Source organism: Schistocerca americana, chromosome 2, assembly GCF_021461395.2.
Source record: "Schistocerca americana isolate TAMUIC-IGC-003095 chromosome 2, iqSchAmer2.1, whole genome shotgun sequence".
Taxonomy (NCBI): domain Eukaryota; kingdom Metazoa; phylum Arthropoda; class Insecta; order Orthoptera; family Acrididae; genus Schistocerca; species Schistocerca americana.
This window is the reverse complement of record NC_060120.1, coordinates 1,005,372,386-1,005,516,564: the sequence shown is the minus strand read 5'-3', so window position 1 is coordinate 1,005,516,564 and position 144,179 is coordinate 1,005,372,386. Positions and strand designations below refer to the sequence as shown.

The window sequence follows — 144,179 nt, the reverse complement described above, 5'->3', positions numbered from 1 at the left end:
TCTTACAATTTAAAACTTGGTTCCTAAATCTCTGTCTTACCATTATATAATCTATCTGAAACCTTCCAGTATGTCCAGGCTTCTTCCATGTATACAACCTTCTTTGATGATTCTTGAAACAAGTGATTAAGTTAAGCTCTGCGCAAAGTTCTACCAGGCGGCTTCCTCTTTCATTTCCATGTTCACCTACTACGTTTCCTTCTCTTCCCTTTCCTACTGTCGAATTCCAGTCACCCATGACTGTTAAATTTTCGTTTCCCTTCACTATCTGAATAGTTTCTTTTATCGCATCATACACTCCTGGAAATGGAAAAAAGAACACATTGACACCGGTGTGTCAGACCCACCATACTTGCTCCGGACACTGCGAGAGGGCTGTACAAGCAATGATCACACGCACGGCACAGCGGACACACCAGGAACCGCGGTGTTGGCCGTCGAATGGCGCTAGCTGCGCAGCATTTGTGCACCGCCGCCGTCAGTGTCAGCCAGTTTGCCGTGGCATACGGAGCTCCATCGCAGTCTTTAACACTGGTAGCATGCCGCGACAGCGTGGACGTGAACCGTATGTGCAGTTGACCGACTTTGAGCGAGGGCGTATAGTGGGCATGCGGGAGGCCGGGTGGACGTACCGCCGAATTGCTCAACACGTGGGGCGTGAGGTCTCCACAGTACATCGATGTTGTCGCCAGTGGTCGGCGGAAGGTGCACGTGCCCGTCGACCTGGGACCGGACCGCAGCGACGAACGGATGCACGCCAAGACCGTAGGATCCTACGCAGTGCCGTAGGGGACCGCACCGCCACTTCCCAGCAAATTAGCGACACTGTTGCTCCTGGGGTATCGGCGAGGACCATTCGCAACCGTCTCCATGAAGCTGGGCTACGGTCCCGCACACCGTTAGGCCGTCTTCCGCTCACGCCCCAACATCGTGCAGCCCGCCTCCAGTGGTGTCGCGACAGGCGTGAATGGAGGGACGAATGGAGACGTGTCGTCTTCAGCGATGAGAGTCGCTTCTGCCTTGGTGCCAATGATGGTCGTATGCGTGTTTGGCGCCGTGCAGGTGAGCGCCACAATCAGGACTGCATACGACCGAGGCACACAGGGCCAACACCCAGCATCATGGTGTGGGGAGCGATCTCCTACACTGGCCGTACACCACTGGTGATCGTCGAGGGGACACTGAATAGTGCACGGTACATCCAAACCGTCATCGAACCCATCGTTCTACCATTCCTAGACCGGCAAGGGAACTTGCTGTTCCAACAGGACAATGCACGTCCGCATGTATCCCGTGCCACCCAACGTGCTCTAGAAGGTGTAAGTCAACTACCCTGGCCAGCAAGATCTCCGGATCTGTCCCCCACTGAGCATGTTTGGGACTGGATGAAGCGTCGTCTCACGCGGTCTGCACGTCCAGCACGAACGCTGGTCCAACTGAGGCGCCAGGTGGAAATGGCATGGCAAGCCGTTCCACAGGACTACATCCAGCATCTCAACGATCGTCTCCATGGGAGAATAGCAGCCTGCATTGCTGCGAAAGGTGGATATACACTGTACTAGTGCCGACATTGTGCATGCTCTGTTGCCTATGTGCCTGTGGTTCTGTCAGTGTGATCATGTGATGTATCTGACCCCAGGAATGTGTCAATAAAGTTTCCCCTTCCTGGGACAATGAATTCACGGTGTTCTTATTTCAATTTCCAGGAGTGTACATTTCATCAATCTCTTCGTCATCTGCGGAGCTAGTTCACATATAAACTTGTACTACTGTGGTAGGTGTGGGCTTCGTGTCTGTCTTGGCCACAATAATGCGTTCACTATGCTGTTTTTAGTAGCTTACCCGCACTCCTATTTTTTATTCATTATTAAACCTACTCCTGCACTACCCTTATTTGATTTTGTGTCTATAACCTTGTAGTTACCTGACCAGGAATCTTGTTCCTCCTGCCACGGTACTTCACTAATTCCCACTATATCTGTCTTTAACCTATCCATTTCCCTTTTAAATTTTCTAACTTACCTACCCGATCCGATCCATAGAACTCCAGTTTTCTTTCTCCTGATAACGACATCCTCCTTAATAGCCCTTTCCCGGAGATCCAAATGGGGGACTATTTTACCTCCGGAACATTTTACCCAAGAGGAAGCCATCATCATGCAACCATACAGTAAAGCTGCGTGCCCTCGTGAAAAATTACGGCTGTAGTTTCCCCTTGCCTTCAGCCGTTCGCAGTACCAGCACAGCAAGGCCGTTTTGGTAAGTGTTACAAGGCCAGATCAGTCAATCATCCAAACTGCTGCCCCTCTTCAGGAACCACACGTTTGTGTGGCCTCTTAACAGATACCCCTCCGTAGTGGTTGCACCTGCGTTACGGCTATCCCCATCGCTGTGGCACGCAAGCCTCCCTACCAACGATAAGGTCCATGGTTCATCGGGGAGGGCGGGGCGGGGGGTTGATGATATTATAGCACTAATTTCAAGCATTGTAATGACTTACCTGTTGTCAGAAATTACAGTTATACGTAATTTCGTCGACTGCGATTGCCACTCCCATTGACGAATTTTGCTTTTCTATTTTACATCTTATCAACATTAATAATCTGTCGTAAGCTGAAGGACTTACACGAAAATGGTATGTGATCTTTCAGTGGTTGCATTATACATTATAATCGTCAGCTATAATTTATTTCTGAAGGCAAAATTGAAATTTCAACAACATTCTGAACTATCTTTGGAATCACATTTATTTCTCAGTTTAACGTTTCTGCCCAGAATATTTATGTACAACCCATTGGCTTTTAAAAAACATACGAAACTTTAATTTCTCTCTGTACCACGTTTCTATCCACATGATTTATGCACAATTAATTGGATTTTTTAAAATAATGACTAGATGCTTTTTTGACTTTAGTTATTGTTATGGTTCCTCCGTTCAGACATTCACTACGTTCAAGAAACACACAATAACATCCAAAATTGTTATGATTCGAGCTTAATAATGAATTCAACTGGGCTGAAGATACCACACAGCTGCTGTATCTTCGTTTCTACACATGTATTTACATTTAGCTTTCACATTACCGTGCAATTTATGTGGTATAACTGCAAAGATCGACACACTTATTCATGAAGTCGATTTAGGTTTATTTACGTCACGATGACGTAGCGTAACATCACTATGACGTAGGGTTCTCCTCACCTAGCGTGAGATGAATGCTACCCGAATAGTCAGAGAGCCACAGAAGCTGTATTACACTGTTATGGTAGCGTTCCTTGCTGCTTATCAAGTCCTCTCGCTGATCAGTATGTGCTAATAGCGCCCGTGGCCTAGGGACACCGGCACGGTAACTCAGCGTGTTCAGTCAGAGAGCTGGCTGCTCCATGTAATAATAATGATAATAATAATAATAATATTTATAATAATAATAATAACTGATGAACTTCGGTGGGTGTCATATGACGTTCGCCACCGTCAAATGTAACGGGAAAAAATGGAAACGTCCTCCATCCCGGGTTCGAGCCCCACCACAGCTTAAATTTTGAATGAAAATCAGCATTGGCGGCCGAATACTTCCGGTATAAGAAGTCGCCCTTATTCAACCAACGGCCTTTGCAAAGTGGTCGGAGGAGCGGACACCTGTCCAGGGCACTCTCTCTTGGGGTGGGTAAATGCCCCTAAAGGCGGAAGAATCAGCAACGATCAACGGCATCAGGATGCAGATGGCAATGGAAACCACTGCATTTGTTTTGTATTGTTTTGCTTTTTGGCAAAAAAACAACTGGGGTCATACACGCCCAAGTCAAAACTCTAGAACCGAACACAGAGAGGAGTTGAACGACTATACATCAGTCCGAATGTACATAATAGGAGACAGCTAAAAACAGGCACGTGGAAAAAGGGCAACAAAAAAAACACCATGCATAAATGGAGGTCCAAAACTAAAAATTGAATGACCATCGCCAAATTGCTTCGGCGGATAAAAAGTAAAACGCGGTCGACAGCCCGCGCATCATTCCCTAAAACAGCTGGTAAATCAGACGGCAAACCTGAGCTGGAACGTACATTGTTAAAAAAAAGTGCATTCCAGCAGAAAGTGGCGCACAGTTAAAATTTGTGCCGTAGCGCCACTTAGCAAATGACGATGACTAAAAATACAGTGCCCAATACGCAGCCGAGTTAAAATAATAGAGCCGAGAGGAGGTCGTCCAAAGCGCTGGGAGAGGCTTAATGAGAAGAAACTTATTCCCGTGAACGGAGGACCATTGGCGATGCCAAAGGGACACCACCTCCTGACAGACGGCAACGCAGAGATCATCGGAGCGAATATAGGTACTCGCGGGCTGAGGTGCGAGGACTGCGGCCTTGGCAGCTTAGTCACCAGCCTCGTTTCCTGGCAGACCGACATGACCAGAGACCCACAGAAATGTGACACTGGCTCCACGAAGTGACCGTTTTCCTGGACCCTCTGCACTAAGGTAGTCATCCAGGAGGTAACAGAGAAGAGGGACAAGCCCCATACTGGCGATCAAAGGAATCATCAAAGAAGGAGGCATAGGAGGGGTGGCCACGCATGGCAGACAAGGTAGACGGCGGCAGGACAGAAGTAGTTCAGCAGCTTCAGCATACAGACTCTTAACCGGGCTGGTGTAAAAGGCGCCCATGGCCGAACGGATGCCATGATGGTGGAAAGTGTTGAGACTGCATAAGAGAGACGGGCGTGCAGACGCATAAACAAAACGCCCATAGTCGAGTTTCGAACGGCCAGGGGCCGGCACAAACGAAGTAAAGTGGTTCGATCGGCACCCCAGGAAGTACCATTGAGGACACAAAGGAGATTGAGAGACTGCGTACAGCGGGCTGCCAGGTTAAGGTACCAGGGAGGACCAAGAGAGTTTCCTATCGAGCATGAGCCCCAGAAATTTCGTAGTTTCAACGAACGGACGAACGGAGGGGCAACGGGCCGAAGATGTAGAAATGGTGGGAGTATCCATTCGCGCCGTCAGAAATTCATACAGACGGTTTTGTCAGCGAAACCCATCATCGATGCTCCAGTAGCAAAGACGATCAAGACAGCGCTGAAGACGCCGCTCAGTGAGACAGGTCCGTGGAGCACTGCAGTAGATGGCAAAATCGTCTACAAGAAGCCGGAGATGCCCGGCGGGAGAAAGGTCATTATAGGGTTAATGGCGATAGCAAAGAGGACGACGCTCAGGACCATTGCATTAAAGGCACATACTGTGTATCCACAGGACAAGTGGCCTGTAATTGAAAGACTGGCAAAAGACTGAGGAATGGTCCCCCATTTGGATCACGGGGAGGTGACCATGAGAAAAAGACTAAAAGCATAATTTTTTACGAGTCGGATCGTGGAATGTCAGAAGCTTGAACATGGTAGGGAAGCTAGAAAATCTGAGACTGGAATTGTAAAGACTCAGTATAGATACAGATATGGTCTTTAAAGTGAAATGGAAAGAAGGATTTCTGGTCAGAGGAGTACAGGGTAATATCAACAGCAGAAGAAAATGGTGTAACGTAAGTAAGATTCGTTATGTACAGGAACATAGGGCAGAGAGTGTGTTACTGCCAACAGTTCAGTGATAAGATTGTTCTTCTCAGAATCGACAGCAAACCAACACCGACAACAGTTGTTCAAAGATACATGTCAACGTCGCAAGATGAAGATGAAGAGATAGAGGAAGCATGAGGATACCGAAAGGGTAATGAGTACCTAAAGGGAGATGAAAATCTAATAGTCATGGGGGCTTCGAATGCAGTTGTAGGGGCAGGAGTAGAAGAATGTGTTCCGGGAGAATATGGGCTTGATACTAGGAATGAGAGGGGAGAAGACTAAATGAGTTTTCTAATTAATTTCACCTAGAAACAGCAATTTCTCTGTTCAAAAAACACAAGAGGGGAAAGTATACTTGGAAAAGGCCGAGAGACACGGTTAGATTACAGTTAGGTGGGAAGACAGAGACACCGAAATAAAATACTGGGTTGTAAGGCTTACCCAGGAGCAGATATAGACCCAGGTCACAATGGAGTAATGATGAACAAGGGGCTGATGTTTAGCACATTAGTCAGGAAGAATCAATACGCAGGGAAGTGAGATAAGGAAGTACTACGGCACGAAGAGCTACGTATGATATTCTCCAAGGCTATAGATACTGCAGTAAGGACTTGTGTAGTAGATAGTACTGTTGAAGAGGAATGGACATTTCTAAAGAAAGGGCATTTACAGAAGGTACAGAAAAGTCAACAGCGGAGAAACCGTGGGTAACAGAAGAAGCACTTCAGCTAATCGACGGAAGAAGAAGTTCAAAAATATTTAAGGAAGTTCAGGAATACAGAAATACAAGTCATATAGAAATGGAATAATAGGAAGTGCAGGGAAGCTAAGGCGAAATGGCTGTATGAAAAATGTAAAAAGAATGGTAAAGAAGTGACTCTCGGGAGGACTGGCTCAGCATACAGAAAAGTCAAAAATATTCTTTTGTGAAATTAAAAGAAAGACTAGTACCATTAAGACTGCAATGGGAATTCCGCTGTTAAATGCAGAGGAGAGAGCAGACAGGTGAAAAGAGTACGTTGAAGGGGGAAGACAGATCTGAAGAGCTAGAAAAAGAAACAAGAGTCGGCAGGGAAGAGATAGGGGATCCAGTACTAGAATTGGAATTTAGAACAGATTTGGAAGACCTAAAATCGAATAAGACAGAAGGGATACAGAACATCCACCGTAATTTCTAAAATCATTGGGAAAAGTGACAGCAAAACGACGAGTCACACTGGTGTGTACAATATACTAGTCTGGCGATATACTATCTGACTTTCGGGGAAACATCATCCACACAAGTCCCAAGACTGTAAGAGCCGACAAGTGCGAGAATGATCGCAAAATCAGCTTAACAGCTCATGAATACGAGTTGCTGACAAGAATAATATACAGAAGAATAGAACAGAAAATTGAGGTTGTGTTAGGTTACGATATTTCGGCTTTAGGAAAGGTGAAGGCACAAGAGAGGCAGATCAGAGATTGTGGTTGATAATAGAAACAAGAATGAAGAAAAATCAAGACACGCTCGTATGGTTTTGTCGACCTGGGAAAAGCGTACGACAATGTAAAATGGTTCAAGATATTCGAAATCCTGAGAAAAATAGAGGGAAGCTATAGGGAAAGACGGTTAATATACAACATGTTCAAGAACTAAGAGGGAACAATAAGAGTGAAAGAACACGAACGAAGTCATCGGATGCTGTCTTTTCCCTCTGCTGTTCTATCTAGACGTCGAAGAAGCAATGACGGAAATAAAAGGAAAGCTCAAGAAGGGGATTAAAATTCAACATGAAAGGATGATATCAATATTAAGATTCGTTGATGGCGCTGGTATCCTCAGTGAAAGTGAAGAAGAACTGCAAGATCTGCTAGATGAAATGAAGTCTGAGTACAGAATATGAATTGAGAGTAAACAGAAGAAAGCCGAAAGAAATGAGAAGCAGCAGAAATAAGAACAGCGAGAAGCGTAACATCATAATTGTTCATCACTAAGAAGACAGATCAAGTTAAGAAATTTGCTACCACGACAGCAAAATAACCAAGGACGGATACAGCAAGACGGACATAAGAAGCAGACTCGCACTGGCAACAAAGGCATTCGAGGCCAAGAGAAGTTACTAGGTTCATACGTATTCGTTAATTTGAGGAATGAATCTCTGAGAATGTACGTTTCGAGCACAGCATTGTATGGTGGTGAAACATGGACGGTGGGAACAGGAACAGAGGTGAATTGACGCATCTGAGATGTGGTGCTACAGAATCGTATGGAAAATTAGGTAGAATGATAAGATAAGGAATGAGGAGGTTCTGCGCAGAATCGAAGAGGAAAGGAATGTATGTAAAAAAACTGACAGGAAGAATGGACAAGATGATAAGGCATCTGTTAAGACATCAGGGAATATCCTCCGTGGTACCAGTGGGAGCTGTAGAGGGTAGAAGCTGTAGATGAAGACAGATTGGAATACACCCAACAAATAATTGAGGTCATAGGTTGCAAATGTTACTCAAAAAAATAAGAAATAAAAAATGAAATGAATAGGAGTTCTATTCTAAACAGTAGTCGATGCTATTGTAGTGAAGAATTGTAAAAGCAGGTATACTGTGTATTGCTTACAGTACAATAAAAACAATTGTTTAATGAATTCATCGGCTTTAAGTATTTTACAGCGAAATCTTTACCTATAACGTTACGAAAATTATAGCACATCAGTTTATGTACAAAGTTATTTAAAGAGTCTTCAGCTCTATTGAATATGTGATATTGTAGAAGGTCGTGCTTCGTAGTCTTATCTCATGTATTCTTGCGTAATGACATTTAATTATCTGATTCTTCATGTACACTAGTTAGAAACTGCAGTCTGTGTACGAGTCAGATAGCCAAGATTACTTTTCTTGTCATAGTAATTCCGATTTTCTGATTACGATTAATACCAGCTAGGACGCACGGTGTGTACTTCTATACGTTCTCTGTTTGCATGACACATACGTCGCCCAAAAGAATATCAGGTGAGTTCAGCCAATTGAGGTCATAGGTTGCAAATGTTACTCAAAAAAATAAGAAATAAAAAATGAAATGAATAGGAGTTCTATTCTAAACAGTAGTCGATGCTATTGTAGTGAAGAATTGTAAAAGCAGGTATACTGTGTATTGCTTACAGTACAATAAAAACAATTGTTTAATGAATTCATCGGCTTTAAGTATTTTACAGCGAAATCTTTACCTATAACGTTACGAAAATTATAGCACATCAGTTTATGAACAAAGTTATTTAAAGAGTCTTCAGCTCTATTGAATATGTGATATTGTAGAAGGTCGTGCTTCGTAGTCTTATCTCATGTATTCTTGCGTAATGACATTTAATTATCTGATTCTTCATGTACACTAGTTAGAAACTGCAGTCTGTGTACGAGTCAGATAGCCAGGATTACTTTTCTTGTCATAGTAATTCCGATTTTCTGATTACGATTAATACCAGCTAGGACGCACGGTGTGTACTTCTATACGTTCTCCGTTTGCATGACACATACATCGTCCAAAAGAATATCAGGTGAGTTCAGCCAAGAGTATAACAATACACTAACTTTTATTACCGGGCACACGTATTATCATTACCCAATTATGTACATTCGTTTTGACTCTGTGTATCTTACAGAAATGGGAAATTATTTGCGATGAACTCGGTGCATTGAGAAGCTCGTTTAAGTTCTCATTCATTTGTAATGATTTAGACTTTTCATTTGTGTGGCAGTTCACTTCAGGCCGATGCAAAAACGATTTCTTGAAAGGGCCATCAGCCTTAATGCTTCCTCAGTACTCAACAGCACAGTTCACGCACTTTCTGTAATAAAGCTGCTGTTTAGGAAGCGTGAAAGAATCTGTCCTTTTCCTATCACAGAAAATAATCCTCTCTATACAGGGTGTTACAAAAAGGTACGGCCAAACTTTCAGGAAACATTCCTCACACACAAAGAAAGAAAATATGTTATGTGGACATGTGTCCGGAAACGCTTACCTTCCATGTTAGAGCTCATTTTATTACTTCTCTTCAAATCACATTCATCATGGAATAGAAACAGCAATAGAACGTACCAACGTGACTTCCAACACTTTGTTACAGGAAATGTTCAAAATGTCCTCCGTTAGCCAGGATACATGCATCCACCCTCCGTCGCATGGAATCCCTGATGCGCTGATGCAGCCCTGGAGAATGGCTTATTGTATCACAGCCGTCCACAATACGAGCACGAAGAGTTTCTACATTTGGTACCGGGGTTGCGTAGACAAGAGCTTTCAAATGCCCCCATAAATGAAAGTCAAGAGGGTTGAGGTCAGGAGAGCGTGGAGGCCACGGAATTGGTCCGCCTCTACCAATTCATAGGTCACCGAATCTGTTGTTGAGAAGCATACGAACACTTCGACTGAAATGTGCAAGAGCTCCATCGAGCATGAACCACATGTTGTGTCGTACTTGTAAAGGCACATGTTCTAACAGCACAGGTAGAGTATCCCGTATGAAATCATGATAACGAGCTCCATTGAGCGTAGATGGAAGAACATGGGGCCCAATCAAGACATCACCAACGATGCGTGCCCAAACGTTCACAGAAAATCTGTGTTGATGACGTGACTGCACAATTGCGTGCGGATTCTCGTCAGCCCACACATGTTGATTGTGAAAATTTACAATTTGAATCGGGGAAGTACAGTACATACTGACGAAACTAAAATGAGCTCTAACATGGAAATTAAGCGTTTCCGCACACGTCTCCACATAACATATTTTCTTTATTTGTGTGTGAGGAATGTTTCCTGAAAGTTTGGCCGTACCTTTTTGTAACACCCTGTATATATAGGTTAGGTTAGTCAGTCCAGCAAGACATTCGCAACACTTCAACAGGCAAAACAAGTGCAAAGGTTACTTTGTCGATAAGTGAGATTGAGAAACATCATTGGAAGTTAACATCGATAAAATCTGGCGTCACTGATAAAATAGACTTCCTCTTCACTACAAGGTTGTGACTCGTCGCAAGAGAAGGAAAGAAGTCACATAGCTTTAAAGGTTGACGCAAATCCCTACTGAAAAATGCAATTCTGCTCCGATATTGGCATTTATATTGCAACTCATATGAGTTAAAAAGGAGTCTAATCGGTCAATGTCCGCCACATAGCTACTTCGTAACACATGCCGCTAACGCACACAGAGTTGAGTACAGCGACGTTTGCAAGAAGATTAATCTTCAGAATAGGGGCAGCAAAGATGACACAGGTCACCGAGTACATTCCATTGCGCCAATACCCTCAGCAAAATTTGACAATCGTCACAGTGCGAGAAGAGGAGGTACTGTCAATGGCTGTTCTTCCATGGGAAGTTGGCGACCCTGCAGCATTTCACATGTGACACATCAGCCCTATATTGGTGAGCTACAGTGGAAAACCGCCTCCACTGAGACTATACCGAGAGCATTGTAAGGCAGGTCTCTCACACCGTGTGGTGAACAGACATTTCTTTAAGGGTTGTCGGTGGCTGTAACGTGTATATTAGGAATATTTTTGTTAGCAATACAACGACTACACCTACAAAAGTTTGTTTTAGGTCAACGTATTTTAAAGAAGCAATACCATTTCCAGTCCAGATACATTGGGTACACCTGTACCACCTCGTACAATTGCAACAGTTAGCCAGCCGTTGCCATGAGAAAATGTATCATTCAGATCAATACTGAAGTTCAGTCTACATCCACAGAAGACAGCGGGTCCATCTAGTAGTGAATGTGCAGCGACAGATTTTATAGTATTCTTCTTCTTGTCAGCAGCAGATGTTGTCATTTCGACGTCTTCAATTGTTTTATATATTGTCTGTCTTGCACGGCGACGGTATCTTCTGTATACCGTCGCCGTGCAAGACAGACAATATATAAAACAATTGAAGACGTCGAAATGACAACATCTGCTGCTGACAAGAAGAAGAACAGTATTAAATCTGTCGCTGCACATTCACTACTAGATGGACCCGCTGTCTTCTGTGGATGTAGACTGAACTTCAGTATTGATCTGAATGATACATTTTCTCATGGCAACGGCTGGCTAACTGTTGCAATTGTACGAGGTGGTACAGGTGTACCCAATGTATCTGGACTGGAAAGCTTTGTCGACCGTGACGTCATAGCCTACCGCACATACCACGTTTGTGAAAATGCAAATAAAGACTTTGGCAAATCTTCATATATGTCACCCTCACCCTTTTCCTTGTCATTGTCATTGTCAGGAACTACATTAACTTCTTTTGTGGGTTACACTTTGAAATGTACCTGCTTAGTAAATCCTTTCGTTACCCGCACATTATGCCGCATTTTCTGTGGATATCATTATTTGTGTTTGCTGGACTTTATGCGAGTTTTCTCTAACCATATTCGATTAATCGATACAAGTTAGGCACCAAACTCATTCCTTGGTTACTATGTCAATTTTGTCATTGTACTCCACTTTACTTTCGACCAACAGGATTCTTCCGCTGATGATGGACCACATTGCTCTGATCGATTTCATGGAATACACCATTACATCACGTTTACACCCTGTGTTCTGATTCTGTGTGGTGAAGACGAAGATACTCTGTTCTGTGCTCTGACGTTGACAGGGAGACTGTCTTTGTCTAGCGTAATTCGATTATGCAGATACTGCAGTGCTCGAGTAATCGGGTGAGCTCATTACAGTTTATATGATGAAAGTAAGTTTTCGTGGCAAGGTGAGTGTGGCACTGTTTAGTCAAGATTATTCCGGGAGTAGGTATTGGGGTGGATGCTTGTACACATTGTAATAGGAGCTAATAGGCTGACAATAAGTAACTGTTTGGAAGCTGGTCATTGCGTAACACGTAATTTATTTTACCTCGTGATAATGCAAGCTAAATTAGGTTAACCTCTTCTGAACTATAATGATTGGTGTTTCAATCAGAATTGTGTATTACGAGTAGGCTGTGTCTTCTGGTTGTGAATCTACATCTTGAAACCATAGGGTGACTTATCCCTACGGATCTGTAAAGTTACCTTGTTGTATTTAGTGACAATACACTGGTTGTTAATTAATTTTCTCGGTTTCACTGCACCACTAGCCTTGTTATGCTGTGTTTCAGTGATCTGAGCATGCCACGTTGAACGGCCACCATCTTGTTATTCACGTCTGTTGACTATACGGCTCACATGCTAATTACCAAGCTGCTAATGGGAAATATTATTAATAAATACTCCTTCTACACTTGCTACACGTTCCTGCTGCTGATAAAGGTAGACCGACGTATGTTGTGCTGCTGTCTGCTGTTAGTTAAACGTTGTGCTACAATATGCAGTCTCACTCTTTATTACGATGTTAATCAGGTAGAAAAATCGGGATTAAAATGCCTTTCTAATGAATAACTATTCGTTGGATACCAAAACTATGTTCACATAAGCGAGGAGGCAGCCTAATGCACTGCCTATTGCACAGCTATAATTAGAATATTAAAAATTTTTGAAAGTAGGCCTTTGCCTCTGTGAACCATTACACTCATGTTCGTGTGTTACGTGATTCCTTTCCTATTTAATTTTTAAGTCGTATCGCCGCTTCCAAATTGTTTCACCAAGGAATCAGAATTATAGATTCTGCATGTATTAAAATCGTCAGCGATTTTGGCAGTAGTCCCCTATGTTAAACAGTCTCTCATACACACACATACACATACAGTCACACATACACACACACACACACACACACACACACACACACACACACACACACACGCACACTAGCTTACTTACTTGTTGATTCAGTTTGTGATCTAAAATTCTTTGTAATATAGAGAAAGCTTTATTTTTTGAGATCTCATTTGTTGATAATGTATCTCATGTGAGACTTTTCAGACTTTCCCGACGCATCTGCTGCAAATACATTTCTCAGGTTTGCCACCGGTAATTCATCTGGACCTAATACTGAGTGATTCCCAAGGTCAGTGATGATATGTCGTACTTCTGCTGGGGTAGTAAGGTCTGGTTCTAGCCATCGCACTTCCTCTTAGAGTGCATGTGCTTGATGTCAGAGTCACAAAGTCGTCACCGGCATCCAGGTCTAAGGTGTCGGCTGCAAAAACTTCTGCCTTTCCCAGAGGCTCACAGTATTGACCGTTTGGGGCTTCGATTGCAAGTTGCAGTGGTCGAGGTTGGTGCAATGCTCGGACAAAGCAGCACTCATTGCGGTACTGAAGTATAAGGGTTTCCATTTTCTGTTCCCACACTTTCTGCGACGGCCGGACTGGCCGCGTGGTTCTAGGCGCTACAGTCTGGAGCCGAGCGACCGCTACGGTCGCAGGTTCGAATCCTGCCTCGGGCATGGATGTGTGTGATGTCCTTAGGTTAGTTGGGTTTAATTAGTTCTAAGTTCTAGGCGACTGATGACCACTGACGTTAAGTCCCATAGTGCTCAGAACCATTTGAACCATTTTTGGGTAATATTCAATTTGTACAAGAGCCAAGAGGGAAAAATAAGAGTAGGATTTGAGTAGGCAGAAATCAGAGTGTTGACGACATAAGGAGCCGAGACACTTACTGCCTTTACCTCAAGGAAAATAACCAGTAGGAGAGTCACTGGAAGTTGCACTGTGTTTTTGTTGATGAAGATGGCAATACCTACTCTCAGCCATTGGGTCGGTCTGTCGATTACCTGTTCATGTTCTTAAGTTACTACGACTGGGTAGAACACAGGTGCATCTCCGCCAGAAGGAGGATGTCCACTTCGTATCTGTGTCCAGAAGATGTTGTGAAGCTCACTGGAGTGGTGGCAGCTGCGGCATGTTTTGCAAGAGTTGACCTCTTCCCTATTGGAGGGAACACTTTCTGATTGTCAACTCTGGGTGGTGAGCGGCGACAGCGGATCGTTGCGACACCCAGTTCAGCTTGGCCTTCAGCTGTGTATGTCTTCAGGAATAGATGAAAAATCAAGCACCCCATCTAAGTGCCTGGATGCTCTCCTTCACAGTTCCCATACTTTGGTTTTTTTTTTTGTCTGTCTTGCTGCAGTTCTTCGAGAGGTGGTGACCAGTGCATTCTACTCAGCGTAGAGGCAGGCTACAATAGTTTGAAGTGAAAGAAACGCTGCCAATTGTTGCTCATGTCGGCACCAATGACTCCTGCCGTCTGGGTTCAGAGGTCATCCTCAGTTCGTACAGACGGTTGGCGGAGTTGGTGGATGCGGAAAGCCTCGCTCGCGGGGTGGAATCTGAGCTAACTATTTGTAGTATCGTTCCCAGAACCGATCGCGGTCCTCTGGTTTGGAGCAGAGTAGAAGGCTTAAACCAGAGGCTCAGACGTGAACCATGGACCTTGCCGATGGTGGGGAGGCTTGCGTGCGTCAGCGATACAGATAGCCGTACCGTAGGTACAACCACAACGGAGGGGTATCTGTTGAGAGGCCAGACAAACGTGTGGTTCCTGAAGAGGGGCAGCAGCCTTTTCAGTAGTTGCAAGGACAACTGTCTGGATGATTGACTGATCTGGCCTTGTAACAATAACCAAAACGGCCTTCCTGTGCTGGTACTGCGAAAGGCTGAAAGCAAGGGGAAACTACGGCCATAATTTTTCCCGAGGGCATGCAGCTTTACTGCATGGTTAAATGATGATGGCATCCTCTTGGGTAAAATATTCCGGAGGTAAAATAGTCCCCCATTCGGATCTCCGGGCGGGGACTACTCAAGAGGATGTCGTTATCAGGAGAAAGAAAACTGGCGTTCTACAGATCGGAGCGTGGAATGTCAGATCCCTTAACCGGGCAGGTAGGTTAGAAAATTTGAAAAGGGAAATGGATAGGTTAAAGTTAGATATAGTGGGAATTAGTGAAGTTCGGTGGCAGGAGGAACAAGACTTCTGGTCAGGTGACTACAGGGTTATAAACACAAAGTCAAATAGGGGTAATGCAGGAGTAGGTTTAATAATGAATCGGAAAATAGGAACGCGGGTAAGCTACTACAAACAGCATAGTGAACGCATTATTGCGGCCAAGATAGATACGAAGCCCACACCTACTACATTAGTACAAGTTTTTATGCCAACTAGCTCTGCAGATGACGAAGAAATTGAAGAAATGTATGATGAAATAAAAGAAATTATTCAGATAGTGAAGGGAGACGAAAATTTAATAGTCATGGGTGACTGGAATTCGAGTGTAGGAAAAGGGAGAGAAGGAAACGTAGTAGGTGAATGTGGATTAGGGCTAAGAAATGAAAGAGGAAGCCGCCTGGTAGAATTTTGCACAGAGCACAACTTAATCAAAGCTAACACTTGGTTTAAGAATCATGATAGAAGGTTGTATACATGGAAGAACCCTGAAGATACTAAAAGGTATCAGATAGATTATATAATGGTAAGACAGAGATTTAGGAACCAGGTTTTAAATTGTAAGACATTTCCAGGGGCAGATGTGGACTCTGACCACAATCTATTGGTTATGACCTGTAGATTCAAACTGAAGAAACTGCAAAAAGGTGGGAATTTAAGGAGGTGGGACCTGGATAAACTGAAAGAACCAGAGGTTGTACAGAGTTTCAGGGAGAGCATAAGGGAACAATTGACAGGAATGGAGGAAAGAAATACAGTAGAAGAAGAATGGGTAGCTTTGAGGGATGAAGTAGTGAAGGCAGCAGAGGATCAAGTAGGTAAAAAGACAAGGGCTGGTAGAAATCCTTGGGTAACAGAAGAAATATTGAATTTAATTGATGAAAGGAGAAAATATAAAAATGCAGTAAATGAAGCAGGCAGAAAGGAATACACACGTCTCGAAAATGATTTCGACAGGAATTGCAAAATGGCTAAGCTGGGATGGCTAGAGGACAAATGTAAGGATGTAGAGGCTTATCTCACTAGCGGTAAGATAGATACTGCCTACAGGAAAATTAAAGAGACCTTTGGAGATAAGAGAACCACTTGTATGAACATCAAGAGCTCAGATGGAAACCCAGTTCTAAGCAAAGAAGGGAAAGCAGAAAGGTGGAAGGAGTATATAGAGGATCTATACAAGGGCGATGTACTTGAGGACAATATTATGGAAATGGAAGAGGATGTAGATGAAGATGAAATAGGAGATACGATACTGCGTGAAGAGTTTGACAGAGCACTGAAAGACCTGAGTCGAAACAAGGCCTCCGGAGTAGACAACATTCCATTGGAACTACTGACGGCCTTGGGAGAGCCAGTCCTGACAAAACTCTACCATCTGGTGAGCAAGATGTATGAAACAGGCGAAATACCCTCAGACTTCAAAAAGAATATAATAATTCCAATCCCAAAGAAAGCAGGTGTTGACAGATGTGAGAATTACCGAACAATCAGTTTAATAAGCCACAGCTGCAAAATACTAACACGAATTCTTTACAGACGAATGGAAAAACTAGTAGAAGCCGACCTCGGGGAAGATCAGTTTGGATTCCGTAGAAATACTGGAACACGTGAGGCAATACTGACCTTACGACTTATCATAGAAGAAAGATTAAGGAAAGGCAAACCTACGTTTCTAGCATTTGTAGACTTAGAGAAAGCTTTTGACAATGTTGACTGGAATAGTCTCTTTCAAATTCTAAAGATGGCAGGGGTAAAATACAGGGAGCGAAAGGCTATTTACAATTTGTACAGAAACCAGATGGCAGTTATAAGAGTCGAGGGACATGAAAGGGAAGCAGTGGTTCGGAAGGGAGTAAGACAGGGTTGTAGCCTCTCCCCGATGTTATTCAATCTGTCTATTGAGCAAGCAGTAAAGGAAACAAAAGAAAAATTCGGAGTAGGTATTAAAATCCATGGAGAAGAAATAAAAACTTTGAGGTTCGCCGATGACATTGTAATTCTGTCAGAGACAGCAAAGGACTTGGAAGAGCAGCTGAACGGAATGGATGGTGTCTTGAAGGGAGGATATAAGATGAACATCAACAAAAGCAAAACGAGGATAATGGAATGTAGTCAAGTCGGGTGATGTTGAGGGTATTAGATTAGGAAATGAGACACTTAAAGTAGTAAAGGAGTTTTGCTATTTGGGGAGCAAAATAACTGATGATGGTCGAAGTAGAGAGGATATAAAATGTAGACTGGCAATGGCAAGGAAAGCGTTTCTGAAGAAGAGAAATTTGTTAACATCGAGTACAGATTTAAGTGTCAGGAAGTCACTTCTGAAAGTATTTGTATGGAGTGTAGCCATGTATGGAAGTGAAACATGGACGGTAAATAGTTTGGACAAGAAGAGAATAGAAGCTTTCGAAATGTGGTGCTACAGAAGAATGCTGAAGATTGGATGGGTAGATCACGTAACTAATGAGGAGGTACTGAATAGGATTGGGGAGAAGAGGAGTTTGTGGCACAACTTGACTAGAAGAAGGGATCGGTTGGTAGGGCATATTCTGAGGCATCAAGGGATCACCAATTTAGTATTGGAGGGCCGCGTGGAGGGTAAAAATCTTAGAGGGAGACCAAGAGATGAATGAATTCGAAAGTAAAGTTCTATGTACTGACTTGGCAGAAAATCCTATGAAATTTTGGTCTTATATCAAAACAAAATGTCCAGACACTCTGTGACCAAAATGGTACTGAAACAGAGGATGACAGACTAAAGGCCGAAATACTAAATGTCTTTTTCCAAAGCTGTTTCACAGAGGACGACTGTACTGTAGTTCCTTCTCTAGATTGTCACACAGATGAGAAAATGGTAGATATTGAAATAGACGACAGAGGGATAGAGAAACAATTAAAATCGCTCAAAAGAGGAAAGGCCGCTGGACCCCATGGGATACCAGTTCGATTTTACACAGAGTACGCCAAGGAACTTGTCCCCCTTCTTGCCGCAGTGTACCGTAGGTCTCTAGAAGAGCGTAGCGTTCCAAAGGATTAGAAAAGGGCACAGGTCATCCCCGTTTTCAAGAAGGGACATCGAACAGACGTGCAGAACTATAGACCTACTGTCTAACGTCGATCAGTTGTAGAATTTTGGAACACGTATTATGTTCGAGTATAATGACTTTTCTGGAGACTAGAAATCTACTCTGTAGGAATCAGTATGGGTTTCGAAAAAGACGATCGTGTGAAACCCAGCTCGCGCTATTCGTCCACGAGACTCAGAGGGCCATAGACACGGGTTCCCAGGTAGATGCCGTGTTTCTTGACTTCCGCAAGGCGTTCGATACAGTTCCCCGCAGTCGTTTAATGAACAAAGTAAGAGCATATGACTATCAGACCAATTGTGTGATCGGATTGAAGAGTTCCTAGAAAACAGAACGCAGCATGTCATTCTCAATGGAGAGAAGTCTTCCGAAGTAAGAGTGATTTCAGGTGTGCCGCAGGGGAGTGTCGTAGGACCGTTGCTATTCACAATACTCATAAATGACCTTGTGGATGACATCGGAGGTTCACTGAGGCTTTATGCGCAAGATGCTGTGGTATATAGAGAGGTTGTAACAAAGGAAAATTGTACTGAAATGCAGGAGGATCTGCAGCGAATTGACGCATGGTGCAGGGAATGGCAATTGTATCTCAATGTAGGCAAGTGTAATGTGCTGCGAATACATAGAAAGAAAGATCCTTTATCATTTAGCTACAATATAGCACGTCAGCAACTAGATGCAGTTAATTCCATAAATTATCTGGGAGTAGGCATTGGGAGTGATTTAAAATGGAATGATCATATGAAGTTGATCGTCGGTAAAGCAGATGCCAGACTGAGATTCATTGGAAGAATCCTAAGGAAATGCAATCCGAAAACAAAGGAAGTAGGTTACAGTACGCTTGTTCACCCACTGCTTGAATACTGCTCAGCAGTGTGGGATCCGTACAAGATAGGGTTGATAGAACAGATAGAGAAGATCCAACGGAGAGCAGCGCGCTTCGTTACAGGATAATTTAGTAATCGCGAAAGCGTTACGGAGATGATAGATAAACTCCAGTGGAAGACTCTGCAGGAGAGACGCTCAGTAGCTCGGTACGGGCTTTTGTTGAAGTTTCGAGAACATACCTTCACCGAGGAGTCAAGCAGTATTTTGCTCCCTCCTACGTATATCTCGCGAAGAGACCATGAGGATAATCCCACGCAGAGGGATACCGGCAATCCTTCTTTCTACGAACAATACGAGACTGGAATAGAAGGGAGAAACGATAGAGGTACTCAAGGTACCCTCCGCCACACACCGTCAGGTGGCTTGCGGAGTATGGATGTAGATGTAGAGGTAGCGTTTACATTGCGGCAGTACCTCTTTTGGACTGTAAGTTTCCATTTGCACCTTAGTGTCTAAGCATTGACTGTATCGTAGATTTAGTGACTGGCTTGTCCTTCACGAAGCGTAACACAGTACATCGGTTTGGCCATTAGTTTATTAGTGGCTTCATTCCTCGACTTGGCATGGTGGACGGAGATTCGATGACATCCTAGTGCCGATGTTTGAGCTGATAGGTATTTGATGAGTACTTTCAAGATGTTCTCTGTCAGTGACCAGTGCGTAAAAATGGTATTTGCCCCCCATGGAAGAACCAGAGTCTGCTATGCAGGCCTGAAAGTGACTCAAAGTCACTATATATATATATATATATATATATATATATATATATATATATATTGGATGGTAATTTTGTTTTGTTTGTGTAACAATACCACATTTTTATTATGTGATTTAATGATGTGATTTATCTCTTTTTAGTTATAAAGTATGGTCTATGTTGTCTGTGCTCTCATACTCTTCTATTGTCTTGTGATGTTTCCATATGCAACGGCCTGACGATGACACCGTGTGTTGTCGAAACTGGTAGCATGCACTGAGAAGAATAAACAACGGAAGATACAAATACAGCCGTTGGTTTTGTTATCGTTATTGAAGTACTACGTATCCGGCTGCAGTCCCACTTTACTTCAACTATTACCAGAGACTCAACATACATTAGCAGGTTTTGGGAGTTATATTTAAGTTTCCACAGACTGAGATTAGAAATGTGACTTGCTTAGCCGCATAATTAAATCGAAGAGTGAAGCTTTATGGATGAGAATGGAACTTAGGAATCTTTATTGCAAGTAGGACAATTTATCCAAGAGTGTTTCCTCATAACACTAGAAACTGAGTTAAGTGTTGAGTATTAATGATTTATACAATTTACTACAATATGTGGGAAAGTTAGTAGATTGTAAAAGATATAGAATAGTAAGGACTCGTGAGAAGAAAGTTCTAATGCTTAAAAGACAACAAAAGAGTAGTGGGGGCTACCCATAAGACATTTAGTGATTTTAAATTCTTTGATAGACTTGTGAACAATACAGATGTGGCTTTTAAGAAAGACGAATTACAGGCTGCGACACTGTCACGAATAAAACAGTAATCCAAATATAGAATAAATTTTCTTTACTTTACGTCTGTGGCCACAAACGTTTTGTCAACAGATTACCGGTTTCGGTCTGTAATGACCATCTTCACATCTGCTTTATAAAATCAATGTCCTAATGTGCAGTGACGATACCACTACGGCTGCAGTACATTAGGGCATTGTTTTTATATAACAGGTCTGAAGATGTCATTGCAGGCCGAAACCGGTAATCTGTTGACAAAAGGTTTATGGCCATAGACATAAAGTAAAGGAAATTTAATGATGAATTAGATCTGTTGATGAAAGTTAATAATTATGCTATTAACAGGAGGTTACGTAATACAAACATTAAATCTTTAATTGTTTAGTTAAGAGGGTTTTGAATTTTAATAAGGTTAGCAAGGCACAGAAAAATGTTGTCAATAGTATGGCGGACGCTATTACCTTACTTAGAATAACAGTAATTATAATAAGAATGGTAGCACGAATGGCTGTACAAGCGATGAAAGCATTCTAGGTAGGATCAGCAAATAGTTAAAAAGGAAGATTCTATAGTACTTAAAAAGCAGGCGAAGGGAATACCCTCGTCATAACGTATGCGAGAGATTACATTTGTTAAGTGAATGGGTTCTTTGAAAGTAATAGTGTCACTCCTGAACGAGATTTTCACTCTGCAGCCGAATGTACGCTGATATGAAACTTCCTGGCAGATTAAAACTGTGTGTCGGACCGAGACTCGAACTCAGGACATTTGCCTTTCGTGGGAAAGTGCTCTACCAGCTGAGCTACCGAAGCACGACTCACGACCCGCCTTCACAGCTTTAATTCTGTTAATTCCTCGTCTCCTACCTTCCAAACTTCACAGAAGATCTCCCGCGAACCATGCAGAACTAGCACTCCTTGAAGAAAGGATATTGCGGAGACGTGGCTTAGCCAAAGCCTGGGGGATGTTTCCAGAATGACACTACAGCAGGTACTGGCAGAATTGAAGCTGTGAAGGCGGGTCGTGAGACGTGCTTGGGCAACTCAGTCGGTAGAGCACTTGCCCGCAAATGGCAATGGTCCCGAGTTCCAGTCTCGGTCCGGCACTCGGTTTTAATCTGCCAGGAAGTTTCAATAGTATCACTAAGGGTAACCACGATCCCACTAAGAACTTCAGTGTACAGATCAAACAAGGTATCAAAGGTGCATCGTTTGCTGTCGATGAGAAATAGGGTAGAAGAATAGGAACGGTGAACGCACGTGCAGCTAGGCTTAGCGCTCAACCTAAAGTGCGTAACACCAATATTCCTATGTGACCCATACTGAATTATATTGGCTTCCCTGCACATGAGTTATCTAGTGAAGTTAATGACATACTGGTTAAGAATTTTATTTTCGACGGTAACTTTTCACTTATAGACACCTATGACATAGTAAACAGGACGAAAGATGTAACGATCTCGGTAGGCTACAAATGGATTTCGTTGGATGCAACTAGCCTATATACCAGTGTACCAGTGATATAAATCTCTAACATTGTGAAAAATAACCTCTTAAAGTTTAAAATGCCATCCCTGGCAGAAATAGATGAGTTCATGCGGTTACTAGGTTTGGTTCTATAGCGAAATTATTTCTGTTTTAGCGGTGAGTTTCACCAACAACAGGATGGACTTGCCATGGAATGCTGCGTGTCCGGTACTTCGGCAAGCGTTTTCCTTAGCTATTTGGGAATGTTGGCGTTACTCAGCGTCCAGAGTTGAATGACATGACTAAGGACCGGTATGTGGATGACACCATTTTACTGTATAACTGAGTAGGTAATGGACTTGAGAAATACTACGCAGTTTCAACGACTTCTTCTGAAATAGTGTATTCACATGTGAACAACAAATAGGGGATAGAATAATTTCTTGGACACTACATTCATTAATAAGAATGGTGACCGCAGTTTCGCCATGTTTATGAAGCTTACGACTTCTGATGCCGCTACCCCTGCACTTCGGTAGATGCAAAACGGCTCCTTCTCATAGCCTCGTGAGCAGATTACGCAAGCTACCTCTTGATGCCATAGAAATCCAGAAAGAAAATAATTTTTTGAAGGATATGGATTCAAACAATGTCTTTTGATCTGAAATTATAGATAGAATTCATAACAAGGTTATTAGGAAGGATTCTAATTTGCAACGGGAAAATACTCTTTCTCAGAGTAGACGTAATGTTAATGTATATTCGAGCGTCGAGTACATAAGTTCATCTCTGATAAGATCACGCAGGCCTTCCGTAAAATTAATGTGAACGTTGGTTTTACGAGTAGATACAGTTTCCGATGTACTGAACGTTTCGACAGGATGTCGGGATCAGGAATACAAAAGGCAAAATGCAGTGACTGTGATGCTATGTACGTTGGTCAGACAGGGAGGATTTTCAGAGAGCAGTTCTGCGAGCACACACTGCTACATACCATTCAATACGCCAGGTTCAAAGAACCATGGTGTGGTTGGTATAGAGGACAATTCGGAAGTACTGTATCTCGTAGATATAGGAGGGATTATGAGAAATATATATTCACGCAGATAAGCGTCACACGACCCTCATTAATGGATAAACTACACTGAAGAGCTAAAGAAACTAGTACACCTGCTTGACACCGTGTAGGGCCCTCGTGAGCCCGCAGAAGTGCCGCAACACGACGTAGCATGGACTCGACCAATGTCTGAAGTAGTGCTGCAGAGAACTAACACCATGAATCCTACAAGACTGTCCATAAATCTGTAAAAATACGAGGGGGTGGAGATCTTTTCTGAGCAGCACTTTGCAATACATCCCAGATATGCTTAATAATGTTCCAGTCTGGGGAGGTTGGTGGCTATCGGAAGTTTTTAAATGCAGAAGAGTGTTCCTGGAGCAACTCTGTAGCAATTCTGGACGTGTGGGGTGTCGCATTGTCCTGCTGGAATTCCCCAAGTCCGTCGAAATGCAGATTGGACATGAATGGATGCAGGTGATCAGACAGGATGCTTACGTACGTGTCACCTGTAAGAGTCATATCTAGACGTATCAGGGGTCTCACATCACCCCAGCTGCACACGCCCAACATCATTACAGAGCCTCCACCAGCTTAAATAGTCCCCTGATGACGTGCAGGGTCCGTGGATTCATGAGGTGGTCTTCATACCCGTACACATCCATCCACTTGATACAATTTGAGACAAGACTCGTCCGACCAGGCAACATGTCTCCAGTCATCAACAGTCCAATGCCGGTGTTCACCGGCCCAGGCGAGGCGTAAAACTTTGTGTCGTGCATTCATCAAGAGTACACGAGTGGGCCTTCGGCTCCGAAAACCCATATCGATGATGTTTCGTTGAATGAAGCTTGTTGATGGCCAAGCATTGAAATCTGCAGCAAACTGTAGAAAGGTTGCACTTCTGTCACGTTGAAGGAGTCTCTTCAGTCGTCGTTGGTCGCGTCGTTGCAGAATCTTTTTCCGACCGCATTGACGTCGGAGATTTGATGTTTTACCGGATTCCTGATATTCATGGTACACCTGTGAAATGGTCGTTCGGAAAAACCTCACTTCGTTGCTACCTCCGAGATGCTGTATCACATCGCTCGTGCATCGACTATGACAGCACGTTCAACCTCACTTAAATCTTGATAAAGTGCCATTATAGCCGCAGTAACCGATCTAAGAACTGCGCCAAACATTTGTCGTCTTATATACGCGTTGCCGACATCAGTACCGTATTCTGGCTGTTTACATATCTCTGTACTTGAATACGCATGTCTATACCAGTTTCTTCGGCGCTTCAGTGTAATAACTCTACAAAGTCATCTACATTAAATTTGAGCCACAGCACAGCTCTGAGTCAATATCGTGATGAATGCCACGAAACAGAGTCAGACTTTTGTTAAGCAATAATTTGCAGAAAGCTCTTTAAACACCCAAGACACCTACTGAAGATGTGTTCTGTTTCAGACAACTTTAAGTGTACAACTTTGGTATGCATATGTGTAACAATAACAGCGTTGTTGTGATTATGTTGCCTAAAGACGTTCCTTCAAGAGATGCTTTTGGAGTCGTGTTTGTTTGGGTTTCTGGGTGGCCCGGAATACACACTGCAAAAGGGAAATTTGCTTTTGTTCTCCGTTACTTGCTCAGAACACAAAATGAATAATATACTGTACAAGATATACTACACACTTATAATAGGTACTGTTTTTGGACCTGTAGAACATTACTGCTGGGTTCGATGACACACATTTTCGCTTTCAGTGAGAGACTATGGTTTTACTGTGAAATATAGGGTATACTCGGTGATTTTTTCCACAGTGTACAAATTCTATGGACTGATCAATGAGAAGATACGAAACAAAGAATGTCTAATGTACTTACGTCCGGATATGCAAGGTTTTCGTGTTAGAGACCATTTATTCAACCATACGTTGTTACAGAGACTGAAGTTTAATACGCGCTGTACCACGCAGCTACTGTTACAGTATGTGCTGAAAATGGTCTCCATGTGCCTCAACGCACCCATGTTCTGTCTCACAGGTTCACATCGGCCAGGCTGCAACCGAATAGTTCCAGAGGCAGCATGAATACGCTGCTCCAGTGTCTCCGCATCGGGAATGGGTTCTACATACACGATACATCTGAGATGGCCCCATAACGAAAAATCGGACGTATTGAGATCCGTTGGACAAGCAGCTCATGCAACTGGGCCCCCTCCTCTGATCCATCCACCAGGGAAGATACGATTGAGATGCGTCCGGACGTTAACGGTGAAGTGGGCTGGAGCAAAATCATGTAGCAGCCACACCACCCTTCGAATGATCAATGGCACTTCTTCCAGCAGGGGTTAGGGGTGGGGCGGGGGTGGGGGAGGGGGGAAGGTACTTGCAAGAAACGCCGACAGTTCCAGTTTGTTGGGCGACGTGGAACGAGGCCTGATCCCAAAATGCGGTCGCCAATTATCCCAAACCACATATTCCGGCTGCACCGATAATTATGATTCGCTGTCACCACACCATGGGGGTTCTGCTTACTATGCCACAGGTGACTGTTATGAAAGCTGAAGATACCACTCATTATAAAGGTGCAGGTCACTGCACTTTCAATACGATGGATGACACAAATCCCGGAATAGTGGTTGCCTGGTGAAAGAATCGGAGATAAAACTGTTCCGGATGTGCAAAGTCCTGTACACGCTATGAGCAATAACAATTGTCATGGAGAATGTTCCGCTCGGTCGTCTGGCTTGCCCTCTACTGCTGGGCCAACCGCCTGGTACTGACGCGAAGGTCGCCTTCCACAGTGTTAATCTCATTTTCCTCAAAGGCTGGTGTTCGAGCATTTCGAGTACATCATTCGTGATTTCCTGCTTCGTGAAACGCCTCTGTCTCAGACAAACGACGAAACACTGCTGAAAACATCGAATTCTGTGACTGTTGTCGGTGGGGATAGGTCTTCTGATAGAACCTCGTTGCCCGCCTGTTGTCATTTGCCTCTCCGCAAGCAAATACCACGTTGGCAACCTCTCGGTTCGAATACGGAACCACTGTGTACAACGCTGTGTTAGATCCACTACAAGGGGAGTCAGCAAGAGAAGTTAATCGGACACTACATTACCAATTACTATGGCAGGAAAGGGAGCTAGGGCATGACGTATGAGGAACTGCACCATCCTCTCGGAGGAAACCATGGATACTTTAACTGTGGCCTTCAAAGCTATATGACATCTTTCATTCGTTTGCGACAAGTAAGGACCCTGTAGAGAACTGGTCATCTATATTATCAGTACTGCCAAATCTTACCGATGTCAGCATCCATCGATGTTTGTCAATCATACTTACCGGCAAAGTAATATTTTCACTTGGTTTGCCCGTTGAAGTATTACAAATGTTTTGCTGGACAGACTAACCTAACCTATGTATATAGAGAGGATTATTTTATGTGATAGGGAACGGACAGATTCTTTCTACGCTTCCTAAACAGCAGCTTTATTACAGAAAGAGCGTATACTGTGCTGTCAGTACTGAGAAAGCATTAATGCTGATGCCTACGTCAAGAAACCATTTTTGCATCGGCCTGAAGTTAACTGCGACACAAATGAAAAATCTAGACCGTTCCAAATGAATGGGTGCCTAAACGAGCTTCTCACTGCACCGAGTTCATCTCAAATAAAACCCCATTACAGTAATATATTCGGAGTAAAAACGAATGTACATAATGGGGTAATGATAATACGTGTGCTTGGTAATAAAAAATTAGTGCATTGATATACTCTTGGCTGAACCCGCCTGATACTTTTTTGGACGATGTATGCATTATGCGAACAGAGAATATATAGAAGTACACACCGTCCATCCTAGCTGGTATTAATCGTAATAAGGAAATCAGAATTTCTATGACAAGAAAAGTAATCTTGGCTATCCGACTCGTACACATTCTGCAGTTTCTAGCTAGCGTCGCTGAACAATCAGAAAATTACATTTCATTACATAAGAATCCGCCAGATAAGATTGTAGTGCACGACCTACTACAACAGCACATTCTCAATAGATCGGAAGAATCTTTAAATGACTTTGCACATTAATTGACGTGCTATATTTTCCATAACATTATAGGTCAAGATTTCACGGAGAAATATTTAAAGATGATGAATTCATTAAATGACTGTTTTTATTATACCTGTGGTAATATACAACTACTTCGGTACAACAGTATCGACAGAGTGGGGCTTGAAATAGAACTGAATATCACTTTACCTTTTTGTCCGCCCTCGGTAGCTGAGTGGTCAGCGCTACAGAATGTCAATCCTAAGGGCCCGGTTTCGGTTCCTGGCTCGGTCGGAGATTATCACCGCTCAGGGACTGGGTGTTGTATTGTCCTAAAGTCGCCGAATTGGCGTCAAATCGAAAGAGCACAAGGCGAACGGTCTAGCGGACGCGGGGTCCTAGTCACACGACATTTATTTATTTATTTTACCTTTTTGTTTTTTTTTAGTAGCACTTGCAACTAACGACCTCAATTATTCGCTGGATATATTCCAATCTTTGTCTTCCACTGCAGTTTCTACCCTCTAGAACTCCCTCTAGTACCGTCGAAGTAATTCCCTGATGTTTGAACATATTTTCTATCATCCTGTCCGTTCTTCTTGTCAGTGTTTTCCACATATTCTTTTCCTCTCCGGTTCCGTGCAGAATCTCCTCATTCCTTATCTTACCAGTCGGCCTAATTTTCAACATTCGTCTGTAGCACCCCATCTCAACTGCTTTGATTATCTTCTGTTCCGGTTTTCCCACAGTTCATTTTTCACTACCATAAAATGCTGTGCTCCACACGTAGATTGTCAGAAATTTCTTCCTCAAATTAAAGCCTATGTTTGATAATGATTCATCGCAAATAATTCTCTTGGCCAGGAATGGCATTTTTGCCAGTGCTAGTCTGCTTTTGATGTCCTTCTTGTTCCGTCTGTCATGGATTAGTTTACTTAACTTCGTCTACTTCGTGATCCTCAATTCTGATGTTAAAATTCTCACTGTTCTCAATTCTTCTCATTACCTTCTTCTTTCCTCGATGTACTCTCAGTTCATATTCTATACTCATTACACTGTTCATTTCATTCAGCGCATCCTGTAATTCTTCAGTTTCACTGAGCATAGCAGTGTCATCAGTGAATCGTATCATTAATATCGGTTCACCTTGAATTTTAATTCCACTCATGAACCTTTTTTTTTTTATTTCCATTATTGTAGGTACGAAAGTCAACATCCACGACTTACACCATTTTTAAACCGATCACTTCGTTATTGGGCTTCCATCCTGATAAATGCCGATTGGCTCTTGCACATGTTGTAAATTACCCGCTTCCCGCTACAGTTTACCCCTATTTTCCTCAGAATTTCGAACATCTTGCACTATTTGACATTTTCGAACGCTTTTTCCAGGTCGCCAAATCCTGTGAACGTGTCTTGAGTTTTCTTTAGTCTTGCTTCCATTGTCAACAACAAGTCAGAATCGCCTCCTCTCTGATGCCTTCACCTTTCCTAAAGCCGAACTGATCGTCATGTATCACATCCTAAATTTTCTTTTCCATTCTTCTGTATATTATTCTTGTCAGCAACTTGGATGCATGAGCTCCGAAACTGATTGTGCGGTGATTCTCGTACTTGTTGGCTCTTGCTGTCATCGAAATTGTGTGGATGACATTTTTCCGAAAATCGAATTGTAGGCCTATATAGCTTGACTCATACATTCTACACACCGACGTGAATAATCGTTTTCCCGCAAATTATTTTAGAAATTCTAATGGAATCTTATGCATCCCGTCTGCTTTATCTGGCCTTAAGTCTTCCAAAGCTCTTTTAAATTGAGATTCTAATAGTGATTCCACTATGTCTTCTCTGTCTCTTCTATCACATCATCAGACAAGTCTTCCCCCTCCTAGAGGCCTTCAGTGTACTCCTTCTACCTACTCGCTCCCTCCTCCGCATTTAACAGCGGAATTACCTTTGCACTTTTAATGTTACCTTCCTTATTTTTAATTTCACCGAAAGTTCTTTCGATCTTTCTATATGCTGAATCAGTCCTTCCGACGGTTATTTCTTTTCGATATCTTCACATTTTTTCGTGCACCCATTTCGTCCTAACTTCCCTGCATTTCTTCTTTATTTCATTTCTAGATGACTGGTATTTCTGTACTGCTGAATCGTCCTGAACATTTTTGTACTTCCTTATCTCGTCCATCAACTGAAGTATTTCTCCTGTTACCCAGGTTTTCTCCTCAGTTACCTTCTTTATACCTTCTGTGACTGCCGTTTTTAGAAATGTCCAGTTCTCTTCAAATGTAATGCCGACTGAGCTCGTCCTTATTTCAGTATCTATAGCCTCAGAGAAGTTCAAGCATATCGTCATTCCTTAGTAGTTCCGTCCTCCACTTCTTAGCGTATTGAGTCTTCATTACTAATCTCTTAAACATCAGCCTCCTCTTCATCACTACTGCATTGTGATCTGATTTATATCTGCTCCTGGGTACGCCTTACAATCCAGTATCTGATTTAGGAATCCCATTCCTGCGATTCTTGAATAGAATGTTTGCTATTACTAGCTGAAATTTATTGCAGAATTCAATTATTCTTCCTCCTCTGTCATTCCTAGTACCAAGCCCACATTCTCCCACGACCCTTTCTTCCACTCCTTCTCCTACAACCGCATTCGAATCCCCATGACTATTAGATTTTCATCTGCATTTATACTTTACCTCTTCAGCTTGCGGCGTTGGCAGGCATACCTGAACTACCGTTGCTGTAGATTCTGACGAAAATAGCTCTATCACTCATCTGTTCGCAGTAACACACTTTGCCCTACGTCCCTGTTCATAACGCACTCCCGTTATACCATTTCCTGCTGCTATTGATATTGCCCTATACTCATCTGACCAGAAATCCTTGTTTTCCTTGCATTTCCATTTTCAGATTTTCTAGCTTCCATACCTTGTTCAAGCTTCTGACATTCCACGCACCGACTAGTGGAACGTTACCCTGTCGATGGTTATTCAATCTTTTCTCATTGTCACCCTTTCTTGGCGGTCCGCTCCCGGGGATACGAGAAGGGGACTATTCGGGAACATTTTGCCAATGAGATCATCGCGACAGTTTTTCAGTAACAGACCACATGGCCTGTGGATAGACATTGTGTGTCTTTTATGAAGTGAATCCCATTGTTTTCTGCATCTTCATGCCGTTTTATTGTTGATAATTCTTCCGCCTTTAGGGGCAGTTTCCCACCCGAAGAGCAAAAGAGTACCCTGAACCTCTGTCCTCTCTCTGCCATTGGCAGAATGAGGGTGACTTCTTATACCGGAAGTTTTCGGCCGCCAGTACTGATTATTATTTAAGATTTAAGCGGTGCGGGGCTCGCACCCGGGGTGGGCGACGTTTTAATTACTGATCAAAGACGTTATCCCCCTTTCTTTTGGAAATTGCCACAGGGGCAAATTGCGCAGGGGTTATTTTACGAGGCATGGACACAATGTTTTTGTCCCCAAACAGAAACATACGGACTAGTAAATGGCCACAGGAGGTATTTATTTATTTGTACATTGACCTTTTCCTTGACTTGTCTCTGAATATACAGAAAACAAACACAAAGATACACTTCTGGAACACGCACACGCTGCGCCGATACACCAAGGACGCCGCCGCCCCATCCTCATGGTATGCCTTCTCGTAATGTCGTGTAGATACCGTTATTTGTTCATCTCTTACGTGTGAACGTATCAAATTTGTCTCTTGCCACGAATAATCCAGCTACGGAGCGGATCTTGTAAGGTGCTCCACATGAAGTTCGAAAAATTGACTGTACTTAGCGTTCTTTACAATAACACAATGACGATCGTTTAAATACTTCCAAAAATCCATGACTCCTATGACACCACCTCCATAGAAATAATGAATCGCGTGACGTCTGATTCACACGACAACGTTGTGTTTCATCCTCGGGTAATAAACAGCGTCCAGGTAGAGGAGACGGCTTGAATCGACATACGTGGGCGACGTCCGCAAAAAGAAAGCCAAAATTTGACACACAAAATACCAGATCTCTTCGGCCTACAATGCAACCTATGTAAGACTGCATCCAGAACGTTGCAGTTCACATATAAAGTCGAATCTGCAAGATTGATCCTGTAGAGTCTATCTCGAGTATCTGTTTCCTGTTCACCATCAAATACCAGGTCTAATGTACGTCTGAATCTAGCGTTCCAGCGATGACAGTGTGCCGTACTATATTCCAGTACAAGGTGGGACATTTCAGTTCGACGACATTAGGCGACCAGTGGCGAACCACAGTGCGATAGATGTTACTGGCCGTTAGTAGGCAAGAGACAGGGAGAATGTCCTGTATGTAGCTATACTCCAGATAGAAACCTCCCAGAGTAGAAAAATGGCAGCGGTATTTCAGAAAGCCCAATCGGGGGGTCAAAGGAAGATGGTGCCAGAGCCTCCATGAGTAAGCACCAGAGTCTGCTAGTGCATCGCCGCCAAAGCTTGAGGTGCATAGAGACACAGCTCGATCATGAACATTGACAAGGCCAAGTCCACCGCGTTCTTTGAGGAGAGCGAGGGAGTCGTACCGAACCTTAAATATCATTCCAGCGCTGACAAAGGAACCGAATGCTTCTATTATTACATTTAAAAAATACTAAGTGAATACACATCACTGTGCAACAATACCCTCTTTGTCACAATTGAAGATCTACACAAATAACTAGCACAGTAAAACTACTCATGAAAAGAAAACCACCTAGTCTCTCTCTCTCTCTCTCTCTTTCTCTCTCTCTCTGCCCCAGTCCAGAACACACACACACACACACACACACACACACACACACACACACACACACACACATGCGCGCGCGCGCGTGCTCACGCACACAATTCTAACACCACAAACACCAAATACACTTCAAATGGTTCAAATGGCTCTAAGCACTATGGGACTTCACATCTGACGTCACCAGTTCCCTAGACGTAGAACTACTTAAACCTAACTAAGCTAAGGACATCATACACATCCATGCCCGAGGCAGGATTCGAACCGGCGACCGTAGCAGCAGCGCGGTTCCGGACTGAAGCGCCTAGAACCGCTCGGCCAAATACACTTCAAATAAAATAGATGTAGATATGGAAAATGGAAATGAGCGTTTGGCGTCATTGGCTGGGAGGCCCCTTACGGGGCAGGTCCGGCCGCCTTGGTGCAGGTCTTATTACAGTCGACGCCACATTGGGCGACCTGCGCGCCGCATGGGGATGAAATGATCATGAAGACAACACCCAGTCCCTGAGCGGAGAAAATCCCCGATCCAGCCGGGCATCTAACCTGGGCTCCTTAGGACGGCAGTCCGTCACGCTGACGATTCACCTATCGGGACGGACGATATAGATATATAGATGTAGATTTATAATGGGTTATGTTTAATTTCTCAGGAAAGATGACTGGGTCGATTCTCTCTTCTTTGCAATGAGTACAGGTAATGGACGTACATCCAGTTATCTTATCGGATGCTTCAAAAGAAACAGGAAAGTGACAAAACAATTATTCCAAAAGTGTTTCCACTAGTCCTAATATGAGAAATTTTCTTCCTTGTATTTCCTTGCAGATGAACAAAGGACCTCATTTAAAAAAGTAAATAAGCGGTACGCAGTCTCCATGAAGCCTCCATCTGGTAATATTTTTTTCTTTCTTTTGTTCAGCTGCCCGTTTCCCATTTGGTGTTCGTAAAACTTTTTCTACCGTGAAAACGTCGTCGCTTCTATTTGTCTACGTTTTGTTCTGGTTTCGACTTCCTGTCTGCTTACGCCGATTCCACCACATCTTCGTGTACAATTTTGTGTTCAGACATAAATGACCTTTCTAGACTCTGAGAAACTCATCTGCAGAAACTAGCACGATTTTCGGAAACAGTGGCCATGCGAGACACAGCTGGCCCTCTTTGTGCATGACATATAACAGGCACTAGATACCGGCCCCCAGGTTGATGCCATATTCCTCGACTTTCGAAAGGCGTTCTACTCAGTCCCGCACTGTCACTTGTTCCACAAAGTGCGCGCTTACGGTCTGTCCGATAGCATATGCGGTTGGGTAGAAAGTTTTCTAACAGACAGAGCAAAATGTCGTCTTTAATGGAGAGACTTCATCAAAAACAAGCGTAAGATTAGGTGTGCCCCAGGGCACTTTTTACGACTTACATAAACGATCTGGTTGATAATGTTTTCAAAAAAAATTTATGTAACATAAATTGTGTTTTATTTTCACCTTTCATGTCCTTCTTCTTCGGAAAACTGTCATCAGTGGCGAGTTTTGAGTAACGCAAAATGTGTATTGTTGTCATGTTAAATTTTACTCCTTATCCCAAAATATACTGAAATTTTCGCAACTTCACCTCACTAATACGCTACTGCAGTTGTATTTGCTATGGAATCCTAAATCATAGGCCGTTATTAAATAAACAACTGAGGATATGTCAGAAGAATAACTAACAGAAAAACTTGTTGATAATATTAAAACGGAATTGCAATTTCTTCACTTTCTTCATTACAATGGCGATTATATTATTCCATTAAAAATCATAGTTACTTCTATCTATGTTTACAGAAGGTTCACATGTTAGCCACATGGAAAAGTACTCTTCTGTTTGAGTGATATCATTTCGTAAATACTCATTTCGATATCATGAATATTTTGTGGAACGTGTTGGGAATTATTCCGTGTCGTGGCACACATAAGACTCACATAAAACCCACTTTCTCAAGATTGGAGACAGATATACACTCCTGGAAATGGAAAAAAGAACACATTGACACCGGTGTGTCAGACCCACCATACTTGCTCCGGACACTGCGAGAGGGCTGTACAAGCAATGATCACACGCACGGCACAGCGGACACACCAGGAATCGCGGTATTGGCCGTCGAATGGCGCTAGCTGCGCAGCATTTGTGCACCGCCGCCGTCAGTGTCAGCCAGTTTGCCGTGGCATACGGAGCTCCATCGCAGTCTTTAACACTGGTAGCATGCCGCGACAGCGTGGACGTGAACCGTATGTGCAGTTGACGGACTTTGAGCGAGGGCGTATAGTGGGCATGCGGGAGGCCGGGTGGACGTACCGCCGAATTGCTCAAGACGTGGGGCGTGAGGTCTCCACAGTACATCGATGTTGTCGCCAGTGGTCGGCGGAAGGTGCACGTGCCCGTCGACCTGGGACCGGACCGCAGCGACGCACGGATGCACGCCAAGACCGTAGGATCCTACGCAGTGCCGTAGGGGACCGCACCGCCACTTCCCAGCAAATTAGGGTCACTGTTGATCCTGGGGTATCGGCGAGGACCATTCGCAACCGTCTCCATGAAGCTGGGCTACCGTCCCGCACACCGTTAGGCCGTCTTCCGCTCACGCCCCAACATCGTGCAGCCCGCCTCCAGTGGTGTCGCGACAGGCGTGAATGGAGGGACGAATGGAGACGTGTCGTCTTCAGCGATGAGAGTCGCCTCTGCCTTGGTGCCAATGATGGTCGTATGCGTGTTTGGCGCCGTGCAGGTGAGCGCCACAATCAGGACTGCATACGACCGAGGCACACAGGGCCAACACCCGGCATCATGGTGTGGGGAGCAATCTCCTACACTGGCCGTACACCACTGGTGATCGTCGAGGGGACACTGAATAGTGCACGGTACATCCAAACCGTCATCGAACCCATCGTTCTACCATTCCTAGACCGGCAAGGGAACTTGCTGTTCCAACAGGACAATGCACGTCCGCATGTATCCCGTGCCACCCAACGTGCTCTAGAAGGTGTAAGTCAACTACCCTGGCCAGCAAGATCTCCGGATCTGTCCCCCATTGAGCATGTTTGGGACTGGATGAAGCGTCGTCTCACACGGTCTGCACGTCCAGCACGAACGCTGGTCCAACTGAGGCGCCAGGTGGAAATGGCATGGCAAGCCGTTCCACAGGACTACATCCAGCATCTCTACGATCGTCTCCATGGGAGAATAGCAGCCTGCATTGCTGCGAAAGGTGGATATACACTGTACTAGTGCCGACATTGTGCATGCTCTGGTGCCTGTGTCTATGTGCCTGTGGTTCTGTCAGTGTGATCATGTGATGTATCTGACCCCAGGAATGTGTCAATAAAGTTTCCCCTTCCTGGGACAATGAATTCACGGTGTTCTTATTTCAATTTCCAGGAGTGTAGATGTTCTAAAAAAATTAAATCTGTTACCTAAATATCATGTGCAACAGTGTGCAGCAAGTGTTTGCTCATAGTTTCTCAGTTTTTCATTGCAACCTATTGTAAAATAAGAATATGTCAACAACTATGACCACTGACAAAAAGATAGGCAGTACATCAAGAACCTGACATATGAGTCTATAAGTTCCAAAGACGTCAAAAGTTTTTACCAAATGTTGTCTTTAGTAGCATTTGAGAAACACTACAGAGCAGCTTGTGTGTCGATAAACACTACAGAGCAGCTTGTGTGTCGATAACATTCTACTCGTACTGGTACCGCTGCCTCTACTGGCAGGTTAACCAGGGTGCTCTGTATGCCCCTGCAAGCACATATAACTTTCCTTAACAGGACAGTTCCACTAGGGGGCCACACATCGTACACTTAGCAGGAGCTACAGGGCTGTCAGACACACCGACTGTGTCGGGAAATGTGGTTTGCACATGTGGAACTTTTTGGCTTGATACTTGACATAAAGGAACTTTGTGCCACCTACCACAGAACGCGCTGGGTGCGACATAAGCTATGCCAAATAGCTACGAAATCGGGTCTCGGCGAGATTAGGGCGGACGAGATGGCCGCTATGAAATACTTCTCAGTCGATTTTAAGAAATCTATTAGGTAAAAAATCTGATTTTTTCGCTATTTATGAGGTCCTGCGTCAGCTTCTTGATACAGTGCCCAACACCTTCTCCCTACTACAGATTGGATTTCCTTTCGTTGGTCGCCATAGTTACCGTAGAGCATAGAAATTAAATAACCCAGCGCACGAAATTTTAAGTGTGTGTAGTGCTAAAAACACATAGTGAAGTCCATGCGATTACTTGATTTTAGATCATACAGTGCAATGTATGAAAACTAGGTAACATATCGAAATTGTATTGTGACTTGAGAGCAGAATGGTAGCTTCCTCTGTTGTAGAGACACTGGTCTGTATGTCTCGAGGTTTGGTAGCAGTTAATGGACCCAGCTCTGTCAGAGTACAGTGCGGATCACCCAGCTGCAATACCCTTCATATTTCATAAACGTTTCAAGATATTGCAAAAAGAGTTTCTGAAAATAATAGCGTGTAAATAGACATGTATATTGGTACATGACAGTTACTCGAAACTTCTTATCTATCGACATATAGAAACAGCTATGGTTTTTTAAGACATCGATGTACTTTTTCAAACAGCATTTAACAGTTCGTAAAAGCATTAGTACAGTGAAATGGAAGACGTTAGTGTTTTAACTGTTCTACATAGACCTACTGAACTTTAACCACCATCAATTTAGCGGTATAATATGTTATTGCTAATTAACTACAAGATTTATTTCATTTTGCTTTAGGACCTTTCATTTATTTTCAACCAATAGAATACATCAGCAAACCAATTGTTCTTTCCCGCGTTACAACTGAAATAAGATTTATGGCAGGACATATGGTCTCTGATATCCCAGTTCAATTTATTTTATCAAAAGATGGCTCATCCTTGATCGCATCCTCCTGTGAGGTACCTTGGCGTCAAGAACCAAATGTAACATCCTGTATATCGCCTTTAATATTCACAAGCTCTGGAGAACAATGCATCATACTAGAACAGCAATCTCACGGACACCAGTCTTTCAGGTACTTACGTAGGACCGCAAAAGTCACATTAATTGAATTCGTCGTTTCCAATTTTAGCTGTAATCATACAACGATTGTCTCAACTTTTGATTGCTGAAATAACGAATTTATTTTTTTGATCAAGTTGCTTGCCTGAGGCAGACGCTAATTAAAAATAGTCATATACATAGTGAGTGCATCATTAAACTGGTTTTCATATGGACACAGGATAATTAGAGTCAGTGGAAAAGCTCCTCTGCACCAAACACTGCGCAGCAACTCGCGCCACATCGCTGCAACTACACAGCCGAAATCAATATTTTTTTTTAAACAAAATGAAAGGATGGGGTATAAGGGAAGGATATAAGGAATTGAACTTTATTCAATTTCTACAATAATGTGCAAGATCACCAACGAGTTTAATTTTGGCACAATTGCCTCCGCCTTTAACATACACACAGGCAGACTCCCTTTCACTTATTTTACGATGATTCCTTGAGTGTAGGACCATAGCGGTTGAAGCCATAAAACATGACTCTGCTTTTGTCCATCATAGAACTCACTTACTTGAAAAGTACGGTAAGCAATAATGTCCCTTTCATTAAAGCTCTCATGTCCTCCAACTGATGCCACGTTGTCTCCAGGGTACCGTGCTATAGCTGCAGTCACCCAACTATTTCCATGATCATTCTCAGCAATATTATCCAGAGTAAAATTGCACACAGCAGTACGGCCGTCTCGTTATAACTGGAGGCGGCCTGCAGGGGCCACAACAGCAACCCGCACAACTTCTGCCGCGCCACAGCGTTTAATCACTAGAACATCAGTTAAAAGCTTATTGTGTGATTGTGTAAGTCGTAATAAGTAGTTCAGTCAATGCCGAAGACATCGTCATCTAAGAATTTCAGCGAGGCTGTAATCCAAAAAAGACAATTATGTATTTATTTATTTATTTATCAATCTTGGAAGCATTAGGGCCATTAGTATATTCATTATCATACACCTGTTAACGGGAGGTCTTACATCTAGTATGGAATCCAGAACTCAGGAATGGTTTTGACAGAAATCGTGTAAACAGTAGCTACCGTAGCAGAAAAAACGGGGTTTATAGTCGCTTGTGCAAAGCAAAATAATATAGGTTTATACTGCGGCCTACTGCAGTGATGAGCATGAGAGAAGAGGTGCGACGGACGGAGGGATTAAGATGAACACAATAAGGAGAGGAGGTCAAATTACATGACTACATCAGAAACGAAACGATAAAGAAGACAAACTTGCAAAAGAAATGAACATTTGCTTCACTGTTTGTCAGTGAAAAGTGGACGTGTTCTTCAGCACTTGTGGAAAAACTAATCAAAGGGACACAAAAAAGTGCTTCAGCCTTTTCTTAAATTCATCTGGATGTTAAATCGTGCATAGAGTTCGAGATGCCTTGTCCCATCGGTGGACATCAGTAACTGAAAAGGAGTTGTCAGATATATGTGCGTATGCTTTCATGGACGGTGCCAGTTTCCGTTAGGTTTTCCTCGGAGTGAACCGTGTAGCGATCTGATCAAACTAAGGACATTTCGATTGTTATTACAGAGAAACTCCATCAGTTTGACTGGCCGTACTGCAGTATTGCTACTTGGTAAATTGGCTCTGAGCACTATGGGACTTAACATCTGAGGTCAACAGTCCCCTAGAACTTAGAACTAGTTAAACCTAACTAACCTATGGACATCACACACATCCATGCTCGAGGCAGGATTCGAACCTGCGACCGTAACAGTCGCGCGGTTCCGGACTGAAACGCCTAGAACCGCTCGGCCACCGCTGCTACTTGTCCATGGACTAGTAAGAAGGTGAGTAAAATAGCCACACTGGTCCTGACGATTAAATACATTTGTCGACTGCACAGTCTGATCTTTCTCTGCAGTTGAACTGGAAGGCGTACTCCTACAGCACGACAAATATACTTTGCGTCAGAATTATTGGGACGGTCTTCGTCCTGCTAAGATATACTAATGATCAAGGGTCGGCAAGTGTTTACAACTCTTCTCATATTGCAGGCTGCATGTGTCTCTTGGCACTAAGCTTTTAGACTTCGTGTGAGCAAATGAGTATACATACCTGGTCATTTATTGTATGGTTGTATTCTGCTATGGTGATTTAGCTATAGCAGTTCTATGGTTTTAATATGGAGCATATATTGTTGCTATTTGTGATTACGATTATCAGGTATGCTAGTGTTAAATGTTCGACATATGTAGTATCATTTCTTTAACAAATCCTGCTGTGGATATGCTATTTGTAACTTGTTTTCAACTTTACAGTCGTCTCTACTACTTACACTATAACGTAACTTTTACATTCAGGCTGGTTAAAAAGTGCACCAGTAGTTAGTCGCTCTTGGCTGCTGTATTTTTTAAATCTGCTTGGAAAGTATATCTTGTTTGATATGCCAAAGAGAGAAAAAATCCTTTGTTTAAAATGGTATGTGTTGATTAATGTATATAAGTAGTAGTGTAGTATGTAGTTTCGTTTTATTTGGTGTTGCCACTAAAATTCATCTCATACGATGCCACACAGAGGCCACTTATTTATGTTAATTTAGTTATACGGTACCAAAACTATTAAACTAACACACAGTTCGGAAAAAAATAAAACAGATGAATACTATTTTGGAATGGCACATTTATATGTTCGAAATTCAGATGTAGCTAGTACAACGGTTATGAGAAGTTGAAATGAAGTGCAGTCGGAGAATATGTAATATCATTTATACAAGTGAGGTGTTTCTTCACAGATTTTGGTTGATGAAGTCCAGGTGAGCGGATACCCTGGTGAAGACGGACGGAGCGCCTGGGTATCCACACGGGTCTACTCCCCAGGACACCACACCGATCAGTTCGCCGTTCTGAGCCAGGGGACCACCGGAATCACCCTGAACACAGTGAAACACGCATGAGGCAGTGGAAAAATCTCAGCACTCCTAGAAAGCTTTCTTCTAGGAAGAATAACCTATGCAGTTATTTTACACTTAGCCTTGTTTCATGGCTGCATTTCTGCGAGACGTAACAGTTCACAAAAAAAGGGAAAAAACTTGAGTTAATCACAACAGGCCCAGCGTGCCACATTTTCAGTTCGAATGAATAACAGCATCAGCTGCCTACGATATCTTTAGAGTAGTTACGGGTTTCGTCTCGTAGGCCATTACCAAGTGACACGGGATTACTTAAGAGAATAGTCCGAATGTATGAACCATTGTAGAGTATCAATAACTGGGAAATTTGCTAAACCAACTCCCTAAAGTGCTTCGAACAATTAAGGAAATATTATAGAGGAAGCTTCGAAAAGAGTGGCCTGATTTCAAAACTCCAAACAATTCATAAAAACGTACTACAAATATGGGATACAGTGTAAAACACTGATCAAAATCTTAAAGGTTTAGCTATGTTGGTACATATGTTGTATTTTTCCACCAGCAGCAACTACAACGACATCTAGACAATAGCTAAATTGGCCATAAACTGTACACAGTGCATCAGCTTTTATAGAAGCTATTGCGACTGTTATTCCATTCTTTACTTGCTCTCTGTCACGAGGTAAAGGGGGGATGGACGCTCTTCCCTTCACATATCCTCACAACAAAAAATCGTATGGTGTCATGTCTGGCGACCTTGGAGGGTAAGAATGCAGAACAGTGCTTCGGTGTCCCATCCACCCCATCCAGCGCTGAGCTGTCTTCAAATGCTGCGGGACTGGCTTTTTCCGCAGCTTCAGGAGGATTCCGATGGCTTCATTTTCCAACAAGCAGGAGCACAACAACTTACGTCAGTTTCTCAACAACCCTCTGGCCCAACTTTGGATAAGGCGCACGGGACCCCGAGACGCTGCCCTGCATTCTTGGCCTCCAGGACATAACATCATACCATCTTTTCTTGAGGGGGTATGGTAAGGAAAGTGTGTTGATCTCCCCTTTACCCTGTTACAAAGACGAAGTGAAGAACAAAATGACAGCCACCTCTGTTAAAGGGGATACATTGCGTCACGTTTATGACGAATTCAGTTACTGTCTACGTGTTGTTCTTGGTGCTTCTGAAGCACACATAGAGCATTTGTAACAGAACAGGAAAAACTTTAAGATTTTGTGAGAATTTGGCAGTTCATCCTATGTTTGTAGTATTTTTATGAATGCGAAGATTTGAAATCAGGTAATTCTTTTTCAGATACCCTGTATTTCTTAATCCTTAGTGTAGCATCAGTGCAAAAATTAAGACGCGTTTGTGGTTTACTGATAAACATAATTCCTATGTTCGCTAAATAACCGCATGCACTCACCTCCTTTGGTCACTAAATGAGTTCAACGCTCTTGAAAACACGCCTAGGATAACTAGACTAAAATTAATAAACAAATTTAAAAACATGTAATGTGTCAACCGGGAATATCGCAAATCGTAACTTACACTGCAGACGGAGATGCCATCATAAATGGGTCCCGTACAGACCATGGTCTCCGTAAGCGGGTTGGTTCCCAAATCCAAGTCGTCGATATTTTGGCTGCAAGTTTCGTAGTCGATGATGCTGACGTCGACTGTCTGCAGAATATCAGGTGTGCTGGCCGTTTCCGTTGTACCCCAGCCAGAAATGACTGCGGTAGATCCACCTGGTGTCAGATGAAAAAGCAATGCTTAGCAGACTAAGTGGTCTCACAACACAATCTTGATCATACTTTGGGTGGTCGCAATAGATTTGAAGGAAGCTGCATAATATAAAAGGTCTCTTAATTTAACAGTTTATTTTTCATCAAGAGTTTGTCCCAACGCACCCATCAGTCCGTTCTGATTTAGGTTTCCCATCGTTTCTGCAAATTGGTTAAAGCAATCGTCCAATTGGTCGCTTCGAAAAATACGTAGAGAATGTCCTTACTGATACTTCCGAGCTCTGAACTTGTGCTCATTCTCGGATGGTGTCAACGTCAGCAGGACGTTATACCCAAAGCTTCCCCATTTTCCGAAGTTTTTGTTAAGTCAGAGATGAGTCTCAAATTCTTGAATAGTGTCGCAAGTGACTCATATACAAAATAATACATCAAATTTGCGATTTATTCCATCTTGGTCACAAGCGACTCTGACATCTCTTTACAAAGATGTTTTACAAGTTCCTTATACAACGCTTTCCCAGATGCTTCGAAAACACTGGTAAGGTAGTGTTCTCATATACGAGGGGCGTTCTTTAAGTAATGCAACACATTTTTTTTGGTCAATTTCGGTTTAAAAAATGCGGAGTTTGTTATGGGCCTAATGGAATATTCCAGGTTCACGCCCTGTAGTTCCATGAAGTTCCCACAGGCGGCGGCGCTATACGTAACCTTCAAAATGGCGTCTGTAACGGAGGTGTGTTCCAAGCAGTGAGCTGTCACTGAGTTGTTTTCCTGGGAAGCCAGAGCGTCGCGGATATTCATGATCCTTGTCGAATGTCTGTGCAGACTTTTCAGTGAACAAAAGCACGGTGAGTCACTGCGCGAGACGTCTATCGTCGTCTCACATAAAGCTGCTCATCAGAGAGGAGCTCACAGAAGTTCATTGTATTGTTCCTCATCCGGCCTAAAGGCTAGATCTCGCACCTTTCGACTTTCATCTGTTTGGCCCAGTGAAGAAAGCAGTATGTGGACGATGTTGTCGATGCAACAAGACGTTTCCTCCGACGTCGACCAGTGAGAGGTAGCCTACATGCTGGCATATAAAACGTCCCAATAAGGTGGCGCAAGACAGTCGCATTGAACGGAAATTATGTTGAAAAGTGAGGTTTTGTAGCCAAAAGACGGGGAGTATTATGGTGTTTTGGAAGCCTAAAATCAATCTGCTTTCAGAAAAAAGATATTTTGCACTATTTATTGAACGCCCATCCTACATAAACATTTCAATTTTCTCTCTTTACATAGAAGTAATTTTGCTGATAAAGTGTGCGTAGCGACTACAGCTGATTGATACCCTGTAAAATGCGCAAAAGCATGCATCTTACTGCCTCACTCCCAACAGTAATTAATATTTTGCCATACCCACAGAGCTCAACACTTATGAGTGATTTCACTAAGAAAGCAATCCCCTTCAACTTCTTTCCTGACCAGCATATGAAAGCTGTGCTGAAACTGCTAAATATTTTGGACAGTATGACAAACACCTACCCTTTGCTAGTGAGTAAACAGCTACGGTTATGAGCTGGCATACCTGCAGGGATTGAACCAGCGCTGGGCAAGCTGATGGCCTGGACGTACGTGCCCAGGGACAGAGAGGACTGCAAGGTGAAGACGGCGATGTCGTTTGCAGCTACACCTCTGAGAGAAAAAAAAATCTTCTCTGTAGGCACTGTGTTAGGCTAGTAGCGTTATTAAGTGCTATTAACACTCGAATCATACAGATCAACAACTTATTCGTATGTTAGTCTATAATAAAAGAAAATGCGTCCGTCTCAACTGGATTTCTCTTAGATTTTCACAGCACTGATTCTAACTTTTTTAGTTCAGTTATTGAGGTAAAATGGCTTTTTATATGTACAAAGTCACATATCTGGATTCTGTGTTATGCATTATCTTACTTTAGTTAAAAGAGTAGTGAGTGATGCCATCCACATGAGTGCTAAAAGGAATCCGTTAATCTTCGGTAACACGATGAATCAATCAAATCTAAAGGCCATAAATACAACAAAACCTAGGAATTACATTTACTAACAACTTAAACTACAAAGAACACATGGAAAATGTTGTGGGGAAGGCGAACCAAAAACTGCGTTTTGTTAGCAGAACACTGAGGCGAAACACATCTACTAAGGAGACTGTCTACACCACCCTTGTCCGTCGTCTTTTGGAGTAATGTTGTGCGGTGTGGGTTCCTTATTAGACAAGATTGCGGAGTACAACGAGAAATTTCAAAGAAGGGCAGGACATTTTGTACTATCGAGAAATATTGGAGAGTGTGTCATGGACATGATGAAAGGTTTGGGGTTGGAAATCATTAAAATAAAGTCGTTTTTCGTTGCAGCGGGATCTTCTCACGAAATTTAAATGACCACCTTTCTCCTTCGAAGGCGAAAATATTTTTTTGATGCCGACCTACGTAGGGAGTTAAGATCGCAATAATAAAATAAGGGAGATAAGAGCTCGTACGGAAATATATCGTTGTTATTTTTTTCCGCGCGCTGTTCGAGAGTGGAATAACAAAGAATCAGCGTGAAGATGGTTTGATGAACCCTCAGCCAGCCACTGAAGTGTGATTTACAGAGTAACCATGTAGAACTAGATGTATATGTGCTATACGACTAAACCCAGTTGAGTTTTATGGAATAAGGTATATCAGTAACTCATGACTCGACTTTTGGTCCCTTAAAATGACGGGGCTCTGTTAACGGCGTTGGCATTGGGTTTACATGTTTCGTACTCACCCTGGATAGAGCGGATGCACCGTCTGGTCCGAGACTCGGATCTCCTGCTCGCTGCCCTCATTGCTGCTCAGGTCGTAGTCTCCGGCCACGGCCTGTTAACGAAACGTTGCACCGTCAAATGTGCTTCCATTGAGAGTATCTCGGTTTCAGGGAGTTTGTAATATGTCTTCAGAGAGAATTGATAGCCTCAATGTACAATCTACACTCTCAGAGAAAAACAATCCACCACGAAGGAATTATCCGAATGGAATGGAAATCGCTGGATGTGATGCACATGTGGACGCAAACAAAGTGGATGGTTAATTCAAGAGAAAGAGCATCACAAATAGAATGGGTCAATAACGCACTTGTTCATCTCTGGACCTTATGCAATCAGTTATTCCATTTGGCCTTGATTGAGAAAGCTGTTTGACGTCCTCCTGAGGGAAGTCGTGTCAGTTTCTGTTCAGTTAGCGTATTAGATCATCAAAACCCCAAGCTGGTAGGAGGGCGCTGAGCATTATGCTCCATACCTTGTGGAGTGAGGATAAGTCCGTCGACCTTACTGGTCAAGCTAAGGTACGGCAAGCATGAAGGCAAGCACTAGAGACAATCGTCGTGTGTGGGCGGTCATTATCTTGCTTTATAATAAAGAAATAAAATTAAAAACAAATACATAACAACAAAAAATAAACCATTTTGAAATAAGTCTGCCAACTAAGAGAATAAAAAAAAGACCTAGAAAAAATTCCACAGTGATCCACAGACAATCCCAGAATGACCCAGAGAGCATCCCAGAGTGCCCCTGAGAGCTAAAACACTAACAAGGGAACCTCCCCATCGGACCCCCCTCAGATTTAGTTATAAGTTGGCACAGTGGATAGGCCTTGATAAACTGAACACAGATCAATTGAGAAAACAGGAAGAAGTTGTGTGAAACTGTGAAAAAATAAGCAAAATCTACAAACTCAGTAGTCCATGTGCCGTATAGGCAATAACAAGGAGAACGTGAGCTCAGGAGCGCCGTGGTCCCGTGGTAGCGTGAACAGCTGCAAAAGGAGAGGTTCTTGGTTCAAGTCTTCCCAGGAGTGAAAATTTTACTTTCTTTATTTTCGCATAGTTATTATCTGTCCGTTCGTTCATTGACGTCTCTGTTCATTGTAATAAGTTTAGTGTCTGTGTTTTGCGACCGCATCACAAAACCGTGCGATTAGTAGACGAAAGGACGTGCCTCTCCAATCGGAACCGAAAACATTTGATCGCAAGGTCATATGTCAACCGATTCCTCCACAGGAAAACACATCTGATATATTCTATACGACACTGGTGACGGCATGTGCGTCACATGACAGGAATATGTTGTCGACCCACCTAACTTGTACACTTTGCGAATGGGTAAAAAGATTCTTCTACCTTGCCCGATTTAGGTTTTCTTGTGGATGTGATAATCACTCCCAAAAAAGTGATGAAAACATAAGAGTTTGTCACATAAACTGAAAATAAAAAATTAAAGTTTTCACTCGATGGAAGATTTGAACCAAGGACTTTTTGTTCCTCAGCTGCCCACGTTACCACGAGACCACGGCGCTCCTGCGATTCCAGTTTCCTTGATGTTGCATATCTTCCCATGAACTACTCAGTTTGTATATTTTGCTTATTTTTTCACAGTTCCACACAACTTCTTCCCGTTTTCTCAGTTGATCTGTGTTCAGTTTTTCAAGGCCTATCCACTGTGCCAACTTATAACTAAATCTGAGGGGGGTGCGATGGGGAGGTTCCCTTGTAAGAAGAATCGCTTCTCGGCTTTTGACAAGATCAATGTATAGTATTGTTTATTATAGATAAAAAATAGCCCACCCACCTCCCCAGGAGTCGGAAATCCTGCAGATACAATCAATGAAATGATATAATCATTATGAGTAATTAAATAAGATGCATGGCTGGGAAAAAACATGCAGTTGCTTCGAATAAAATAAAATGCAGCAGCTTCATAATACACAGCCGCAGAAAGCAGTCAGAACATGAGTTACATGCCTGCAAGTACTGATAAGAGCCGCGCCATACGTCACACTTCCTGAAGATAGTAGCTCCTAACTGGGCGCGGCAGGAAGTACCGCGCTGATAATCCAACATGGCGGCCGCATCCGGTATTTTTAGGAGGGGATCGCGCTTAGTTAGAACTATAGCGCGATCCTCCTACCTCTAGCGGCAGCCAGGCGAACTACGTAGCCACTGGCGCTGCATGTAGCTGCAGCGGCTAAGTCAACACAGCCATGCGGTGGCTAGGAATGAAGGGCAACTTGGTACCCACCACTGGCCGGGGCATCTCAACACACGTCTTCGCTGACCATCAGGGCTCAGTTCCTCTCCAGCCCTCAATTCCAGGCCGAAGACGTGAAGGGAGACGTCTCAGATAGTGGTGGGATACCTACTTGATTGTCGCCAGCTATACGGCTCGACAGTCAGGAGCGATGGACCGAGCAGCCATTTTTTTTTTCATAGAAGAACCCGTTTGGTTTTGTTTTGTTACCCTTCACGGCAAGTCATCCTGGACATACATTTCATTCACAAAAAACGGAGAGAATTTCTGGTGCTTGTCTTCGTGCTTGCCAAACCATACGTTGGCCAGCAAGACCGCCGGATATCTCTCCAATTGAGAACGTTTGGAGCATTATGGGGAGGGGCCGCCAACTGTCACGGGATTTTGACGATCTAACGCAACAGTTGAATAGAATTTGGCACGATATTACTCAGGACGGCATCCAACAACTGTATCAGTCAATGCCAAACCGAATAATTGCTTGCACAAAGGACAGAGGTGGGCCGACGCGTTACTGGCTTGCTCAGTTTGTGAAGCTCTTTCTCTTGAACAATCATTCTGTTTTTCTCAAATTGTAATCATTTGTCTGTCTCTACATGTATATCACATGTACCGATTTACGCCCTATTCGGATAATTCTTTCGTGGTGCGTCGATTTGTCTTAGTGCTTTGCTAGATTGCTTTGTTAGAAACTTTTGATATTCCATTATCAGGGGTTTAATCTGTTCCACAGCCAAGAATAAATATCCATAACAGCGTTGAGCATGCAACTAAGAGCCTCTTCATGAGTCTGTGTCAATGATTTTGTTCGCCTTTTCATTTTGTGAGTGAGAGTGCCGATGAAGTGTTAATAAAATTATCTTACTGTGGTATTACTTCATTCTTCTTTCACTTATTTTCAGCGTAAAGTTTGTCGTCACTATATGAAGACGCCAGAGGAATTCTAGCTCAGTATACTATACTGCTCATTAAAATTTGTAACCAATTTTATCACGACACATTACAAAATGATTCCGCGAGTGGCGAGCAGGATTTCATAGAACTATTCACTTCTTGGTTGTTAGTTGTTAATTAATAAAGAGATGTTCTAAGAATGATATTCTTTCGGTAATGGCGAGATGAACTACTGATTCGATGATAGTGCGTACCGTTGGATGAGCATTATTTTCATGTACTATTAGCGTCAACATCATCTACCGTGAGGAAAGCCATTATTACCTCAAAGAGCTGCTGACAAAATTTCTTTATTCAGCAACCACAGATCATCGTCAGATTCATAAAAGCATTTCCTGCATCTTATTAGACGTGTAAAATAACTAATAAATCTTTAATAAAATAAAATCTATAAATTCGTCACTGTCGTCACGCAGTAATTCATGGATTTCATTTTATTATCTCACGCCTAACATGGTGTTATAACGCCGAATATGATGTTAAATCACTTTATGGATCTTTTGATGGTCTGTCGAGTGATTGTTAAAGAATTTTTAAATTCAGCTATTGGCTGCTACTCACGACGATCATGAAATACAAGTGGCAGTCAAATGAAAACGACACAGACGGATAAAAGTAAATAAACTGTTTATTATTTCAATAGTAGTCACTATAAGTATTAATACATTGAGCCACTCTAAAAGACGGTCAATGCGTTCACGGATAAATATGTGCGGTTGAGTGCAAAACCGTGATTGTACCGAGGCGAGCACCTCTTCATCCGAAGCACATCTTTCTTCAGGGTTCCAAAAAATATGGAAATCCCATGGGAAGAGATGGGGCTTTGTGATGGTAAAGGCTTCCCAGCCAAATTTCTGCAGCGTAGTTGAAACAACGTTGGAAAAATATGGGCCGACATCATCCAACAACAGAATGATGCCGTCCGTCATCATTCCTGGGCGTTTGGACTTGCTTCCATTTTTTGCAATGTGTCCACGTACCATTGTGCATTATTGTGGTGCCGTGTTCCAGAAATTCAATGTGTAGCTAGCCCACCCAGTCAAAGAAAAATGTCATCATGGCTTTACCGGAAATGGCGTGCCTGTTGTCTCAAGTACACTACAGTCTTTTCACTAGTAAGCCCTCACACATCCTCCTTCCGATCTCTACGCATGGGATTTCCACATTTTTCGAGCCCTGAAGAAAGACATATGTGGACTTCGATTTGCCCTGGAAGGAGAGCTGCAAGTCTGGGTACAATAATGTTTCAATACAAAATTGCTGACGTTGACTGTCTTGTCTTACAGTGGGGTAAATGTGTTAATAGTTATGGCTACTACTTTTAAAATAATAAACAGTTTACTCACTTTAATCCACCTGTCTCGTTTTCATTAATTTCTCTGCTCCTTATATTTACGAGCTGTGGCTCACTATATTCTGAAAATGTGTTTCATCTACTTTACTCTGAGAACACGTAAAATTATCTACTTTTATTGGGATATCATGATTTAATAGTAGAAAGGCTTAAACTATTTTTTCTGGAGAGTGCTTTGAGATGTTGAATTGGTTCACTCCCTTCGGGTTAACCGACCTTAAAACGTAGAACATGAAACTAACCATTTCGGATCTGAATTTCTTCTGGAATTTTCTTATGGTAGTGTTCTTAGGTGATTTTTAACTATTTTAGATGCAAGATTTCAGTTGCAATATAAGTACCCGTTTTCGAAAATAGCTTTGTGCATTTGGTATTGGCTTTTTATGGACTAAAACAACTCATTACGAAATATTCTCTTTCTTTCTTTCTTTCTTCTTTCTTTTACAACTCCCTTTATCCCGCATTGTGCGCAGGGTCGGCAGGGTTAAGAACGGAGTTGATATGGTTAATTTTAAGGGGTGGCCGGATGCCCTTCCTGCCGCTACCAAATACCCCCTGGGACGGAATTAGTGTACCCCAGCTGCCTGCGTCTAGTGTAAATCGTTAAATAGTGCGAGAGTTTCAAATGTCTGCGAGTCGTGTAACTGATGCGGGACGTGGGAGCCAGCCGGATATTCACGTAGTACGATGTGGAAAACCCCCTAAAAACCATATCCAGGCTGGCCGGCACACCGGCCTTCGTCGTTAATCAGCCGGGCGGATTCGATCCGGGGCCGGCGCGCCTACCCGAGTCCAGGAAGCAGCGCGTTAGCGCTCTCGGCTACCCTGGCGGGTTAATTACGAAATATTCTCTATCTTAATAAATATTTAAGTGATCATTCACATATTACCGTGTAGAACAACAATAACAATGCTGAATTATACCGTGGAATAGTGCCAACCGACCACATCCGTGTATTGTTGTGGTCACGAGCTGCTGTGCGCTATTACATTGACTTGCTGATATCTTCATTGAGAAGTCCGGGTCCGGTAGTTGGCAGCACTTGCGCATGATAAAAAGGCTGAGCATTCACAAATGTGTACCTCATGTTTCCATTTGAAAAAATTCTTTTGTTGCAATAGAGACACAGTAAAAGGTAACATACACAATTATAGCCAGAGGGTTTGAAAGGGTTAACAGCAAGTCAGCTGTCAGCATAATGTCCTAAGCCACGTTCGATCTGACTAATTAAAGGAAAAGTTCCGTAATGGCACGAGATGGTCACTGTTCTATCTCAACTAATCCAAAGCACCACCCAGTCTCACAATACATTTCCTCCTGTATATGTGTGTCTCAGGTATCGAACATACAAATTGAACGAAACTTCTGCGGAAAAAAAGGTCATGCAAGTGTAGTGTAGTGCACCCTTGTAGGCATACTCACGACGTAATGGCCGAGGCTGACCGCGCAGTGTCCTGCGGTGAGGATGGCAGTGCTGGAGAGGATGGAGCCGCCACAGTTGTGGTACCGCAGACCCAGCACCACGTGCTGCAGGGACACCTGGTACGGAAACTCGCCTGCGAAGAAGATCCACGAAATGTGCTGTCAACACACCATCGCTTGGCTGTATTAAATTTCCAATGTTCTGTTGACATATGTGTGTGAGCATAGATTATATGTTTTTGTATATAACAATGAAATGCGAAAAATGATAGTGCCCCATTGTCTGTAGATAGCCGTCTTCTCTCCAACAGCCACAGCGGGCGCCGAGTCTGAAGTTTCCACTCAACTAGCGGATCACCACCCGTGATGTCACTTGCCTTCCGCCGTTAGCCTACCGGCGGAGAGAATTTTTAAATTTCAGGAAGTTGTAAGGAAAATCTGATACAAGGTGAAGTTGAACGTCCAGTTACCAATAGCTGTGATCACCCATTTGCTATTACATTCCCGACACCTCATTTTTTGTGCTGTTTAGACTGTTTCGAAGACATAATTAACATAAACGAGGACGATTAGTTGTAATTCCATACGTAAACTTTCGCTATAGTGACTGAGATTAATTTTCTCTGATACGAACTAAGATTATTGCACAAATGGCCGTCCGGGGTGGCCGAACGGTTCTAGGCGCTACAGCCTGGAACCGCGCGTCCGCTAATATCGTAGGTTAGAACCCTACCTCGGGCATGGATCTGTGTGATGTCCTTAGGTTAGTTGGGTTTAACTAGTTCTAAGTTGTAGGGGAGTGATGACCTCAGAAGTTAAATCCCATAGTGCTCAGAGCCATTTGAACTATTTTGCACAAATGGAGAAGGGTGACATCTAGGTATCTAGAAGATAATGTTCTCCGTACCTGAGCTCAGGGAAAATCAGTACTACTATGACCATGGACCATGGACAGTCCATTGTTAACTCGCTCTGCCTGCTGCGACAATTCTCCAAAGCTACCGAAATGCGTTATTACGACGAGAAACTGGAAATTAGAAACAGCAAACAGCAGTCGGACTCAAACTTTTCTGTAGTGGCATAGCGTCTTACAGCGACTGACGGGAAGGAAATCTGTTAAGCACCCTTCCACACAGCGCAAAATACTCTGGCATCGTTCTTTTTTCCGTCGGAGCAACAACCAGCATGCATTACTTGAGGAGTATCTCTACACCAAATTTTAGATGGGTGGACAATTTTAACTCTCGATAAGGCACCCCATGTTTGGGCTAGTATAAGTGTGGTCTGCTTTGCATGACGATGCTCACAGTGTTTATCGATTGCAATATTTTTTGTCCGCCAACATATATTTCTGAGACAATGATGTTTAAGACCACGGAACTTAATTCTTGTAAAAAACTTACCAGTAAACCAAAATGGACGCTAATTACCGTGTCTTTTAGAGGCCACAGATTAAATTCCCGGTACTAGGCGCTTCAGTCTGGAACCACGCGACCGCTACGGTCACAGGTTCGAATCCTGTCTCGGGCATGGATGTGTGTGATGTGCGTAGGTTAGTTAGGTTTAAGTAGTTCTAAGTTCTAGGGGACTGATGACATCAGCTGTTAAGTCCCATAGTGCTCAGAGCCATCTGAACCGTTAAATGCCGATAACATTACTGTACAGCTAATGAGATTATATAAAGATGTCAACATAAAAACTCTTAACTAGGCTAAGAAATAAATAGTACAACTACAACGAATATTACATTATAGATGGTGGCCAGCAACGGTCTGGAAACCATGAGAGGGTGATGTAGGGTCGGCTGTGCTGATAGATAAATGTTAAGAAACAAATTCAATAAGTTACGCCGAAAGGCTCTTTACAATTTCTACAGAAACCAGAGGGCAGTTATAAGAGTCGAAGGACATGAAAGGTTCGAATGTTCAAATGTGTGTGAAATCTTATGAGACTTAACTGCTAAGGTCATCAGTCCCTAAGCGTACACACTACTTAACCTAAATTATCCTAAGGACCAGCACACACATCCATGCCCGAGGGAGGACTCGAACCTCCGCCAGGACCAGCCGCACAGTCCATGACTGCAGTGCCTTAGACCGCTCGGCTAAAACATGAAAGGGAAGCAGTGGTTCGGAAGGGAGTGAGACAGGTTTGTAGCCTCTCCCCGATGTTATTCAATCTGTATATTGAGCAAGCAGTGAAGGAAACAAAAGAAAAATTCGGAGTAGGTGTTAAAATCCATGGAGAAGAAATAAACACTTTGAGGTTTGCCGATGACATTGTAATTCTGTCAGAGACAGCAAAGGACTTGGAAGAGCAATTGAACGGAATGGAGAGCGTCTTGAAAGGAGGATATTAGATGAACATCAACAAAAGCAAAACGAGGATAATGCAATGTAGTCGAATTAAGTCGGCTGATGCTGAGGGAATTAGATTAGGAAATGAGACACTTAAAGTAGTAAAGGAGTTTTGCTATTTGCGGAGCAAAATAACTGATGATGGTCGTAGTAGAAAGGATATAAAATGTAGACCGGCAATGGCAAGGAAAGCGTTTCTGAAGAAGAGAAATTTGTTAACATCGAGTATAGATTTACGTGTCAGGGCAGTCGTTTCTGAAAGTATTTGTTTGGAGTGTAGCCATGTATGGAAGTGAAACATGGACAATAAATAGTTGGGACAAGAAGAGAATAGAAGCTTACGAAATGTGGTGCTACAGAAGAATGCTGAAGATTAGATGGGTAGATCACATAACTAATGAGGGGGTATTGAATAGGATTGGGGAGAAGAGGAGTTCGTGGCACAAAGTGATTAGAAGAAGGGATCGGTTGGTAGGACACATTCTGAGGCATCAAGGGATTACCAATTTAGTATTGGAGGGCAGCGTGGAGGGTAAAAATCGTAGAGGGAGACCAAGAGATGACTACACTAAACAGATTCAGAAGGATGTAGGTTGCAGTAGGTACTGGGAGATGAAGAAGCTTGTACAGGATAGAATAGCATGGAGAGCTGCATCAAACCAGTCTCAGGACTGAAGACCACAACAACAGCTTCAGAGTTAATTAACATTGAAGTTAGCCAATCATGTCGTTGGTTGACACAGTTCGTATAAATTGTTCTCATACCGTAGATCGGATCGCCCGAGACTGCTCAGCCTTTGGCTCGGGTTCGACCCTTACTACCATCTCATCCCCAAGAACACGTTTGGCAACATCTTCTCAGGAGGACTGCTTGAATTTGCTCGCTCAACGGCCTGATCGGCTAATTTATTTCTCATCGCTACCTACCCTGCAACACCACTACAAGCTTTTCAGACTATTTTTACCACCTTGTCTACGTAAAAATGCATTCAGTAGAAATAATGAATACATTTGGGATTGTGGTTTAATCAATTTAAGTAGTATACAGGCCGCTAATAAAGTATAAAGTAGTTATACTTTGTGCAAATCTAGACCTCTTTGATCGTTAATCTAGACTTCGTTGATCGTTTATCCCGTTAAAATGTGCTCACACACGTTGTCTACAACGACATCACTTCACGGACAAAGCGTATTCTTGACCAGATAGAATACTGCAAGCGAAGACCCTCAGCATGTGGATGCTCACCTCTGGTGGCGTCGTGTCCCCCGTAGATACGCCCCCTGGAGAGCGAGAAACGCCGATCCGGTCCAGTGTGGGACAGACGACGCACTGGCAGCGCCGAACCTGCAGACAAACACAGCGACGTTACGTTCAGTCAACTCTTTCATACTGCGTACTTGTCATAAACTGCAAACGTAGTCCTGAAATGTACTGAAACCTTAAAATTTGCCCATCACGAGAGCCTTTCTCACAACAGAGCACATTTCAAAAGTCAACAAAACGGAATAGTCTGCCGTTCATTCCCCACGTCCCCATCTAAACTGCGCAGATTCTCTTTCGCGCGGCAGGAGACTAGCATCGAAGATTAGAAAAAAAATGTGCATATGACTACGATGCAGCAATCAATATCAAACGGCACAGTAATCAGCTGTCGAAACGTTGCTCGGAGATCGTACAACGGCAATACTCTTCGCAAGATGCCCTCTACCTTTACTTTGTACCAGATTAATCTGGCCGTTTCAAATCGTCACAAAAGCTCAGTGGAGCTTCTGCTCGACTAAATACAGAGACAGCTAATTTGAGAACTGTGTTCTCTTCCTCTGTACTCACCCAGCACACAGGTTGCGAGGGCCAAGACGAGTAGTGTGTGTCTGAACATCTTGAAGAGTCGTGTTGTGGTCTCTATGGGCTGCGATGCTTTATATACTCTTTGTAATTGACGATAATTTTGCTGGCGGCAGACCTTGGTCTGTTCTGCGAATTATAATGATGAGCTGAAACGACTGTCACGTGTTCTTATCTTCGGTACTTCATCCATTGTCACAGGATGTAACCGAAATCTTGGTTTTAGATAACGTTTTATCACATTCAACCACCAATGTCTTCCAAGGCATTCATAATAGCCGGGCTAACATTTAACAGTTACATAGTGGTACAATTTTATATAATAAAAATACGTCATGATCGCCCGTTGGACCCTCCTTGGTAATATCAATATGTACGAACTAAAATGTAATCATTTTTCTTCCGATGTGGACAAGACAGTAGATTTTAATACGTGTGCAGATAGCATATCTTAGGTGCTATACTCACATCATCAGTACCTACGCAAAAACTGTGCTACGGAGTAAGAAGCAGCCAGATGTGCTGGTGTGCCAAGGATTAATACGTTTGAAACATAATAAAATCTGCAGCGCCGCATGTCTTAACAAGAAATGTATAAACAAATACTCAAAATATGTTTCTTGGAAGTAAATCTCTTCTCGTTCTCGTTTTAAGAGATGTGTGTAACACGCCAAAGAAATCAACATGTCTAAAGTGTATTTCTGTAGCTCTGTTTTGATGTAGTTAATGAATACTATAGTAATAAAAATAGTAGATTCTTGTCTTTTCGCATCGTTTATTTTGTCTGGTTTAGTGTGTTAATATGTTGAGTTATTCTTATTCTAACTACGATGCGCAACCGTATTTCTCAACAAGCATGTTTATGCATTAGTTTCGTTGACTTAAACGTAGTTTTAGCGAAAAAAGACGATACTTTTATTTGCCCAGTTTCTGTTCTTCGAATTATTATATAAAACCATTGTCACGTTACATGGCGTATTTGTTAACGATTCTGTCAAGAAGGCGGCCGGTAGTCACACACGTTAATCTAAACTGAGATTTTGCTGATCTGAAACAAATTAAAGCACGAGTCGAAGTCATCTTTACAGGTTCCGGACTCGATTTGCAGGTGGAAATCAAGGACCGCATAACGGGCGACAGCTGTTGGACAGAGGTTACGCCACAGACCCTTCCCGAATTCTTTCGCATGGAACAGTCAGTTGTCTTTAACACAGGAAAGAACTCGTTTTTCTATTCCTCAAACGATTATTTGAGTTTTTGTGTCCTCTTGAATATTATCAGCTACACATTTCATACCAATTACAATCCTTTCCGACGTTGTTGATAGTTTATATTAGTGTACACAAATCAGCTTCTCCTTTATTGCTATTTCACGCCGTTCATTCCACGTAGGTGTGAGGGGGGCACATAAATTTTCAGACATTAGAACACGTGGTTTGTAAATAACTAGCTGTGTGCCCAGCGTTGCACGAGTATGTCTTTGTTCCACTTCCATTAGTCCATCTCGTCGTTCCTTCTCTCTTTGTCCATTCCTCCTGCCTTCCTCTCTGAACATCCTTTCCTCCCCCCTTTCTTTCCCCCCTTATCACCGCCACCCTAACAGCAGATTGCTAGTTCTTGTCCCCAGGAGTATTTCTTTACGGATAGTAATATGTGTACCACGTTTGGCAGAAATCGATTCAGGGGTTTAGTAGGAGCCTTCGGCCGCGGTTTTGCCAAAGTACGCGCGTTTCGCATGTATGTAACATATTTCGCAAATATTTGTAAACATGTTCCACCTGTATCTGTAGCAAATGGCGTCGTGCAATATCCATTTCACGCAGCTCAATCTCTATGACGTAATTTCTCCCGAATAACGTGTCGGACGAAGATATATTACTGCAGGTAGGTTCAGTAGTATATAAGAATACTATCTGTGAAATGTGCCAAGAATGCAGTTGGCACAAAAATTAAAACATCGTGCTTTGTGATGCAGTTTTATTGCATGACCAGTGAAAACAGAGTAAGTAATAAACTTTTTTCCTTCAATCATTTCGTGGGAGTCAGTAACTGTTCTCATTTTGAAATACTGCATGAATTAAGTCTGGGAATTCGAGTGCCGCGAACTACACTACTTTTTCATCCCCAACCACTTCATGGGGTTAAGTTGAATGTGTACCAAGCTGGGTTGAAATCAGTCCAGTGGTTTAGGAGGATATGTGGAACATACTTACGTTTATATATGAATATACTTATGTACTTCCATTTTTATAATATTTAATGATAAAGGATGTGTCACAGGTGACTTGTTTTCTGATTTTAGAAGACAAAAAGTGGTTCAAATGGCTCTGAGCACTATGGGACTTAACGTCTGAGGTCACCAGTCCACTAGCACTTAGAACTACTTAAACCTAACTAACCTAAGAACATCACAAACATCCATGTCCGAGGCAGGATTCGAACCTGCGACCGTAGCAGTCGCGCGATTCCAGACTGAAGCGCCTAGAACCGCTCGGCCACTCAGATCGTCCAGAAGACAAAAAGCGCAGTTTGATGGTGGCTTTTTAAATATATGGTTAATCGGAGCTCCACCTAGAAACTCTTAGCGGAATGCCATCGAAGTATATTGGTATAAGGGACCCACAGTTACAGAGTAACAATGCAGTTATGGTGTGTTAGGTTTGTTACACCAGTCACCCTTGTTTCTGCGCAAATATCTTGACACCTGCGGAGAAGTCTGTAATATGCAGAAACAAAAGGCTAGAGCACGCAACACAGAGGAATGCATTAAAAGTCAGACAGAATACGTACATTGTTATCACACTGCGTTTAGTGTCTTCTTTCAGTGAACAGAACAACTCTCACAGGTATAGGTCAAAACTTTGACCAACATCATCATGGCAGAGTGTGCAGCAACCCATATCGACTGTTCTAGACGGCCGGCCGCGGTGGTCTAGCGGTTCTAGGCGCTCAGTCCGGAACCGCGCGACTGCTACGGTCGCAGGTTCGAATCCTGCCTCGGGCTTGGATGTGTGTGATGTACTTAGGTTAGTTAGGTTTAAGTAGTTCTAAGTTCTAGGGGCCTGATGACCACAGATGTTAAGTCCCACAGTGCTCAGATCCATTTGAACCACTTGTTCTAGACGCTGAAGAATATCATATGCCGCCAGAAGAAGGGCCGGCACGGGTGACCAAGTGGTTCTAGGCGCTTCAGTCTGGAACCGCGCGACCGCTACGGTCGCAGGTTCGAATCCTGCCTCGGCCATGGCTGTGTGTGATGTCTTAGGTTAGTTAGGTTTAAGTAGTTCTAAGTTCTAGGGGACTTTGACTTTAGAAGTTAAGTCCCATAGTGCTCAGAGCCATTTGAACCATTTTGAACCCAGAAGAAGGTGTCCACGGTGTCAATTCGACAGGACCACCGGGAGCAACCATTGTCGTCCAAAATGTACTTCAGTGTGGTTCCTAACATCGAGCGCAGTTTGTGCCGGTACCTAGTCACGTTTAATGTCAGCTGACGAATTTTCGACGTCACATCTTCTAGGAACTATGGGAGGACATGCTGAATGAACGTTTTGTAGACGACTCCGTTCAATGTGTGAGGATGTGGGTAAAGTCAAGTCACAAAATCGTAGATATTACCGGCACATTAATTCATAGCAAACGCCTGTTGATAGCGTAGACACATCAGTGCGTGTGGGTTTCCTTGTCCCATACATAACTATTCATACTGTTGGACATGCCTTGTATTGTAAACATGGTCTCGTCCGCAAACAGCACGAAAATTGGTGTTTTCTGTGCGCTGGTGTAGGAACGAATTTGCACACGCCATTCGAACTGGGATATCCACTGACAGCAATGATTGCACCTTCTATGGAAGATACGTGTGCAGTTATTGTTCGTGTAATATTATCAAAACGGCCGTGCCCCAGTGGTAACACTGGTTCCCCTCAGATCACCGAAGTTAAGGGGAGATTTACTATCTTTTGGTTTAAAAAATCGATTTTTTTTAACAAAAGTGTTTGGAATCCACCCCTGAAACGGTTTCTCTGAATACGGAACGGAAATGTTTGTTATTCGCGGTTGAACAAAAAAATGCACCTGCCCGAAATCGGCCTTTTTCACGCACCGGTTTTTTTCTTTCGGAGGACGAGTTATTGTACCGGTGCTTGGGAGTAAATACACAAAATTCAAATGAAAGTTTGAACGCTTGTGTTTGGAAGTTAGGCACCAAGGATTTGCATTCTGGTGCGAAGACTGTGGGGATTGAAACTTTCCTGGCAGTGAGCAGCTCCAACGAAGAGTATTCAGCAATTCTGAAGACCATGGCAACGATGGACGTCACCCTGGGACTCTAATCGACGCAGTTCGCCATGCATTCGCACGACCACAGGATTCAAACGGCAGAAAATCCGGCCGTACGAGCGGCTCTAGAGCAGCAGAGGATGGCCCAGAACGAGAAAAACGCCCTCTGTGACGAAGATGAACGGCTAGTTTATGGACCCGGAATAGCAGAACGTAAGTTGCATAATATTGCATTTATACGTAGTCAAAACTTCAAAAGCGTTTTTCTCGAAATGACTTTCTTTTTATCGCGCGGTGTGGTAACTTCAAATCTACTGAACCGATTGGCATGCTTCTTTGTTTCCGATGGAGATAACTAAATTTTCTAGGAGTTGTTCCACGTTTATTCCCATCCATCAACTATAAATATTTTTACTTGGCCGACGAAGTCGAAAAATCGATGAAAAAACCCTATTTTTCTTCAAATGGCCGCCATTTTGTTTCCTATGGTACAAATAACTTAAGCGAGGTACAGCTCCTAAAGAATTTTATACAATTCGCTAACGTCAACTCAATTTTGATTTCAGACGAGCCGGCTGATCTGTGACATACCGCGCGTGGAGGTCTACATCGAAATTTTGTTTCGTTCCGACGGCACTCCCGCCTTTGCTCTTCAACATTTCCGGTCGAAAAAATTCCTGTTTGTAGAGGAAGTATCAATAAACATTTTGACTAAATTTGACATTGATATCTGTAACACATCTCGAGAAACAAATTCGCAACGAACATGTTTTTTTTTCGGGCCAAAGATAGTAAACCTCCCCTTAAGCACTGACAGGCTTGGTACACCCTTGGATGGGCCACAGTCCCGACCGGCGAGCAGGGTGCACTCAGCCCTCGTGACGCCAATTGAGGAGCGGTCGCGAAAACTGACAACTGCCGGGAAGTGGATGAGCTGATGACACGGTCCTCCGCATCCGCATCCGATGATGCCTAAGAGAAGAGGATGATACGGCGGCCGGTAGGTAATGTTGGGCCTTCAAGGCCTGTTCGGACTTTTTTTTGTAAGATCTTCAAAACAGGTGTTCTGTTCAGAGTGATACAGTAGTTTTCATTGCCGTCTTCATCCTTATGGCCGTTGATCATTGCTGATTCTTCCTCCTTATAGTGGCAGTTTCCCATTGCAAGAGCAAGATGTGGTGGTGGTGTGTTGGAGCTTATGGGCGCTCAACATCGAGGTCATCAGCGCCCTGACACACATTAAAAGGAACGAATGTGGACAGACCTAAGAAAACTAAAGCACACACTCAAAGAAAGCAGGAAAAGAAGGAAAATGCTACATAAGAAAGAGAAACCTAAGGAAAGGGGAAACATAGCAACAAGAATGTCACAGGAAATTGTTGTTGGCTGGCCACTTACATAAAATATGGGTGAGCTTGTCACACAGTGAGCAAATTAAAATCCTCTCCCTAAAATCTTTGTAAAAACATTTGACAGGGCACAGGACTTTAAAACTTTAACCACATTCGTCCGAGTGTTGCCTAAAAGAGACGGCAGGTCCGCTGGCAAGTCAGCCGCGACCCGCTGGTCAGAAAATAAAACGCAATCCAATAAAACGTGGCGCACAGTGACCTGGACGCCGCAAGTACCACACATTGGAGGGTCCTCTCGCCGGAGCAGGAAGCCATGCGTCATAGGGCTGTGGCCTATTCGAAGCCGCGTGAGGAGAACCTCGTCCCGTCGATGGGGCTGAAAGGAAGTACACCACACACGCGTTGTGGGCTTGACTATACGGAGCTTATTGTCAGTCACTTCCAGCCACTCATCCTCCCACCGACGCATGACCCGTGAGCTCAACAGCGAGGTGAGTGCGTGCAAGGGGATAACACACTGAGATACTTGTCGGGCGAGACACGCCTCCTTGGCTGCGAGATCTGCCCTCTCATTCCCAGCAATGCCAACATGCCCCGGAACCCAGCAGAAAGCTACAACCTTCCGCAGTCGCTGTAATCGGAGGAGGGCATCCTGGATGGTCTGGACAATTTTGTCTGCCGGATACAAACGTTGCAATGAGTGAAGGGCACTGAGTGAATCGGAACAGACAAGAAATTTAGGAGAGGAAGAATGTTTCATGTGCTCCAGTACCCGCAAGATCGCAAACAATTCTGCATCAAAGACAGTAAAAGTCTGAGGCAGTCGGACCTTGAGGACACGATATGGAAAAACAACTGAGCAACCAACAGAATCCCCTTGTTTCGACCCATCCGTAAAAACAGCTACATAGTCATGGTGCTCAGATAAAATGGTAGAAAATGCTGCATTAAAAACGGTGGCAGGAGTGCAATCTCTCTTGTACTGCAAATAAATCTAAAATGACTCCAGGCCTCTTCAGTAACCAGGGTGGCAGGCGGTTAAAACCTTGGATTTGGGGTTGTACAGACTCCACACCGAGGGACTCTAGTACACGTTGCACACAGATCCCAAACGGCAACGTAGCCCGTGGACAGCGGGAAAAAAGGCGGTCCAGAGGTGGATGGGCAACAAGATGGTGAGCAGGCGATCTGAGAGCTGCAAGAAACTTACAGGCCTGGCGCACCAGCAGGAGCTGCCGCCGGATGGTAAGTGGCGGTTCGCCAGACTCAGCACAGAGGCTGGGTACGGGACTGGTCCGATAAGCACCCGTGGCCAGTCGGATCCCAGCATGGTGAACAGCGTCAAGGATCCGCAAATAAGATGGTCTCGCTGACCCATGTACTGTGCACCCTTAGTCCAGCCGTGAACGCACAAAAGCTCCATAAAACTGTAGGAGACGCGCCCTGTCCGCGCCCCAAGACCTGTGGCTGAGGCACTTGAGGATGTTCAGTGCCTTCAGGGTTCTGGCTTTCAAGTCACGTAGGTGTGGCAGCCATGATAACCTGGAGTCAAAAATTAGGCCCAGAAACCGCACTGTGTCTCTAAAATGTAGGACAGTATCCCCCATATGCAAGGCAGGCAAAGTAAAAAGATGACGAGAACGATTAAAATGAACACAAACACACTTATCAGCAGAAAACCGAGAACCCGTCTTTGCAGCCCACTCCTCCAACGGCCGCACTGTTAGCTGCAACTGATGGCTCACGGTTGCAACACTGGAGGAGGAACAGAAAACAGCAAAGTCGTCCACAAATAAGGAGCACTGTACTGGACTCCTCACTGTAGACGTTATACTGTTGATGGCTATGGCAAAGAGGGTAACGCTTAAAACACTGCCCTGGGGGACACCGTTCTCTTGCTCAAAGCGATCAGACAGTGTGTTACCAACGCGGGTCCGAAAAAACCGCTGAGACAGGAAAGACCGAATGAAAATCGGGAGGCGGCCACGAAAGCCCCATTGATGCATTTGTGCAAGAATACAGTGTCTCCAAGTAGTATCATATGCCCTACTGATATCAAAGAAGATACCGATACAGTCATGCTGACGGAGAAAAGCCTGCTGAATAACCGCCTCTAGGAGGATCAGGTTGTCGACCGTGGACCGATATTTTCGGAATCCACCCTGAAAGCGGCTAAGGAGCTGTCTGGTCTCTAACAGCCAGACCAGACGCCGGTTAACCATCCGTTCCAGGGTCTTTCCGACACAGCTTGTCAAGGCGATACTACGATAACTACCGGGACATGTGCGGTCCTTTCCTGGTTTGAGGAGAGGGATGAGAATTGCCTCCCTCCACGAGGTGGGGAACACTCCTGTCTGCCATATGAGATTAAAACATTCGAGGAGGATTTCCTTTGACGCCGCTGGCAGATGTCGAAGCATGGAGTACCGGATGCGGTCGTAACCTGGTGCAGTGTCAGAAGTCTCAGTAAGTGCCGATTCAAGTTCCCACATGGAGAAAGGGGAATTGTAGGCCTCGGAACTGTTCGACCGAAAGTCCATGGTCGCTCTTTCGACAGTCGCGCGGTAGCGACGAAACGCTGTATCCTGATTTGCAGTGGCAGTACTTTGTGCAAAATGCTCTGCCAGCGTCTGAGCAATGGCTCTGGGTGTCGTTTGGAGGCATCCCTGGTTCAGGACAGCAGCTATTGGTAAACGGCTATGTTTACCGGAAATCCTCCGGATGGCTTCCCATACTCTTGTGGAACAAGTGGAACGGTTGATGGAGTCCAGGAACTCCTGCCATGACCTTTTCTTGCTCTCTTTAATGACAGGGCGTGTCCTGGCTATCGCGATTCGAAAGGCGGTAAGATTGATCGCTGTTGGGCGGCATTTAAATCGGCGAAGAGCCGCACGCCTGTCCCGGATGGCTGAACAGCACTCTTCTGTCCACCAAGGCACAAGGAGCCGCTTAAGAGTGCCAGAAGACTGTGGTATGGACAGGTCAGCAGCATGATGGACCACAAGCGTGATGTGATCCACCCATTCCTGTACGTTATTGTGGCGGTCAAAGACAGCCAACCGAGTGAACAGTGGCCAGTTAGCCCTGGCAATCATCCACGATGGTGGCCGCTGCTCCAGCAATACACCATCCAGGAGATGAATGCGGATAGGGAAGTGATCGCTGGAATGAAGGTCGTCAATGACGTCCCAGTGAACAGAGTCGGTGAGGGTTGGAGAGCAGAAAGATAGGTCAATGGCTGAGAATGACCCTGTAGCAGTAGAGAAATGAGTCGGAGTACCTGTGTTGAGGATGCACAACACTTGAGATGTTAGGAGGCTCTCCAAAATTCGACCTCGAGCGCAAAGAGAAGTGGAGCCCCACAGGACATGATGGGCATTGAAGTCTCCCAGGAGGAGAAATGGGCGGGGGAGTTGGTCGATAAGATCTGTGAGAGCGTCTAAGGTCATTGCATCCAGAGGGGGTAAATAAAGGGAGCAAACGGTAAGCCTCCGAGGTGAATGAATTTCAACTGCAACTGCTTGCAGGGGGAGAGCAGAGGAGTGGTGGTCATTATTGACAAACACAGCGACTCCGCCTTTGGCCCTTTCTCCAGTCAGGAGCATCAGATGGTTTTAAATGCGTTTCCTGTAAACACAAGCACAGGGGGCGTTGCCGTGCTAGGAGGTTCAGTTCCTCCACATGTGCCCGGAATCCATTCATGTTCCACTGTATAATGGGAGCCATCTGTCAGGGTGGGAGTACCTTCATTCTCACTTTCTGTCGGGGAGGAGAGCCCACAACAGGTGGAGGCTCAGTTTTAGGGCGAGATGATTGCCCCAGTCTGACATCAACCTCCATCGCCTCAGAAGAGGGGTCGAGAGAGACGTCAGAGAGAATGACATCCACATCAGGAGTCTTCACCTTTGTCTTTGGCTTCGATGTTCTGGCCTGAGGTGGCATTGGAGCCAAAACCTCAGAAGCAGTAGGGGGTGTAGCAGCGCTGGGCAGTGCGCAAGACTGGACCCGGGAAGGGGCAGGAAGTTCCATGATGTCAGCTACCACGGCCTGGTCAGAAGGCCGGGGGGGACCAGCAGGCTTCACAGGAACGGCAGCAGCACACGTACATTGGCAAGCGCAGGTGCTAGTGCTGACATTAGCAACCTCCGTTTGTGTAGCGGCATCGGTTTTCAAGACTGGTTGTTTGAGAACGGAAGAAAAGGAAGCAGCGAACGTGGGCGGCTGCATGGACTTGTAGATTTTCGTCGCCTCACCATACGGGATGCGTTTTGTAGTTTTTAGTTGCTGGATTTTCCGTTCCTCAAGGAAAACTCTGCATTCCCTACTCCACACAGGGTGATCCCCAGAGCAGTTGACACACTTGGGAGGAGAGGAGCAACCAACTCCCTCATGGGCGGCTTTACCACAATTCCCGCAAGTGGCTTCCCCTCTACAGCCGAGAGTAGTGTGTCCAAAGTGTTGGCATTTAAAACACCGCATGGGTTTGGGGTAATAAGGCCGTACACTGAGACGTAGGAAACCTGCCTTCACATGCTCTGGCAATTTGGTGCTGTTAAATGTAAGGATAAATCAGTCGGTCTTTATGAGAGCACCATCCACCCGTTTCATAATGTGTTGCACGTCGACAAATCCTTCCTGGGACCATTCAGCCTTCAGTTCGTCTTGGGGAATGTCAACGAGATCTCTGCAAGTCACATCACCCTTTCTTTAGTTCAAGGTGTTATGAAATTCAGTCTCTATCGCAAACTCCCCGAGAATTTGTGCCTTCTGAAGGTTCTGGACTTGCTGGAAGCTAGATGTTTCACCCAACAAGGTGCCATTTCGCAAGCGCTTTACAGATTTTAATGTGCCAGCAATACCTTCTAAGCCCTTCTGTATATAAAATGGCGAGACTTTTTCAAAACTCCCATCTTTTCTTTTAATTATGAAAAACACATTCTGTGAAGCAGAATGCGTTCTGTTACTACTACCTGAATCAGGAGGACTGGCTACACGAGCCCTCTTGTTGGATTGAGTGTTAGAACCCACCGGCGGTCCACCCTTTCCGTTGGCAGGAGAAGAATAAAAGTTCGAGGGTTCCATCTCGGTCCCACGAGCAACTAGGGAACTAGAAGTCCACCTAGACAGAGCCCCGCGTGCCTAGGTAAGCCTTATACAACTGGGGTGCGGAAGGTGCCCCAGAGGTTGCCCGCTTGCGACTGTTCCACCCCAACAGCCATGCATCTTATAGGCGCGCAGCACACCGTAAGATTGAGGGGTTTTTATAGAGGTTTACCTTCCTCGCAATCCAGGCGTCAAGCCAAGATTACCATTCCCCGCAGCACACAATATTCCACCGCCGCGCCATGCGGTGGTCGCTGAAGCATGTCCGGGGGTTACGGTGACAGGAGACTGGCGGTGCTGACCAGTCCCCAGCTCAGGACCCCGGGGTCGCCAAGCCCGTACTCAGCAAATGAATGCTGAGCCCCTGGGGGGCAAGCACAAGCGGTTTCCCTGAATTTCTGTCAGCTCCACTGCCCTATTTGACATGACTGTGGGTGGAACGAGGATAAGTCCACATACCGAAAGCCGGCAGCAATTTGTAACGATTTCTACGCAAAATTTAGCGTTGCCTATACGCTAATCTTGCATGCATGCCTGAAGCAACATGGCATCGAACTGTACACATTCGGTGGAATATAGACTCTACCCTCCTATGTTAGAAACACGTCGTTGGGTTTCCCAGAAACAGAGGAGGGTTGAAATTGCTCTAAGCATTATGGGACTTAACATCTGAGGTCACCAGTCCCATAGACTTAGAACTACTTCAGCCTCACTAACCTAAGGACGTCACACACATCCATGCCCGAAGCAGGGTTCGAACCTGCGACCGTAGCAGCCGCGTGGTTCCGGACTGAAGCGCCTAGAACCGCTGGGCCATAACGGACGGCCAGAAATTAGAGGAACCAGAGGCGCTCGACTATGCTAATGTCAACTAATACTCTCCTATTTGGCAGGAATATTATTCCCAATAGCCTCTGTAACGCGTTCCCTATGCAGCTTCCAGTTACGTATCATCAGTCACAGCTCGACTAAATAAAATCCTGGAAACATCGCGCTCCATTTCAGCGTCGGTTCTTTTGGTTGGCCTTCAAACCAAGTGTACTCTACTGTTGACGTGCGTGAAGTGTGAAGCATCTTTTGCGCTAAATAAAGGAATCGAATAATTGTCAGCATACTTCATCTGATCAAAAGATCGAGACACGTCTACGTAACAAGGAATTGAACAGAGGATGTCACGAAAGTCGGACCCGCTGACATAAAAAGAGGCAGGGAGCATTTTTTTGTCAGTAGAGAGCAGTAACAGCAGAAAAAGTTGGTGAAGGGGCTTCCACTTGATGGCACCTGAGTGTGGAATGGATCAGGGACATATCACACCTTCTAAGGCAGCCCAAGTGGATTGTGCGAGACGTATTTGTCAAGTGTAAGTATGAAGTAACAATCAAAGCTAAATCAAGATCAGGGCTACCTCGTGTACTGATGGAGCGTTTGGCATTGCGGAAGATGGGTGTGAGAAACCGAGTGAAATCAGGGAAGAATTCACACATGGGTTCCAAAGTGCTAACAGCAGTCCAGCTAGAACAATGACGGTACGTAGGGAATTAACCCTCCGTCACTCGCTCGAAAATTCGTGACATCGTCACTCGCGCGGATGACTGGTGTCATCCACAAAGCAAGTGGTCTATTTGTACACTTTGAACGGTCTTTATGACTGGTTTTATGATTTTTTATTAAATCTGAATATAATACATTTAATATTTGTACACAGTATAATACACTCCTGGAAATGGAAAAAAGAACACATTGACACCGGTGTGTCAGACCCACCATACTTGCTCCGGACCATGCGAGAGGGCTGTACAAGCAATGATCACACGCACGGCACAGCGGACACACCAGGAACCGCGGTGTTGGCCGTCGAATGGCGCTAGCTGCGCGGCATTTGTGCACCGCCGCCGTCAGTGTCAGCCAGTTTGCCGTGGCATACGGAGCTCCATCGCAGTCTTTAACACTGGTAGCATGCCGCGACAGCGTGGACGTGAACCGTATGTGCAGTTGACGGACTTTGAGCGAGGGCGTATAGTGGGCATGCGAGAGGCCGGGTGGACGTACCGCCGAATTGCTCAACACGTGGGGCGTGAGGTCTCCACAGTACATCGATGTTGTCGCCAGTGGTCGGCGGAAGGTGCACGTACCCGTCGACCTGGGACCGGACCGCAGCGACGCACGGATGCACGCCAAGACCGTAGGATCCTACGCAGTGCCGTAGGGGACCGCACCGCCACTTCCCAGCAAATTAGGGACACTGTTGCTCCTGGGGTATCGGCGAGGACCATTCGCAACCGTCTCCATGAAGCTGGGCTACGGTCCCGCACACCGTTAGGCCGTCTTCCGTTCACGCCCCAACATCGTGCAGCCCGCCTCCAGTGGTGTCGCGACAGGCGTGAATGGAGGGACGAATGGAGACGTGTCGTCTTCAGCGATGAGAGTCGCTTCTGCCTTGGTGCCAATGATGGTCGTATGCGTGTTTGGCGCCGTGCAGGTGAGCGCCACAATCAGGACTGCATACGACCGAAGCACACAGGGCCAACACCCGGCATCATAGGGTGGGGAGCGATCTCCTACACTGGCCGTACACCACTGGTGATCGTCGAGGGGACACTGAATAGTGCACGGTACATCCAAACCGTCATCGAACCCATCGTTCTACCATTCCTAGACTGGCAAGGGAACTTGCTGTTCCAGCAGGACAATGCACGTCCGCATGTATCTCGTGCCACCCAACGTGCTCTAGAAGGTGTAAGTCAACTACCCTGGCCAGCAAGATCTCCGGATCTGTCCCCCATTGAGCATGTTTTGGACTGGATGACGCGTCGTCTCACGCGGTCTGCACGTCCAGCACGAACGCTGGTCCAACTGAGGCGCCAGGTGGAAATGGCATGGCAAGCCGTTCCACAGGACTACATCCAGCATCTCTACGATCGTTTCCATGGGAGAATAGCAGCCTGCATTGCTGCGAAAGGTGAATATACACTGTACTGTTGCCGACATTGTGCATGCTCTGTTGCCTGTGTCTATGTGCCTGTGGTTCTGTCAGTGTGATCATGTGATGTATCTGACCCCAGGAATGTGTCAATAAAGTTTCCCCTTCCTGGGACAATGAATTCACGGTGTTATTATTTCAATTTCCAGGAGTGTATATTCTAACGTTTGAAACAGTTTGACCATTGGAAGAACAATATATTCTGCTGAATTACTGGCATTACATGGTCCCTCTTGTTGCTTACCGACGCACGGTTCTAAATTCAAAGTGTAAGCTGTTTTTACAACAACCAAAGCAAACACTTTTAACTCATACTTTGCTGGTTCGCTAGGAATATATTTCCTGAAGGGCAGTTTCCTCTAAATGGCAAAAGCTGTTCGTCAACAGCAAGATATTCACTAGGTGTTCGTGAACAGTTCAAGTACCTCTCTGACAGCAGCCAACTTGTCAGTCTCTCTGCGGACACCTCTATCACGGATATTATCAAACCTTAGACATCTCAACATACATAAATAATACGATTCAAGTCCCTTTGAGTTATCCCACGACTTTAATACACTCTTCCTAGAACATCTCAAAGATCCACATATCTATAACAAACCTACGAAAGCTCTGATCTCGCATCTGTTTCTTTAGCGTCCCTTTACCTAGAGGAGTTACCACGAACTTAATTGATGTATTTCTATTTCTGTCCTTTTTATACGAGCTTGATTTTTTGGTCCAGGCAAATGTGTAATAAAATCACAATATATGCTTCTACACTCCTGGAAATTCAAATAAGAACACCGTGAATTCATTGTCCCAGGAAGGGGAAACTTTATTGACACATTCCTGGGGTCAGATACATCACATGATCACACTGACAGAACCACAGGCACATAGACACAGGCAACAGAGCATGCACAATGTCAGCACTAGTACAGTGTATATCCACCTTTCGCAGCAATGCAGGCTGCTATTCTCCCATGGAGACGATAGTAGAGATGCTGGATGTAGTCCTGTGGAACGGCTTGCCATGCCATTTCCACCTGGCGCCTCAGTTGGACCAGCGTTCGTGCTGGACGTGCAGACCGCGTGAGACGACGCTTCATCCAGTCCCAAACATGCTCAATGGGGGACAGATCCGGAGATCTTGCTGGCCAGGGTAGTTGACTTACACCTTCTAGAGCACGTTGGGTGGCACGGGATACATGCGGACGTGCATTGTCCTGTTGGAACAGCAAGTTCCCTTGCCAGTCTAGGAATGGTAGAACGATGGGTTCGATGACGGTTTGGATGTACCGTGCACTATTCAGTGTCCCCTCGACGATCACCAGTGGTGTACGGCCAGTGTAGGAGATCGCTCCCCACCCTATGATGCCGGGTGTTGGCCCTGTGTGCTTCGGTCGTATGCAGTCCTGATTGTGGCGCTCACCTGCACGGCGCCAAACACGCATACGACCATCATTGGCACCAAGGCAGAAGCGACTCTCATCGCTGAAGACGACACGTCTCCATTCGTCCCTCCATTCACGCCTGTCGCGACACCACTGGAGGCGGGCTGCACGATGTTGGGACGTGAGCGGAAGACGGCCTAACGGTGTGCGGGACCGTAGCCCAGCTTCATGGAGACGGTTGCGAATGGTCCTCGCCGATACCCCAGGAGCAACAGTGTCCCTAATTTGCTGGGAAGTGGCGGTGCGGTCCCCTACGGCACTGCGTAGGATCCTACGGTCTTGGCGTGCATCCGTGCGTCGCTGCGGTCCGGTCCCAGGTCGACGGGCACGTGCACCTTCCGCCGACCACTGGCGACAACATCGATGTACTGTGGAGACCTCACGCCCCACGTGTTGAGCAATTCGGCGGTACGTCCACCCGGCCTCTCGCATGCCCACTATACGCCCTCGCTCAAAGTCCGTCAACTGCACATACGGTTCACGTCCACGCTGTCGCGGCATGCTACCAGTGTTAAAGACTGCGATGGAGCTCCGTATGCCACGGCAAACTGGCTGACACTGACGGCGGCGGTGCACAAATGCTGCGCAGCTAGCGCCATTCGACGGCCAACACCGCGGTTCCTGGTGTGTCCGCTGTGCCGTGCGTGTGATCATTGCTTGTACATCCCTCTCGCAGTGTCCGGAGCAAGTATGGTGGGTCTGACACACCAGTGTCAATGTGTTCTTTTTTCCATTTCCAGGAATGTAACACCGGTAGGATATTTATTTTTCCTCCATTTAGTTATTCCATAATTCGCTAAAAAATCGCATCCCCTTGAGTTACTTCTTCCTGTGATTCATATTCATCATTTTCTGACACTTTTTGTTCTGTTCCTGGATCATGACCACTTTCATGAACAGAAGCCTCAGTCTCTGAGTCAATGCTATCACTACGAGCATCTTCATCACTCAGCTCATTGAACCATTCCAACAATACATTAGGGTCTCTACTAAACTCTGCCCGAGGGATTTTTGTCTTTGACATTTCTCCCACAATTTAAAAATAAAGAGAATACTAGGTAACATGGAAGGTATCTGCAATCAGTTTCAATACGTCTAAATTTACGCACATGAAAGATCGATTGAACCTCGGAAAGCAGTAAAGTAATACAGACTTACTTTGTTTCAGATTGTGGCAGAAGGGATCGCGCGGATGACTAGTGTCCTCCAAACTATAATAATGTTTCATAAACAATGTATTTTTCGTAACTGAAAGCCAACAATGATTGGAGCTAACAGCCGGAGAGTTAACAGAAAGGTACTAAAACTGGTGTTGACTCAATCCAGCCCTGTTAGACATAACTGAGCGGGAAAGTCATGTGGTTAAAAATAACGGGCTACAACGGTTGAGCAGCTGCTCACAAGCCACACACTTCTGTCGTCAATGCTACGAAACGCCTGAGTTGCTATAAATATATGGATGACTAGAAACGACTGTTCCAGAGTAATGAATAACTCTGTACCCTGTGGTAATACAATAGCTTGGGTTTGGCAAATGCCTGCAGAACATTACCTGCGATCGCGTGTAAAGCCAGCTGTGAAGTGTGGAGGAGATAGTGATACGGTGTGGGAGGTCTTTTTCGTGGTTGGTGTGTGTGGCCCCCTTATTCCGCTTGCGAAAAAATTAAGTTGCGGAAAGATATCAACACATTTGACAGCGTTGGGTATTACGTATAATAGAAGAGCAGTTTAGAGACGATGATTACATCAGGATGACAATGTACCCTGTCAAAAAGCAGCATTTGTGAGATAACTGTTTGTGGACAATAACGTTCCTGATACCGAGTGGTCTGCCCAGAGTCGCGCACTGAACCCAATGCAACACCTCAGGGGTGAGTTAAAACGAAGACTTTGCACCAGCCCCTGCATCCATTTCGGATGTTTAGAAAGAATGGGCTACCATTCCTCCACAAAAATTCAGAGTTCAAGCCGCCACGGACGTGCTGGTTTTCAATACACCTCTCCAATTTATTTATTTAGTGTATGGTGCAACTCTTGGTAGTACTATACTAACGAAATACAAAACACGTAGTGCAACTATCTTACAGTTATACAATGATGATGAAGTCCCATACTCCGCGACAGAGCGCAGAGGAAAACGATGCGGGAGACCCGCACCGCCGTACCAGGCAAGTTCCTAATGGAGGTGGTTTGAATTGCCTTGGTCCGACCGTAATGGGGATGAATGATGATGTTGAAGACGACACAACACCCAGTCGTCTCGAGGCAGAGAAAATCCCAGACCCCGCCGGGAATCGAACCCGGGATCTCGTGCTCGAGAAGCGAGAACGCTACCGCGAGACCACGAGCAGCAGACAGTTATACAACAGGTTATAGTATATACAATTGATGATAGTATTAAATTTAATTTTTCTACCCAGTCAGCAGAATCTGTGGTCAGCGTCTACATACGACGTTACACTCGTGCAAGATACGCCAGCTAACTTTTGTTCCACTTAAAACGGCAATGCTTGCTCACTCCATCGTTTTGCGCGGTTTTTATTAGCAATGTCTATCTACGTCGGACGAGTGGAAGCCGGCTGCTTTAGTGGAGTGTTTAGGTCTGTTTCTACTTCTTGTGGTGTTTGTCAAATACGGCGTATATAAAATCCTTCATCAAGAAGTTTTGCAGTATTTTTTATTGCTAATTATCTGGATTTTAGCCTGTCGGAACGAGATCAGCGTTGTAAACCTTCCCCTTCAACTGACTTCAAGTGAAAGACAGGGTGTTATATACGTAGAAGAAATATTTATTAATAACATTAAAAAGATTTAGATAGTCATCTTATTATGAAAAATATAGTTTTTAGACAGATTGTACGGATATTTGTACTTATAAGGGTGCCGAGCTGGCTCGTATAGTCGATGCTTAGCAAAAAAGTAGCACTCTACTGTGCTACACACAAGACCATTGCAGTGCGCAACAGATGTTGACTGGTATGTTCTGACACAGAGATTATGCAGGATACTATTCCTGGATCTTCAGCCTGGATCTTCAGAAGAAGTGCTCTCTCCATATGACATCGATAATGCTTACAAACTGAATGAAAAATACGAATGCTTTAAAGCCTTCTTGTAACCATGCTTAAAGAAACGTTTCTACGACGGTGAACATGATCCGTACACGGCGACGTTTTCGATAAACGAGATTGTTCAAACGAAATTTGTTCCAGAATTTTTCTACAAGTTAGATTTAGGATATTGTTTGCAACGGCTTGTAGCAAGAACCAAGGAGAGTTGTAGGCGACAGTTTCCTGGTTTCTATATTGGTTTTCGTGGTTTAGGGATTGTGAATATTTCTATTTCGTCCAGCCATTTAGTATGCACCCAACAGTGTCAATCCTCTTACATAACACTGACAGCCACTGGTTAGCGTGGAGACCAATAGTCGACAGAAATTCAGCATATGCGACATGACACCTACAGCCTTTCTCGCATTTTATACCCTTTGCTGTAATACTAATGTTCCTGATTTACTAGCCTTGTATGCACTTTGAGGAAGAAATTTCTGTACTTCTGGAGTACAGCGTTGTATAGAAGTGAATCTCAGACCACGGGGAAAACATGAAAAGAGAACTGAAGCGTTTGAGATATGGTGCTACAGAAGGATGTTGAAAGTTAGATGAATAAGATAACAAATGAGGAAGTTCTCCTCAGAATCAGGGAGGACTGAGTCATATGGAGATCACTGGCAAGAAAAAGAGACAGACTGATAGGACATGTATTAAGACATCAGGAAATAATTTGTGTAGTAGTAGAGGGAGCTATAGAGAGGAAAAAATGTAGGGGAAAACAGAGTCTGAAACATATGCAACAAGTAATTTAGGACACTCGTTGTAAATACTATTTTCAGATGAAGAGGTTGATGCAGGACTGGAAGACATTGTTTTCCGCATCAATCCTGTCAGATGATTGAATCAAAATAATAATGCAGCATGTCCTTAGCGGGCTCTTCGTCCTAGAGGCCATACCGGGTGCCACGCGGTGTTGCGGTGCGGGTGCAGTCTCAGGCGCCGTGCCGCGGCTCTCGCGGACCCCGCGTCGGAGGTTCGAGTCCTTCCTTGGGTGTGTGTGTGTGTGTGTGTGTGTGTGTGTGTGTGTGTGTGTGTGTGTTGCCCTTAGCGTAAGTTATTTTAAGTGGTATGTAAGCTTAGGGACTGATGACCTCAGCAGTTAGTTCCCATAGAACTTACCACAAATTTCCAATTTTTTTCCATCGTGTGTGGAACAACAGATTCCTCCAATCCAGATATTCAGTCAAAAAGTTGACTTGTTTCTACTTCCTATTTGTTTTCAGAAACAGTATCAGAGTGTAGCGAGCGTTATCGGACCTCCGACGACATTTTGCCATCCTGATCCGAAAGAAAAAACACTGTTTCGTTGAACGATACCACCATCTTCCAGAACACTTTCCCGGCTGGGCAGTTTTTTGACTAAATACTACGCATACTTCTCGATGACAACATGTGAGTGCCTCAGTAAAGGTCTGTAAGCTTTTGATAGCATACAAGGATTAATGGAAAGTAGTTGCTTGTTCGACGCTATCAAAGACACAGTAATGTTAAGTTTGCTCATCGAATCAAATTTTACTGACTGGTTGACCTTTCATAATATCAGTCTTGTTTAAAAGCATCCCATCAATGAACGGATGTACTATGAAACGACTAGCCTCAACTTCAGAAACATTCAAACCGACCGGCGTACTTAACGCAATGTTGATGAGGGATAAAATTTCAATTCTCAATAATGCGAGCCGTCATCCAATACATTTGACATCTGCCCACAGTAGAATCCTGGAACATACATTGAGCTCAAACTTTGAGGTATCATTGCAAGATGATATCCTTCACGCCAGCTTGCGTATGTTAGGAAAACATACCGCGCTTTGCTCACATAGTATCCTGGAAGGAGTGGATCAAGACAGTTGGATAGATGCAATAGTTCTTGGCTTCAGAAAGGCATGTGGCTTTGTAACACTCCAACATTTACTAACGGAGTATCAATGGTGAGGTTCATCAAGTGAAATTGTTGACTGGATAGAGGATTTCTTGGTAGGGAACAGTCAGTATGATATCTTGGGAGGAGAGCTATAAACAGATGTAGAAATAACTTCACCCTGAGGCGTTACACCTTGCCTAGCCACAGTTTCTCCTAAAGTGATGTCACAGCGTATAGACTTTCAAGTGTTCGAAGCGGTGCTCTTTGCAACTGTGAATCAAGCAGTCGCTTTGAACAATGGTTAAGCGATGCTAATCACGGGTATGTAGACGAACAGGAGAGCAGTACCACTATCATAACAATGGGAAGAAGCCAGATTCCACACCTTACCTCCAGTAAGTCATGCATTCAAGATTTACAAAAGAGCAGTGAAAGAACGTGAGGAAGGAGCGCAGTAGTATTCAATAAGAAGGTCGCATGTTACCGAGCAACAGCTACAATAAAATGTACAGAAATGTAGTCAGTGAAGCTCCTGTAAGGCCCAGACGAGCGAGAGAGAGATAAATGTTAGCTTTGAGGAGCAACAGGCGAGTGCGACAGCGCGTAGCCGAACCTGTAGCTCGGAGCGCCTCGCCCCATTGTGGCGACGGCGGCTGGCAGTTGTCCATCAGTTCCACTGTGAAGCAGTCTGACGCTTTGTGTTGACTGATTCAGGACGCCGACAAAGGTGTGGCCGAGTGAACCTGCTGCATCTTATTTAAGAAAAGAGCAGACTGTGACGGTGGGCACTATTTTCTATTGCCACTCTACACGGCCGTTCCTACACAAAGCTATTGAGGGAACTCTGATAGCTTATGATTACCTGCCTGACTCTAACAGTCAGGTATTTCCCAGAATCGTGCAACTACGATCCTGGCGTCCTTCTTTAAACCAAAGTTCTCTTCCATCTTGGTGTCCAGCTGTGATTACAGTTTGAAAGGCGTTGCTATCACCGGCCTCGTCCAGAATTATTCTTGTTCAGAAAGAATAACATTAAGTAATTTCCGTCCCACACAGAGAGAATCGGTAGTCAAGGATTTTTATTTTAAATTACAACTCAACACTCAACCTAAATAAATAAAAATATAATCGTTGGTTGCTGGAAATCGGTAATCTCCGAAATTTCTTTAGAGATTACTTCGAAATTTCGACACGTGGTTGCATTTGAATAATAGTATACATATATATATAACCAAAAAACTCGAAAAGTTCTTGATCGTTTTATTTCAAATTTTTACGTAATAATCTAATGAACACCAGATGGAAAAAATGGTTCAAATGGCTCTGAGCATTATGGGACTTAACATTTGAGGTCATCAGTTCCCTAGAACTTGGAACTACGTAAACCTAACTAACCTAAAGACATCATAGACATCCATGACCAAGGCAGGATTCGAACCTGTGACCGTAGCAGTCGCGCGGTTCTTGACTGAAGCCCCTAGAACCGCTCGGCCACAACGGCCGGCTCCAGATGGACAAGAGCTATATACTTACATAAATATATATGTTAATACAGGGGGTTCATTTTTAACTGAAGACAGTGAAATATCTCGAAAACTACAGTGAACCGTGGAGACTTTAATTTTTGCGTGTATGGCACTCTGCTGACGTCACTAACTACTCGGGTTGCCGATATCCATTCTGATCAGATGTTGGAGGCTAGGGTCTTTCGTTAAGCGATATGCTGTCGATTTTTCGCGCGCCATGGTGCCGACAGTAAGCTAGAGGGCAGGTGGCTGCAAGTTGTTGGTTTCTGGGAACTCCTGGTGTACGGTACGGGCCTCGAGAAGCAGCGAGTGGTTAAATCGTTCAGAGGCAAGCTTTGCCGCCTGGGTTAAGGATTGTCTGCCGCGGGTTGCGGGGAGAGCAGTGGACGCTGCGTGCAACCTAGTCAGCAAGTTCCTGGCTAACTCTGCAAGCTTCAATTTCACAGCACCTGGAAAATACGCCTGTACAGATTGGAGGAAATAACACCCCTGCTTTGAATCATGGATGTCTCGGTGTCTTTCGCTCATGAGTGGAGTTAAGTACTGTTTTTTTATTCGTACTTGTTATCGTAGGGCCTCGACTGTGTTTGTGTAGCATTAGACATGTCATGTTAACACGCGTCTGAGTGGCTGCGAGGGCGTTCATCGGTCAGTGTAACATAATAATTTGTTGTTCCCGGACATGTTCTGTGTAATCGTACGAGCATTCTCTGTTGTAAGTTGAACTGGAGAAATTTAAATTGGAATGTAGTCTTGTGTCGAAGGCAAGAAACTTGTTGTAGATGAGCAGGCCCTAGCAATTGGATCTGCAGGCGCTGATGTTTCACCTTGCTAATTTTCAAGTAATTTTAAGGAGTGTTAACCTTGTCATTCGTATGTGTAGTCACTTCCAGAATAAGTCAATATTGCCTACATCCTAGACATTCTCGTTTGTAGCCGTATTTCGGTAGATTATTATTCCTTTCTGATTTGGGAGAGAATTCTGGCAGCGGACGAAGCGTTCCTGTTTCCTGCGCCCGGAGCAGAGACATTTTTTGTTTCTGCTGCGGCGACACTTCCGGCGTCGCACGACGTCTATTTTGGTCCACAATCTGGTGCCTCTATCAACTGCCTCGTGTTGGCTCAAGTTAAGTAAATTTGATCGCTTGGTACGTGCCAAGGTGGAGAGTCGCCAATTAATTTTGGAACTCTTGATTTGTTCAGTATTGTGAATTGAGCAAGCACATAAGCCTTAAAGAGTGTTCTGCAAGTTCGACGTTCCTTGTCGCTATATCTGTCTTTAACAACTTGTTTAAATCTTACACGCCCTATATGCTAGCTCTGGTGCGTTGAGTCTTTTTATCCGCAGTCATTTGCTAACCCCATTATTGTCAATCTTGCGTGGTTGCTGCCAGTTTGCTGCAATAACTGGTTGCTGTAACTTGTGACTTGGTGTAACTTGTCAGATTTCTTGTATTTTAAGGGACTGTATATTTATTTAAGGGTCATTATTAATGTTTCTGCTGGTGTGTACCAGTTGGGAGCCACATTTAAACTGTATGCCTTCCCCGCTTTTATTTTATTTTGGGGGTTTGTGTATTTTATTGCGTAAAGGATTTTATAAGGTTTATAAACTGTTAAGGGCTTTCTATCAGCCATAATAGGTATTTAGGGTGGGCAATACCATTTGTTTAAAGCTTTATCCAAGCTTGGGAACTGTTAATGTTTTCAGTGGCAGTGATCTGTAATTGATTTTACTGGTAAAACTCAGTTTGTTAAGCCAGCCTGCAGTCACGCATAGTTGGTTGACTTCTTACTTGTCTTTTGGGAGTTATGTATATTCCTTGTTTTAAGCCCTGTTCTTAATGATATAAACTGTTAAAGTTTTTTGTTAATGAATTGATCATGTTCAAGTTCTTTACATTCTTGTGAGCGTTCTTATTCATTTTTGACAAGGTTTTTCGTTCGCAATCTTAATAATTAAGGTTAAGCAATAAAGTGTATTCCATGCAACAGAAAAAGACGAAATATGTCGGTTCAGTTTCTATGTACCTTTCCTTACAATTATTCCAATCCTTGTTCTGAGATATCATACATATCGGATCAAAAAAAGTTATGTTTCCAGGGAGCTGTGAGGACGGGGCGTTAGTCGTTCTTGGGTAGCTCAGTTGGTAGAGCACTTGCCCTCGAAAGGCAAAGGTCCCGCACAGTGTTTTAATCTGCCAGGAAGTTTCAGAATAATTTTTGTTTCCAATTTGTTCGTCTCTGAGGGAGACAGCCAATGATACCAAAACGTGTGTAGGTTTTGCCATAGGATCTTTATCTGCAATAAATAACGGTGGTCCTGCTGAAGATTTCAAATTTGCCCTCCGCCATCTACGACATTGGTTGGGTGGGGGCTCGAGTGTAGTATCGTTGTATGTTCCCCCTCCCAGACAAAGAAATTGGAATTATAACATTTTTTTTTATTCGAAGTGTAGTTTTCGAGATATTTCAATGTCTTCAGTTAAAATGAACACCGTATACATACGGAAGTCATTGATACAAAAAATATCAAAAAGTACTCTACCGATTTACTTCGAATCTTTAAGCGTTACTGTAATAACTTTTGGACACAAATAGGCTATATATACAGAGTGTATCAAAAAGGATTGCGCAAACTTACACGGTTGAAAGTGCACTATAATAAAAGCAAAAATGTCCCAGAAAACACGGGTCCGCATACGAGCCGCTTGCGAGATAATTACGACTGTATAGTTCTAAGCCGCCACTGACGTCATTGTAAACATCGTCCTAGTTAGTACACATTAATTTGAAATTTAGACGTTACTGTTGGGTTGTACATCACAATTAGTTCACATTCCACGTATGGGGTACCTGTTAAAGGAGATGTTCGAAGAATTGCATGGGGATGCATTACTGTGCTCGACTCTGCAATGAATTTCGAATCCTTCCGGAATTCTCTGGATCATTCCGGAGTTCTTGACAAGCATGTACAACTCTCTGCTCCAGTTCTTCAACCGTGTTAATGGGTGTGCTGTACACCTTGCTTTTGAGGTGACCCCAGACACAAAAATCTAAAGGATTTAGGTCATCTCGGGGGCCAAGGTACAGGTCCGCCTCGACCTGTCCATCTTTGTCCGTATCTGCGCGTTAGATGCCGTCCCACACCAGCAAAAAGATGTGCCGGAGCTCCATCATGCATGTACCACATACTCTGCCGTTGCTGAAGGGCTTAATCCTCAAGAAATCCTGGAAGATGACGCCGCAGAAAGCTAAGGTACCTCCGTCCATTAAGTTGCGTTGGAATAATGTGTGGCCCAATGAGTTGATCGCCTAGTACCCCTATCCACATAATCAGTGAGAAACGTTGCTGTTGTGGTGACTCATGAACAGCATGAGGGTTTATTTCACACCACAAATGTGGATTATTATAGTTAAAAACACTATTTCGTGTGAGTCCTGCTTCGTCTGTAAATAAAATATCACATGCGAAACGATGGTCGACTACAGCTTGCTGTTGCAGCCACTGACAAAATGTCACTCTAGAAACAAAGTCCGCATCATTGAGACATTGAGCTCGTTGGAGGTGGTAAGGGTACAGTAAAATTCTCCATACTGTGGGTTAGTACAGGCACTTGTGTGACAATTCTTCTCGTCGAGGTGCCTAGAGAGCGCTGTACTGCTTCCAACACCATCAGATTAACCTCAGGCGCAATTCGAGCAGGCCTACCTCCTGCTCTGCCTTGTGCAAAACCCCCGTGTTCTCTCAGGCGCTGATGTTCCCTTGTAAATGTACGACGTTCCGGGTGTCTTCGATCAGGATATGTTTATTGGTACAAGCGTGCAGTCTCCCGTGCATTTCCATTAGCCCTACAGCCTACATGAAATGCATGTCCGTATACTCTTTGTTACTGCATGGATCCATTGTAACTACAACACAGCACACGTGGAACTCCTCAGACGCGACTGATATCCTTTGAGACTGTGTACTGTATCCGTGCTGCACGTTCTGCGTGTATCGTGTGATTCCAACTCTGCCTTTCGGCAATGTTCCGTTGCGTAAACAGCGAACATAGGACGTCCTCAAGTGCGCAAGGGGGAAAATGGACGACGATGTTACAAACAATGCCGTAAGCGGCGGCGTGGAACAATACAGTCGTGTTTATCTCGCAAGCGGCTCGCTTGCGGACTCGTGCTTACTGGGACATTGGTGCTTCTATTGAATCGTGTACTTTCAGCCCTGTAAGTTTGCGCCATCCTTTTTGATACACTCTCTATATGATATATAAAAGCGTTAGGTGCCTGGTTTGGAAAAAGGACGTCCCACAAGAAAGAAAAGTAGTAATATATCGAAATTACTGCATCCCCATACTGACCTATGAATCCGAAACACGGGCAGTGAAGAAATGTAAGCTGATTTCAAGCATGTGAAACGGACTTCGTCACAAGTATGATAGGGGTAACAAGGAGAGATAGAATGAGGAATGATACAGTACGGGAAGTAGTGAAAGAGGAACTCTTGGCTAGGGTGGTATGGACACTAGAACCGAATGGAAAACATGAGGATTCCTTGAGGATACACGAAATGGAAATGCGAAGGAAACGAACAAGAGTAAGAGTAAGGGATAGTTGACGAAAAGTGAGGAGGGTGTGTTGAAAAAAAAAAAGGCAAGGTCTTGATCAGAGTGAACACGGAAAGACGGTGGGAAAACAGGAGATGGCGTGGCGAGGCTTATAGTACAAAGAGACTCAGCTTGGGGCTGCGAACTGTTCAAGATGATGACGATGTAAAATATGTAATAGTGAAACGTTGTTAGCAAATAGGAAAGCGGCTTTTAAGCCTTATCAGCTTGCGATTAGAATACTACTACAGAATCGTACCTGGCAATAACAATAAACCAGTCTCAACGTTAGAGAGAGAGGGTAAAAGGAGAGACAGGGTGAGAGAGTGGGGACAGGAGGAGGTGGAGGCAGAGAGAGAGGGGGGGGGGGGAGAAAATGGAGAGAGAGGGGAAGTAGATGGACAGCGAGAGGGTGGCTGAGATGATGGACAGGGAGAGTGTAGTAAAGGCCGGGGGGGGGGGGGGGGGGGAGGGATGGACAGTGACGGGAGAAAGATTGTGAGACATACATCCAATTCCTATACATATTATAAATTTGTATTTTCTTTTTTCTTTCTTTCTCATTTAAACAGACTGTGACACTGCAGCACTTGACTGGTAACAGTTAGGTCTCTAATAAAAGTACTATCACAAGGCGTGCTCCAGGGAAGTGTTCTGAGTCTCTCTCTGTTAATGAAGCGACAGAGAGTGTTCACAGTAAACTCTCACTTTTTTCCAGATGATGCAATAATCCATAATGAGGTAGTGTTTTGAACAGGATCACTAATATTCAGTCAGATCTTGACACAATTTCATGAAATTCAGAAATGAAAAATCGTGCACGTCACAGGATGCAAAAAATATAGAGCCTGATGACTAAAGCATCATTATTGTCACGTATACAGATTCCTGGGTGTGTCAATTCGTAGTGACATGAAGACGAATCTGAGGCAAAGCACTTGTCAGACACTTCACTGGCACTGGCAAAATGCTGTCATTCTACAACTGATATGGCTTCAAAGATACTCATCCGACACGTTCTAGAATATTCCTTAAGTGTGAGGGTTGTATACCGTAGGACTATCAGCATACGTTGGAACATACAGAAAGAATGGCAACAGTTACAGTGAAAGATTTGTTTGACCCACGGCAGTGTGTTGTGCAAATACTGAATAACCTGAAATGGCAAGAGTCCAGCCAGTGCCGACTCACCGAAATTCAAGCACCAGCGTTGAGGAATCTAGGAATATACAACAAACCCCCTCCCTCCCCCCCCCCCCCCATTAGCCTTTCCTGTATGGATCACGGGGATTATGCTTATCACAGATGAAATGAGAGCAGCAATGGGTACACTGAAAAGTAAACTGTGCTATGGAGCTCAGTGTTCCTTGAGGAGTATAGGTGTAGATATACGCCGATGTACACCCTAACTCCGCAAACGATCTCGCGCAATGGTGTGGAAGAAAAGCTTCCAGGAAACAGGTTACAATAATTTAAGAGTGTGACTTCACAGCGACCTTTACGTGTCTGTGACTAACGTAGGCTTGAGCACTTCGCAGACAAGGGCTCAGGGGGTTCTCCAAATGAATCGAGCTGAAAGAAGACTGTTTTCCAGGGTAGGATACCTATTTCTGTTGCGAAAGATAACCTCCATTCTTGACTCCGCTGATGAGCAAAATATTTCATTGAGGTGCCAGTCAGATTTTTTCTTTGTTGATTCGTATATTATCAAAATGAGTTGTTAAAGTGCTTTACATAACTGATCACCGCATGCTTTCTGCTTCTTAGTTTAACCTGTCAAGTTTTTAATTGGTCTACCACAGTTCAGCGGATGTTGCAACAACATAAACTGATTTCAGTGGAACAGAATGTTTATCCCTGCTCGCTTGAATTCCATTTTCCTGATTGGTCATATGTTCGAAACCGGTTGTGGTGTGGAATGCAGATTTTATGTATTTATTGGGTTAATCTATGCAACATGTACCCTGCTGCCCCGTGGCAGCAAAAACAGGGTGAAGAAAAAATGTCTCATTAGGCGGACGGTATGCAATTCCTTATCCCAGTTCAAGAAAAAAGTGTATCTAGTAACACCTACTCCAACCAATAGATATAACAGAAATGCGATTTAGAAAACGCGGCCCTGGCAACGTAGTAAATGCGTGCATCGCGGCCAAGAGCAGGCAGAACGAATTCCGCACTGCAGTGGAGCTGACCCATTAGGTCAGTGAGACCAGGCAGTAGCGTAGGGAACGATACGCAGACTCGCAAATGTTCTAGTTGCTTTAGTGCCAAATAATTACTTTTTCAGTTAAAGCATAAAATTTTATCCAATTTACACCTTCACAGCGCGATATCTTGTGCATTTCTTTCTGTCACCGTTACCTTTATTTAAAAATCAAGCCATAACATGAACTTCTTACAGATTTACATGACCACTTTGTTTCATCCACGATACAAAAAAAAAGAAATACAATAATAGTGGATTTAGCAACATAGCCTGTACCGAAAGAGGTGCCAAGAAAACAACAGGTCCACTATACAAGACACAATATGCCACGCACAGTAATTCCATTCTGTACGTTTGACGTCTAGGCTTATCTTCACAGAACCGATACGTAAACGTACGAAGAACGTTCACTTTAGAGAAGATGTTGAAAGCGACCCCCTTCTATTGGCAGGCAGTTCACCACTCGCTGGCTCATGCTTTGCTGGAACCTACGCAACACGTCTGCATTCGCTATTGTCGAAGCGGCATGCAAGCGATTTATTACGTCGTGTGCATCCATGGGTGGAGTGCTATAAACTTATTCTTTTAAGTGACCCCAGAAATAAATTCTAGTGGAGTAAGTTTGGAGGAACGTGGAAGCCAGAAAAATGGAAATCCTCGACCAATCCGTATCCATAGAAATGCTTCATTTAAAAAGTTACGCACGTTTTTCCTAAAGTGTGGCGGTGCACCATCATGGTGAAACGGTAGCTGTCGCCGAACACTAAGTTAAACGTTTTGTAATGCATTACAAAGAAAGGAACGATAGAGGGACGCATTCAACTTGTCCGGCAATAGCTAACGGCCAAAAAGGCACACCTAACACGATTCCAACCCCAGGTCTACGCCAAAGCAAGTCTGAAAGCCACGTTCACTGGTGTGATGCGGGTTGTGGCCCGACCAATAATGGCTGTTGTGGAGGTTGAAAATATCTTCACGAGTGAAGTTTATATCATATTATTTACAAGAAGTCTGTTTTCTTCCACTTGGTGCAAAAGCCGTTCGCAAAACTACTCATCGAATGCCGTCTTCTGTCCACTAATGTTGAGTTAACGTGTAATGATACGGTTGCAGTTATTCATCGTGCAACATTTCAACAACCAATCTGTGAGGTACCTGAAACTACCTTGTAGTATCTCAGGTACTGCGCCAAGATGTCTGACGAGCCATTTCAAGAATCGAATCCTCTGTGGAATAGGTTACGTCTAGCCCTTGGACGACCTCTGTCCATGACTTGTGGATGACGATTACCGGTTTCCTGAATTCTTTCTTTTCGGGACGGCGCCTTTGAGGATATTGTGGAGCACGCGCAGGTGGAGCAGCAGTTTGGTTGTCGGATGCACCCTGCACCATAACCATGTTGACGTATTCGTCGTTTTTGTTCTGCTCCGCCGGGAAGTCGCCCTATATGAACTTGACAGGACCAGTCGTGGTTGTGCAATTCGCGGTTATTAATTTTCTATCTACATGGTAAGTCTGTAAATCACCCTAAAGTGCCGAGCAGAGAGTTCATCGAATCACCTTCACAATAATTCTCTATTGTTCCACTTTCGAACAACGCGCGAAAAAACGAACATTTGTTTCTTCCTTCCCGAATTGTATTATGACGATCGCAGTAGGAGGAGAAAGCTGGTGACTGAAATTTCGTGAGAAAACCCCGTCGCAGCGACAAACGCCATTATTTTAATGATGTCTATCGAAAATCCTGTGTAATGTCTATGACACTCTCCCGTCTTTCTCGATAATCATAACGTTTTGTCCTTCAATGAAGTTTCTCGATGTACCCCGTTAATCCTATTTGGTAAGCAACTCACACTGTGCGGCAGTACTCCTAAAAGGGGACTGACAAGTGTAGAGTATGCAGTCTCTTTAGTCGATCTGCCACATGTTCTGTCAATAAAACACAGTGCTTGGTTCGTCTCCCCCACAACATTTTCTATGTGTTCTTTTCAATTTGAGTTGTTCGTAATTGTAATTCCTAAGTCTTCAGTTGACTTTAAAGTCTTTAGATTTGACTGATTTAGCATATAACCTAAGTTTAACGAATTCCTGTTCACTCCCGGTAGCTGAGTGGTCAGCGTGACAGAATGTCAGTCCTAAGGGCATGGGTTTTATTCCCGGCTGGGTCGCAGATTTTCTCCGCCCAGGGACCAGATGTTGTGTTGTACTAATCATCATCATTTCATCTCCATCGACGCGCAAGTCGCCGAAGTGACGTCAAATCGAAAGACTTGCACCCGGTGAACGGTCTACCTTACGGGAGGCCCTAGCCACACGACATTTACATTTATTTTTTTAACGAACTCCTTTTAGCACCCATGTGGATGACCTCACACTTCCAATTATTCAGGCCAAGGTCAATTGCCAATTTTCGCTCCATACAGATACCTTATCTAAATCGTTTTGAAACTGATTTTGATTTTCTGATGACTTTACTAAACGATAAACGATAGCATCATCTGCAGACAATCAATGACAGTTACTCAAATTGTCTTCTAAACCGTTTATACTAATAAGGAAAAACAGAAGATCTAAAACACAACCTCGGGGAACTTCTCTTTTAATCGATCACTTCCCGTCTTCTACTACGAACTATGACCTCTCTGGCAGGAAATCACGATTCCAGACCACATTCCATAACACGCAACTAGGTTACGAGCCGTGTATCAGGTACAGTGTCAAAAGCCTACTAGAAATTTAGAAATACGGAATCAACTGGAAATCCTTTGTCAAAGCGTTTAACACTCCGTGTGATTAAAGAGATAGTTGTGTTTCACAAGAACGATGTTTTCTAAATCCGTCTTCACTATTTGTCAATGGACCGTTCTCTTCGAAGTAATTCATAGTGTTCGAACACAGTATAAGTTCCAAATTCCTGCAGAATATTGACGTTATGAGATGGGACCGTAATTTAGTGTATTACTCCTACAGCCTTTCTTGACTCAAGATGTGACCTGTGCACTTTCCCGTCTTTTGGTATGCGTCTTTCGTCGAGCAAGTGGTTGTATGTGATTGTTAAGTATGGAGCTATTGCATCCGCATATTCTGAAAGAAACGTAACTAGTATACACTCTGGACCGGAAGACTTGCTTTTACTAAGTGCTTTAAGTAGCTTCGTTACTCCGAGGATATCTGCTTCTACGTTACTCATGTTGGCAGCTGTTATCAATTGGAATTATGGAATATTTACTTCGTCTTCTTTAGAGAAGGAATTTCTGAAGGCTGTGCTTAGTAACTCTGCTTTAATGCCACTGTCTTCGATACAACTTCTATTGATGTCACGCAGAGAAGGTATTGATGGTATCTTGCCGCTAGCATACTTTACATACACTACTGGCCATCAGAATTGCTAGACCAAGAAGAAACGCAGATGATTAACGGGCATTCATTGGACAAATATATTATACTAGAACTGACATGTGATTACATTTTCACGCAATTTGGGTGCATAGATCCTGAGAAATCAGTACCCACAACAACCACCTCTGGCCGTAATAACGGCCTTGATACGCCTGGACATTGAGTCGAACAGAGCTTGTATGGCGTGTACAGGTACAGCTGCCCATGCAACTTAACACTATACCACAGTCACAGTAGCGACTGGCGTATTGTGACGAGCCAGTTGCCCGGCCACCATTGACCAGACGTTTTCAATTGATGAGAGATATGGAGACTGTGCTGGCCAGGGCGGCAGTCGAACATTTTACGTATCCAGAAAGGCCCGCACAAGACCTGCAACATGCCGTCGTGCATTATCCTGCTGAAATGTAGGGTTTCGCAGGGATCGAATAAAGGGTAGAGCCACGGCTCGTAACACATCTAAAATGTTACGTCCACTGTTCAAAGTGCCGTCAATGCGAACAAGAGGTGGCCGAGACGTGTAACCAATGGCACCCCGTACCATCACGCCGGGTGATACGCCAATATGGCGATGACGAATACACGCTTCCAATGTGCGTTCACCGCGATTTCGCCAAACACGGATGCGACCATCATGATGCCGTAAACAGAATCTTGATTCATCCGGAAAAAAGACGATTTGCCATTCGCGCAGCCAGGTTCGTTGTTGAGAACACCATCGCAGGCGCTCCTGTCTGTGATGCAGCGTCAAGGGTAACCGCAGCCATGGTCTCCGAGCTAATAGTCCATGCTGCTGCAAACGTCGTCGAACTGTTCGTGCAGATGGTTGTTGTCTTGCAAACGTCCTCATCTGTTGACTCAGGGATCGAGACGTGGCTGCACGATCCGTTACAGCCATGCGGATAAGATACCTGTCATCTGGACTGCTAGTGTTACGACGCCGTTGGGATCCAGCACGGCGTTCCGTATTACCCTCTTGAACCCACCGATTCCATATTCTGCTAACAGCCATTGGATCTCGACCAACGCGAGCAACAACGTCGCGATACGATAAACCACAATCGCGATAGGCTACAATCCGACCTTTATCAAAGTCGGAAACGTGATGGTATGCATTCTCCTCCTTACACGAGGCATCACAACAACGTTTCACCAGGCAACGCCGGTCAACTGCTGCTTGTGTATGAGAAATCGGTTGGAAACTTTCCTCATGACAGCACGTTGTAGGTGTCGCCACCGGTGCCAGCCTTGTGTGAATGCTCTGAAAAGCTAATCATTTGCATATCATAGCATCTTCTTCCTGTCGGTTAAATTTCGCGTCTGTAGCACGCCATCTTCGTGATGTAGCAATTTTAATGGCCAGTAATGTACATTCAGCCCCCATAGGCACTGGTCTCTCTAGCACTGTTCAAAACAGTGCACATAACAAATGAATTAAATTGTCTTACCTCTAAAGCAGCAACGGTGGAACGCAATACATTGTGATCTCTCACGAAGAAAATAAAAATATGCTGGCTACTGGGTCAACGGTGTGTAATGCTGGTCGTAATGCTTTGAAATGTACATGAATTGCTTTTGGCTGATAAATGAAATAATTTGAGAAAATTCCAACGCCTTGAAAAATATATGACCTGGACACTGAAATTGTATTGCAAGTTAAGTTTGGCTTTTCAGAAACATCTGACAATTGTAATAATATTACTCACAAAAATTAAGTCCCTTTATGTAATTGATTCACAAACAATGAGACCTATACAGGAAGTATACTCTAACCTCACTAAAAAAAAAGCATAAATACAAATCTTAAAATAACACCTGAGAACAAATCTTAGAAACATTTCAGAAGTGAAATATATAACTACCCTTTACATCAAATCAGTTTACGTACATTCTGGGGCTACTCAACAATTGACGATTATAAGCCAAAACGAAAGTCATAATTATTAGCATCATTACCTTGCTTCTAAGAAGACTTCTGCTAACATGTTCTCGTAATTTTTAAATTAATCTAACACTTGGTGGCTTCACAGAGCACACCACAAACAACTGCCTACTCCATCCTCTTTCGCTTACCGACAGCTACCCACTACTGTGCGCCAAGCGCTCTCTCACTCCAACACTACAATCTCACACCAGCTGCAGTATCTAGCTCTGCAGTCGTGCACACACAGTGTTCCGTTATATAAAGCCTATCAGAGACTTACATCATTTATAATATCGATGTTTCATTTTACTTTACATTAGCACGATTATCATATTCGTGTGCCACATACAAGTGTATCCAGTAGACTCATTTCACACCTGCTGATTAGGATGTGGTAATTGTATCTCTGTTCTAGGGCGCCAGCACAGGAGTTCAGCGTCTTCGCTCTCGGGACTGGCTGCCCCCTGTAATTAAAAAAAAAAAACTAACTAAAATTTTCAGCAGTCAACCAAAACATGTGTCGTCCGTCCTACCAACTGCAGAGAGGGAGGGGGAGAGAGGGATGGAGGGAGGGAGAGAGAGAGAGAGTGAGAGAGAGAGAAAGAAAGTGAGGGTAGCATCTTTGATCAGTAATCAAAATGTCCTCGATACCGAGTACGAATCACGCCACCGGTGAAATTTCCAATAACGAACAGCATATATAAGAAGTCACCCTCATTCTGCCAACGGTCTTGTCAAAGGGGACGGATGAGCGGACAGAAGTGCAGGGCACTCTCTTGTCCTAGGAATAGGAAACGGTCCCTAAAAGCTGAAGAATCAGCAGCGACGAACGGCATAATTAAGTAGAAGGCAATGAAAATCACCGAATTAAATACACATATCATGTATCTACAGTGCATGCAGCCTGTAATTGAAAAGAATTCGGAATATTCTCCCATTCGGATCGTCGGGAGGGGACCTTCAAGAGTGTGAGAAAAAGACTGAATAACCAACGAAATGTTGAAGTTGGGGTATGGGATGTCAGAAGCTTGAACGTGATAGGCAACCTAGAAGATCTGAAAAGACAAATAGAAAGGCTCAGTCTTGATACTGCGGGAGTCAGTGGAGCGAAATGGAAAGAAGACAAGGATTTATGGTCAGATCAGTCTAGAGTAATATCAATAGCAGTAGGAAATGTTATAACAGAAGTAGAACTCGTTGTGAACAGGAAGGTAGGGCAGAGTATGTTATTGTGGACGGTTAATTTTGAGGATATTGAAGGGGTAACGCAGAACGTAAATGGAGATGAAAATCTAATAGTCATGATGGACTCGAATTCGGTTTTGGAGGAAGGAATAGAGGAAATTGCTAGGTGAGAATATGGGCCCGGTACTAGGAATGAGAGAGGAGAAAGACTGAGTTCAGTAATAAATTTCAGCTATTAATAGGTAATAACCTGTTCAAGAATCAGAAGAGGAGGAGGTATACTTGGAAAAGGCCAGGAGGTACGGGAAGATTTCAGTTACATAACATCATGACAGGCACAAATTCCTAAATCAAATAGTGGAATAAAGGTCAATCCAGCGGCAGATACAGAGTCAGATCACAATGTAGTAGTGATGAAGAGTAGATGATGTTTAAGAGAGTAGTCAGGACGAATTAGTACGCAAAGAAGTGGGCTACAGAAGTACTAAAGAATGAAGAGCTACGCTTGAACATCTATGTGGCTATAGATACTGCAACAAAGACTAGCTCAGTAGCCAGTACAGTTGAAGAGGAATGGGCATTTCTAAAAAGGTAACTGCTAAGAAACCACGAGGAACAGAAGAAATACTTCAGTTGATCGACGGAGGAAGAAAATAGAGAAATGGTCACAGAAATTCAGGAAGACGAAAGTACGAGTCATGTGGGAATCAAATAAATAAGAAGCGCTAGGAAGCTAAGCCAAAATGGCTGTATGTAAAGTGTAAAGAAATCGAAAAGGCAAATAGAAAAATCTAAATAATCTTTGGTGAAATTAAAAGCAAGGGTACAATGAGAATTCCACAGTTAAATGCAGAGGAGAGAGCGGACAGATGGAAAGAGTACAGTGAAGGCCTCTACGAGAGGGGAAGACTCGTCTTATGTGAGAGAAGATGAAAGAGGAACCGATTTAGAAAAGATAGGGGATACATTATTAAAATCAGAATTTAAAAGAACTTTGAAAGACTTAAGGCCAAATATGGCACAATGGATAGATAAAATTCCATCACAATTCCAAAAATCATTGGAGGAAGTGACAACAAAACGATTATTCACATTGGTGAGTAGACTGTATGACTTTCAGCAAAATATCATCCAATCCGTTTCGAATACAGAAAGAGCCGACAAGTGCGAGAATTATCGGACAGTCCGCTTAACAGCTCATGCATCCAAGTTGCTGACAAGGCTAAGATAGAGAAAATAGAAAAGAAAGTTGAAGATGTGTCAGACGACGATCAAGTTAGTGTAAGAACGGTAAAGGCACCAAGTAGGCAATTCTGGCGATGCTGTTTCTAACTGAAGTAAGACTGAAGGAAAATGAAGTCACGTTCATGGGATTTCTCAGATTGGGAAAAGCTTTCGATAATATCAAATGGTGCAAGACTTTCGAAATTTTAAGGACAATGGGGGCAAGCCATAAGAAGAGACGGGTAATATGCAGTATGTACAAGGGTCAAGAGAGAACAATAAGAATGTACGACTAAGAATGTGCTTGGATTAAAAAGGGTGTAAGAAAGGGATGTAGTCTTTCGCCTCTGCTGCTCAATCTATACACCAAAGACGCAGTGGAAATTAAAAAAAAGGTTCAGTCTGAATTTTGCAATGTGAACTTCCGTCTCACGTTTACTAAGGTTCGCCATATACGATAAGCAGAGACATTGGTCAATCCAGCAAGACGTTTGTGAAACTTCTTTGGGCAAGACAGGTGCAAAGATTATTTTGACGATAAGTGTCATTGAGATGAAAGCTGACATCGATAAGATTCGGCAACACTGATAATGTAGATGAGCACTTCACTACAAGGTCGTGACCACTTGCAAAAGAATGAAAGATATCTTATAGCCACATGACGCAATCCGTACTGAAAAATAAATGTTTGCTCCGATATTGATAATTATCTCGCAATCCACGTTGAGTTCAAGAGGAGTTTAATCGATCAATGTACGCCGCGAAGCTACTTCGTAACACATGTCGCTAACGCGCCCAAACCTAAGTACAACGAAGTTTGTTAAAGGACTAAAGTTTCATCTTCATAATAGGGTCAGCAAGAATAACATAGGTGACTGTCTAAGCTCATTGTGCCAACGCCCTCGGCGAAATTTGACAGCCGTCAGCATCACCTAATAGTGCGAGAGGAATAGGTACTGTCAATGGCTGTCCTTCCATGGGAAGTTGGTGACCCTGCAGCAGCGCGACACCTGAACTCGTCATGCACTTTACGGTATTACACAAGCGATACACACCCCTTTATTGGTGGACGAGAGTGGAAAACTACCTTCACTAAGACAATATCGAGAGAATTGTGGGGCAAGTCACACACAATGCGTTGTAAACAGACATTTCTTTAAGGTTTGCCACTGACTGTAACGTGTATATTAGGAATATTTTTACTAGCAATATACCGTGCTAACTTACAAAAATGGCTCTGAGCACTATGGGACTCAACTTCTGAGGTCATTAGTCCCCTAGAACTTAGAACTAGTTAAACCTAAGGACATCACAAACATCCATGCCCGAGGCAGGATTCGAACCTGCGACCGTAGCGGTCCCGCGGTTCCAGACTGCAGCGCCTTTAACCGCACGGCCACTTCGGCCGGCTGTGCTAACTTACAATATTTTGTTTTAGTTCGACGTGTTATAAAAAGACAACTCCATTGTCAAGGACTGCATTAACTTCTTTTGAGCGTTACAACTTGAAATCTACCAGTTTACTAAGTACATTCACCTCCTTCACATTATGCATTATTTCAGTGGTTTGCAATATTTGAATTTCCTAAGCTTCATGCGAGTTTTCTCTAACCAAATTTGATTAATCGATACAAGTTATACATCAAACTCATTGTTTGGTCTTTGTGTCAGTTTTGTCTTTGGTACTCCATTTTGCTTTCGACCAACGGGATTCGTCCGCAGATGTTGGACCATGTGCTTCTGATCGATTTCACGGAAAAAGCCATTACATTACTTTTAATCCGTCTGTTCTGAATTCTGTGTGCGGAAATCGAAGAGACTCTGTTCCGTGTTCCGATGTTGAGAAGAAGACTGACTTTGCCTAGCGTAATTCGATTATGCAGATACAGTAAGGCTTGAGTAACCGGGTGAGCACATTACAATTTTTATGACGAAAGCAAGTTTTCATGGCGAGGTGAGTGTGGCACTGTTCAGTCAACATCATTCCGGGAGTAGGTATCGCGGTGTGTGCTTGCACATCCTGTAATAGGAGCTAATAGGCTGACAATAATTAACTGTTTGGAAGCAGGTTATTAAGTAACACGTAATTCATTTTACCTCGTGATAATGCAAACTAAATTACGTTACCCTCTTCTGAAGTATAGCGATTAGTGTTACAATGAGAATTGTATATTACGAGTAAGACGTGTCTCCTGGTTCTGAATCTACATCATGAAACTATAGGGTGACATATCCCTACGGACCTCTAAAGTTACCTTGTACTTACTGTGGTGTGCGTACTGTAAGACCTTCAGTACACACACCACCAGATTATTTGACTTGTCGCTCTAAAGAAGTAGGCGAGTGTCAGCAATATGCCTCGTGGTCTCATTGTCTTCTGCCGTTAAGTCAGACGATAGGAATGTCATTTGCACGCTTAGAGTAGCAGATTGACGGTGACCAACTTTAAACAGAACTTGATTAATTTTCACACACATTTATTAAAATAATAACAAGCATAAAAATTACTTTACTTGGTTCTGGATGCTATTTACAATTGACAATCTGAAGTTCCTTTGGTATTGGTATGTTAATCTTATTGTCACATATATCTCTGATACTTGACAAAAGTATCTATACATTTATCTTCATGGCTACATACAGGAATATGGTAATCTTATTAGGGGCAGACTGAAACTTGACTATAGACTGGTACAGACAAATGTAGACTGACTGTTCGGAGGTCTGTACACCCGTTATAATACCTCGCGCGTTCATTTATCACTGCGCGAGTGTGATCCGCGAGGAGAAAAGGTTCTACATTAGCAGCAATCTCATTGGCTGCGTTACATGTTAATACGCGGATCTGCGGAAGCAGAATTTGGTCCGTCTTTATGGCAGCGCCATCTCGTAGTGCGGAGACGGATGAGCGCTGCGCCTGCGCTGTTGTGCTCAGCGGGGTGCCCTCTAGTGGGAAAGTTGTGTACGCGCTGACTACGCGGAACTATGTACACAACATTTACTGACATTATACTAGTTGTTTATTTCCTCGACTTCACTCTGCCACGAACCTTGTCATTGTACGTTGCATGGGGGCTTAATTATTAAATAAAAATAATTTTAGTAGCTGTGTGTCCGGTTACGAAGTCTCGCAACCGGTTGGCCCTGACTAGTACTAGTACACAGTCTGACTGCATAAAATAACAATAAAAAATGAAGGGAAATTTCCGTTAACACAAGTGATTAATTAAGTCCCAAGCAACTACAAAAGCTACGAAACAACAAGGCACAAGTGTAACTGTTCTGAATGTGGAAGTGTGATTCAACGTACACGTACCTGGCACGGTTCTTCCTCAATACGACGAGATATTTTAAACACCATTTACAATGAACTAATTGAAAAACCAGAAATACTATAATTGCACATAGAAACCAGAATTACGGTCTAATACATGAACACGAGCCAGATGCTTTGTTGACTGAACCTGTGACCAACAGGCATTGTTATTTAGGAAATTTGAAATAAAAACATTTTTTGTTACTTTCGTATATATTGACGAAAAATACACTGTGATCATTGCAACATCTTCCATACATACATTACACCAACCGAATAGCATCTACTCTCTCGCCCAGCAGAACAATAACTGCACACGACGTACTCTCGACTACTACTGCCCTCGACATCCTCTCAACAAACACTGCTCACGACAACGTCTGAACTACAACTGCCCTCGACATTCTCTGAACAACTACTGCGCCAGTGGAGGCGGCGGAATAACACTCTTTGGCGCAATCTCTGGCGCTGTGACTCAGTGTAGCCTCCTTTCATATGCCCCTCCTCCACGGGCTAGAATTTGATGGTATTTTTTCCAGCATTGGTGGTGAAAATACCACCAAATTCGTCAATAAAAAATACAGACAAAAATAAAAGATGATATTAATAAGTAAATATCACAAAACTAAATAAATTTTGGCTTTGCACTGACCCTTCAATAACCTAACGTATAAAATACAGTAAGGAATACAAATGCTTGCATACATGTGATATTACATAATAGTTTACACAAGTATTATTCAGTCAATGGTACCAGCAATGACGAATAGGTGCAGGTAAGAGTCTCATAACATTTCATAAACAGTAAATACACAAAAAATCAGTTTATACAAATATTCACGTAAAATCTTTTCAGTAGTTCAATAAATAAGTAGCACTCCTCAGAGTAGTTGACAGTTCCAACAGTAGCACCCAGCAGTGGTGAACAGGTGCAAATAGCAGTCTCATAACATTTCATCAGCAGTATTTAAATAGCTCCAACAGTGGCACCCAGCAATGGCGAGCAGGCGCAGACACCAACAAGTGACATTCTCTCAGTAGAAGCAGTTCCAACAGTGGCACCCATCAATGTTGAACAAGTGCAGGTAACAGTCCATAATATTCACTATCACTAATTAAAGAGTTCATCAGAGTTCATCAGCAGAAATTAAACATTTCCAAGTGGCATCCACCAATGTTAATGCGTGTAAGCATGAACAACAGTTAGAATGCACACACAATTGCTTTTACAAAATTCTTATCAATGCTCTTACACTAAACATACAAATTATAATAAACATACAAATGATATCAGATAATTGTTAAATTAACTATTACAAATACACAAATATCAGTAAACCTATAATATTTATGGGTGTCAGTGCAAGCCATAACAAACAAGTACAATAATATTTAGGAGATAGGTCGGTATCAATTATTTGGGATTAGGAAAGGAAAACACACAAAACACACTCACTCATTGTGTAATTGAATAGTGTTAACTGTGTAAATGCAATTCTGTCAAAATTTGTTGTTCAACATGTCTATCAAGTAGTAGTGACAACAGTGTATAACAGTCAATAATAGTTAGTCAGCGTCATAGTCATCATGCCAAGATCAATGTTTGCCAAGCCAAATCAAAATATACAGTTGCTGAACAACTGTCAGTGTGCCAAGATATGCAAATACTTCCTCTCTCCAAAAAAGAGTATATACTGTTTACTGATTTAACAAAGTGTGTGTGTAGACAATCTTCCTTCCGTATGAGTGTTCTAGTCTCCCATCTTCATCCTCCTTGTTCCATATAAACCAAAAAAAAGTATGCTCCTCATTTACTTTACCTCTTATCCACCAAAACTCCAATAATCATCAGCATCACATAATCTCAATACCTCAATAATACTTCTTCAATACATCGATACATAAAACCTTATCATCAATATCATTTACCTTACCTTCTGTCCACCAAAACTCCAATAATCATCAACTTCACACAATCTCAATACCTCAATAATACCTCTTCAATACGTCGATACATATAAACCTTATCACCAATATCATTTTACTTCCATAACAACTCTTTCCTCTAGTCAGTCTCTTCAAACAAGTACAGACAAAATCCTAGTGTAAACTTCGGTTCATCATCCCATACAATCCGAAGACACAATGTCCACACACAACCTCTGTGTAATCCACCTGCGTCAAATCTTCTACTCATTATGAACTATAAAATACATGTTGGTTACCTTGTCCATCATTAAATAAAAGAAATGCATACATGACCTCTAACAGCCTTTAGTTTGAATAACTTTCAGTAAGTAAGTACGAGTATGGAGTGTGAATGATCGTAATATATCACAGTGTGTACACCACTTCAAGAATCATGACAAAACAGAAGCAAACATGTGGAGTATTTCTTGAGTCACTTGCTATTTCAATTGCTCACGAAGAATGCAGTGTAATAACTGTCAATGGTCTAAACCTAGCGTTGGTATTTCATGTCGTTAGCTTTCTTTCTATTAGCATAAAATTATACAGCTTCCATAAAACCTCCAGCTCATGGCAGTTCATTTTCTTATCTTAAAATATAAAGCACTGAGCGTAAGCAAAACATGCAATAGCGAGTAAATATACCAGTAGAGAACAGAATGTCAACAAGTGGATGCAGCACAATCCCTACAACGAGGTTCTGCCAAGCGAACAATCTATAATCAATACCATAGTGTGACCTAAACTCCATGTTCGTACACGGTATATCAGCATTTCTATATGCCAAAATAAAGAGTAGATATGACAACAAAATAAAAATGTGTAAATATGCAATCCATACGCAAAGCAGCAAATATAATCTTACATAATAAACAGGTCGTTAGCATCATATCAACATAAGCAAATAAATGTTCATATGTAATCTTAACAAGTAAACATGAAGGCGCAAGCAGATAAATCACAAAGTATGACTTACATACATAACCATATCAGCACAACTAATCACGTGACAATTATAATTTTAATAAATAAGCACAGCAGGCACATAATAAAAAAATATGACATCCGTGAAAAAGCAGAGCAGCCAAGCGATGTATAATATACATCAGTAACAACCCTGTTCATTAATCAATTATTGTCAAAATCAGTTAACACAAAGTATAAATCATGTAATCACAAGCAGCAAATTACGCATAAAGTACGTACCTAAGTAGAAATATGTTACCTGAAAAATAAACTCAATTAACAGTTACCTTTTTTAGTTTATTACTTTCTTCTTCGAAATTACATTCTTCCTGAAATTTTCTCGATAGAAAGTCCTCTTAACGTCGGACACACACAGAATTTACCTGAAGTTCTTAAATATTTTATACAACTGTATCCTGAAAAAAACTGAACGTTAATAACATAATTTATCAAGTCGCTATAGCTCTATACTGAATTTATTCGGAGAAATTAGACTGTGTATTTGTTTACGGCTGTCAGTGCATTCGCACTGAGCGCTCGATCAGCTGTAGGTACGCGTGACGTAGGAAGTAATTGTTTGCAGTCAACGACTGCCTTGTGCGGCGCGCAGACTGACTGTCGCTTTGAGTATGTGCCGCCGCCAGAACACGGCGCGGTATCCTTGTATTCTCTGCGTGTTTACACGTAACTGTTAGTTACTGTAAAGTATGTCACTCCACAAAAATTTTAACGTTCAATATATGATGTATTCCCTTAAGGCACCGAGATTTAAGACTTCCTACTTTGACAGCGTTATCATCAATAATTTTGCGAACTCTATGTGGACCGTTATGAAGCAAAAAAAAAAAAAAAATTGCGACACGAGCCTTTTCCTTTGTGAGGCAAACGATGAGACTTAATTAACACCTTATGACCAACTGGCAAGGTTTTTAAACAACCAGGACGTTTAGCTGATTTCTCTCTTCTAGCAGCCACAGGTGCAATATTTTGTAGAGCCAGGTTGACAACTCCAGAATGCCGCAGTTTCCGTGTAGGTGGAAAAGGAACTATTTCTGAAATGCGATTTGTCGGTGTTTTATTTATTAATATCAATATAGGTGGTAAAGAAGTTGATCATTAGGGACTTCATTCAGAATGTTTTGAAAAATATGAAGATACTGATCCCACGTCCTGTGATTCTGATGACAATAAAGTCGACACAATTTATTGATTTCCTTCATCCAGCTCTCTGAAGCGATATATTGAGGGTGAAAAAGTGAAATGAAAATTGGTTTAATCTTACGACGCCGTAGAGTACGAAGCCAAATTTTAGAGCGAAACTGTGATCCATTATCTGATATAACTTTATCAACATGACCCACTTGTTTACGAAAATGTTTGATGAAAGCATTAGATACTGAACGAGCTGTTGCTTTGCGTAAAGGTGTAAAACACACATATTTTGATGTGAATTCCACTGCTACCAAAATGTACGCAAAACCATTAGTAGAACGAACTACTGGACCCAACAAATCGACTGCAGCCATCTCCTTTAATTTCGCTGGAATGATAGGAAACAACGGTGCTCTGTGAGAAATAGTTGGCGGCTTAGCCTTTTAACAGAATTTGCATTTGGCAAGAACGAATCGAATACGTTTTACCATATTACTGAAGTAACGATTTTCTCGTAATTTATGAAAGCATTTTATGGGACCAAAGTGTGCATAACTGAAATGTGTATACCAAATCAATTTATTAACCTACTCATCAGGAATGCAAACTAACCAAACAGAGTTGTCAACCGATTTTCGTTTAAAAAGAATATCATTGCGAACTAAATAGTACTGTCTAATCACTACACCTTCCTTTCTCCTCCACTTCTCCTTAATGTCCTTCCAGACTGGATCTTTGTTTTGCTCCTTAGCGATGTCCTGGAGCGAAGATGAAATAAAATTTTCAAACGCAACACCTTGAATATACATCAAACAAAAATTGTTTTCTTTGCATTCCTCCTCAGCACCTTGTTTCAAACCTATAGGTGCTCGTGATGAAGCATCAGCAATAATATTTGAAGAACCCTGTATGTAAACAATACTAAAGTCATATTCCTGTAGATACAGCGCCCATCGCGACAATGTTCCATGTATTAATTTTTTGACATAAGAAATTCCAGAGCTCGATGATCGGTGTAAACCTTAGTATGTCTGCCATAAAAAATATGCGAAATTTTGTGAAAGCCCATACAACAGCCAAAGCTTCAAGTTCCGTAATCTAACAATTCTTTTCTGATTTAGAGAGAACACGACTTCCAAATGCAATAGCTTTCTGTACTACAACGCCGTTTTCTTCTATCTCTTGAAATAAGTGTGCACCTAGGCCTTTGTATGATGAGTCCATCGCCAAACAAAAATTTTTAGATAAATCCGGATGTGAAACAAGTGGAGCAGCAACTAAAGCATCACGAAGTTATTCAAATTCCGATTGAGCTTCCTCATCCCAACACCAATTACAATTCTTTCCAGATAGTTCACATAAACGAGGTGTGGCCAAATTGTCCAATCTAACAAAGCGTCTAAGAAAATTACAGACACCAAGGAAACTACAAACATCACGTTTTGTAGTAGGAACAGCATAATTACGAATAGCGTCTAGTTTCTCTGGATCAGGAAGAATACCTTATGTAGAAATAATATGACCAAGAAATTTCACCTGAGAATGACCAAATTCAGATTTTCCAAGTTCACTGTAATGCCAACTCTTGCAAAAATACGTAATAATGAATCCAAAATTTTGTTATGCTCACTCCAAGAACGTTTAGCAATAAGAATATCAACATATGAAGTAATGTTGTCATAAAGATAAACAGGTAAAATTTCGTTTAAACTACAAATGAATCCTGCAGAAGATATAGTAAGTCCAAATGGTAATTTCCGAAATTACTGTTGGGTAAAATGGTCATATCCGGTCATTCTTTACCGACTCCTTTTCTAGATAGATTGATAGTTGAAGAGTTGTTTTGATAGATACAAAGAATAGTGAAAGAGTAGGCAGCAGTGCAGAAAACTAAAAGGGAAATAGCACCACTACAGCTCGGGGCCCTGTGCACGCTACGGCACATATTCACTTAGTGTAGTGAATCCCCTGAGGACATAAATAGCCACACATAAATTCGAGTGTGTGACTTAGTGGCCAATTTGGTGGAAGTGGGTACATAAAATGATCTAATCATGAACATGGATGTATGTCATTCTTAGAATTGCGAAAGATATTAAATTTCCGAACAGTTAAAAAGTGTTTATAGTCAAAGTTTTCGCCTCGTGGCGACAGAGACCTACTGCGTCTGTCCCAGTCCGAATGTCGATTATTGTCAAGTTCGCGCGCCTGGCGCTCTCTTGTTGCATCTCGTAAATTAAATAAATTATTTTCTTCAAAACCTGCTGCTATCTGTGATTCTAAATTTCTTCTACTGTCTTTTCCTACGATTTCGCTTTCAATTTGTTTAACTTGCTTTCGTAATGCCTCAAATTCCCTTTTAACGCGTTCATTAAATTTTCCTTGATTTTCAACATGTTTTTTTTTTATATTCTGGTACTCTTCGGTTTCTTCAAATGGCAATGGAGCTGTGTCATATGCATCTCTGTCCCCATTTAAACTAAGACTTGTCAATTTATCTGAAATCTGCTCAACTCTTTCCGATAAGTCACCTATTTGTTCTTTCTGTTTATTTACGTTTTCCGTAAGTGTCGCGACTCGGTTTTCAGTATTGACACATTTAATGGTTAACTGTGCGTATTGTTGTGTTGGGTTATTTATTCTGTCATTTGGTATGGATTCCCCGATTCTTTCAAATATTTCTTCCTTATCGTGTGCACGAGATCTCTTTCTTCCTGTTCTCTATCCTGTTCCTTTTGTCTAATTTCTATTGAAATTAATCTATTATTGTGAGCATTCAAAATCGGTTGTACTTCTTCTCTAATTTCTTTCTTTAATTCATCTTTCATGTTTTTGAAACATGTCCCTGTCCGTGAATCTAACCATGTTTCCATTGTTCCCATATCAGTTTTAATTGTTCCTATTTGTGATCCCAAATTTAACATTGCACTCATCAACTGCTCCATATTAACTGGTTCGAAATTCTTTTCGCCCCTAACATTTCCCGTACAACTAACTTCCTTCGGCATAGCCGTAAAGCTATCTGTGTTCGATACTATTTCAGAATCTTCTATCGTTAATCTCGTATTCTGTGAATTTTTTGATTGTGAAAAATTTTGAACTGGTTCCGGACTATTTTCCCGGCTTATTAAATTGTTTTCTACTTCATTATTCATCATGCTGTTTTCCTGTGTTGGTGAGTTCGCCATGTTAACAATTTCGTCATTCTGACTATCCATCATTTTTGCCTTTTTCATCGATCGTGTAATCATTTACAAAACATACAAAACTCGTCACTATACGAAAATTACACACAATATAACACTTTATCAACAACAATACCATTCACACGAAATGCTTCCCGACAAACACGATTAACGAACAATTGAAATCTTCATAGTTGCACAAAATTGTCAAACCCATATACGAGACATCAAAAATTAAATTCTGCAAAAATAACATTAGAAGAATGACAAGACAACAACAAATGTTCAATTACAAAATCTATACGTGAAATATAGACTACAATTACTAAACTACAAATTATTACAACACTCCTACTGTCTGCTGTTTTTACTATCAAAAGAATTCCAAGGGACGATCCGAAGCAGCGGTCGCCACGTGCATTCTTAAATAAAAATAATTTTAGTAGCTGTGTGTCTGGTTACGAAGTCTCGCAACCGGTTGGCCCTGACTAATACGCAATCTGACTGCATAAAATAACAATAAAGAATGAAGGGAAATTTCAGTTAACACAAGTGATTAATTAAGTCCCCAGCAACTATAAAAGCTACGAAACAACAAGGCACAAGTGTAACTGTTCTGTGTGTGGAAGTGTGATTCAACGTACACGTATCTGGTACGGTTCTTCCTCAATACGACAATACGACGAGATATTTTAAACAGCATTTACAATGAACTAATTGAAAAACCAGAAATACTATAATTGCACATAGAAACCAGAATTACGGTCTAATACATGAACACAAGCCAGATGCTTTGTTGACTGAACCTGTGACCAAGAGGCATTTTATTTAGGAAATTTGAAATAAAAACATTTTTTGTTACTTTCATATATATTGACGAAAAATACACTGTGATCATTGCAACACCTTCCATATATACATTACACCAACCGAACAGCATCTACTCTCTCGCCCAGCAGAACAATAACTGCACACGACATGCTCTCGACTAGTACTGCCCTCGACATCCTCTCAACAAGCACTGCTCACGACAACGTCTGAACTACAACTGCCCTCGACATTCTTTGAACAATTACTGCGCAAGTGGAGGCGGTGGAATAATACTCTTTGGCGCAATCTCTGGCGCTGTGACTCAGTGTAGCCACCTTTCAACGTTTCAGTAATTTGAGTATGCCACGTTGATCTGCTGTCATCTTGTTCTTCACGTTTGTTGAGCACACTGCCCATACGCAGTCTCATGAGTAAGCACTCGACTGCTAAGCTGCTACTGGGAAACACTAATTATAAGTAGTACTCCACATGCTACAGGTTTCTATTGCTGATAAAGAAAGGTCGACGTACGATGTGCTGCTGACTGCTGTTTGGTAAACGTTGTGCTACAGTACGCAGTCTCATTCTTTATTACGATGTTAAGCAGGCTGAAGAATCAGGATTCAAATGCGTTTCTGTTGTTTAACTGTTTATTGGTGATGCATCATTACTATCCGTTTTGATGTCGTCTCGTTGCCCCTGTAGAGTTGTACCATGGGAAGCCAGGAGAGGATGTTGGTTAGTGGCAAGTAACCTCGTTGTATAACATGAACTGCACGCAATTATTAACTGGGTTCTTCATTAACATAATCAAAGAGCTACTTAACTTAAGCTTCCATGTGCTGTGGTATACACTCTCCTATACAGCCCACTTTAGCCTCACTCGGCGTAGCAGGTTCGAATTGGAACGAACTAACCCTCCAGTCCTCTGCGGCTATCTGGATACTGTCGGCCGAGAGCGCGTTGGCAGCGCGTTTCCGGCGAGTCTGTCGTTGGTCTGAATCGATCTCTATGCTGCATGGTGCTCGCACCAGCTTTATCCAGCGCAATTGGATAGCAAAGCTGTGTTTACACAAATTAAGTAACAGTCCATTGCACAGCTGGAGGCTGTAATCAGAAGGCCAACAAATCTCTAAAGCATTCCATTGCGTTAGTGAAACATTACAATCACGTGCAGTATTGTGCGCCCCCGGTAGCAGAGTGGTATGCTGGCACGGTAGCTCAGCGTGTTCGATCAGAGGACTGCGTGCTCTCTGTAATAAAAACTGAGTCAAGGAAACAACGATCAACTTGAATGGATGTCTTGTGACGTCCGCCCAGACCAAATGCAACGAACTATATCGAAGGAAATGAAAAAAAAAGTGGTCAGTACGAAAGAATGTCAGTCCTAAGGGCCCTGGTTTGATTCCCAGCTGGGTCGAAGATTTTCTCCACACATGGACTGGGTATTGTGTTGTCCTAAGCATCATTATTTCATCCCCATCGACGCATAAGTCGACGAAGTGACGTCGAATCGAAAGACTTGCACCCCGCAAACGGTCTACCTGACGGGAGGCCCTAGTCACACACGTGTAGTATTCAAGCACTCAATATGCTGACTTCATTTTTTCTCATTGTGCTGAATTTATAAAAGTGCGTGTGTTGCGTGACTGCTTTGCTATATAATTTAAAAATCATATCGCGTTACCAAATTGTTTCTCTGAGGAATCAGAGTTATAAGTTCTGCATATCTTGAAATTGTCAGTGCCTGTGGTAGCAGTCGACGCTATGAAATAGTGACACACACACACACACACACACACACACACACACACACACATACACACACACACACAAACACACCCACTTTCAACCTCCTTTATCATATCACCTAGAAGTAAATGAAATCGGTAGTTTCACGTGAAAATTTCCTTGGATCTGATAAACGAAGAAAATTACTTATTATTAATGATTACACTTGATTTTGGAACGAAATATTCATCTACATCGATGAAGAATTTCAGCGTTTGCAAAGACACTTCAAATAACGTAACATATTTACGGATGCACTGCACTGAGCAACCTAGTGCAGCCGCCATAAGTAAATGCATCATCTATGTCACATGTTGCCCCTGAGACCTGCGCTGGATACAGGGTCACCCAGTGAGGTGGATGTTTTCGAATCCGTTCTGCAACATTCGCGGCATTAATTATGTGTCACAAATACATACTTGAACAAGGTATCAGTTTTGTCGCACACACTTGCCTACTTATTCCGTTTGTGACAGGAAATTCTTTGTAGTATAGAAAAAGTTTTATTTTTTGAGATATACATCTCTTTTTTTGATAATGCATCCCATGAGTGCCTTTTAAGCCTTTCACGATGGATCTGTTGCAAATACACTCCTGCAAATTGAAATAAGAACACTGTGAATTCATTGTCCCAGGAAAGGGAAACTTTATTGACACATTCCTGGGGTCAGATACATCACATGATTACACTGACAGAACCACAGGCACATAGACACAGGCAACAGAGCATGCACAATGTCGGCACTAGTACAGTGTATATCCACCTTTCGCAGCAATGCAGGCTGCTATTCTCCCATGGAGACGATCGTAGAGATGCTGGATGTAGTCCTGTGGAACGGCTTGCCATGCCATTTCCACCTGGCGCCTCAGTTGGACCAGCGTTCTTGCTGGACGTGCAGACCGCGTGAGACGACGCTTCATCCAGTCCCAAACATGCTCAATGGGGGACAGATCCGGAGATCTTGCTCGCCAGGGTAGTTGACTTACACCTTCTAGAGCACGTTGGGTGGCACGGGATACATGCGGACGTGCATTGTCCTGTTGGAACAGCAAGTTCCCTTGCCGGTCTAGGAATGGTAGAACGATGGGTTCGATGACGGTTTGGATGTACCGTGCACTATTCAGTGTCCCCTCGACGATCACCAGTGGTGTACGGCCAGTGTAGGAGATCGCTCCCCACACCATGATGCCGGGTGTTGGCCCTGTGTGCCTCGGTCTTATGCAGTCCTGATTGTGGCGCTCACCTGCACGGCGCCAAACACTCATACGACCATCATTGGCACCAAGGCAGAAGCGACTCTCATCGCTGAAGACGACACGTCTCCATTCGTCCCTCCATTCACGCCTGTCGCGACACCACTGGAGGCGGGCTGCACGATGTTGGGGCGTGAGCGGAAGACGGCCTAACGGTGTGCGGGACCGTAGCCCAGCTTCATGGAGACGGTTGCGAATGGTCCTCGCCGATACCCCAGGAGCAACAGTGTCCCTAATTTGCTGGGAAGTGGCGGTGCGGTCCCCTACGGCACTGCGTAGGATCCTACGGTCTTGGCGTGCATCCGTGCGTCGCTGCGGTCCGGTCCCAGGTCGACGGGCAAGTGCACCTTCCGCCGACCACTGGCGACAACATCGATGTACTGTGGAGACCTCACGCCCCACGTGTTGAGCAATTCGGCGGTACGTCCACCCGGCCTCCCGCATGCCGACTATACGCCCTCGCTCAAAGTCCGTCAACTGCACATACGGTTCACGTCCACGCTGTCGCGGCATGCTACCAGTGTTAAAGACTGCGATGGAGCTCCGTATGCCACGGCAAACTGGCTGACACTGACGGCGGCGGTGCACAAATGCTGCGCAGCTAGCGCCATTCGACGGCCAACACCGCGGTTCCTGGTGTGTCCGCTGTGCCGTGCGTGTGATCATTGCTTGTACAGCCCTGTCGCAGTGTCCGGACCAAGTATGGTGGGTCTGACACACCGGTGTCAATGTGTTCTTTTTTCCATTTCCAGGAGTGTACATTCTCGAATTTGGCCCCGAATTTTATTGTGCAAATCCCACAATATTTCGTCGATGTAAATGTTCGACACCTTCAGCTGGGTCAAAGCGGAGTTCATTAATTAAATCTCAGCAGTGCGGTGCGTCAAGTCATGAATCCAAAGTCTTCCCTTCTTCTGTCATTGTCCACTGCGCACGAGCGGAAGGCGTTCCTGCCGGTCCCGGCAGGGATGCTATGAGAGCCGCTTTCCTACAGCTGCGAGCGTCTTCAAGCGCAAGCGTTTTGCCTGCCCCTGGCCTGATAAATTTCGACGACGCCGCATGATTATCATCCGTCGCGCCTTGTGGCAGTGACAACAGCAGGTACCACCGTCTGAAGATGTCGAGCAATTGCATCGACGAAAGTTTTGGGGTTTTGCACAATATGATCCAACGACAAACCCAAGAAGTTTGTTTGGAATGTATCTCAAGTGTGTAGATTACGTGCATGCCCTCCCTACCGTTTAGGACAATTACGAATTGGGCAATACTTTGTTGCAGTACATTCAACTTTCTCTTCCTACAGATGTCTATCACATATAGTTTCGTCTGTTGTTCAAAATTATTAACTTTTGTTAAATGGCTCTGAGCACTATGGGACTTAACATCTATGGTCATCAGTCCCCTAGAACTTAGAATTACTTAAACCTAACTAACCTAAGGACATCACACAACACCCAGTCATCACGAGGCAGAGAAAATCCCTGACCCTGCCGGGAATCGAACCGGGGAACCCGGGCGCGGGAAGCGAGAACGCTACCGCACGACCACGAGCTGCGGACATTAACTTTTGTTCCCGTTACTTTCAATCGTATGGACCATCCTCCTCCTACACGTTTGCAACAAGTTGAAGAGCATGGTATACGGCAATATGTTCCCCAAGGATACAAGGGAGCCACCAGGCTCCAAGCGCTCTACATTTTGTAAGCATTAATAAGTTGCGGTAGGATTAAAATCTGTTGATGTTCTGTGTTTCCGAGGTCGTCCAGTATTTTTGTTCAAAACCTCAACTTTCTCGCCAGAGAGCCAACAAAGTATAGTTTTGTTTAAATTTCATAATGAAAAGCTCTCTTCAGTCTTTGTGACGCAAATTTTGTGAAATTTCACCTTGTGCCCACATGTATACGTCTGTGTCTTAACTAGATTTGAAGTTACTGCTTGCAAATCTCGAAAATCTTGGTAGTTCTCAGGACACAGAAAGAATTCTTCGCTATGGCCTTTTCTAGCAGTCTCTACCATTCCTGCTGAGTAAAGACGTGGTATGTCGTCTTAATCTTTCTCATTCTCTATGTAATCAAAGAAGTCGAATCATTACAAGGACGTAGTAGGCCCTACGTCAAGTGTGATGTCTTATTCTTGTTCTGCGCTGAGGAGAAATCGGGAAACAAACGTACATTTCTCGTTTCCGGTGTATTTCACGAGACACGTAGAAATGTAAAAAAATAAGACGTGATTTCTGAAGCACCTTATGAATCTATGTTTTCAGGCCACATACACATAACACCACTGTTTTTGTTACATATGCGAATACTGAAGTTGTACACCCAAAGTTGCCTCAAATAGGACACAACTTATGTAGGTATCTTGGGTGTTGGAACAGCTGTCTGCAGACCAGTAGCTATTAAACAAAAGTCTGTTTCTTCTTTGCAGCATTCAGCTCAATGCTGGTTCAGAAGATTATAAGCAGCTGTGGCTCAAGTTTGATGTAGGCCAACATCCAGAAATATTATATCCTACTGTTTGGATGTCCATGAACCACACACCTTGCGTGTATCAGTATAAGGCACCTTGAAACATATGTTACATTTTCTTGTGAATATCTTTCAGTATGTATTATATCCGACAATGTGCAAACCATTTTTTTCGTTTACAGTTTTGTAAAGTCGGTGCATTTCAGCAAGAGGTTTCACAGATCGTTTATATTTCCCTGTCATCTCTTCCTATTATAATGACTTTTGGCACAGGAAATAGTTGTACATGATCAAATACTCCATTTTCTAAATAGATAAAGACTGATGCTTTTTTGCTGTGGTTTCATAGCGAATGTGGGATGTTTGCGTACTTCGTTCCCTGCGGCGATAGATAACACCTCCAGGATACCACAAATATATCACGAACTGCTTTAGCACATGTTTTTATCGAAGACGTGAAATGTATTCACAGCTGCAAGTACGAAAAATCGTCAGCTGTGTAAGGGAATTGCTCGAACCCGGATTTTTATTTTATGCAAGCGGTTGCCTTAACCGCTTCGGCTATCCATGCACTACACGACTTGACACAAAATTCGAAATGTTGTCCTTCCTTCGTTAGACATTATTTAACTCCCATACAGGGGACGACATTTCGACTGAAAGTCGCTATCTGGTATCGGTAGCTAAATACGATATTGCAGTACCTGTGCTGTTAAGAACGATGAAGTGTCCCTTCAGACATTGCATCTTTATTCTTAATAACACAGGCACTGCAGTGTTGTAGATATGTTCCTTACTAAATAGCCATAAGAAAAATGAAGGTAACTGGGAGAAAGGAACAAAAATAAGAATAAGCTCAGGATTAAACTACGTCAGTGAAATCGCTAAACGAAGAAACAGGACAGCAATTGCGATTGTACTGTGAAGTCTATGGGAGTTAACCTCATTTAGTGTGACCACCACACACAGCGAATGATGGGCGTGATTTCTTTTTATAAAGTGAGAAACTATAATCCGCAAAATGAATTTACGGGCGGTTTTGCACACGATAAAACGTGCAACGTAATGAACAGAAACAGTGCAGATTTTGACAGTGGAAGTAAAAGAAAATTATCGTATACATGTCACACAGAGAACACGAATGATTCTTCAGTAACAATTTGTGCTACAGAATTTTGTGATATCCAGATTTAAATTTTTCATACACTTTGTAACGGAATGGTGTGCGCTAATACGAAACTTCCTGGCAAATTCAGACAGTATGCCAAACCGAGACTCGAACTGTAGTCCTTCAGCTTTTCGCGGTAAAGTACCTGCCAGCGAAAAGCAAAAGTTCCGAGTTGTAGCCTCGATCCGGCACAGAGCTTTAACCTACAAGAGAGTTTCAGTTTTGGGATGTATTTTCTGTTACGTACTAACCCTGTAACAGGCAGCTGGCCGCAGAAATTCCTAATTGCGACACCTCGTTCACTTTGTGTTTCTTGCGGGAGTGTCAACAAGTGCGAAACGAAACGGCAGCGTTTCATCACGTTAGCAGGTCAGGCGGAAAGCAGGACGTCAGTGCTTTGTGCAAACTGGGTAGCTAGCTTTAGCAGGAACTTAGTAAAACCATATGACGAAGAAGTATCACGTGACCTTGTTACGTGAAGTAAGACGCTGCGTCGCTAACGCAAGAAGGCGTACTGAATACTGTTACGAACCAGTCTCTTGGTATAACAAATGTGTTCAGCAAATAGCATGCGATATGAATCGCTGATACGATTATATCCGTATTAGGAAAGCCTGTGCGGTCATTAGAAGTGACGGTGGGTCAACACCAGCCGATATTTCACATTATAAATACTCCAGCATTTGAGTTCAGCAGGGAGTTGGTGAGAAGGATCGATGGCGTACATGACATGCGTACTCGATTCCCTGACACGGTATTAACGCTGGGTATAAGTCTGTATTAGATTTCCTATTCGTACTGAGCATCGCCAACAACCGCCGGAGAGATGTCTTCCTCTCCACCAGAGATGATCCACAGTTACGGGAGGGGATCAGGGACCTCCTAGGCCGGCATGTGTAAGCCACATACGCACGCGCCACCTTCTTCGAGTACAGAGGGTGGAGACGCAGCATCCACTTCCTGAGCAGCTGCCGGGCGCTCGCGGCGCACCGGGACAAGCAGCGGCAGAAGCATCGCTAAAGACGAGACAAAAAAAATGAATGGTTAAAAGTCACTCTTCCTTCACTGCGCCCAGTGGCGTTCATAGGCTACGTCCACCTCCTCTTCCCCGAAGAACAGGCAAGTGGCGAACTGGGAGAGTGCCTCCTGACACACTGACACACCATCCATCTGCCACGCCTCCCAATAGTCAGCCGGCCGGGGTGGCCGAGCGGTTCTAGCCGCTACGGTCTGGAACCGCGCGACCGCTACGGTCGCAGGTTCCAATCCTGCCTCGGGCATGGATGTGTGTGATGTCCTTAGGTTAGTTAGATTTAAGTAGTTCTAAGTTCTAGGGGACTGATGACCTCAGAAGTTAAGTCCCATAGTGCACAGAGCCATTTGAACCAACCCAATAGTCACCCACCTGCATTACGGTATCCATGGAGCATTTATCTACCGCCAGAGAAGACCGAAATTCACAAACATCTGTCATTCAGCATTAATCAGCTAACGACAGTCATTATTCTGATAACAAGCCTCTCAACGGAGAACGTACCCTTGTCCACCTGATCTTCTCCTCGTGTTGACAAATGAGGAAAGCATGTCAGACAAAAGTCAAAGCCTGTCGATGTAAAAATTGCCATAATTGAACATTTGAAACCATTCCCTTTACACAAATGTCTTTATAGTAGGAACAGCCCGACAGCGAAATATGCACGTTTTATGGAGTCTGCAGATGAATACAAACGAAAGGAAAGATTTGTTCAGTGTTGGAAATAATTCATTCAGAAGTACAGAGTCCTGTTACATTAATACGACCACGTTCAAAAGCCTGAGGAACCCACTTTTTGCAGCGCGGGCCACTGCGAGACGTGCAGGGAGAGAGTCAGCGAGGTTGTGGAAGGTACGGACGGGGATGTGCAGCCATGACGAATCCAGTGCCGTGGCCAACTGCGCTAGATTTCTCGGCTGAGCATCCACGAGGCAAACAGCTCGATCTAATTAGTCCCACACATTCTCGATTGGGTTTAAATCTGGGGAGTCCAGTGGCCAGAGTATTATGGTAACCTCAACTTGGTGCTCTTCGAACCACGCACGTGCACTGCAAGCTGCTGATACATGCCATGGTGCCGAAGAAAATCAAACCATGTGTAGGGGTGGAAGTGGGCCCCAGGAAGAGGTACATACTTGCGGTAATCGATTGTGCCTACCAGAATCCGACGTCATCCAGGGAATGCCACGAAAACAGTACCCAGCCAACACCGCTTGCAGAGTGTTTGCCTTCAGGCGTTTCGCGGCGCACACACCAATGGCCTTCTAGCCAATGGATCATAAAACGTGATGTATCTGGAAAGGCCACCTGTCGGCACTCAGTGGACGTCCAGTTGTGGTATGACGCGCAAATTCCCGCCTTCGTTAGTGATGAACAGCGATCAGAATGGATACAAGTACCACTCGCCTGCTGAGGAGGCCCATACAGAGCAACGTTCTCTGAACGGTCGTTGAGGAAGCACTGTTGATAGTTCCTTAGTTCATCCGGTGTGGCGTGTCAGTTGCACAACGGTTACACGTTCTCCCGTACCCATCTCTGCAACCGTCATTCACCCCTGTCTTCTATGGGCCTTGGTGCACCATTGATGCCTCTGCATCGGTTTTGGATAGAACCATATTGCCATGCACGCTGTACTTTAAAGATAGCAGCACGCAATCAACAAACATAGCCATTTCGGACGTGCTTTCATCATTGGCCCATAAAGCAATGGGCATTCCCTTTTGGATGTCAGATAAATCACTCCGTTCCCGCATTACGACAACGACTACGCCATTCACCGACAGGTTTTATACGCCCTCCACTTCAATTTCTGCCACCTGCCACCTGCCATCTGTGAGAGGTAGTTGTACATTGACGCTGAAAACAGGCGGTGGTCACATTAATATGGCTTGATCGTGTATATACAAGAGAAATATTTAATACATGTAAGGTGTGTGATGCTCGGCTATCGAAACTATGGGATGTAATAAATATACATAGTACCCTATATCAAATTCGAGTCGCAACTGCCTAATATCCTCTGCGCCAATGCCACTTTTCCTAACAATGAATTGCAAAAAGCTCATCCAACCCTCAAGATATCTACTGGAAGCGTGTTTTGTTTCAGGCAAATTTACGCGTACAAATTCGGCATACATATACACTATATGATCAAAAGTATCCGGACACCCCCAAAAACATGCGTTTTTCATACTAGGTGCATTGTGCTGGCACCTACTGCCAGGTACTCCATATCAGCGACCTCAGTAGTCATTACACATGGTGAGAGAGTTGAATGGGCGCTCTGATGAACTCATGGGCTCAGAATGTGGTCACGCGATAGGGTGTCACTTGTGTCATACGTCTGTATGCGAAATTTCCACACTCCAAAACATCCCTAGGTCCACCACTATTTCCAATGTGATAGTGAAGTGGAAACGTGAAGGGACACGTACAGCACAAAATCGTACAGGCCAACCTCGTCTGTTAACTGACAGAGACTGCCGACAGCTGAAGAGGGTTGTAAGGTGGTAGAATAAGAGGTCAATTTCGCACCTTGCATAAGAGTTTTATACATCGTAACGGGAAGGTGAATATGACACCTAACTTACTTCAGCGGTAATGAGCAGATTTGCCTATAAGTATGTAATGCAAAAGGGATGACACTCAATAGACGGTGTTAACACACCACTCCTATAAAATGCATGTCAGTGAGCAGAAGGTGAAACAAGCAGCGAGAGGAAAGGTTTCGTGTAGAAGCCAGCACTGGCAGATGCAGAGGTCGCACCCCGGGAGGCACTAGGGAAAGCTCTTCAGGGCGGGGGAAGGGGGGGGGAGGCATCTAGCGGCGGGAGTCAGCGATCGGACAGGTGACACATACTGCAGAGAGAGTAATGGGCCACCAGAAGCAGGACAGAAAGAAGCTTTAGAAAACTGCTTTCCGAATTCCAAATGGATAAGAACAAAACCAGTGACGCAGTTGTTCACATGAACAGCAGATGGTACACATGTGAGCGGGCACAAAACTTCAGATTGGCGGAAACGAAAGGAAAGAGTAGAGTCCCGAGATTTCGACGCAGTTCAATAGTAGAGCCCTTGCGATTGGCAAAGAGAGTTTCCACAACATAAGAGGAACGCTCCTATTGGTCGAAAAAAGCCGTGACGTGGAGAACGAAAGAACCCAGTTGGGGAGAGAGTTTGGCTACGAGAAAGACGAGAGCGAAATTTTCGTGTACAATTCTAACTGGCGTCAAGTGCAGAATGGAGCGCATAATGCTCTGTATGACCCAGAGGAGAAAAATGGGTGAACAGTACATTCACTGAGGCTGACATTCAACTAGATATTAGCTGTAGCATAGTTGAGCTTCCACTGTGGGGAAACGAACCAGTCAGTAAGTTAATTGTCCTTGCGAGGACTGAGAGGGCATTTTAATATGCACGCTTCTTCAGCCATGCGATGCATATTGCCATATTCCAAGACTAAGGATGAGCGCATGTTTTCTCGCATCACGCGAAACATGGGGAGAATTTCTGCTGAAAAAAATCAGCAAGGGCTTAATTAGATTTTATAGGAATTTCAGTGGGTGAGCGCAGCCATGCAGACGACAGCTCATTGCAGCTAAGGTAAATACTGTGCATAGAGGTGGAAACTTGTTGGTTCACCAGCTTGCGTCCACTGTAAACTCGAGCGACCTTGGGTAATCGTTTGCTCAGCCTCTCACAGGACTAACTATCCTCAGTAGACTTGATTGTCATCCTAAATAGTACTGAACTTTGAACCGGAATCGGATGATTTATCATAGTGCTGGCAAACATTTTGATGTAGTTGTAAGAATAATTTTGTAAAGAAATGTCTATTTAAAATTTATCATTGTTGTGTTTAGGATTATTTCACTTTCTGAGGACGAGATGCGTTCATTTGACAACTGTCGTAACATTGTCACATTGTAAACTGTGTAAATGCGTGTATTTTGTGTGATAAGTTTGCAACGTTAAACCTAAGCTATTTACAGCTTACACAGTTATTGTACATAAGACACGAAACTTACAGGGTCGTAATGTGTAATAGGCAGATATCTATCCAGATTATCACACAGGAATTCCAAACTACCTAAGGATCCACTGTAATTACTGTGACTATTAGGCGGAAAGTGAGGAAACTTGGATTTCTGGCTGCTCATAAGACACACATCACGTCGGTAAATGCCAAAAGACGCCTCGCTTGTGTAAGGAGCGTAAACATTGGACGTTTAAACAGTGAAAAAAACGTGGCGATCCGATTGCAGGTTGTGGGTATGGCGAACGCCCCGTGAACGTCATGCGCCCGTGTGTGTAGTGCCAACAGTAAATTTCGGAGACGGTCGTGTTATGGTGTGGTCGTGTTTTTCATGGCGAGAGCTTTCACCCCTTTGGTTTTGCATGGAACTATAACAACACAGGCTTACATTGACGTTTTAAGCACCTTCTTGCTTCCCACTGTTGAAGAGCAATCCATGAAAGGCGATTAGATCTTTCAACACGATCGAGCACCTGTCCATAATGCACGGCCTGTGGCGGAGTGGTTGCACGACAATAACATCCCTGTAATGGACTGGCCTGCACAGAGTACTCACCTGAATCCTATAGAACACCTTTAGGTTTTCCCGCGATTTTAAGGAGGACTTGATGCTTCAAATCTATGAGTGGGGGATAGTCGCTCGGGAGCCGTCTTCTAGAAAACACTTATGTTAAATTGCGCTGATCAGATATGTACCAAAATAAAGAAATCTCCGCGTTTGATCGGTTCTCATGTAGTTGATGAGAAGCCACTACATTGGTGAGTATTTTGAAAAAGTTTGATCTTTGTGAGTGATTTATTTTAGGAGATTTCACGTGTGAAACTTTCAAGTCGTACATAAACTCCGCGTGGCATCATTCGTGCAAAGTATGAGACAATGTCGAACACTTTTGTACGACTGACTGTGTTAACTCTCAAGTTGTCGTGGATCAGTGACTGTTCAGGACGTTTGTAATATCGGGTTGGACTAAACATCTTCTGGCCGCTTTTTGGTGTGAACGTGTTACAGAGACTGTCAGTAGCATTGCATAATTAGTATCTGGATATTAAATAAGTACCGTATTTGATAGGGATTTTCTGTATTTTAAGGAAAATAAACCAGCTTGCAGAAAATTTTAGACCTTTTTGAAACGAGTCATGGGAGAAACCCGAACGCCCGATAGTTTAACTTCCAGATGCTGCCCATGGACTGGAGTCATGCGGCCTTTGCGCGGAAAGTATTCAGCTGATTTTTCGTCAACACTACTTTTATCGGCTAAACCAGTATCTATTATCGCAGAGTGAAGGAACAGACAAACTGAAACCTATCCAGGCAGGTGGACTGTTTAAAGGATAGTGAGAAAGTACAGCCCGCCCGCCGCAACGTGTGCTGGTCAATAACACGTTATATTTCACACGCATAGCCAATAATCGTAGTTTACAAGTGCCGCTTTCTTTGTAACCTAAGCTGCCGCCATGGAATCATCGTTACGGTCTACCAGTCCCATCTCAATGTCCAGCTACATCGTCGAATCGATTCTCTCACATAGCGTACATAAACACCTAAACGAACACCTATATGTTTTTGTCAGCCATAATGACTTCTGTAGCAATTTTTCTTCCTGACAACAAACTTTAATACTGTACTCACCCAACCAACCGTTTCAAAACGAGTATTTGCCATCTTTCTGTACTGCGTTCCGATCTCGTTTCCAAGTTCGGTACGTGTCGTCTCCTTAATTTATATATTCTACCCAAAGCCAACTAAATGTATTGGGTATCACGTACCTTCCATCCAACTGCTGTCATGCTCCAAGGATTTTTCTCTTTCCACTCTTGTATATCCTCTAAACTGCTTAAACACACTTCAGTTGCACAGCTTCCTTAGCTCTACGCTCTTTTTTTTCTAGAAATTCTTATTATCCCTCCCTCTATCGATTATTTAACTTCAACAATTGGCTGCTTGTCTGACCTCACCTTACGTTTGAGCTACCTTCTCGGGTCGACTCTTGGAACAGTGCTGAGCACCACTTGTTCTGTTAGTTTCAGATTGTGTTTTCATTTAGTCTGAAGTATTGTGCAAGGCCTACGGCCTTGTATTAATTCAGTTCTTTTTAAATTTTACATTAAGGCCTTCAGCTCTGTTAAATTAAAATTTTGAAGATTGATTTTATATAAAAAAATTTCTTAAAATTTGTTCTATCTGAAATTGCCTGTGATCTGGCCCTAAGCCATTAGCTGTTTGATGCGTTGTGTGGCCTTCAGCCGAGGATTTACGTGAACCCCTTTTAATAAGGCCTTCAGCCGTGTGCATTCTTTAAAGGAAAATTTTTTATAAGAAGGAAGGGGTTTATTTTAAATTGTTTGTCTGACTTGTTGTTCAGGCCTTCAGCCGTTGTTTCAGATTTGTATGTGGCCTTCAGCCGTACAATAAGTTAATACTTCTTTAATTAGGCTTTCAGTCGTTCTGTTGTAAGTTTAAAAAGAAATTTCTTAGTTATAAAAAGCTGTTCATTAATGTTTTTTAATCATAGTTGTACTTCAGACGTGTAGTGTAGGCCTTCAGACGCTAATTGTTTTCAATTGCACGTTTCTTTAATTTTTTACCTTCCGTTTTTAATTTCTTTTGATTTCTAAGCCAGTCCTTCAGCAGTTCTTATTTTTGGTATGGTTCTGGGCTTTCAGCCCAGAGAGCATCTCAAGTTTTCTTTAACTAGGCCTACAGCCGTATTGCCTAGTTGAGATCTTTTAAATCAATGTGTAAATAAGTGGTTCTTAGATTGTTGTCCAACTCACAGTAACTGTTTACGTACCCATCCACAATCGTAACCTTATCCTGTGCGCTCTCTCTAAGTACCTACCAACCAGGTTTCAAATGTTTCAATGCACAGTACGTTTAGCACACCCGCAGAAACCAAACTTCTCAACAGGAGTGAACTTAAAGTAGGTGTGCCTGGAATAATCCAAGACTAAATCAGTTTTATTGATGAAATCACACCCCAGAATTAAATCGACCAGCAGCTCCTTGACCATGGCTAATGACAAGGGTCAATAGAAATCTCCAACCGATATACTCCCTCGGACCCAACCATGCAGAGGCAACACCTGGCCATTGGCCACCCAACATCTCTGCACCGGAGAAGGGACCGAGCGAAGTTTCGTGAGATTACCAAATTCAAAAAACCATTTCAAGTTCAATAGCGAAAAGGAGCTACCAGAATCCAAAAGAACACAAATAGGTTCGCCACCCAGTCTAGAACAAATATTAGGCAAGGGCGGTGATGAAGGAGCGACAACACGGGTACGCCAAGGTCTAAAGGCTCGATCCCGAGATCGCTGCCCAGCCCGGCGCCATTTATTGGCTCTGGGCGCGCGGTTGAACACAAGAGGGCATCAAATGAGCCGTGCTACCGCACCTGAACCAACACACGGGGTCCCTTTTAACGGCGTCAGCTGATGTAGGCAATTCGGAATTTCCCTTGACAAAGCCAGTGGACTGACCCTTCACTTCACGACATACATCGTCTACAAGCCGCAATGCAGATATCGCTGTAACAGCGGAACGAAGCTCTTCTCAGTTTGAAGGACGATCACGAAAAACAAAGTGCGACTTATCCACCTCTCACATCCCCCTGAGAACAATAGACACCAACTCCCGTTCTGGCCAATCGATCAACAAGGTCAAGTAGGCCGTCTAAGCTCTGTCCACATACTGATATAACTCCTCTTTATCCTGCTGCACCTCCCAAATGTAACGACACTAAAGCTGTTTCCGGTTTCCGGTGGTCAACCTCTGGCCAATGGCAAGCTCCCTCAATTACTGAAAGGAAAACCCTTCTGTCATGGTTTGGATACCAGGTCCCTCAACTTACTTCTAGCTAACGCGTACAATAGTGACAAACCTACTTGGGGCGGAACGTGAAAGGCAGCTAGACGAACCAACAACCTGCTCAAGTCGATCTACAATTAATTCAGTTATATCCCGAAAGAAATATGCAAGAGGATTAGGCAGTTTGGCAAGCGCTGCGTCTAACTTCGCAAAGGATGTAACAGTACCACTCCCAGGCTAGCTCCCGGTTCCCCCTTGATATAGCAAGTCCCGCTCGTCAATCCTCTTCCCATCCAATTCTAAACACGTAAGCTTCAACTGCAACGAATTAACCAAAGACACCAATTCAGCAGCTAATTTTTTATGATGATCCTCCAAGCCTAACGTGCTTAAATCCGCTATCCGATTGGTTACATACACTAACAGTGCCCGCACCCTGTCTGACTGCCACTACGTTGAGTTCCTTCCAAAACACAAATGGTGTCCTCAAGGCCCCTAATAGCCTTAAACAAAAATTCTGTTGCTACTTCTGTCTCACCCACCACATTCGGCATGATGTCAAACGGGTGAAGAACGGTAGCACGCAAACGGGCCACTAAGTCCGGCACACTGTCCTCAATCGACTGGCGCCTTATCGCCAACTGATAAACAAGGTGGTCCTACCTCAACAAGCCGATCCCCAGGCTCTGTGTGACCGCCATTAAAATAGGTCACCTGAAACAACAACCAAGACAATATGGTGCAACACTAACAGAAATACAATTCAAACTAACAGTAACAGTAATGGCAATATCACAATTAATATATCCGCCGTCCGCGGATAGGAAAATCTCAAGAGTGTGACTTATAGCATTTTTATTTAAACTAAAGTCTTTCTTCAAAATTTACAAAACAATATTCGTGAGGTAAGACTGATCCTCCAAGCCTACCAATAACTAAATCAGAGATTCTTCCAAACATAAACTGTCAGTAGTAACCATACAACTTCACCAAACCAAGCCCCGGGTGTCTCGTGAAGAGCGGCGCAGAGTCCACGTTGCCGTCACATGAGTCCGAGGACGAGTAGAGGCCCTGCGAGGATGACTCCGGTACGCTGGCGGCGGTGGACGATGACGCGGCGGCTACGATGACACCAGCGGGCTCGCTCGGCGTGAACTGCCTCTCCAGGTTTTTTTTTTCTTTATTGTGATTTCATTCCCCCGCCCCATATGGGGCAGGGGAGGGCTGTCAGCGGCACAATCCGCCGCTCGTCAGCCGAGTAACATGACAGCTTAAAATAAGAATAAAATGTTACATACATAAGGTGATAAAGGGGAACTCAAAACAGAATAATGGGAGAAAATGGAGATAAGAAATAGACTAACACGGAGACGTTCGTAGAGGACAGTTAAAAAAAAAAGGTCACCAGAATGTTAAAAAACAAAGTTGGCGATTCTTCAAAACTCAGAAAAGACACAGAATGGACATGCACACGTTAAAAGTCGGGCACTGTAGTAAAAACACTCCGGAACAACACACTTAAAACCCACTTGGAGCACACACGACGAAGAATAAAACTGCCAGGCGGGACCTGCCGAGGGAAAGGGCAGAGGGGATGGAAAAGGATGGGAGAGCAAGGGGCAGCAGGGGAAGCGACGGGATGAAGAGAGGAGGGGCATCAGTGGGTACACGAATAGGCAGGAGACACGTGGGGCGGGAGATGAAGAGGGAAGACAGGGCAGGAGGGAGTGCAGAGACTCTGAAAGGAGGCACAGGAGATGGAGGGAGAGTAGGAGGGGGAAGTCGCTCAAGAGGAGGGAGGGGGAGGAGACGGAGCCCTGAGGAGGAGGCAGGAAGATGGGGTTAGAGTTGGTAGGAAGGGTAGATGTCAGGGCGAAGCTCATCATCTGGGACGGGTAGACGGTGGAAGTTGCGTTGGGAAAGGAGATGGAGGGTGTGGAGATGGTGAGAGGGTGGGACACAACGGTAAGGGCGCGGCAACTGGTTGGGGGTGGAGAGGAAGGGAGACACCAGGGGGTGAGGGGGATCAAGGGGCGGACAATATATAGTGTGCGGATGTGTTCAAGGAAAAGGAGAAAGGGGGGGGAAGGGGATGAGGTCGTAGAGGATGCGCGTGGGGGACGGAAGGCGGATGTGGAAGGTGAGGCGGAGCGCATGGCATTCAAGGATTTGGAGGGCTTTATGGAACCGGAGAGGGGCGGAAATCCAAGCTACGCTGGCATAACAGAGGATGGGGCAGATCAAGGATTTGTAGGTGTGAAGCATGGTGGAAGGATGCAGACCCCACGTCTGGCCGGACAGGAGTTTCAGGAGGCGGAGGCGGTTGTGAGCTTTGTTCTGGGTGGTAAGGAGATGGGGAGTCCAGGTCAAGGTATTTGAGGGTAGGAGTGAGGTGGATAGGACAGCCATAAATGGTGAGGTAGAAATCATGGAAGGAGCGGGTGGTGCGGCCTATGATGATCGCCTGGGTCTTGGAGGGATTAACACGGAGGAACCACTGGTTGCACCAAGCGGTGAATCGGTCAAGGTGGGTTTGGAGGGTACGTCGGGACCGTTTAAGGGTAGGATAAAGGGATAGGAAGGCGGTGTCATCAGCGAACTGGAGAAGCTGAACAGGAGGGGAAGATTTGGGCATATCAGCAGCTTACAGGAGATAGAGGAGAGGGGAAAGGATAGAACCTTGGGGTACGACGGCAGAGGGATAGAAAGTACGGGAGTTGGAAGTGTGGATAGTCACATAGAAGGGACGATGGGCGAGGAAGGAAGCAACGAGACGGACGAAGTTGATGAGGAGAGCACAGGTCTGGGCCTCTCCAGGTTCCAGCACCAGCCTAAATACTGCTTGGCGCATTGACATGGCTGGCTCTATTTGCAGTCACGTGTCGAGCGGAAGGAAAGAGGTCCGCAGCTGTAGCGATCTCTTGCGGCGCCGTGGACGCCTCCTGGTGGTCTCTGGGAAGCGTCTTTGTTTCCGGGACGACCGGCCGGGCTGACCCCTACTCGGTCCGGGGCCTGCTGTACCGGTCTGCATCGCGGGAAGCGAGAGTTGCAGGCGCTTAGTCTGGACACACTAACAATCGTGACCACGCTCTGCTACCAATTAAAAACCTGGTTGGTAGGTACTCAGAGAGCGCACAGATTAAGGTTACGATTATGGATGGGGCCGTAAACAGTTACTGTGATTTGCACAATCAAACACACAACTTTATTTTTCTGCTAACCATTTATTTATACATTGCTTTAAAAGATCACACTTAGACAATACGGCTGAAGGCCTAGTTAAGGAACACTTGAGATGCTTTCTGGGCTGAAGGCACAAAACCACACCAAAAACAATAACGGCTGAAGGACTGGCTTAGAAATCAAAAGCGATTAAAAATAGAAAGTAATTTTTAAAAAAAAATCATGCAATAGAAAACAATTAACAGCTGAAGGCCTACACTATAGTCTGAAGATCAACTATGATTAAAACACATTAATAAACAATTTTCTCTAACTAAGAAATTTTCTTTTTGAACTTACAAAAGAACGGCCAAAAGGCTAATTAAAGAAATTTTAACTTGTTGGACGGCTGAAGGCCGCAAACAAATTTGAAACAAAGTCTGAAGGGCTGAACAACAAGTCAGACAAACAATTTAAAATAAACCTCTTCCATTTACGATAAAAAATACCAATAAAGAAGAACACTTAACACCACTAAGATGTGAAGGCGCCGAGACTTCCAGGATTCCAAGCAGGGGTATTTTTGCCTCCAATCTGTATAGGCGTATTTTCCAGGTACTGTGAAATTTAAGCTTGCAGAGTTAGCTCGGAACTTACTGACTACGTTGCACGCAGCGTTCACTGCTCTTCCCGGAACTCGCCGCAGACAGTCCTTAATCCAGCCGGCAAACCGTGCCTCAGAACGATTTAACCACTCGCGGCTTCTCGAGGCCCGTACCGGACACCAGGAGTGTCTCAAAATCAACAACTTGCCAGCCACGTGGCCTCTACCTAACTGTCGGAATCCATGACGCGCGAAAAACCGTCAGCACATCCCTTAACCAAAGACCCTAGCCTCCAACATGTCATCAGGATCGATATCGGCAGTCCAAGCAGTTAATGGCGTCAGCAGAGTGGCATACATGTCAAAATTAAAGCCGCCGCGATTCAGTGTAGTTTTCGAGATATTTCATTGTCTTCAGTTAAAAATTAACACCCTGCATTTACATACGTATTTGTATATTATAAGTATATAGCTCTTGTCCATCTGATGTTCATTAGAGTATTGTGTAAAAATTTGAAATAAAACGGTCAAGTACTTTTCGAGTGTTTTTGTAATAACTTCCCATATATCCCGCTTCTCTCTGTGTCGTTAAGGGGAGAGTGAGACGGAAATTACTTTATGTTATTCCCTCTGTACAAGAATAATTCTGGACGAGGCCACTTTAAGACAACTGTAATTACTGGTGGCCATCAAGATGGCAGAGAACTTTAGAGAAGCTCCTTGGTTTAAAGGACGACTCAAGGATCGCAGTTGCACGTTTCTGGGAGGTAGCTGACTGTGCTAACTGACTTTTAGGTCCCGGCAGGTAATCGTAAGCTAACAGAGTTCCCTGAATTGCTTTTTGTACGATCGACCGTTTCGAATAGCAATAGAAAACAGTGCCCTCCGTGACAGTCTGCTGTCTGCTGACCCAGCAGGTTCCCTCGGCCACACCATTGTCGGCGTCCTGAGACAGACGCCGTATAGTGTCCGAATCCTTCACGGGAAACACCGCCAGTCGCCATCGGCAAAATACGGCGAGGTGCTACGGGTCGCAGGCTAGGTTACGCGCTACCGCTTCTCATAGGTAACATTTATCTCTTTCTCGCTCGTCTTAACCTTATAAGGGCTTCACTGATTATATTTTTTTGTTACTTGCTAACAAGCGAACTTTTTCTGAATACTACTGCACTCTTTCCTCACATTCTTTTTCTGTTATTTCGTAAATTTTGATTGCATGATTTACTGGAATTGTGGAATTTGGTCTCTAACCATTCTTATGATTGTGGTACTCCCGACCTGTTCATCTACATACCCGTGATCAGCATGGATTAACCATTGTTCAAAGTGACTGCTTGATTCACATTTGCAAGAAGCATCGTTTCGGACACCTGAAGAGCCTTATGCTGTGATACCACTTTCATTGCATTAGCGGAAACTGTGGTTGGGCGAGGTGAACTGCCACAGGGTGAAGTTACTTCAACATCTGTCTAAAGCTCTCCACCCAACATATCATGCTGCCTGTTTCTTACCAACAAATCCTCAATGCAGTCACAAAATTTCACTTGATATCCTCCACCACTGTAACTTCATTAATAAATGTTGGAGTGTTACAGAGTCACATGCCCTTCTGAACCCAAGAAATATTGCATCTATCTGATTGTCTTGATCCACTACTTCCATGATACTACATGAGCAACGCGTGATATGTTTTTCGATCATACGCTAGCTGGTGTGAAGGAGATCGTCTTGTAGTGATACCTTAAAGTTTGAGCTCGATGTACGTTCCAGACAGATGTGTAACGTATTGGATGATCGCTTCCATTATTGAGAATGGAAATCTTTTCCATCCATCAACATTGCGTTAAGTACGCCTGGCGTTCTGAATGTTTCTGAAGTTGAGGCCAGTCATTTCATAGTATATTCTTTCATCGCTGTGATGCTTTTAAACAAGACTGGTATTATGAAAGATTAACCAGTTAGTAAAATTTGATTCTATGACCAAAGTTAACATTACTTTGTTTTTGTTAGTGTCGAGCAAACAACTACCTTCCTTCAATCCTTATAAAACAACAACGCTACTGTTAAAATGCTAAAATTGTAACAAATGTATCCGCTTGGATGCCGAGCTGCCTCCTTCTATGGTATCAAAAGCTTACAGACCTTCACTGAGGCACTCACATTTTGCGAGAAGCTTGCATAGTATTTGCTCTAAAAAAACTACCCAGATGGGAAAGTTTTCTGGAAGATGGTGGTATGGTTAAAAGAAAAAGTGTTTTTTTCTTTCGGGCCAGGATGGCAAAATGTTGTCGGTGGACCGATAACATTCACTATTCTCGGATATTATTGCTGCAAACAAATAGGAAGTAAAAACAAGTCAACTTTTGACTAATAACATGGTGCACTATTATTTTGCTTCAAACTTCTGACTGGTTTGATCCGGCACACGTCTTCCAGTCCTGCACCAACCTCTTCATTTCATACCCAACGTCCTAACTTACTCGCTGAATATATTTCAGACTCTGTTTTCCCCTATGTTTTTTGTCCCTCTATAGCTCCCTCTACTACCGTACAAATTATTTCCTGGTGTCTTAATACATGTCCTATCAGCTTGTCCTTTCTTCTTCTCAGTGATCTCCGTAGGATTCCCTCTTCGCCGATTCAGAGAAGAGCTTCCTTATTTGTTATCTTGCTCACCTAACTTTCAACATCCTCCTATATCATCGTATGTCAAACGCTTCAGGTCTCTTTTCTGGTTTTCCCCGTGGTCTGTGAATCACCTCTCTAAAACGCTGTACTCCAGAAGAACAGAAATTTCTTCCTCAAAATGTATACAAGGCTAGTAAATCAGGAACTCAGAAGAAACAAAGCTAATTTCAGAACATACAAAGAATGTTCATACCAATTTACATAGGAGAACATTAGTATTACAGCAAAGGGCATAAAATGCAGGAAACGCTGTAGGTGTCATGTTACATATAACGTATTTATGTTGAAGGTTGGCCCCATGCTAACAAGTGGATGTCAAAGTTCTGTAACAGCATTGTCACGATTGGACGTATACTAAATGGCTAGACGAAATAAAAATATTCACTATCCATAAACCACGAAAACCAAGATATAAACCAGAAAACTGTCGCCCTACAATTGTCCTTATTTCTTGCTATAAACCATTTCAATCAAGATCCTATCCAACTTGCAGAAAAATTATGGAACACATTTCATTTGAGCAAGCTCGTTTATCGAGAAAGTCGAAATGTGCAGATCATGTTCACCGTCACACAAACGTTTCTTGAAGCATGGTTACAAGAAGGCTTTAAAGCATTCATATTTTTCATTCAGTTTGTAGCTGTTATATAGAGAGAGCACTTCTTCCATATATCCAGGAGCATTATCCTGCAAAATATGTGTGTCAGAACATAGCAGTCAACATCTGTTCCACACTGCATTGGTCTTGTGTGTAGCACAGTAGAGTGCAACTTTCTTCGCGAAGCATCAGTATTAGCCAGCCCGACACACTTATAAGCACAAAAACAGTACAATCATTGGCTGTCTACAAACTATAATTTTCATAATAAGACGACTATCTAAATCTTTTAATGAAATTTTTTCTACGTATATAACACCCTATCTCTCACCTGAAGTCAGATTAAGCATATGCTTCACAACGCTGATCCCCTTCCGATAGGCTAAAATGCAGATAATTAGCAATAAAAAATACTCCAAGACTTCTTGATGAAAGATTGTATATACGCCGTACATGACAAACACCACAAGAAGTACAAACAGACCTAAACGCTCCACTAAAACATCAGGCTTACATTCGTCTGGAGTAGATGGACGCTGCTAATAAAAACAGCGCAAACCGTTAAGTGTGCAAGCAGTGTCGTTTTAAATGAAATAAAAGTTACAGGCGTCTTTTGCAGGAGTGTAACTTCATATCCAGGCACTAACCAAAAATGCTGCTGACTGCGTAGAAAAATTATATTTAATGCTATAATCTCTTGTATATACTATAACCTATTGTACAAGAGTTAGATAGGTGCACTACCTGTTTTGTGTTTCGTTAGTGTAGTAATACCAAGAGTTGCACCATTGATTAAATAAATAAACTGGAGGGGTGCCTCCACTCATCGCCTCTGTGGCGGCTTGAACTCTGACATTTTGTGCAGGAGTGTCAGACCATTCTTTGTCAAAATCTCAAATCAGAGAGGGTACTGATAATGAATGTAGGGGACTGAGGCGAAGTCTTCGTTTTAACTCATCCCTAACGTGCTCCATTGGATGCAGGTCACGACCGGAGAGATCACCCTATATCAGGAACGTTGTTGTCAACAAACAATTTTCTTACAAATGCTGCTTTTGGACAAGGTGCATTTGTTTTGGTTGAACAGCTCAGTGTCGGTTAGACCGTCAGTGACAGAAAAACTCGAGTTCCCGCTGCTAATAAGGCGAGTACACCGTTCGATTATTACATATTTTTAAGAGTTTCAAACATAAGCGACTGCAGTAATAGATAGGAACTGTAATTGCTGTGTACAGACGCAAGCTGAGTTGGTGACCCTTCCCTCACAGCTCCACGATCGGTCCACTACTGTGGCCGCCCCGAGTACTGCCTGCACTGAGGTTCACCCATCACCCATTGTCGAGTAGGAGATCATTCCAAAGTATGGCAGGCAGCAAAAGACTTTCATGGTTCGTTTGACGAACAGGTTTCGGGCGTTATCTGCGTCTGACGAAGTCTCTATGTTGGATGCAGTCGTCCACCCTGTTCCAGAGGAAGCTTCTCTGCCCCGCAAGGTCTGGTCATTCACAGAGGGTGGTGGGTTTGCTGGTAGTTAGGAGCTCCAACGTTAGGCGCGTAATGGGACCCGTTAGGAACACGGCTGCCAAGGATGGGGAGGAAGACAGCCGGGGTAGAGTCATTCTGGATGTCGGAAGGGTGCTTCCGGATGCCACGAAGAGTACAGGATGCAGCCATCTGCAGGTGGTGGCCCATGTCGGTACTAATGACGTGTGTCGCTTTGGATCGGAGGAGATTCTCTCTGGTTTCGGGCGGCTAGCGGAAATGGTAAAGACTGCCAGTCTTGCTTGCGAGATTAAGGCAGAGCTCACCATCTGCAGCACCGTCGACAGAACCGACTGTGGCTCTTCGGTGTAGAGCCGAGTGGAGGGTCTGAATCAGAGGCTCAGGCGAATCTGTGACCGTGCAGGCTGCAGATTTCTGGATTTGCGCCATCGGGTGGTAGGTTTCCGGGTTCCGCTTAATAGGTCAGGAGTCTACTACTCACAGGAAGTGGCTACACGGGTAGCGGGAGCTCTGTGGAAGGGACTGAGTGGTTTTTTATGTTAGAGGATCACAGGAAACCACAGAAAGGGAGTCCGTCTAAAAGTGGGCAGGTAAAACGCAGTAAGGTAGTTGTAGAAACGAACGGTATTGTAGTTGTAAACTGTCGTAGCTCTTTTGGGAAAGGACCAGAGTTCCAAGCCCTAATAAAAAGCACCGAAGCTCAAATAGTTATAGGTATGGAAAGCTGGCTGAAGCTGTAAATGAGCAGAAATCTTTTTCAAACGACCTACTAGTGTTCAGAAAGAATAGATTAAATACAATTGGTGGTGGAGCATTTATTGCTGTCAGAAGTAGTATACCTTGTAGCAAAATTTAAGTAGATTGTTCCTGCGAAATAGTATGAGTAGTGGTTATACCTGAGAATCGGACTAAACTATTAATCGGATCGTTTTGTGGACCCCCAGAATCAGAAGATATAACTGCTGAACAGTTCAAAGGAAACTTGAGTCTCATTTCATACAGGTACCACACTCACACACTTCAACGTACCCTCGATATGCTGGGAAAATTATACGTTTAAAGCCGGCAGCAGGCATAAAACGTCATCCGAAATTGTACTGGATGCGTTCTCAGAAAATTATTTTGAACATTTATTTCATGAGCCCACTCGAGGCGTAAATGGTTGCGAAAGCATACTCGATCTCTTAGCAACAAATAACACTGGACAAATAGGGAGTATCACAACAAATACAGGGATTAGCAAGACAGTTGCTGTTAGGTTGAATACCGTAACATCCACCACCATCAAAAAGAAATGCAAAGTACATCTATTTAAGAAAGCTCATAAAAATACTCTTAAGGCCATTTTAATAGACAGTCTCCACTGCATCCGTAAGCGTAGAAAAGATGTGGACTGATTTCAAAGATATAGTATCGGCGGAAATTGAAAGATATATACCACATAAATTAATACGTGCTGGTACTGATCCGCCATGGTACACAAAAAGAAACATATCGCTGTTGCAGAAACAACGAAAAAAATATGCCAAATTTAAAAGAATGCAAAATCCCCAAGATTGGCAAAGTTTTGCAGAAGTCCGAAATATAGCGCGTACTTCAATGCGAGATTATAATTTCCACAATGAAACTCTTTCTCGCAATTTGGCAGAAATCCCAAAGAGATTCTGGTCATACATAAAGCATACCAGTGCCAAGACGCAGTCAATACCTTCGCTGCACGATAACAACGCTGAAGTCAATGATGACAGTGCCACTAAAGCATAGTTATTAAACACGGTTTTCCGGAAATCGTTTACGAAAGAAGCCGAAGTAAATATTCCTGCAGTCCAATCAAGAACAACTGCCAAGATGAGAAACATAGAAGTAGATATCCTCGACGTAGCAAAGCAGCTTAAATCACATAATAAAGGCAAGGCCTCCGGTCCAGATTGTCTACCAGTCTGGTTCCTTTCAGAGTATGCTTATGAAATAGCTCCTTATTTAGCAATTACATACAACCACTCGCCCATAGAAAGTTCCGTACCTAAAGACTGGAAAGTTGCTCAAGTAACACCAATACATAAAAAAAGAAAATAGAAGTAATCCTCTGAATTCCAGGTCCATATCATTAACGTCGATTAGCAGTAGGGTTTTGGAACGTATACTGTGTTCAAACACAATGAATTTCCTCGAAGAAAACGATTTATTGACACATAGCACGGATTCAGAAAACATCGTTCTTGTGAAACACAACTAGCTCTTTATACTCATGAAGTAATGAGTGTTGTCGACAGTGGATGTCAAATTGATTCCATATTTTTAGTTTTCCACAAGGCTTTCGGCATCGTTCGTCACAAGCGTCTTCTAACCCAACTGCATGTCTATGGAATATCGCCTGAGTTGTGCGACTGGATTCGATATCGACTGGATTCGATATCGGCTGGATTCGGTATCGGCTGTCAGAAAGGTCGCAGTTCGTAGTAACAGACGAAAAGTCATCGAGAAAAACAGAAGTAATATCCGGCGTTCCCCAAGGAAGTATTACAGGCCCTCTATTGTTCCTGATTTATTTTAGCGACATAGGAGACAATCTGGGTAGCCCTCTCAGATTATTTGCTGATGATGCAGTCATTTACCGTCTTGTAAAGTCATCAGATGACCAAAATGATTTAGATAACATATCTGTGTGATGCGAGAAGTGGCAGTTGACTCTGAATAAAGAAAAGTCTGAAGTTATACACATGAATACTAAAAGAAATTCGTTAAAGCTGAAGGCTGTAAAATCCACTAAATACTTAGGGATTACAATTACAAATAACGTAAATTGAAACGATCACATAGATAACGTTGTGGGTAGAGCAAACCAAAACTGCGTGCGATTCATTGGCAGAACACTTAGAAGGTGCAACAGGGCGACTAAAGAGACTGCTTACACCACGCTTGCCCCCCGCCACCTATTCTCGAGTATTGTTGTGCGGTGTGGGATCCGTATCAGGTGGGACTGACGGATGACATCGAAAAAGTTCAAAGAAGTCTGGCTCGCTTTGTGTTATCGCGAAATAGGGGAGATAGTGCCACAGCCATGATACGTGAATTGGAGTGGCAATAATTAAAACAAAGCCGTTTTTTGTTGCGACGGGATCTTCTCATGAAATTTCAATCACCAGTTTTCTCCTCCGATTGCGAAAACGGAGGAGCCCAACTACACGGGGAGAAATGATCATCACAATAAAATAAGAAAAATCAGGGCTCGCACAGAAAAATTTAAGTGCTCGTTTTTCCCGCTCGCCGATCAAGAGTGGAACTATAGACAGCTTGAAGGTGGTTCATTGAACCCTCTGCCAGACACTTAATTGTGAATAGCAGAGTATTCACGTTGATGTAGATGTGGATGTAGATGCAATCATCTTCTTCAGACTGTTCTTCTACTACACGTAATACAAAACGCTGTCAAATGCGGTCATATCTTTCCACGAGTAATGTTTTCTCAAGCACAATAAGGGGATCACACCCCAACCACGAAAAAAGAAAAAAAACGTAACGTAACACTACCTCCTCCACACTTCAGAGTTGGCGTAACGTTTTCCAGGCATTCGCCAAACCCAAGCTCTTGTATTACCACACTATATAGCGAGATTCATTACTCTGAATCAATCGTATCTAGTCAACCATATATTGACTCCAACTCAAGCAACGTATGTTTCCAATATAGGAGGTAGAGTCTGTATTCTACAGTATTTGTATAGTTCGATGCAATGATCCTTCGAACATGCATGCGGGATCAGCGTATAGGGATCGCTAAATTTTGTATAGAAATCAGCACCAAATGCTGTCGACTTTCGGTACAAGAACTTATCCTCGTTCTGCCAACAGTCATGTCAAAGAGGAAGGAGGAGCTGACAGAGCTTCAGGGCAACCTCTTGCACTTGCAACGGGAAATTTCCTTTTAAAGGAAGAAAGGATCAGCAATGATCAATGGACATCAGGGTGTTGAAGGTAATGGAAACCACTGTATCACTTTGAACGCAACACCTGTTTTGAAGATCTTACAAACAAAAGTCCGAACAGGCCTTGAAGGCCCAACTGTACCTACCGGCCGCCGTGTCATCCTCATGTTCTTAGGCATCATCTGATGCGGATGTGGAGGGGCATGTGTTCATAGATTTCCTAGCTGTTGTCAGTTTTCGCGATCGGTGCCTCTACTTCTCAGTCAAGTAGCTCCTCAATTGGCCTCACGAGGGCTGAGTGCACCCTGCTTGCCGGCCGGTACTGTGATCCATCCGAGTGTCAGCCAAGCCTGACAGTGCTTGACTTCGGTGATCTGACGGGAACCGGTGTTACCACTGCGGCAAGGTCGTTTTGCAAAACTTACACGAGCAATAATTGCACCCGGGTCTTCACCAGAAGGTTCAATCATTGCTGTCAGCGAATACCCAATTTCGAATGGTATGTGCAAATTGGTTCCTACTCCAGTGCACAGAAAACACCAATTTTCGTCCTGTTTACAGGTGAGGCCATGTTGACAAGTGAGGACATGTTCAACGGCATGAATTATCATGTACGGAACGACGACAGCCACACGCACTGGTGTGTCGACCCTATCAACCGACGTTTGCTGTTGATTTATGTCCCGATAGTGTTTACGATTTTGTGACTAGAATTTACCTACATCCTGACACACTGAAAGGAGTCATGTACAAAATATTCCTTCAGCATGTCCTCCCATGGTTCATAGAAGACTTCCGTCGAGAATTCGTAACCTTATATAGTTAAAAATGACGGGGTAGCGGTGCACATTGCGCTCAATGGTAGGAGCCACATTGAAATACATTTTGCATGGCAATGGACTGGTCGCGGTGGTTCTGTTCCATGACTAGCTCGAACACCAGATTTCACACCAGTGGGCATCTTCTTCTGGGATTATATTGGTTCAAATGTCTGAGCATTATGGGACTTAACATCTGAGGTCATCAGTCCCCTAGAACTTAGAACTACTTAAACCTAACTAACCTAAGGACATCACACACATCCATGCCCGAGGCAGGATTCGAACCTGCGACCGTAGCGGTCGCGAGGTTCCAGAATGAAGCGACCAGAACCGCTCGCCCATACAGGCCGGCTCTGGGATTATATGGAGAGCATAGTTCACGAGACTCTGGTCGATACTTTCATGGATATGGTTGCTAGAAATACCGAAGCCGTGGAAGTAGTATGTAATAATCCTGATATTCTTGAGCACCTAGGACTGTCGATGGTGCGTCGCTGTACACTCTGCCATGATGACGTTAGTCGACGTTCTGAACTGTAACTGTGAGAGCTGTTGTGTTCACCGACAGAAGAGACTAAATACAGTGTGATAACAATGTAAGTGCTTCGTCTGAGAGTTATTGCATTACTCTATGGTGTGTGCTGTAGTTTTTTATTATTGTATGCTACAAGTTTCTGTACAGTTGTCAAGATATTTGAGCTGAAACAAGGGTGACTGTAGTAATACATCTAATACACCATAACTGCATTGTTACTCTGTAACTGTGGTTCCCTTATACCAAAATACTCAGATGCTATTCGTTTGAAAGTTTCTGATTCAGCATATCTTTAACAAGCAATCATGAAACTGCGCTTTTTCTCATCTAAAGACAGAAAACAAGTCAACTGTGCCATATCATTTATTCGTAAATATTATAAAAATGGATGTTCATATATATGCATATAAAACGTAAGTATGTTTCACATATCCTCATAAATCACTGGACTGATTTCAACAGAGCTTAGTACACATTCAACTTAACCCCATGAAAGGGTTGGGGATGAAAAAGTAGTGTAGATCACGACGCTCAAATTCGCAGACTTTATTCATCCAGTATTTCAGAATGAGAGCAGTTACTAACTTGCAACAAACTTCACACATAATTTCAAACCCGCTCGAAAATTTTTCTCGCTGACGACTCTCACAAAATTATTAAAGGAAAAAGGTTTATTGCTTACTACATTTTCGAAGTTCATGCAGTAAAACTGCAGCATGAAGCATGACGTGTTAACTTATTACGGCATTCGTGACGCATTTTGCAAGCAATATACAAGTATACCATTGAATGTACCTCGAAATTATATCATTGTCAGACACATTATTCAGGTGATACTACTACTAGAGACAGAGCTGCGTGAAATGGAATCTGCAGGACGACATTCGCTACAGATACAGGTGAAACACCTGTACAAATATTTGTGAAATATGTTACATACATGCGAAATGCTCGTACTTTGGGCAAGCCGCGGCCAAAAGGCTCCTACTAAACCCCTGCATCAATTTCTGCCAAACATGGTACACATATTACTATACGGAAGGAAATACTCCTGGGGACAATAACTAGCAATCTGCTATTTGGGGTGGGGATGATAACTGGGATAGAAAGGGGGGAGGAAATGATGGTCAGAGAGGAAGGCCGGGGAGATGGACAAAGATAGAAGGAACGACTAGATGGACTAATGGAAGTGGAATAAATGCATACTCGTGCAACGCTGGGTACACAGCTAGTTATTTATAAAACACATGTTCTAATGTCTAATAACCACGGAATATTTCTGTGTTGCGGCTGACAGCCCCCACCCCCTCCCCCCACAACCCCATTACACCGACGTTGGACGAGGGGCGTGAAATAGCAATAAAGGAGAAAGAAACGCGACAGTTGATTTGTGCAAACAAATGTGAACTATCAACAACGTCGGAAAGGATTCTAATGCGTATGAAACGTGTAGCTGATAATATTCTAAAGAATTCACAAACTCAAGTAATAGTCTGAGGAATAGAGAAACGAGTTCTTTCCTGTTCTAAAAACAACTGACGGTTCCATGCGAAAGAATCCAGGAAGGGTCTGTGGCGTAACTTCTGCTGTCCAATAGCTTTCGCCCGTTATCCGACAGAGCAGACTACGGTCCTTGCTTTCCACCTGCAAGTCAGGTCGAGCTTTCGACTCGAGCTTTAATTTGTTTCAGGTCAGCAAAATCTCAGTTTCAAGTAACATATGTGACCTCCGCCCGCCTTGTTGACAAAATCATTAACAAATAAGCCTTGTAACGTAACCAGTGATTTTACAGAATAATTCGAAGAACAGAAACTGAGCAAATACAAGTTTATTTCGCTATAAGTACGTTTTAGTCAATGAAACTGATGCATAAACTTGCATGGTGACAAATACGGTTGTGCATCGAAATTAGAATAGCAGTAACTCAACATGTTAATACACCACACCAGACAAAATTAACTATGCAAGGGGACAGGAATCCATTATTTTTATTACTACATTACTCCGTAACTACATCAAAACGGAGCTACAGAAATACACTTCAGAAGTTGGTGTGTTACACATATCTCATAAAACAAGAATGAGAAGGGATTTAGTTCCAAGAAACATATTTTGAGTGTTTGTTTATAAATTTCTTGTTAACACAAGCGGCGTCGCAAATTTCATTATCTTTAAAACGTATTAAACCTTGACAAACCAGCACATCAGGCTGCTTTTTACTACGTAGTACGGTTTCTCTTAGGTACTGATGATGTGAGTATGGCATCTAAGATAAACTAGCTGCACACGTATTAAAATCTACAGTCTTGCCCGCATCAGCACTAAAATGATTAAATTTTGGTTAGTACATAGTGATATTACCAAGCAGGGTCAAATGGAAGACCACAACGTTTTTTTTATTAAATTGCGCAATTACCTAACTGTTAAATGTTATCCCAGTCATTGTGAATGCCGTGGAAGACACAGATCGTAGAAAATGATATAACGTTATCTAAAGCTAAGATTTCGGTTACCTCTTGTGACACTGGATGAACTACGGAAGATAAGAACGAGTGGCATTCACGTCAGTTAATCTTCATGATTCGCAGAACAACCCAAGGTCTGCCTCCCCCAAAATTATCGTCAATTCCAAAGCGTATATAAAGCATTGCTGGCCATACAGACCACAACACGACTCCTCAAGATGTTCACACACACACTACTCGTCGTGGCCCTCGCCACCTGTGTGCTGGGTGAGTACAGAGGAAGAGCCACTGTTCTGTAATTAACTGTCTCTGTCTTTAGTCGAGCAGAAGCTCAGCTGAGCTTCTGTGACGAGTTGAAACAGCCAGATTAATGTGGTACAAAGTACAGGTAGCGCCATCTTGCGAAGACTGTTCCCGTTGTACGAGCTTCGAGAAACATTTAGACAGCTGCTTACTGTGCCGTTTGACATTGACTTCTGCATCGTAGTCATATGCACTTTTTTTTCTAATCTACGATGCTAGTCTCCTGCCCCGCGAGAGAGAATCTGCGCAGTTTAGATAGAGACGCGAGGAACGAACGGCAGACTAATCCGTTTTGTTGACTTTTGAAAAGTGTTTGTACGGTTCTGTTGCGAGACAGGCTCTCGTGATGGGCAAATGTTAAGCTTCAGTACATATCAGGACTACATTTGCAGTTTATGACAAGTACTCAGTTTGAAAGGGATGACTGAACGTGACGTCGCTGTGTTTGTCTGCAGGTTCGGCGCTTCCAGTGCGTCGTCTGCCGCACACTGGACCGGCTCGGCGTTTCGCTCTCTCCAGGGGACGCATCTACGGTGGACACGACGCCACCAGAGGTGAGCATCCACCTTCTGAAGGTCTTCGCTTGCAGTACTCTAACGCAATAGTGATGTCGATGTAGATTGTTCTGCGCAAGCACATTTTCTAAACTAAACGACCCAAGAGCTCTAGATTTGAAAGAAAAAACAATACCGAGTAAAATAGAACTTTACTGGTGATTAGTAGCCAGTATTCTAGTTTAACTGATTAATTCCTATCTCAGATATATTAATCATTTCTACTGGATGCATTTTTATTTGTACCAGGTTGTCAGAAATAGTCTGAAAAGCTTGTAGGAGTGTTGCAGGGTAGATCGTGATGAGAAATAACTGTTAAGAAAAAATTTCGGTACTTTGCGCCGTTTCTGAGTCAATTGGCATTTAAATTACCAATGACGCCTTTGCACGCGCAAATTCGAGCAGCCCACCAGAGACTTTGTCGCCAAACGTGTTCTCCGATAAAAAAAAAAAAATTGGCCATGGGACGGTAGTAAGGTTAGTACCCGAGCCAACGTCTGAACAGTCTAGGGCGCAATCATTTACGCTGTGAGGACAACTCTCCAACGGCCTGATTACCTATCTTTAATGTTAATTAAGTCTGAAACGGTACAACTTATTGAAATTTTTTCTTAACGGTTTTTTTACCAGCACAGCCCATCCTGAATCACCATCACAAGCTTTCCAGACTGTTTCTGGCTCAAAATGGCTCTGAGCACTATAGGACTTAACATCTGTGGTCATTAGTCCCCTAGAACTTAGAACTACTTAAACCTAACTAACCTAAGGACATCACACACATCCATGCCCGAGGCAGGGTTCGAACCTGCGACCGTAGCAGTCGCGCGGTTCCAGACTGCGCGCCTAGAACCGCTAGACCACCGCGGCCGGCAGACTGTTTCTGACCACCATGTATAATGTCCTAATCGTTGGAAATGTACTACGTACATATTAGCCTAATCAAAAATTTTTACGTAGACGTCTTCATATAACTGCAATAGCTGTACAATAATGTTATCGACATTTACTTAGAGGGCTCGCAAAGACATTGTCATCAGCCTTCATTTTGTTTTACGGGTAAGTCAGTATAGAAGAATTAAGTTACGTGGTATTCGCCAAGATTCTCTCAGAAATATAAGTTGGCGGACAAAAAGAATTTTAATAAATGAACACTGTGAGCGCCGTCATTCGAAACAGACCACACGTATATAGTCTAAACATGGGCCGCCCTCTCCAATGCGAACCTTGTTCACTCACCTAAAATTTGGCATAGAGATACTCCTCAAATAGTGCATGTTGGTGGGTGCTCTGCACGGAAGAAAGAACGGTGCTAAAGAACTGCAGCCTGTCTGGAAGAGACTTAACAGATTTCCTTCCCGTCAGTCGGTGTAAGACGCTACGCCTTCCCAGAATCGCTGGATTTTCCGACTGCTATTAGCTTTCCCTAATTTCGTGTTCCTCAGCCTAATCACACTTTTGTTTCGCCTTGAAGGGTGGTTAAGAAGCTACAGCGGCTTAACAATGGACTGTCCGTGGTCCATAGTCATGGTCCTCATTTTCCCCACGCTGTGGTACAGAGTATTTTATCATCTACATACCTAGATGTCACACTTCATCATATGTGCAATCGACTGAGTTCGTATCAGACAAAACGTATCTCAGTCACTGCAGTGAAAGTTTACGTATGTAATTAAAACTAATCGTCCTCGTTAACGCTAATTATGCCTTAAAAACAGTTTAAACAACACAAAAACTGAGGCGTCTGGAGTGTAATGACAAAATGGATGGCCATATCATCGAAGTATGTAGTTATAAGTCCACAGCTGTCGGTAATTGGACGCTGAACTTCACCTTTTATTATATTTTCCTTACAACTTTCAGAAATTTATAAATTCTGTCCCTGCGTAGTATAATGGTTGCCCAATTGTTGATATTCCTATATTCGCACTATATCACTCCAATATACGAAGCTTGTTAGCACTTGATGTAGAGAATTGGGTTGGCACCATTAAATTGTATTGTAGTGGTTGCTGCTGCTGCTGGCTGGTTCACTGCTGTATCTTGATGTTAATGTTGGCTCAATATGTATTCGCCTAGGAGTAAAAAGATGAGGTCCCGTGTTGTAGATGTGCTTGTTGATAAACAATGAAAGACAGCATAAGTGAAGTTCAACTATTTATTGGCACGGTAGCCATCTTAACACTTCTTTTACATCTTTGCAAGACAATAACACACACACTTTACAAAAGTTCAATCAAGATTGAGCTGACGAGGCTTCTTGCTGCTTGCATTTATAACCTCGTCATAGAACTACTAAGAAGAGATGTGGTTTATAAGTCAGGCATCCATCTGTTATCGTAATTTGTGCAAAAAAGTTATTAATTTACATCGAGTGACATAATTTAACAGGTCATTAAAATGACAGACAGATTTGTGAACTTGTCAGAACAATTCTTTGTTGCAAAAAGGCCGTTTTTCAAAGGTACATCTATTGACTTCTCTCATTTGCATACGTAAGTAAATAACGTGAATTATTAAACATTACAGTGGCTCTCGTTTAAAATAGATGTGTTTACGTGAATAGTGAGTGAAAACAGTCCTAGTGAATAAATAGGTTTCACTGTATAATTTTTATTTAAGAAGATGCAAAATACGTAAGTTGACCAATATTATTCGTATTTCATATTAATTATTTCAATTGAATATAGTGTTTTTTACATAATTACATCTGCTGTATCAGTGTTCAAGTAATGTTAACTTTTGTGTCGGTCAGTTATTAATTAGGGCCCTGATGACCTCGATGTTGAGCGCCCATAAACCCCAACACATACAGTTATTAATTGTATTTTAATGTGTTGATTGTTTATGTAGACATGTTATGCAATCATTGCTAACATACACAATTAGTTTTCTATTCTCATAATTGCTAGCTAAACTGGTTGAATTAGGAGGGTATCGCATACTTCTTTACAATAAAGCCTTTAATAGGTTCCGTTACAGTAGCCTAATGGAGGAAGAATAAGTGACGGCGCGGGTGGCGATCCAGTTGTTGAGTGGGAATTTCAAAATCGGCGCCCGTTGTGGTGCTGCCGGAGAGGAGTAGCCTTTCTGCAGACACTGAGGCACTATTTCTTCTCACATTTCATTGTCTTATATGGAAACATACAACCTTGATCACAAACTTATGTCACAAAATAAAGAAAATCAAAATTTTTAAGAGGCGAGCGAGGGTGTGTTGACAGCACATTTCGTGGATCTTCTTCGCAGGCGAGTTTCCGTACCAGGTGTCCCTGCAGCACGTGGTGCTGGGTCTGCGGTACCACAACTGTGGTGGCTCCATCCTCTCTAGCACTGCTATCCTCACCGCAGGACACTGCGCGGCCAGCCTCGGCCACTACATCGTGAGTATGCCTAGAAGGGTACACTACACTACACTTACATAACCACTTTAGCCCCCGTAAGTTTCGATCGATTTGCATGTTGGATACCTGAAACACACTTTGTAGGAGGAAATATATTGTAAAGTTAAGTAGTGAAAATGTAATATTGCCTACTTTACGCCAACTATACAAGGACTAATTTTAATGAGCAGTACAGGACACTGTGTTAGTATACTTCTGGCGTCTTCATATCGTGATGATAAGCTTTAGGTTGAGAATAACTGACAGAAGAATGCAGTAATGCCACAATAAGGACATTCTATTGGCACTTCATCGGCACTTTCACTTACAAAATGAAAAAGTGCACAAAATCATTGAAACAAACTGATAAAGATATTTTTACTTGCATGTTCAAAGCTAATTGGGATATTTCTTCTTGGCTGTTGAAAGAGTTACTCTATCTGATAAGAGAATATCAAAAATTTCCTGCATGGCACTCTACCGAAGCACCCTAGCACAAATCGATGCAGCACGAAGAAATTATCGAATGGGTCGTAAATCGGTAGATGTGATATACATGTCATTCATTACAATTTGAGAACGACGGAATGATTAATTCTTCAACAGAAAAAGCCTCACAAATTAACCAAACCAATAACACGATGGTCCACCTCTGGTCTTTATGCAAGTAGTTATTCGGTTTAGTATTGATTGACAGAGCTGGGGGTGGATGTGCTTCTGAGTAATGCCGTGCCACATTCTTACCAACTTGTGAGTTAGATATTCAAAATCCCACGATAGCTGGAGGCCCCTCGCCATAATGCTCGAAACCTTCTCAATTGGAGAGATATCCGGCGTTCTTGCTGGCCAAGGCGGGGTTTGGCAAGCACGAACACAAGCAGCACAAATTCTCGCCGTTTGTGGTGATTGAAAAGTATGTCCAGGATAGCTCGCCATGAAGGGTGACAAAATAAAACCGAACAGGCTCTTCTATGAAAACAAATGGCAGCCCAGTCCATCGCTCTTGATTGTCGAGCCGTTTGTGGTGATTGAAAAGTATGTCCAGGATAGCTCGCCATGAAGGGTGACAAAATAAAACCGAACAGGCTCTTCTATGAAAACAAATGGCAGCCCAGTCCATCGCTCTTGATTGTCGAGCCGTTTGTGGTGATTGAAAAGTATGTCCAGGATAGCTCGCCATGAAGGGTGAGAAAACAAAACCGAACGGGCTCTTCTATGAAAAGAAATGGCAGCCTGGTCCATCGCTCCTGATTGTTGAGCCGCACGGCTGGCGACAGTCAGGTTGGTATCCCACCACCACCTGGGACGTCTCCGTACACGTCTTCGGCCTGGAATCTCATTGACTGGAGTGGAAATGATCCCTGATGACCAGTGAAGACGTGTCTGGAGATGCCTCGGACAGTGATGGGATACCAACGTGACTGTCCCCCGCCATACTGTCCGACATCTGGGGTCTCAGTTCTTTACATAGCGGTATCCTCTTCGTGTCACCCGTTGTACCCTTACCCCACGTGTGGTACGTCAACGATATTCTACGCCCCGTTTTGTTGCCCTTCATTGCTAGCCACCACGGGCTTACATTTCAGCAACCTAATGCCCACTGCAGGCTTACATTTCAGCAACACAATGCCCACTGCAGGCTCTCATTTCAGCAAGATAATGCCCACCCACACACGGCGGTAGCCTGTAGCGTTTGCCTTCATGCCTGTCGTACCTTAGCTTGACCAGCAAGGTCGACTGACCTCTCCCCACTCGAGAAGGTATGGAGCATAACGCTCAGAGCCCTCCTGCCAACTTGGGATTTTGGCGATTACAAGAAACATCCAACAACTCTGTCAGTCAAGGCAAAGTGGAATAACTGCTTGTACAGGGGCCAGAGGTGAACAAATGCATTACTGACTCGTTCAGTTTGCGACGCTGTTTTGCATGACTAGATCATCCATTTTTTTCTAAAATTAAAATCATTTGTTTGTTAATATATGTGCATCACATCTACCGATTTCGACCCCTTTCGGATAATTCGTTCATGATGGGTCTTGTTCTCTTTTATGTTTTTTTATTAGAGTGTAGATTATACATGCAGAACATTAGTTCTGTCTTAAGGCGTACCACAAACTGCCTTTTACGGTGATACGCTCAGTGGAAGCAAATTTAACGTGTTTGACGGTGCAACTTTTCATTGACAGGCCGTGGCCGGAGATTACGACTTGAGCAGCAACGAGGGCAGCGAGCAGGAGATCCGAGTCTCGGACCAGACGGTGCATCCGCTCTATCCTGGGTGAGTGCGTAACATATAGACCCACTGCCAATGCCGTTTCAGGGATCAAAAGTCGGGAGTCATGAGTTACTGATATACCTCGTTCCATAAAACTCTATTAGGTTAAGCGTCATCATAGCAGGAAGCTAGAGTCGTATAGCGCATCTGCATCTGGTTCTACATGGCTACTCTGCAATTCCCACTTAAGTGGCTGGCTGAGGGTTCATCGAACCATCTTCACACTAATTCTTTATAATTCCATTCCCGAACAGTGCCCGGAAAAAATAACACCTACATCTTTCCATGCGAGATCTTATCTCCCTTATTATGACGATCGTATCTCCGTATGTAGGTCGGCGTCAACAAAATATTTTCGTATTCGGAGGAGAAAGATGGTGATTGAAATTTAATGAAAAGATCCCGCTGCAACGAAAAACGGCTTAATTTTAACGATTGCCACCCCAAATGATGTATCATCTCCGCGAGACTCTCTTCCCTATTTCTCGATAATACAAAACATCCTGCCCGTTTTTGAACTTTCTCGATGTACTCCGTTAATTCTGTCTGGTAAGGAACCACACTACGCAGCAGTATTCCAAAAGAGGACGGACAAGCGTAGTGTAGGCAGTCTCCTCAGTAAATAATTTACGTCTCAGTGTTTTGCCAACTGAACTCAATTTTTTGTTCGCCTTCCTCACAACATTTTCCATGCGTTCTTTGTAATTTAAGTTGTTCGTTGATGTAATTCCTAGGTACTTAGTCGAATTTACGGCCTTTACATTTGTTTGATTTATCGTGTAACCAAAATTTTACGGATTCCTTTTAGCACTCATGTGGATCACATCACTCACTACTCTTTCAACTAAGGTAAGATAATACATAGTACAGAAACCAGATATGTGACTAAGGGTATTTCGTAAGACATTGTAGTTGCAAATAACCACCTTGCCTCAAAAACTGAAGTACAGATAAAATTAGAGACATTCAGTTGAACAGGACGTATTTTCTTTTGCTATTGACTAACATACGAATAAGTTGTTCAGTATGGTCCAACAGTTAATAGCTCTTAATAACGATACTAGCCTAACACTGGGCCTACGGAGAACTTTTTTTTCCTTTAGAGGTGTAGCTGCAAACGACATCGCCGTCTTCACCTTGCAGTCCTCCCTGTCCCTGGGCACGTACGTCCAGGCCATCAGCTTGCCCAGCGCTGGTTCAATCCCTGCAGGTATGCCACGTCATAACCGTAGCTGTTTACTCACTAGCAGAGGGTAAGTGTTTGTCATACTGTCCAAAATATTTAGCAATTTCAGCGAAGCTTTCATATGCTGGTCAGGAAAGAAGTTTGAAGTAGGATTCCTTTCTTAATTAAATAACTGATAAGTGTTGATTTCTGTGGGTATGGAAAAATATTAATTACAGTTGCTATTAAGGCAGGAAGATGCATACTTTTGTGAATTATACAGGGTCGCTACGCAGACTTCACAGATCCCATCAGCAAAATCACTTCTATGTAAAGAGAGAAAATTGAAATGTTTATGTACGACGGGCGTTCAATAAATAATGGACAGGTCTTTTTTCTGAAAGCAGGATGGTTTTAGCAATCCAAAACACAAAAACATTCCCCATCCTTTGGCTACAAAACCTCACTTTACAACATAATGCGACTGTCTTACGCCGCTTTATTGTTAGGTCTTATATGCCCGCATGTTCCACTCACTGGTCGACGTCGGAGGAAACGTCTTGTTGCATCGATAACTTCCCGCTCGTCGGCATACTGCTTTCTTCACTGGGCCAAAGAGATGTCGAAAGGTGCGAGATGCGGTCTGTAGGGCGTATGACGAAGAGCAATTCAATGAATTTCTGTGAGCTCCTCTAGGGTGAGCAGCGTTGTGTAAGACGACTCACCGTGCTTTGTTCACTTCCAAGTCTGAACAGACATTCGACAAGCGTTATGAATATCTGTGACGGTCTGGTTTCCCGCCAAAAGAAACGCAGTGCCAGCTCTCTGCTTGGAACGTACCACTGTTACAGACGCCATTTTGAAGACTACGTATAGCGCCGACACCTATAGGAGCTTCGTGAAACTACAGGGCGTGAATACGTAATATACCACTAGGCCCATGAGAAACTCCGCATTTTTTAAACCGAAGCTGACCGACAAAAAAATGTGTTACATTACTTAAAGAACGCCCCTCGTGTATGAGGACATTACCTTACCAGTGTTCTCGAAGCTTCTGGGAAAGTGCTCTATAAGGAACCTGTAACACATCCGTGTAAATACATGTTTGTTGTCAGAGTCGAATGTGGCCAAGATGGAATGGAAGGCAAATTTAATACGTTATTTTGTATGTGAGTCGCTTGCAGCACCATGCAAGACTTTCAGATGATAAATATCATCTCTGATTTAACAAAAACATTGGAAACGAAAGGTTAGGATTGTACGCGCCTCTTATATCGATATCATTGGAAAAAGAGTACAAGCTGAGATTCCGGAATTATCAGGAAGGAAGTCCTCTATGTATTTTTCGAAGTAACCAGTTTGACAGTTGCTGTAACCGATTTGCAGAAACGATGGGAAACCTAAATCAGAATGGACTGATGGGTGCGTTGAGACAGACTGTGAATGGAAAATATATTGTTAAATTAAGAGAACTCTGATGTTAGGCAGTTACATTCAAATCTGTTGTGACCACCCAAAGTATGATTAAGATTGTGTTGTGAGACCACTTAGTCTGCTAAGCATTGCATTTTCATCCGACGCCAGGTGGGTCTACCGCCGTCGTTTCTGGCTGGGGTACAACGGAAACGGCCAGCACACCTGATATTCTGCAGACAGTCGACGTCAGCATCATCGACTATGAAACTTGCAGCCAAAATATCGACGATCTGGATATGGGGACCAACCCGCTTACGGAGACCATGGTCTGCACGGGACCCCTTTACGATGGCATCTCCGTCTGCAGTGTAAGTTACTATTTGAAATATTTCCGGATGATTAAACGCAGACATATTACATAGTTTTAAGTTTACTTATCAATGTCGATCAAGAGCCTTGTAATATTCTAATGACCAAAGAGGCTGAGTATTTGCTGTTTAGTTTGCGAGCATAGGAATTGTGTTTCTCTGTTCCACTCGCGGATCGCACGAGGGAAAAACGACTGTCTGAACGCCTCAGTACCAGCTCTAATTTCCTTTACCTTTTAATGATGATCGTTGCGCGTTTTGAAAGTTGGTGGCAATAATATATGCTCTACATCCTCGGCGAAGATCGATTTCGGAATTTAGTGAGCAGCTCCTTCCGTTTA

The 144,179-nt window shown here is 43.5% G+C and overlaps 2 protein-coding genes across 2 annotated transcripts in view; one reads left to right on the top strand and one right to left on the bottom strand.

Annotated features, from left to right (window-relative positions):
- Window positions 1–40,050: 40,050 nt before the first annotated feature.
- On the bottom strand, window positions 40,051–110,212 carry LOC124594606 (trypsin-1-like). Its single transcript, XM_047132979.1, has 7 exons — window positions 110,108–110,212; window positions 54,324–54,422; window positions 50,721–50,879; window positions 44,691–44,782; window positions 43,481–43,587; window positions 41,717–41,916; window positions 40,051–40,194 (listed from the first exon to the last, which is right to left on the bottom strand). The coding sequence occupies exons 1-7, from the start codon at window positions 110,210–110,212 to the stop codon at window positions 40,051–40,053; spliced, it is 906 nt and encodes a 301-aa protein (XP_046988935.1).
- Window positions 110,213–134,595: 24,383 nt separating this feature from the next.
- LOC124594605 (trypsin-1-like) overlaps window positions 134,596–144,179 on the top strand; it is an 11,158-nt gene continuing 1,574 nt past the window's right edge. Inside the window, exons 1-6 of the mRNA XM_047132977.1 lie at window positions 134,596–134,644; window positions 135,136–135,234; window positions 138,481–138,614; window positions 140,801–140,892; window positions 141,993–142,099; window positions 143,639–143,838. Of these exons, the coding sequence (XP_046988933.1) occupies window positions 134,596–134,644; window positions 135,136–135,234; window positions 138,481–138,614; window positions 140,801–140,892; window positions 141,993–142,099; window positions 143,639–143,838 (681 nt within the window). The remainder of the gene's footprint in view (window positions 134,645–135,135; window positions 135,235–138,480; window positions 138,615–140,800; window positions 140,893–141,992; window positions 142,100–143,638; window positions 143,839–144,179) is intronic.

Bases quoted from the DNA above. Each gene is read 5' to 3' on its own strand.
- LOC124594606 (XM_047132979.1), bottom strand. From the start codon at position 110,212: ATGCTTCTGCCGCTGCTTGTCCCGGTGCGCCGCGAGCGCCCGGCAGCT. The intron at 44,783-50,720 runs GTGAGTATGCCT...TTTCGTTAACAG, and splicing joins TCAGCCTCGGCCATTACGTC to GCCGTGGCCGGAGACTACGA. The intron at 40,195-41,716 runs GTAAGTTACGAT...CACTGTGTTCAG, and splicing joins ATGGCATCTCCGTCTGCAGT to GGTGATTCCGGTGGTCCCCT.